This window comes from Schistocerca serialis, chromosome 4 (genome assembly GCF_023864345.2).
Source record: "Schistocerca serialis cubense isolate TAMUIC-IGC-003099 chromosome 4, iqSchSeri2.2, whole genome shotgun sequence".
NCBI classification, from domain to species: domain Eukaryota; kingdom Metazoa; phylum Arthropoda; class Insecta; order Orthoptera; family Acrididae; genus Schistocerca; species Schistocerca serialis.
The window spans coordinates 891,383,675-891,527,853 of record NC_064641.1 but is presented as its reverse complement, the minus strand read 5'-3'; positions in this window follow the sequence as shown (position 1 = coordinate 891,527,853).

The following is a 144,179-nucleotide window of genomic DNA, read 5'->3' as shown; positions in this document are numbered from 1 at the left end:
CTTGCCGCTAACATACTTCATATACGACAAGAATATCTTTGCACCTTCTGCCAGGTTTCGAGACAAAGTTTCGTTGTGGAAACTGTTATGAGCACCTCGCATTGAAGTCCGCGCTAAATTTCGAGCTCCTGACCGCCAATCTTGGGGATTTTGCGTCTGTTTAAATTTGGCATGTTTGCTTCGTTGTTTCTGCAACAGTGCTCTAACCCGTTTTGTGTACCAAGGAGGATCAGCTCCGTCGTTTGTTAATTTATTTGGTATAAATATAATTTCCTACTTAGCAATAAAATTGCATGGTAATTTGCCCCAGGAGAAGAAAGAGACATGAAAAATACATTTACTTTCAAAGGCAGTCGAAACATATCTTTCAATTAATGCATATTACAAATTTAAAAATTAAGTAGAAGTTAATAAAATAGTGACAGTCAGAAAACCTCTGTCAGCTTACAACAAGCAATGCTCTTTACAGGAAGCCCAGTCACCCAAGATCTGTAATTTGTTTTACCTGTCTCACGACCTTCGTGAGCACAATATCAGCCAGTACGAATGGTTGCAGACTCAGTTCCTCAGTCAAGCAGGAAAGATGGCATGGAGATGTAACAGAGGGATACCAGCATGACTGTGGTCCGGAAGTCACCTGCAACTTTGCGTGGTGCACGCAATTATTTCATTGTCGGCTCCATTCATATTCCAAAATGCATGTATGTATGCGTGTATGTTCCACATCTCCTCCTTAACCAGTGGACCGATTTCAACCAAACTTGGTACATATATTCCTTACACATGGAGAGGGGGAGTGGGAAATTGATAGAGAAAGGAAAGAGGATGAGATGGACGGTGAGGTGGGGTGGGGGGGGGGGTGAGGAGGTGGAGGTGGGCGAGAGAGTGATGAGGAGGAGATGGACAGAGGGGAAGAAGAAAGAGGACCATCAGGGTTGGAGTACTTGCTCAGGAGCTCAACTAGTAACCAGTAAACAGTGAATAAATATTACTCATCTAACAAAAATAAATTATTCCAGTTATGTATAGACATGAAAGCATTGTACACTGCATATAAATCTAATGAGTTAGATCATTTACTAGTACGTTGCCCACAGGTTCGGGAGGACAGAAGTTCAATCTCCGTCTGGCCATTTTTATTTAGGTTTTCTGTTGTTTTACTAGACCACGTGTGGCGAACGTCGCAATGAATCCTTTAACAAGGCCACGGCCGAACACCTGTCGTCTGTTCGTTAAACAAATGTGTGTATATTTTTTGAAATTTGAATGCTACAGAGGAATACTGAATATTAGTTGCGCAGATCGGGTAGCTATCGAGCAGGTACTAAAACGAATTCGGGGAAAAGGAACTTTTTTGAACAACTTGATTTAATGAGGGATCAGTTGACAGGACAGACCACGAGGCACCAATGTTTATTGTTGTATTTAGCTGTGAAATCCCATATCATTCAACTCTTTGAGAAAGAGCTGAGAAATTTCTAATATTACATCTACTTATATCCTCCGCTGGTGTAAACAATATGGCGGACGGTGCATCCTACCAGTATTTGTAATCTCCTTACTCCCGTCGTGCCCTGAGCGCGGCTAAAACGTGTATATGTCACTGTAAGCGCCCTTATCTCTCTCATTTTATGCTCATTATCCCAATACAAGATATATAACTGCTAGTGATACGAGGCCGTTGGGATCCAGCACGGCGTTCCGTATTACCCTCCTGAACCCACCGATTCCATATTCTGCTAACAGTCATTGGATCTCGACCAACGCGAGCAGCAATGTCGCGATACGATAAACCGCAATCGCGATAGGCTACAATCCGACCTTTATCAAAGTCAGAAACGTGATGGTACGCATTCCTCCCCCTTACACGAGGCATCACAATAACGTTTCACCAGGCAACGCCGGTCAACTGCTGTTTGTGTATGAGAAATCGGTTGGAAACTTTCTTCATGTCAGCACGTTGTAGGGGTCGCCACCGGCGCCAACCTTGTGTGAATGCTCTGAAAAGCTAATAATTTGCATATCACAGCATCTTCTCCCTGTCGGTTAAATTTCGCGTCTGTAGCACGTCATCTTCGTGGTGTAGCAATTTTAATGGCCAGTAGTGTATTTGACCAATAATTGAGGAATGTTTATAAGAAATGCATTAGACACCACCTGCTGCCGAACGGTCAATCCTGCGCAGATTTCGGGACAGGCAGCAGACTCCGTGGTTCGTGTTGACAGTATGCAGAGGACACAAACGAGGAAAAATCTGCCGCATTCGTCCCAGAACAATCGTCAAGTACCGCAATCAGTCGAGCCCCGTTAGAATGTGATGTTTCCCAACGATTTCTTGTTGAAAGTTTCCAAGAATCTAGTGACCAACGTGTTTCGTCTAGGTGAAGCAGCTCTCGAAATCTTAACGATTTTAACATTTTATATGTAAATTAGTTTTACGTTCTCCCGACGTATCATTTGTGACGTGGAACTATGCAGCGATAGTTGCATGAATATTCGGTTGCTTGAAAAATAGTACACAACATTTCAATTCCGTTGAGCATTGTGTGTGCATCCTTTGATTGTTTTGCGCACCTCAGAAACAATGAAAATGCCACCCAGTATTGTAAAATTCACCCACTGTAATCATCTGATCTGTGATTAAGTAGATTGAAAGGATTTCAAACAACTTGAGAATATAAATGACCAAATAAAATTATTATCACGTTTGAGAGTCAGTTCGTAAATTTTGAATCGCAGCTTCTAGAGGTGATTGACACACCAACCACGGCGGTCATTGTGGGAGAAGAGGTCACTGTACTCGTACGAAGAGGTATAGCCAAAGAGGTGTTTGACCTCTCCACAGGTAGTGACAGAGGGATGGCTTGGGGGGGGGGGGGGGGGGAGGGCGCGTGTTGCCCCGTCTGAATGAGCTCTCACCACTGCTGGACCGCCTGCAGTCTGTGGCCCCTTTCAGGGAACCTACAATGGCTTTTGTACTGCTGAGCAAGCGGAACTGTGCGTTTTGATAGAAAAAACAGTCTAATTGCAGCTGCTTTTACTGAAATTTGTTCTTGTATCAGCTAATGGAGAGAGAAATATACAAGGAGAGAAAAAGAAACTTAATGCAAAACATCTTCAACTTTTGTAGCCCTATCTGATTCAGTTGCGTGTAATATTACGGTATATTGATAATATTTATTTATGGGCAAACACAACATTTCCAGAATACAAGAGAACTCACAAGCTGAAAACTTACAAACACACACAATGACAACACCACACAGAAAAAGTACCAGATGGTACTAATACACAGAGTTGCAAACATCCTGAAGAACAGGGATTCCAAATAGCATATAAGTCTGGGCAAACCCTCCAATCACACCTAAGACAACCAGCTACCAAGAGCAGCAAGTTACAACAATCAGGAATATATAAACTTGAATGTCAAAGTTGTGATGGAGTATACATACCCATGACATGAAGTTTAAAACACGATACAAAGAACATATCAGGTGTTGGAAGTACGAAGCAAAGCATTCCACGTTTGCAGAACATTTAAAACACCATAAACATCATCCTACAAACATGGAACAAGAAATGAAAATAATGAGAATAAGTAACCACGACACACATCTTATACAAGTGCAAGAAAACTTCCACATTCAGAAAGCCATCGCTGAAAACAAATATGTGATAAATGAACAAACACACATCAGCACAGGCTCCCTACTACACTTAATAAAAGAAATAATAAGATAAAAAAATAAAAAAATAAAGAAACCAATCGTTCCTCTCACACATCCAGAGGGAAGAAAACTCTTGCACTTCCCCTTCTGGACAAAAACACACACACACACACACACACACACACACACACACACACACACAAACACACAAACACTGCCTACAAAAAATTAAAAAAAATAAAATTATATCACACACCAAAACACACACACACACACGCACGCACACACACACAAATGCATACACGAACAGATCATAGATACTTCAATAATGACACTCGAAAGTTTGGCAATAACATTCGATCTTTCGCAAAAACATCTGACAGTCGGCAACAGAAACCAAAACATTACATCGGAACAAGTGTTCAGTTTACAGTGCTGTGAAATGGGGGAAAAACCACAAATTGCCATTTATAGGTAGTAGAAAAACGCCAAAAACGCAAGAGGAGCATAATATGTAGGAAACCGTCCACGCAACTTGTAAGTACAGTTCATACCATTACTACTCAATAGGAAATACCAACCACCAGAACTGCTTATAACCTATAGGTACAGTGACCAAAATGTAAATTAAATAGCAAACATATGTACATATTCCAGGCCACTGATGATGCCTTGCAGAAAATAAAGGCGAAACGCGTATGGCACTAAAATTGTGTTTTATTCAGTTGCTGTCAGACGATACACAAGTAAAACTTATCAATATACCATAATTCGTGCAAAACACTTCGTTTATTCCGCCAAAATTATTTCAGCGATAAGAAACCACCAGTGAGGACTTTTAATAAATGCCAGAACATATGCAGTGTAGATTGTTACATAGTGGAACATGTTAATTTTTAATTACTGATTTGATTAGTTTTAGCTTACGTTCAGTATAGCACGATACCTTTCATTTATCTTCTCGAATGTCATTGTTTCATTACATGTTGTGTGTTTCTCATATGGCATGTCATTTCCATCAAGAGTGCCTCTTATTCATTAAATTTATTTTTGACCTTAAATAACGTTGTAGTTGTTGTTGTGGTCTTCAGTCCTGAGACTGGTTTGATGCAGCTCTCCATGCTACACTATCCTGTGCAAGCTTCTGCATCTCCCAATATGTACTGCAGCCTACATCCTTCTGAATCTGTTTAGTGTATTCATCTCTTGGTCTTCCTCTACGATTTTTACCCTCCACGCTGCCCTCCAATACTAAATTGGTGAGCCCTTGATGCCTCAGAACATGTCCTACCAACCGATCCCTTCTTCTTGTCAAGCTCTGTCACAAACTCCTCTTCTCCCCAATCCTATTCAATACTTCCTCATTAGTTATGTGATCTATCCATCTAATCTTCAGCATTCTTCTGTAGCACCATATTTCAAAGGCGTCTATACTCTTCTTGTCCAAACTATTTATCGTCCACGTTTCACTTCCATACATGGCTACACTCCATACTAATACTTTCAGAAACGACTTCCTGACATTTAAATCTATACTCGATGTTAACAAATTTCTCTTCTTCAGAAACGCTTTCCTTGCCATTGCCAGTCTACATTTTAGATCCTCTCTACTTCGACCATCATCAGTTATTTTGCTCCCCACATAGCAAAACTCCTTTACTGCTTTAAGTGTTTCATTTTCTAATCTAATTCCCTCAGCATCACCCGACTTAATTCGACTACATTCCATTATCCTTGTTTTGCTTTTGTTGATGTTCATCTTATATCCTCCCTTCAAGACACTATCCATTCCGTTCAGCTGCTCTTCCAAGTCCTTTGCTGTCTCTGACAGAATTACAATGTCATCGGCGAACCTCAAGGTTTTTGTTTCTTCTCTATGGATTTTAATGCCTACTACGAATTTTTCTTTTGTTTCCTTTACTGCTTGCTCAATATACGGATTGAATAACATCGGGGAGAGGCTACAACCATGTCTCACTCCCTCCCCAACCACTGCATCCCTTTCATGTCCCTCGACTCTTATAACTGCCATCTGGTTTCTGTACACATTGTAAATAGCCTTTCGCTCCCTATATTTTAACCCTGCCACCTTCAGAATTTGCAAGAGATTATTCCAGTCAACATTGTCAAAAGCTTTCTCCAAGTCTACAAATGCTAGAAACGTAGGTTTGCCTTTTCTTAATCTAGCTTCTAAGATAAGTCGTAGGGTCAGTATTGCCTCACGTGTTCCCATATTTCTACGGAATCCAAACTGATCTTCCCCGAGGTCGGCTTCTACCAGTTTTTCCATTCTTCTGTACAGAATTCGCGTTAGTATTTTGCAACCGCGACTTATTAAACTGACAGTTTGGTAACTTTTACATCTGTCAACGCCTGCTTTCTTTGGGATTGGAATTATTATATTCTTCTTGAAGTCTGAGGGTATTTCGCCTGTCTCATACATCTTGCTCACCTGATGGTAGAGTTTTGTCAGGACTGGTTCTCCCAAGGCTGTCAGTAGTTCTAATGGAATGTTGTCTACTCCCGGGGCTTTGTTTCGACTTAGGTCTTTCAGTGCTCTGTCAAACTCTTCACGCAGTGTCATATCTCCCATTTCATCTTCATCTACATCCTTTTCCATTTCCATAATATTGTCCTCAAGAACATCGCCCTTGTATAGACCCTCTATATACTCCTTCCACCTTTCTGCTTTCCCTTCTTTGCTTAGAACTGGGTTTCCATCTGAGCTCTTGATATTCATACAAGTGGTTCTCTTTTCTCCAAAGGTCTCTTTAATTTTCCTGTAGGCAGTATCTATCTTACCCCTAGTGAGGTAAGCCTCTACATCCTTACATTTACCCTCTAGCCATGCCTGCTTAGCCATTTTGCACTTCCTGTCAATCTCATTTTTGAGACGTTTGTATTACTTTTTGCCTGCTTCATTTACTGCATTTTTGTATTTTCTCCTTTCATCAATTAAATTCAGTATTTCTTCTGTCACCCAAGGATTTCTACTACCCCTCGTCTTTTTACCTACTTGATCGTCTGCTGCCTTCACTACTTCATCCCTCAAAGCTATCCATTCTTCTTCTACTGTATTTCTTTCCCCCATTCTTGTCAATTGTTCCTTTATGCTCTTCCTGAAACTCTCTACAACCTCTGGTTCTTTCAGTTTATCCAGGTCCCATCTCCTCAAATTCCCACCTTTTTGCAGTTTCTTCAGTTTTAATCTACAGTTCATAACCAATAGAGTGTGGTCAGAGTCCACATCTGCCCCTGGAAATGTCTTACAATTTAAAATCTGGTTCCTAAATCTCTGTCTTACCATTATATAATCTATCTGATATCTTCTAGTATCTCCAGGGTTCTTCCATGTATACAACCTTCTTTTTGGTGATTCTTGAACCAAGTGTTAGCTATGATTAAGTTATGTTCTGCGCAAAATTCTACCAGGCGGTTTCCTCTTCCATTTCTTAGCCCCAATCCATATTCACCTACTATGTTTCCTTCTCTCGCTTTTCCTACTCTCGAATTCCAATCACCCATGACTATTAAATTTTCGTCTCCCTTCACTACCTGAATAATTTCTTTTATCTCATCATACATTTCGCCAATTTCTTCGTCATCTGCAGAGCTAGTTGGCACATAAACTTGTACAATTGTTGTAGGCGTGGGCTTCGTGTCTATCTTCGCCACAATAATGCGTTCACTATGTTGTTTGTAGTAGCGTTACATACCAAAAATGTAGCGTTACACACCAAAAATGTAGCGTTACACACCAAAAATGTGACTTTACGGCTGTAATTTGATGATTCGACGAATCCTAAGAGAGAAGAAGCTGTGTTAATTAATTTGCTGGTCTCTATTTACTTTTCGACTACTTTAAAAATACGTTTCTGTGTATGAGATGGGCTAGAGATTGCTCTGCAGTTCCATGTCATACTAAGTACTCGTCTGGCCATCTATTTATATATTAGTCCAGTTTGTAATGTGCGGTGCTACTAAACGAGAAAACAGGATGAAAATGTATTTATTTAGTGCACTCACATCTACAGGTCGTGTTTCTGTTCCCGGAAACGCCGTTGCTCAACACTGTTTCACTAGAAGCGACAAAAGTCGTCGACAATAGTTCATCTGTTACTCCATCTTGTTTTTGTCATGAATGCCGTGGGAATTTGGATGACGGGAATGACTGTGGAGAATTGTGTTTATCAGACGTCGACAGGTGATATGGGAGCAGAGTATGAATCTGAAATCTGAATCTGCTCGCGCGCGCGCGCGCGTGTGTGTGTGTCTAAATAATGTTCTGTGTCATTTGTCAGTTGCGTTGTGGAAGTGAGGAGTGTCTTGTTACAGAGTGTACCTTGGTCTTTTATTAGATGGCCGTACCGTAGGTGCAACCACAACGGAGGGGTATCTGTTGAGAGGCCAGACAAACATGTGGTTCCTGAAGAGGGGCAGCAGCCTTTTCAGTAGTTGCAGAAGCAACAGTCTGGATGATTGACTGATCTTGCCTTGTAACATTAACCAAAACGGCCTTGCTGTGCTGGTACTGCGAACGGCTGAAAGCAAGGGGAAACTACAGCCGTAATTTTTCCCGAGGAAATGCAGCTTTACTGTATGATTAAATGATAATGGCGTCCTCTTGGGTAAAATATTCCGGAGGTAAAATAGTCCCCCATTCGGATCTCCGGGCGGGGACTACTCAAGAGGACGTCGTTATCAGGAGAAAGAAAACTGGTGTTCTACGGATCGGAGCGTGGAATGTCAGATCCCTTAATCGGGCAGGTAGGCTAGAAAATTTAAAAAGGGAAATGGATAGATTAAAGTTAGATATAGTGGGAATTAGTGAAGTTCGGTGGCAGGAGGAACAAGACTTTTGGTCAGGTGATTACAGGGTTATAAATACAAAATCAAATAGGGGTAATGCAGGAGTAGGTTTAATAATGAATAAGAAAATAGGAGTGCGCGTTAGCTACTAGAAACAGCATAGTGGACGCATTATTGTGGCCAAGATAGACACAAAGCCCATGCCTACTACAGTAGTACAAGTTTATATGCCAACTAGCTCTGCAGATGATGAACAAATAGATGAAATGTATGACGAGATAAAAGAAATTATTCAGGTAGTGAAGGGAGACGAGAATTTAATAGTCATGGGTGACTGGAATTCGTCAGTAGGAAAAGGGAGAGAAGGAAACGTAGTAGGTGAATATGGATTGGGGGGGAAGAAATGAAAGAGGAAGCCGCCTTGTAGGATTTTGCACAGATCATGACTTAATCATAGATAACACTTGGTTCAAGAATCATAAAAGAAGGTTGTATACCTGGAAGAATCCGGGAGATACTAAGAGGTATCAGATACATTATTTAATGGTAAGACAGAGATTTAGGAATCAGGTTTTAAATTGTAAGACATTTCCTGGGGCAGATGTGGATTCTGACCACAATCTATTGGTTATGAACTGCAGATTGAAACTGAAGAAACTGCAAAAAGGTGGGAATTTAAGGAGACGGCACCTGGATAAACTGACCAAATCAGAGGTTGTCCAGAGTTTCAGGGAGAGCATAAGGGAACAATTGTGACGAATGGGGGAAATAAATACAGTAGAAGAAGAATGGGTAGCTCTGAGGGATGAAGTAGTGAAGGCAGCCGACGATCAAGTAGGTAAAAAGACGAGGGCTAATAGGAATCCTTGGGTAACAGAAAAAATATTGAATTTAATTGATGAAAGGAGAAAATATAAAAATGCAGTAAATGAAGCAGGCAAAAAGGAATACAAACGTCTCAAAAATGAGATCGACAGGAAGTGCAAAATGGCTAAGCAGGGGTGGCTAGAGGACAAATGTAAGGATGTAGAGGCTTGTCTCACTAGGGGTAAGATAGATACTGCCTACAGGAAAATTAAAGAGACCTTTGGAGAGAAGAGAACCACTTGTATGAATATCAAGAACTCAGATGGCAACCCAGTTCTAAGCAAAGAAGGGAAGGCAGAAAGGTGGAAGGAGTATATAGAGGGTCTATACAAGGGCGATGTGCTTGAGGACAATATTATGGAAATGGATGAGGATGTAGATGAAGACGAAATGGGAGATAAGATACTGCGTGAAGAGTTTGACAGAGCACTGAAAGACCTGAGTCGAAACAAGGCCCCGGGAGTAGACAACATTCCATTAGATCTACTGATGGCCTTGGGAGAGCCAGTCATGACAAAACTCTACCATCTGGTGAGCAAGATGTATGAGACAGGCGAAATACCCTCAGACTTCAAGAAGAATATAATAATTCCAATCCCAAAGAAAGCAGGTGTTGACAGATGTGAAAATTACCGAACTATCAGTTTAATAAGTCACAGCTGCAAAATACTAACGCGAATTCTTTACAGACGAATGGAAAAACTGGTAGAAGCGGACCTCGGGGAAGATCAGTTTGGATTCCGTATATAGGTTGGAACACGTGAGGCAATACTAACCTTACGACTTATCTTACAAGAAAGATTAAGAAAAGGCAAACCTACGTTTCTAGCATTTGTAGACTTAGAGAAAGCTTTTGACAATGTTAACTGGAACACTCTCTTTCAAATTCTGAAGGTGGCAGGGGTAAAATACAGGGAGCGAAAGGCTATTTACAATGTGTACAGAAACCAGATGGCAGTTATAAGAGTCGAGGGGCATGAAAGGGAAGCAGTGGTTGGGAAAGGAGTGAGACAGGGTTGTAGCCTCTCCCCGATGTTATTCATTCTGTATATTGAGCAAGCAGTAAAGGAAACAAAAGAAAAATTCGGAGTATGTATTAAAATTCATGGAGAAGAAGTAAATACTTTGAGGTTCGCCGATGACATTGTAATTCTGTCAGAGACAGCAAAGGACTTGGAAGAGCAGCTGAACGGAATGGACAGTGTCTTGAAAAGAGGATATAAGATGAACATCAACGAAAGCAAAACGAGGATAATGGAATGTAGTCAAATTAAATCGGGTGATGCTGAGGGAATTAGATTAGGAAATGAGACAGTTAAAGTAGTAAAGGAGTTTTGCTATTTAGGGAGTAAAATAACTGATGATGGTCGAAGTAGAGAGGATATAAAATGTATACTGGCAATGGCAAGGAAATCGTTTCTGAAGAAGAGAAATTTGTTAACGTCGAGTATAGATTTAAGCGTCGGGAAGTCGTTTCTGAAAGTATTTGTATGGAGTGTAGCCATGTATGGAAGTGAAACATGGACGATAACTAGTTTGGACAAGAAGAGAATAGAAGCTTTCGAAATGTGGTGCTACGGAAGAATGCTGAAGATAAGGTGGGTAGATCACGTAAGTAATGAGGAGGTATTGGTTCATATGGCTCTGAGCACTATGGGACTCAACTGCTGAGGTCATTAGGCCCCTAGAACTTAGAACTAGTTAAACCTAACTAACCTAAGGACATCACAAACATCCATGCCCGAGGCAGGATTCGAACCTGCGACCGTAGCGGTCTTGCGGTTCCAGACTGCAGCGCCTTTAACCGCACGGCCACTTCGGCCGGCTGAGGAGGTATTGAATAGGATTGGGGAGAAGAGAAGTTCGTGGCACAACTTGACTAGAAGAAGGGATCGGTTGGTAGGACATGTTTTGAGGCATCAAGGGAACACAAATTTAGCGTTGGAGGGCAGCGTGGAGGGTAAAAATCTTAGAGGGAGACCAAGAGATGAATACACTAAGAAGATTCAGAAGGGTGTAGGTTGCAGTAGGTACTGGGAGATGAAGAGGCTTGCACAGGATAGAGTAGCATGGAGAGCTGCATCAAACCAGTCTCAGGACTGAAGACCACAACAACAACAACAAAAACCTTCAGATAATGCTATTTGCATGTATCAGCGTTCTTAAAATGTTATCTTCGATGCAGCGAACTTCTGTGTAGGCCTGTTCCTGTATTTGTCGGGTGCTGGTCATTATTCACTAAATGAGCTACAATAGTGAAATGTGAACGGTCTGTCTTCACAGGCCTTATGTGTTACGAGTACTTTATTCTAAAAAGCCTGCGTGTTTGTTCTATATAGTAATACTGGAATGTATTCAGATGATACAACTGCTGAAAGGTTCAAAGAAAACTTGAGTTTGATTTCAAACACGTACCCAACTCATACGATTATAGTTGGTGGTGACTTTAATTTATCCTTGATATGTTGGCAAAATACATGTTTCATTCCGGAGGTACACATAAAACATCATCCTAAATTGTGCTTAACGCATTTTCTGAAAATTATTTCGAGCAGTTAGTTCATGAGCCCACGCGAATGGTAAACGGCTGTGAAAACACACTTGACCTCTTAGCAACAAATTATCCTGAGTTCATAACGAGAATCAAAACGGATAAGGAATTAGTGAACACAGGGTTGTCCTAGCGAGACTGAATGTTGTAACACTAAATCCTCCAAAAATAAATGGAAAATATACCTATTCAAAAAAGCAGATAAAAATTCACTTGACGCCTTCCTGAGAGACGATCGCCACTCCTTCAAAACTAACAATGAAATTGTATAACACATGTGGCTTGAATTCAAAGAAATAGTATCGGCAGCAGTTGAGAGATTTATACCGAATAAATTAACACACGACGGAGCTGATCCTGCTTGGTACACAAAACGCGTCAGAACACTGTTGCACAAACAACGAAATAAACACGCCAAATTTAAACACACGCAAAATCCCCAAGATTGGCGATTTTTTTCAGAAGCTCGAAATTTAGCGCGGACTTCAACGTGAGACGTTTATAGTAGTTTCCACAACGAAACATTGTCTCGAAACCTGGCAGAAAATCCAAAGAGATTCTGGTCTTATGTGAAGCATGTTTGCGGCAAGACACAATCAACGCCTTCTCTGCACGATAGCAATGGAGATACTATGGAAGACAGTGCTGCCAAAGCAGAGTTACTACACTCAGCCTTACGAAATACCTTCACAAAAGAGGACGAAGTAAATATTCTATAATTCGAACAAAGAATAGCTACCAAAATCTGTAACGTAAAAGTAAAAATCCTCAGACTAGTGAAGCAACTTAAATCACTTAACAAAAGCAAGTCTTCTGGTCCAGACTGTATACCAATTAGATTCCTTTCAGAGTATGCTGATGCAATAGCTCCATACTTAACAATCATATACAACCGTTCGCTCGACGAAAGATCCATACCCGAAGACTGGAAAGCTGCACAGGTCACTCCAACATACAAGAAAGGTAGTAACAGCTAATCAATTAAATTACAGGTCCATGTCATTGACGTCGATATGCAGGAATATTTGGGAACATATATTGTGTTCGAACATTATGAATTACCTCGAAGGAAACGGTCTATTGACAAACAGTCAACACGGATTTAGAAAACGTCGTTCTTGTGAAACACAACTAGCTCTTTACTCGCATGAAGTGTTGAGTGCTATTGACAAGGGATTTCAAATTGATTTCGTGTTTCTGGATTTCCGGAAAGCTTTTAAAACTGTACCACACAAGTGTGTTGTAATGAAATTGCATGTTTATGCAGTTATGTGACTGGATTCGTGATTTCCTGTCACAGAGATCACAGTTCGTAGTAATTGATGGAAAGTCATCGAGTAAAACAGAAGTGATTTCTGGCGTTCCCCAAGGTAGTGTTACAGGCTCTTTGCTGTTCCTTATCTATAGAAACGATTTGGGAGGCAATCTGAGCAGCCGTCTTCTGTTGTTTGAAGATGACGCTGTCGTTTATCGACTAATGAAGTCATTAGAAGACCAAAACAAACTGCAAAACGATTGAAAAAAGATACCTGAATGGTACGAAAAGTGGGAGTTGACCCTAAATAACAAAAAGTGCGAGGTCATCCACATGAGTGCTAAAAGGAACTCGTTAAACTACGGTTACACGATAAATCAGTCTAATCTAAAGCCCGTAAATTCAACTAAATACCTAGGTATTACAATAACGAACAACTTAAATTGGAAGCAACATATAGAAAATGTTGTGGGCAAGGCTAACCAAAGACTGCGTTTTATTGGCAGGACACTAAGAAAATGTAATATGCCTTCTAAGGAGGCTGCCTACACTACGCTTGTCCGTGCTGCGCGGTGTGGGATCCTAATCAGGTGGGACTGATGGAGTACATTTAAAAAGTTCAAAGAAGGGCAGCACGTTTTGTATTATGACGAAATAGGGGAGAGAGTGTCACTGAAATGATAAATGATTTGGGGTGGACGTCATTAAAACAAGGGCGTTTTTCGTTACGGAACAATATTCTCCCGAAATTCCAATCACCAACTTTGTCCTCCGAATGCGAAAACATTTTGTTGACGCCGACCTACACAGGGAGAAACGATCACCGTGATAAAATAAGGGAAAATCAGAGCTCGTACGGAAAGATATAGGTGTTCATTCTTCCAGCGTGCTGTACGAGATGGGAATAATGGAGAATTGTGAAGTGGTTCGATGAACCCTCTGCCAGGCAAAAAATGGTTCAAATGGCTCTGAGCACTATGGGACTCAACTGCTGTGGTCATCAGTCCCCTAGAACTTAGAACTACTTAAACCTAACTAACCTAAGGACATCACATACATCCATGCCCGAGGCAGGACTCGAACCTGCGACCGTAGCAACATCGCGACTCCGGACTGGAGCGCCTAGAACCGCACGGCCACCGCGGCCGGCTCCTCTGCCAGGCACTTAAATGTGATTTGTATAGCATCCTTGTAGATGTAGGTGTATATTTTACATTAGTACACAGTAGACCCTCGCTAATCCGTCCATTCGTTGCTCATACGGTTGTAGGATTAGCGGAAGTGCCAGACTGATGAGAGGGTCGCAAATTTAGTGTACACACATAGGGGTTATGTTTTATTAAATCCAAAGATACTCTTTTTCGTAGAAGAATTAGTATTGGGTGTGTACGTATAGAGTAGTATCACTCAGTATGAAACATTTCCCAAATTTTAAGTGTTGCAATAATGATATCCGATGACAATACTGTATGTAAGCACAACGGCTTTACAAGCTATACGTCGGTATTGCATGTTTCTGGTTGTTGCATAATGTAGTCTAGAAAGATGTCTGTAGCTGCAGCACTAGGAGTGTGAGATATCTTCATGTTCACTCAACCTATGTCCTCTTCTTCGTCAGTTGCATCATATCGCCGGCCGGAGTGGCCGAGCGGTTCCAGGCGCTACAGTTTGGAACCGCGATACCGCTACGGTCGCAGGTTCGAATTCTGCCTCGGGCATGGATGCGTGTGATGTCCTTAGATTAGTTGGGTTTAAGTAGTTCTAAGTTTTAGGGGACTGATGACCACAGCAGTTAAGTCCCATAGTGCTCAGAGCCATTTTTCATCATATCTTTCCTATACGACTTTGATTATCTCTTCGTCTGTTAATTTTTGGTCATCAATAGTTGCTCGTCTAAAATTGTGCTCAGCAGCAATGGCTTTCTGCGAAGAACTTATTTCTCATTTCGAGATCCTTTTGGAAGCCGTGATACCGAGCCATATAGAAAACCACAATTTCAAACATGTGTAGCATTGTTTAATATTGTAAGTAACTAAGAACTTGGTTGCACACGAGAATTCGTTTTTGTATGCGTCATTTCTCCTTGATCGACTAGAGGATGATTCTGGTCCGCATACTGAGAGGCCGGAATACTGAGGGCCGGATTAGCGACAGTTTATTGTATTTCGGCGCTGCTAAATATTCCGCAGTTTGTACTTAATTTCTTTATTGCATTGTCTGTTCAAGGTGAACCCACAAACCCCATATTGCTTTTCTGCAGACACTTATCAACCAGGAGAAGACATTAACAGTGTAATAACAGGCAAGGAAGTAACTAACTTTAATGTTAATTGCTGTGATTGCTCTCTTGAAGGTATGTGCGGTAGTACTTTTTGTATTTTTGAGGCTACCCAGTCCAGATCGGTGGACACGAAATCCGTAATTCCGAAACGGTCGTGTTTGGCTCCACCAACCACCGTACCCGTATTGTCCTTCGCGCAGAAGGTCGCATAATAAACAGGCTGTCCAAGAAGGAATTTTCAGTATTCAGGGGTATGGCAGAAATGATAATTTGAAGCAAAAAACGTCATATGGACATATGCCCTATTCCGAATGGTTTCCTAGAGAGAACAAATTTGATGTACACTGTTATTTATTTTCTTCATTATTCGATACATTATCAGGTGTACAAATGTACACACGTACGACACTTAGTAAACATTACAACATGCATTTTGCAAATCATGAACAGAAAAAAACGTATTTTTAACAAGCAATATCGTGAACGTCACATCTGTTCTGCAGTTCCCAATGAACGTCCGAACATCGCATCGTCAACTTCAGTGCATTTTGCACTCTTGTGAGAACAGTTGTGCTACCTGTTCGAGTGCCATGCACGTTCCCTGATGAGGGTAGCAGCGTCCATGACGCCACCAAGAAGTTTATATCCCGTATTCAACTTTCGTGTATACACTTCAGACTTCAGCTAATCTCATACACAAAAACTAATTGTGTAAGGTCTGACGATATTGGTGGCCAGTTATTTGAACTACCGCGACCAATGCAGCGATTAGTTTAATGGCGGCTGAGATGTTCTTCACATGTCTGGTAAAATGCATTCTATCTGAGGAACCACTGAGAACAGGGCATATGTACGTTTGATGGTCTTTGCGTCAAATGAGCGTTCCTGTCTTATTCCTGAATACTGACCATTCTTCCTGGGACATCTTGTATTTGAGGAGACGAGACTCCTGCACTTTGGCGAATAACAAGTGCACATGAGGGTTTCCATTCTCATTTTAACACTTTGTTCCAATCGGCTCAGCCCAAACTCTTACACTTTCGTGAGTATCTTCACAATATTAAAAACAAATTCTTACATTCGTCACAAATGGTCACATTTCTTGGCCACCAGGTGCCCCTCCAGACCTTCTCCCTTTCGATTTCTGCTGTCTGGCATTTGAAAGATGGAGTCTACAAAGAAAAAGTAAACACAGGAATCGAACTATTGGTTCGGATTATGAATAGCGCGGCTCTTAAAAAAATAAAAAAATAAAAAAAAAACGCTTAGCGAATTTCAGCAGTTACACGTGACGTGCTGTTGTCAAGAGAAGACGATAGTGCATCAAATCACTTTGAATTTAATTATTTGTCTTTGTTTAACATCTTCTGTGAACATACCTTTAAGTCGCTTTCGAGCAACTGCCTTGTTTATAACATCTCAATTCCTGAAAGTGTTTGTGCGCTCTTTCTTTCTGCCATTGTCTGCGACAGGGTCTTAGGGAAAGGTGGTGTTCTTCAACCTGGAGCTGGGAGGGGGCTGGTATCTTCCTAATCCTCCTAAATTGGTTGTGGCCGTAGCCTGCATGGCTGGCCTACAGGACGAGAGATTTCTCCTCTTCGGCCAGTGTTTCCTGCATCCGTTGCAGAAAAATTTCTTAAAGTCCTGCCAGAAGGCAGCACCATAGCGATGCTCTGTTCGTGGGAGCAGCAAAGAGCAATGAGAGGGCTACATTCTGCTCCTGATACTGGTTGGCTGCAGCGCCGAAAGGTTAAGGGGCTCCGGAACGCCCTATACTTGCAATGTTAAAATAACGCTTATAAATTACATCTTTCCTCACAAAGTATTTGAGGCACGAAGTTGAACTTTTTACAGATTATTTATTGGAATATGGGCTACAACTTAACACAGGGATTTTACAAAATTTTAGTTCAGTTATTAAAGATGATTTTTTTTTCAATTGTAATGAAAATTCACAACATTTTTTTGCAATTTTTTTATTTATATATTCAAAAATATACAGTTTTTTGGAAAAAGGCTGTGTTAAATTATGCAGAAGGTACTGTTTAACATTTACTGAAAGTTTGAAACAAATATGTTTGGAAGATCCTTAGAAAACATGTAATTAGTATGAGAAAATAAAAGTTTTGGGAATCGAGCGACAAAGATTGGATTAACTCTTTAGTGCATTCCAAGTCCATAGGATGGATTATCTTCATCCTCTGCAAACTCCTCCTCCAGCTTCCTCTTGTTCCTCCTCCTGTTTACTCTTGCTTGTATTTCTAGACTCTTTACAGCCCTGTCTGCAGCCCGAAGGCGTTCCTTGTCTAAAGCAAGCATCGCTCGTTGTTGTGTTCGTAGATTTTGCTACCATTTTCTTCAGTTGCAGTTACTGCAACACTGTTCCAAAAGGTGGTCATGTATGAACACTTATCACATTTCAGTTGTATTTCACTAGCAAGTCCTACGTGCTTTATTATGGAGAGTTCCAGACCAACTTCTCTACAATGAATACATCTTACACAGTTTGAAAAAATTCCTTTGAGAACCGACATATCAAATATTTCATTCACATCCGATTCGCCCATAAAACATCCATAGTTTTCACTCATTGAACCAAGCTTCTTCTGTGAAGTATTTTCTTTCCCACTTTGACTGCTATGGGCAGGTGTACTTGAGAGGTTAGGTTCACTCACTTAGTTATCGTCTTTATTGTTTACAGTAATAACACATACCTTTGGCTTTCCAACATTTCTCCTTTTCTTAAAAGCCTTCAGAGGATTTCTAATAACTTTTCTTTTACTCATTATTATACTTCAACAAAACAGAGACTCAAGAAACAGAATTAATTACGAATATTTTCGAGATAACGACAGAGTAAATAAACATGAAACAATCAACAATCACACCAGCAATATATATTGAACCATCACAGGTTAGCCACAACACATACTTTATCTCACATCACTAAAATTTACCTGATGAACACGGACGTTAATAATAACACCATTTGACAGCAGTTTAACAGCGCCACAGCGGGTCACGCCCATGTAGAACACATTTCAAAAAAAAATTTAAAATAGTTGTAGTCTTCGGAATTGAATAAATTATATATCTATTAAAAGGTAATAGTCTGCAGATTCAGAAAACGCAAAAAAGTGAAAATTGAACTTTTCATGATTTTGAGCCTTTCCGGAGCCCCTTAAGTAATTTCGTTGAGCGATCTGGAGCTTGCCATGTCATCTGCACTATGGGGTGTAATTTCTGTTTTCAGCTGGTCGTCATTTCGGAAGCCGAGAGTCAGTGATGCTTCGTGATCAGCTAGCTTGCTTTTCTTGCGCGGAATCACTACGAAGCATTCGAAAGTGTGTTCCCGATGCGCAGGCGTCTAAATCTGCAAAGGACTTCCCTGTTTCTGTCGGCGGGTGTTGCAGACCGGTGAGGTTGGACTTGTTCTGTAAAAAGAGATCTCAGAGTACAGCGCGGACTCTTTAGCTGGCTGCAGGTAGCGCTGGTCAAAAGTGACATACTAGGCTACGGTGATTTGAAGGCAATAACCTTGATTTGTTTCCTCGTGAACTTGAAAGCAATGATTTTGTGCAAGTACCCCCTGGCCGACTTTGAGCTGTACTGCCGCTTTGTTGTAATTATCATTGGCGAAAATTGTTAGTGGCCACGTGGAGGCAGCTAAGGAACTGCGAGCGGAATTCCAGTACAGGGGGCGGATCTCGAAATCTCCCCTGAAAGTGGTTAAACTGCTCTACTGTTTTTACACTCCTTGACAACTGAGATGGAACAGACACAATGTAGGACGGGAATAATGGCAGCCAATGATAGATGACATGAAACACAGTACATACGTAACAGAGGTGAGGTGTCACGCTTATAACGAACAAGGTACAGATTTCACCACCTGGGAAGGTAGGATGCCAGACATACGTTTGACACGCGTCAGACTCCCAGCATAAAGGGCGATATCGGACTCCTAGTAAGGAATGTTCTTTCCACGGGCAATAATATACATATTGCAGCTGCTGCTCATGCTGGCTATCAGGCTGCGGAAGGGTCCTTGTGGGATATGGTCACACTCACCGCTCAAGGCGTTTTTCAGTTCTTGCACAGTTAGGGGAACGGGTGTTAGTTGAGAAACATTTCTGCCAAGAGCATCCCAGAAATTCTCAATGAAGTTTAGGTCCGGGGACTACGCAGGCCATTCCGTACGCTCAATATCTCCACTTCAGAGTGTGTTCGACATCTCAGCGGTGCTGTGGGGCTGGATATTTTCACTCATAAACATGAAGTCGGGACTTACTAAACCACTAAACAGACAGACATAATCCAGATTAATCTCTACATCTACATCTACATCTACGTCCATACTCCGCAAGACACCCGACGGTGTGTGGCGGACGGTACCTTGAGTACCTCTATCTGTTCTCCCTTCTATTTCAGTCTCGTATTGTTCGTGGAAAGAAGGACTGACGGTATGCCTCTGTGTGGGCTCTAATCTCTCTGATTTTATCCTCATGGTCTCTTCGCGAAATATACGTAGGAGGGAGCAATATACTGCTTGACTCCTCGGTGAAGGTATGTTCTCGAAACTTCAACAAAAGCCCGTACCGAGCTACTGAGCGTCTCTCCTGCAGAGTCTTCCTCTGGAGTTTATCTATCATCTCCGTAACGCTTTCGCGACTGCTAAATGATCCTGTAACGAAGGGCGCAGCTCTCCGTTGGATCTTCTCTATCTCTTCTATCACCCCTATCTGGTACGGATCCCACACTGCTGAGCAGTATTCAAGCAGTGGGCGAACAAGCGTATTGTAACCCACTTCCTTTGTTTTCGGATTGTATTTCCTTAGGATTCTTCCAATGAACCTCAGTCTGGCATCTGCTTTACCGATGATTAACTGTATTTGGTAATTCCATTTTAAATCACTCCTAATGTGTACTCCCAGATACTTTATGGAATTAACTGCTTCCAGTTGCTGACCTGCTACATTGTAGTTAAATGATAAGGGATCTATCTTTCTATGTATTCGCAACACATTACACTTGTCTACATTGAGATTAATTGCCATTCCCTGTACCATGCGTCAATTCACTGCAGATCCTCCTGCATTTCAGTACAATTTTCCACTGTTACAACCTCTCGATATACCACAGCATCATCCGCAAAAAGCCTCAGTGAACTACTGATGTCATCCACAAGGTCATTTATGTATATTGTGAATAGTAACGGTCCTACGACACTCCCCTGCGGCAACCCGAAATCACTCTTACTTCGGAAGACTTCTCTCCATTGAGAATGACATGCTGCGTTCTGTTACCTAGGAACTCTTTAATCCAATCACACAATTGGTCTGATAGTCCGTATGCTCTTACTTTGTTCATTAAACGACTGTGGGGATCTGTATCGAACGTCTTGCGGAAGTCAAGACACACGGCATCTACCTGGGAACCCGTGTCTATGGCCCTCTGAGTCTCGTGGACGAATAGCGCAGTGTGGGATCCGTACCAGATAGGGTTGACAGAAGAGATAGAGAAGATCCAACGGAGAGCAGGGCGCTTTGTTACAGGATCATTTAGTAATCTCGAAAGCGTTACGGAGATGATAGACTCCAGTGGAAGACTCTGCAATATCGCTGTGTTCTAACAGTGCCTCGTACAAAACTATGCGGCGGTGTTCGGTCATTGAGCATACCGCCTGCCCACACAAAAATGCCATAAGACCCAGGCCATCCCAGTGACGTACAAGAACATTCCGTGGTGTGTAACGTGTTTTCCTCTCTCTCCATACTCGTGGTGGTCAGAAACACTCGTCACAGTGATACAGGATTCGTCTGTTATCTGTTGGTGACCCCAACCAACATGCCACGGACACCGAATAATTCTTTTTCAACGAAAGTGTGGTTGACGTGCGATACGTATATCAGGCATCCAAGCATACGAATCAGCCAGATTTAATGACCACGAAGTGGTTCTGGCAGAGACACGCGTACCGGTAGGCGTTGTGAGGGCTGCAGCAATTTGCCTAGGAGTGATATGTACGAGTATGTTCCTTTTCGCCACAAGAGCTACGTATAGATCCTTTTGCGATGCGGTGGTCCGTCTCAGACCACCGGTCTGCTTTCTCATAGCATTTCCGCCTTCAGCAATCTTTTTCAATCGAGAGATAACACATTTGCGCACATCCATTGTTGTAGCCAAAGTAGTGACACATCGACCGGCTTCGCGCCACCCAGCTGCTCCTACATAATCGCAAACACCCAAACGATGTCTTCAGACACGTTTCCGTACCACACGGAATGTCGCACTAATCGTTTCCATAACAACTTTCGTCAGGCACCGCACTGCATGTACTCTTGAATGCATGATCCTTCTGGCACAGGTTTCGCCGCAGTTAACACGACCCGCCGTCCGGATTTCCTTTTAGTATCATTAGGCGGGTGCTCCGCAGCAGCGGCCGGTTGTTCCATAGCAAGTGCCAGTTGTTTCTTAGCAACTAAAACGGTTCAAATGGTTCTGAGCAATATGGGACTTAACATCTGAGGTCATCAGTCCCCCAGAACTTAGCACTACTTAAACCTAACTAACATAAGGACAGCACACACATCCATGTCTGAGGCAGGATTCGAACCTGCGACCGTAGCGATCGCGCGGCTCCAGACTGAAGCGCCTAGAACCGCTCGGCCACAGCGGCCAGTTCTTAGCAACTGCCAAGCAGTGTTGATAGATACAGATATAACACACGGAAAAATGCAACATTAGCAAAGATCAGTACCTACATAATAACAATGATAAACTGAACTGCCTGTAACCATACAATATCGCTGGGTTATCTGTGAAATAAGCTGTCACGAAAATACTGATACGAAGAATATAAGCCGACAATTGCATAAAATAATGAGTCAGATAGGGTGATAACCAACCATAGTTTCTGCAATAGCGGCAAAGGTACGCAATTAACAAGCAAATAGACGGTGACAGAAACACCGATATCGCATGGTCGTTAGAAACATGAGACGTACGTAAAAATGTATAATAATGAGATCCGTTTAATAATTGCCTATAAAATTAGAAACAGTGTACCTAAATTATATACCATTTACTTACAGATAACCTGATGATGGCAATTTAGCAGAAATAACTCAATATGCATATTGAGCAAGCAGTAAAGGAAACAAAAGAAAAATTCGGAGTAGGAATTAAAATCCATAGAGAAGAAATAAAAATTTTGAGGTTCGCCGATGACATTGTAATTCTGCCAGAGAGAGCGAAGGACCTGGAAGAACAGCTGAACAGAATGGATAGTGTCTTGAAAGGAGGAGATAAGATGAATATCAACGAGGATAATGGAATGTAGTCAAATTAAATCGGGTGATGCTGAGGGTATTAGATTAGGAAATGAGACGCTTCAAAATAGTAAATGAGTTTTGCTATTTGGGGAGCAAAATAACTAACGATGGTCGAAGTAGAAAAGATATAAGATATAAGATGGCAATGGCAAGAAAAGCGTTTCTGAACAAGAGAAATTTGTTAACATCGAGTATAGATTTAAGTGTCAGGAAGTCGTTTCTGAAAGTATTTGTATGGAGTGTAGCCGTGTATGGAAGTGAAACGTGGACGATAAATAGTTTAGACAAAAAGAGAATAGAAGCTTTCGAAATGTGGTCCTACAGAAGGATGTTGAAGATTAGATGGGTAGATCACATAACTAATGGGGAGGTATTGAATAGAATTGGGGAAAAGAGAAATTTGTGGCACAACTTGACTAGAAGAAGGGAACGATTAGTAGGACATAGTCTGAGGCATCAATGCATCAGCAATTTAGTATTGGAGGGCAGCGCGGAGGGTAAAAATCGTAGAGGGAGACCAAGAGATGAATACTCCAAACAGATTCAGAAGGATGTGGGTTGCAGTAGGTACTGGGAGATGAAGAAGCTTGCACAGGATAGAGTAGCATGGAGAGCTGCATCAAACCAGTCTCAGGACTGAAGACCACAACAACAACAACAGGTCTATTGTAGAAAGGAATCAAACTTGACAATGTCCTTGGACTTAGAATTATGCAATGTGCTTAAAAGAAATATACTACTCACGGGGCACAGTAGAATATAAATTGTTTGGCCGTGCGGTTCTAGGCGCTTCAGTCTGGAACCGCGTGACCGCTAGGGTCGCAGGTTCGAATCCTGCCTCGGGCATGGATGTGTGTGATTTCCTTAGGTTAGTTAGGTTTAAGTAGTTCTAAGTTTAAGGGACTGATGACCACAGATGCTAAGTCCCATAGTGCTCAGAGCCATTTGAACCATTTTGTTATAAATTGTTTTGTACAAATTAGTCTACACTGCCACCTCATGAAATATTTACCGTTTCTGCTGAAATGGATGCCAAATGAGTAATGAAGATGATGATAATGATGACTCTGAATCGATTCAAAATTGTCATTATGTTTCGCAAAATCTTTGACTTTACTATTCTGACAAATAGTGGATCTGCCGATTCCACAGCCGAGTCTGTACTGTGCGAATGGAATGAGCAGCGTACCGGTATTACCACTTCTTGGACTGAAATATTTCCTCGATTCATAAGCAGCTCTACTAACCAGCCTGGGTTTATGAATCTCTCAGGAGCCGCCCTTCTGCTATAGACAGTGCAGACGTGGGCAGAGTATCGTAAAACATCGCTCAGCCCGGAGTCGTCAATTCAGCTACCGGTGTTAACTGCGCCTCCGTCAGACCGTGGGCCGTGGCGGAGTGAAGCCGGCAGCGCAGCTCTGCATAACGGTGACTTAGAGCGGCCGCTTAGGGCTGCGGACATTATAGTCATCTAAATCGGCCAAAGTACACAAGTGGGCAGCGGCTGCCGGCAGACGGACTGCGCAGCCCGGGGCGCCCTGCGGAATCACGGCCATTACGCCGCACCACAGCCATTTGCAAAGCAAATGTCCACCGCGCTCCTTTGCATACGTCCCGTCGTCTTATTTGTGCAGCCCATTCCACTTCCTTTCTGGAGAGATGAGTGGGGCCGGTTCTGCGTCTTTAAGAATCACTCGGCGGGCCTCGCAGAATTTATGTCACTTCCTGCAATTTTATGAGCGCTCGGGGCGACGGTGCCCGTGTGCGAACGACCCGCTGATGAAGACACGTCTTAAATAAACACTACTTCCGTCTGACACGCGGCGACACGCTAGCCTGTCAACGGCAGGCCGTGCTGCTGCTGGCGAAGGGGGCGCAGCATCATTCCACGTAGTCTAACCACTGTCCGCCTGCTTAGCCGAGTGGTTACGTGCTTGCTTCCCATGCAGCGGGCCTGGGTTCGATTCCCGGTCGGGTTGGAGACTTTCTCCGGCCGGGGACTGGGTGTTGTGTTGAGCATTTCATCGTCATCACCAGCACGCGAGTTGCTAATGTGGCGTCGGCTGAAATAAGACCCACACTTGGCGGCCGAACTTCCCCGGATGGGGCCTCCCGGCCAGTAATGACATACGATTATTTCATCTAACCACACCCCTCTTTCTTCGTTTAATTTCGCTTCATTGATACGTTTCACACGTGTCGCGTCGTTCTGAAATACTGTATAATATGATTCTTATTATTATCATTATTATTATTATTAACTTTTTACCTCGCCCGTGTACCCATATCTGACACATGTTGCGCATATATGTATCTGAATCTCTGTTGTTTTACGACATATAGCCCAGGATGGTACGTTAATTTTATCGGCTGTACTCAACCGTGACGAATATACAGAGTGGCCCATTGATCGTGACTATGCCAAATATCTCACGAAATAAGCGTCAAACGAAAAAACTACAAAAAATGGTTCAAATGGCTCTGAGCACTATGGGACTCAACTGCTGAGGTCATTAGTCCCCTAGAACTTAGAACTAGTTAAACCTAACTAACCTAAGGACATCACACACATCCATGCCCGAGGCAGGATTCGAACCTGCGACCGTAGCGGTCTTGCGGTTCCAGACTGCAGCGCCTTTAACCGCACGGCCACTTCGGCCGGCGAAAAAACTACAAAGAACGACACTTGTCTAGCTTGAAGGGGGAAACCAGATGGCGCTATGTTTGGCCCGCTAGATGGCGCTGCCATAGGTCAAACGGATATCAACTGCGTTTTTTAAAAATAGGAACCCCTATTTTTTGTTACATATTCGTGTAGTACGTAAAGGAATATGAATGTTTTAGTTGAACCACTTTTTTCGCTTTGTGATAGATGGCGCACAGGTACACAGGTAACCTGCCAAACATAAGCCTAATAGTTTGGCTGTATCCAAGGCATTCCCCTTGTAAGTAGGACAATATTACATACTGAAATCGGTGGCAGTCCGTAACCAGAGATCCATTATTACGTCTTCTACCATGTATTTGCTTCTAATATCAATATAGTCACGCGTGTCAGTTTTCACTACTAATTTTGATATAGCCTAAATCCACATTCACATACATTACAAAAATTGATTTACAGGTATGCATGTATGTATTTTCAAATCTCATCCTAAACTACTGGACTGGTATCAACCAGATTTCGTACACATATCATTTACTGTCTGTCAAGAATCACTGTGTGGTTTAGAACCGCTTATTTAGCAAAGCTGTGGGGCTAAGGAAGCAGTATAGCCCACGACCACCGAATGTCCATATTTTCTCCAGACAGTATTTAAGAATGAGGGCTCTTAGTTACTTGAATCAAATATTACACATAATTTTAAGCCCGTAAGAAACTTTTTCGCGCTGACAACCAAAAAAATGGCGGAAGGAAGAAAAAGTTTATCGGTTATTGCATTTTCGCTGTTCATACAGTAAAACGGCCGCATGAAGCATTACGTTTTTATTTACGATTCTTTGCTCCTGACTCTATTCACAACAGAATTTACAGCCAGTAGCCGCTTATACTGTTAGATGCAAAATAGTTCAAGAGATATAACATCAAATACTGATATTCTCGAAAAACTGCGGCATTATGGATGACGTTTTAATGTGTTATTTCTTTACTGCTAAATCTGTTTGCAACACATTTCGCAGATAGTACCACATTTGCTGCTAAATATACCTGCAAAGATACATCATTGTACGACACAAAGTTCTGGAGATACAACGTCACAAACATCGAGTTACGAGAAAATAAAAGTAGAGGGTGAAATCCGCTAGAGAAGTATATAAATATGTGTGAAATATGTCAGATATATGTGAAACACATTTGGCATGTGCATACGCGTTCAAAGTCACGGGTAAAGAGCTAATCCTAAGCCCCTGAAACGATTGCAACCTAATTTCGTACGAATATTAATTACAACATCGAAAGAAATATTGTGGCGTTTAGAACAGCCAGCTTCCTCGTGAGATAGGGGTGATAACCCAAAGAGAAGGGAGGAGGAGTAGACGGACAGACCACGAGGGTGAAGAAGGAGATGGATACAGATACTGGGGGAGGAGAATGTGCACAGGGTGAGAGGGAGGGGTAAAGAATAGAGAGACAAGAGAGGAAGGGGTGGACAGAATAGGAGAAGATGGACAGAGATAGGGGAGACGAAAAGATGTGCGGAGAGAGGGTCAGGAGAGGATGGACAAAGAGAGGTGGAGGAGGAAATAGAGAAAGGGTAGAGGGGCAGACGAGCAGAGAGAGGAGGAGGAGCAGATGGACAAAGAGATAGGGCAGGAGGAGGTGGAATTAGGTAGGGGGTGCTGGAGATGACAGAGTGGGGAGGAGCAGAGGGACAGAGGTCCTAGAGGCAGACGGACAGAGAGAGGGGAGGAGTATATAGACGGAGAGAGGGGTAGGAGGAGATGGAGAGATGGGTAGGAGGATATTAAAAGAATGAACAGTGTGTGGGAGTGAAGGAGATGGACAGAGGGAGGGGATGGAGGAGATGGATAGAGAAGGGGGAACAAAGAGCTGGACTAATAAATAGATGATTAGAATAAGTATATACCCTGGCAACAACGATTACTCACCTGTTATTTGTATAATTTCATCGAGTACAAAGTGATAGTGTGCATAACGTTGTCAATGAAACAAATCTTCTCTGAGGGGATGAAAAAAAAATTGGAAACATTGATGTAGAGTGTACTAATAGACTATGAATGATAGCTTCTTAGTAGTGCAGCGAAGCTCCTCTTTTGTATTCACACCTCCTATTGCTGGAAACATAACTCACATAGCACAGATAATTAGCAGAAATAGGTCTGACAGACGAATGGAAAAACTAGTGGAAGCTGACCTCGGGGAAGTACAGTTTGGATTCCGTAGAAATATGGGAACACGTGAGGCAATACTGACCGTAAGACATATCTTAGAAGCTAGATTAAGGAAAGGCAAACCTACGTTTCTAGCATTTGTAGACTTAGAGAAAGTTTTTGACGATGTTGACTGGAATGCTCTCTTTCAAATTCTGAAGGTGGCAGGGGTAAAATACAGGGAGCGAAAAGCGAAAAGCTATTCACAATTTGTATAGAGACCAAATGGCAGTGATAAGAGTTGGGGGCATGAAAGGGAAGCAGTGGTTTGGAAGGGAGTGAGACAGGGTTGTAGCCTCTCCCTGATGTTATTCAATCTGTATATTGAGCAAGCAGTGAAGGAAACAAAAGAAAAATTCTGAGTGGGTATTAAAATCCATGGAGAAAAAAATTAAAACTATGAGGTTCGCCGATGACATTGTAATTCTGTCAGAGACAGCAAAGGACTTGGAAGAGCAGTTGAACGGAATGGATAGTGTCTTGAAAGGAGGATATAAGATGAACATCAACAACAGCAAAACGAGGATAATGGAATGTAGTAGAATTAAATTGGGTGATACTGAGGGTATTAGATTAGGAAATGAGACACTTAAAGTAGTAAAGGAGTTTTGCTATTTGGGGAGCAAAATAACTGATGATGGTCAAAGTAAAAGAGGATATAAAATGTAGGCTGGCAATGGTAAGGAAAGCGTTTCTGAAGAAGAGAAATTTGTTAACATCGAGTATAGATTTAAGTATCAGGAAGTCGTTTCTGAAAGTATTTGTATGGAGTGTAGCCACGTATGGAAGTGAAACATGGACAATAAATAGGTTAGACAAGAAGAGACTAGAAGCTTTCGAAATGTGGTGCTACAGAAGAATGCTGAATATTAGATGGGTAGATCACATAACTAATGAGGAGGTATTGAATAGAATTGGGGAGAAGAGGAGTTTGTGGCACAACTTGACTAGAAGAAGGGATCGATTGATAGGACATGTTCTGAGGCATCAAGTGATCACCAATTTAGTATTAGAGGGCAGCATGGAGGGTAAAAATCGTAGAGGGAGACCAAGAGATGAATACACCAAACAGATTCAGAAGGATGTAGGTTGCAGTAGGTACTGGGAGATGACGAAGCTTGCACAGGATAGAGTAACATGGAGAGCTGCATCAAACCAGTCCCAGGACTGAAGACCACAACAACAACAACAGACTATCTGTCGTATGTTTATTTATTTTAAAAGTCACGACGATTTAGAGGTGCTGCAGGGTGGACACACGCCGGTGTCTGAGGCGGTGCGCGCCCTCCGGAGCAGAGCTGGCGGTCGTCGGCCCTCGGAGCTGGCCCTCAGGGCTGGGTGGGCATGAAGGCGAGGCCCTTCTCCTTGAGCAGCTCCACCGCCTCCGTGTGCAGCAGCTCCGCCAGCGCCAGGCGCCTCTCCTGCGGAAGAAGGAAGTCAACAGCCCCAACCTTACACATCCTGATCGATAATTGTGATAAAATAAAAGGAAAGAAAACGGGATGGGAAAGAGATTGAAAGAAAACAATAGTTTCCAGTCACACAGCGCATTGCGCCAATGCTACGGCGAGAGTTGAAAGTTCGTGCCGGGCTGGGACTAGAACTCGTATGCTCCGCTTCTCTAGGACAGCTGCCTTAAGATCGTCATCTATTCAGATACTCTTCCCACCGGACCAAAATTCCCAACTTGTCGCACGCCGCACCGCAGCGACACCTGGTCCTTACTCGAAGTTTCTGATTCCCATAGGAGTTTGGAACTGGTTGTGTGTATGCACTGAAACATTTTCATCAAACGGCCGTTGCGCCCATAGAATTATAGATACGAGTCGTCTCTTTTCTGTCGCATGCATCTTACAGAACAGACACAACTCATATTTGTAACTTACTCATCCTTTTCATTCGTCGGAATCATGCTCCTTGGTTAGCACACTGGAATCACTATTAAAACTGAATGAAGTCCACAGTCTATCGATATCGAAACAGCCCTATTATTAACTTTTTAATTTTAACACACTTTTATTAAGTCACCTTCTTGTCTGTCTTTGTGTTCAGTACACATTTTGCACTTGAATTTAAACTAGCTCCCGATAATGTGAAATTTTAAACGAAGTTCAGCACTTGATGACAATGCAACATTAACTCGCATTCTTGACAGTGTGTTCATTGGGAGTGGGGGTGAAAAAATTTGTTGACACCTCAGACCTTGGTTGCCCTGCAAGACCGGCGTGTCGTGCGTGTAGTATCAAAATGCATTCCAGGTAGTATGCCAGCGTACGGGCTTGGCTGAATAGAGTGATAGGGGGAAGATGAGTTGAACAGAGAGGGGGAGGCGGAGTTGTGTGCAGTATATTACATAAGCATACTCGGGGTGAAGCCGTGAGTTAACTGCTAGTATACATATAGATAAATATATGAATAAAATATATAATCTCATCAAAAATTTTAAAATCCATTGAGAATTTCCATGTACACAAGATTAAAAAGCAGAAAATAGCTATTTGAAATAAAAATAAATTCTTAATAGAACATCATTTTAAATTGGACTAAGCCCCACACAGCCTCCTAACCATATACTTTTGCTTGTGAGCTTTGAATAGCTACGAAAATACATGGAAGAGTTATTACGAAAAACGTAGGGCGAATGCAACAGATAATAGTTAGGAGTGAACTATTTGCGCATAAATTATGTACTGAATCCGCCCTGCGGTTCTCGTTATAAGTATTACAAGTATCGTCTTAGCGTTTATAAACTCACAAGCACAAGTTGTAAGGACTATCTGTATTGTGTGCTGTGAGAAAGTACTTTATACTATTTCGTCCGATTTAAAATCGTTTCATATTAAAATTATTTTTTTATTTATGTTTACGTCTATTTTGACGTCTCTGTTACAATTTTATATTACAGTAGTTCCTACAAGATTGATTGCCTTCAGATCTATATTCAGCCGTGCAGTGGCTGCGCGGACACGACGGATTGGTCGTGTCCGTACAGCCACTGTACGGCTGAATATTCTGCTGTGTATTTCGTGTATGAGCACGTCGAGTTTCTTACGTAACATCTTAGATCTGAAGATCATCAACTTCGATCAAAGCTAGTCGTACCATAAAATAAATCTTCACATCTGTGAAACGTAATCACCACGTCTCTAACTGATCCTCATCCTCGTCCATCTTCTCATACGCAATGCGTGAGGATAAAAACGCTATCTTCAATATTTAGGAGCCTTAGAGCCAAACTAAAAGTATAACTGGTAGTCAAATGAAAACAAGACAGACAGAAAAAAATTAAGTAAATTGTTTTTGTTTCAAAAGCGATCGCCATTACTGTTAATACAGTTATCCCACTGTTAGACAAGGCGGTAAGTGCCTTAATGGGAAAGTGTTCGTGGTATGCCTACGGAACCGTGATTGTACACAAGTGTGCACCTCTTCCTCCGAAGCAAATTGACGGTCACGAATGTCTTTCTTCGGGGCTCCAGAAATACGGAAACTGCATCGTGAGAGATCGGGACTGTATGGAGTATGGGCAACGGTTTCCCAGTAAATACATATGCTGCATAGTTGAAACAACATTTGCAACATTGATAGTTGCAAACTGGGAAATTTATCTCCTCTGACCTAGTCAGTTCAAAGTGAATAATGCCGAAGACAGTGGGAGTTGTATCTCGTATGGGGACCTGAAGGTAATGGACTGGTGAAAGTTCATTGAAAGTTTTCTCGTCTACTCTGAGTCGCTCGGTGCCCAAGTCCGTATTAGGAAAGTACCCTGCAGAAATATCACTCATACTCTCCAAGATGTAAGAGGCGTTACAACACATCCCATATCAAGGCAAAGAGAATACACTGATCAGCCAAAATTTTATGCCCACTTAGCTGATAACCTGTTGGTCCACCTTACGAACACAGTACAGCAGCGATTCGCCAGGTATGAATCCGACACGTCCGTGGTTCGTTTCCAGAGATATGTGGCACCAGTTGTTTATACAAAGGTCACACAACTGTCATAAATTATATGCCGGTGGTTTGGGGGAGGGGAGCTGATGCCCGATAACATCCTAGATATGTCCCATCGGGTTCAGATCAGGTGTCTGTGATGGTGAAGACATTAATACACTACTGTCCATTAAAATTGCTACACCACGAAGATGACGTGCTACAGACGCGAAATTTAAGCGACAAGAAGAAGATGCTTTGATATGAAAATGATTAGCTTTTCGAAGCATTCACGCAAGGTTGGCGCAGGTGGCGACAGCTACAACGTGCTGACATGAGGAAAGTTTAAAACCGATTTCTCATACACAAACAGCAGTTGACCGGCGTTGCCTGGTGAAACGTTGTTGTGATGCCTCGTGTAAGGAGGAGAAATGCGTGCCATCACGTTTCCGACTTCGATAAAGGTGGGATTGTAGCCTATCGAGATTGCGGTTTATCGTATCGCGACATTGCTGCTCGCGTTGGTCGAGATCCAATGTCTGTAAGCAGAATACGGAATCGGTGGGTTCAGGAGGTTAATTTGGAACGCCGTGATGGATCCCAACGGCCTCGTATCTCTAGCAGTGTATATGACAGGCATCTTACCCGCATGGCTGTAACTGATAGTGCAGCCACGTCACGATCCCTGTGTCAACAGATGGGGACATTTGCAAAACAACAACCATCTGCACTAACAGTTCGATGTTTGCAGCAGCATGGACTATCAGCTAGGAGACCACGGCTGCGGTTACCCTAGACGCTGCATCACAGACAGGAGCGCCTGCTATGGTGTACTCAACGACGAACTTGGCTACACGAATGGCAGAACGTCATTTTTTCGGGTGAATCCAGGTTCCGTTTATAGCATCATGATGGTCGCATCCGTGTTTGGCCACATCGCGGTGAACGCACATTGGAAGCGTGTATTCGTCATCGCCATACTCGCGTATCACCCGGCGTGATGGTATGGGGTGCCATTGGTTACACGTCTCGGTCACCTCTTGTTCGCATTTATGGCACTTTGAACAGTGGACGTTACATTTCAGATATGTTACGACCCGTGGCTCTACCCTTCATTCGATCCCTGTAAAACCCTACATTTCAGCAGGATAATGCACGACCGCATGTTGCAGTTCGTGTACGGGCATTTCTGGTACAGAAAATGTTCGACTGATGCCCTGGTCAGCTTATTCTCCAGATCTCTCAGCAATTGAAAACGCTGGTCAATGGTGGCCGAGCAACTGGCTCGTCACAATACGCCAGTCACTACTCTTGATGAACTGTGGTATCGTGCTGAAGCTGCATGGGTAGCTGTGCCTGTACACACCATCTAAGCTCTGTTTGACTCAATGCACAGGTGTATCAAGGCCGTTATTACGGCCAGAGGTGGTTGTTCTGGGTACTGATTTCTCAGGATGTACGCACCTAAATTGCGTGAAAATGTAATCACAAATGTCAGTTCTAGTATATAATATTTGTCCAATGAATACCCGTTTATCATCTGCATTTCTTCTTGGTGTAGCAATTTTAATGGCCAGTAGTGTATCATCCCACTATCTTACTCCTCAAGCGACTGTAGCACACTTGTGGCCTTGTGGCATGGACAGTTACCAAGGTGGACGATGCCATCACAGTTGGAGAAGACGACAAGATGAAGGTTGGTTGGTTGGTTTGGGGAAGGAGACCAGACAGCGTGGTCATCGGTCTCATCGGATTAGGGAAGGATGGGGAAGGAAGTCGGCCGTGCCCTTTCAGAGGAACCATCCCGGCATTTGCCTGGAGTGATTTAGGGAAATCACGGAAAACCTAAATCAGGATGGCCGGACGCGGGATTGAACCGTCGTCCTTCCGAATGCGAGTCCAGTGTGTACAAGATGAAGGGATGCAGGTGATCCGCAATAGTACTCACGTCGTCTACAGCTGTCTTGCTGCCTTCGATTACTGACACAGTCCCCACGGAAGCTCGGGGGATGTCCCCTATAGCATAACACTGCCCCAGCAGCCTGCGTCCACGGAGCAGTTGATGTTTCGACCAACCGTTCTCCTGTTCAAGGATACTGACCCGGTGTAACAAGAAACGTTAATCTTCTATCCAGACACCACGTTTCCATTGCTCCATAGTCCAACCCCAGTTTACTGTTGTGCACTGAAATCGTGATTAAAGATGTCGTTGGGTCTACATGGGAACAAGTAGTAATCATCTACTGTGGAGACTCGTCGTCAGAGATATGTATTAAATGGTGTGCTCCAGAGCCCTTGTAACTGCACCAGCATTGTACTCTGCTGCTGGATGTGCCACAGATTTCGGCCTCCGACGTCCAGGTGCCCTGATGAAGTGTGAACGTCCAACACCTTGTAGCCTCTTCGTGATTTTGTCGTGTTTCAACCACTTTCCATAGATGCTCATGACAGTAGTACACCAACAGCCGACCAGCTTCACTGATTCCGAGATGCCCGTACCCGAGCGCCGGGCCGCAACGATCTGCTCCTTGTCAATGTCGCTTATGCCATTGAATTTACGCATTTTCGGCTCGTATGGTCGCTAGAAATGATTCCCTATCCGTTTCTGCTCCATTCATATACTTTCCTTAGTGTGCCCGCAACACCTCCAGGCGTCATTCAATCTCCCGGTGGGCAGTGGTCATAATGTTTTGGGTCATCAGTGTATATTCTGCTGAGTCCAGGACATGTTGGGGTATGAGGGAAAGACGCAGCCCACAGCAAAACTAACGAAGCACGTGGAGACAGCGTAGTTATTGTGTGTGCCGTTCTCCTGCAAGCTAGCATCTTATTGACCTGAATGAGATTTTCACTCTGCAGCGGAATGTGCGCTGATATGAAACTTCCTGGCAGATTAAAACTGTGTGCCCAACCGAGACTCGAACTCGGGACCTTTGCCTTTCGCGGGCAAGTGCTCTACCAACTGAGCTACCGAAGCACGACTCACGCCCGGTACTCACAGCTTTACTTCTGCCAGTACCTCGTCTCCTACCTTCCAAACTTTACAGAAGCTCTCCTGCGAACTTTGCAGGGCGTGAGTCGTGCTTCGGTAGCTCAGATGGTAGAGCACTTGCCCGGGAAAGGCAAAGGTCCCGAGTTCGAGTCTCGGTCGGGCACACAGTTTTAATCTAGCATCTTATTGTCGGAGAGAAGCATCAGCGACATTTGGTAGACAAATGGTCGTAGACGGTAAACAACAATCTGCGGGCAGTGACATTGCCCACCCAGACGATGTGAACCTCACGCCATCCACACTGATGGAAGAAAGCAATATTCACCAGATTGAGAGTGGGAAGAGAAATGTGGAAGCACAAAATTATAAATAATATAGTATTCAGGGCTTGCATGGAAGCTAAACATGCATATATAAATACACTCCTGGAAATGGAAAAAAGAACACATTGACACCGGTGTGTCAGACCCACCATACTTGCTCCGGACACTGCGAGAGGGCTGTACAAGCAATGATCACACGCACGGCACAGCGGACACACCAGGAACCGCGGTGTTGGCCGTCGAATGGCGCTAGCTGCGCAGCATTTGTGCACCGCCGCCGTCAGTGTCAGCCAGTTTGCCGTGGCATACGGAGCTCCATCGCAGTCTTTAACAGTGGTAGCATGCCGCGACAGCGTGGACGTGAACCGTATGTGCGGTTCACGGACTTTGAGCGAGGGCGTATAGTGGGCATGCGGGAGGCCGGGTGGACGTACCGCCGAATTGCTCAACACGTGGGGCGTGAGGTCTCCACAGTACATCGATGTTGTCGCCAGTGGTCGGCGGAAGGTGCACGTGCCCGTCGACCTGGGTCCGGACCGCAGCGACGCACGGATGCACGCCAAGACCGTAGGATCCTACGCAGTGCCGTAGGGGACCGCACCGCCACTTCCCAGCAAATTAGGGACACTGTTGCTCCTGGGGTATCGGCGAGGACCATTCGCAACCGTCTCCATGAAGCTAGGCTACGGTCCCGCACACCGTTAGGCCGTCTTCCGCTCACGCCCCAACATCGTGCAGCCCGCCTCCAGTGCTGTCGCGACAGGCGTGAATGGAGGGACGAATGGAGACGTGTCGTCTTCAGCGATGAGAGTCGCTTCTGCCTTGGTGCCAATGATGGTCGTACGCGTGTTTGGCGCCGTGCAGGTGAGCGCCACAATCAGGACTGCATACGACCGAGGCACACAGGGCCAACACCCGGCATCATGGTGTGGGGAGCGATCTCCTACACTGGCCGTACACCACTGGTGATCGTCGAGGGAACACTGAATAGTGCACGGTACATCCAAACCGTCATCGAACCCATCGTTCTACCATTCCTAGACCGGCAAGGGAACTTGCTGTTCCAACAGGACAATCCACGTCCGCATGTATCCCGTGCCAGCCAACGTGCTCTAGAAGGTGTAAGTCAACTACCCTGGCCAGCAAGATCTCCGGATCTGTCCCCCATTGAGCATGTTTGGGACTGGATGAAGCGTCGTCTCACGCGGCCTGCACGTCCAGCACGAACGCTGGTCCAACTGAGGCACCAGGTGGAAATGGCATGGCAAGCCGTTCCACAGGACAACATCCAGCATCTCTACGATCGTCTCCATGGGAGAATAGCAGCCTGCATTGCTGCGAAAGGTGAATATACACTGTACTAGTGCCGACATTGGGCATGCTCTGTTGCCTGTGTCTATGTGCCTGTGGTTCTGTCAGTGTGATCATGTGATGTATCTGACCCCAGGAATGTGTCAATAAAGTTTCCCCTTCCTGGGACAATGAATTCACGGTGTTCTTATTTCAATTTCCAGGAGTGTATATTGGAGACATGTAAAACACAGTTTGTCTGCATCTTTCAGCTGATTTATCATAAAATCACATCTTCGACTGCTCAGTTTTCTCGCTGATCGGGTGAAGAACCGCACCGATAATTCGAGGTCCCAGTATTAAGTGGAAGTAACGGTAAGTCCCAGAAAGACAAGATGAAAGGACTGCGACAAAGACGTTTCAACACACGCGATCACAATTCCACTACGTGAACAAACTACACGAAAAATCCCATAACTACGATCACTGGCGTTTTTTTCTCGAAACTCTGTGAAGTGTGTACCACTGACCACACGGCGAGGAGTGTGCCGGGCTGGTGCTTACCTTGAGGTGGAAGTGCCTGGCCAGGCGGATCTCGTTCCGAAGCCAGTACTCCTCGGGCCGCATACCGACAGACCGCCGGGGATCCTGCCAGACGCTCATCTTCGGGTCCAGCACGTCGAGACGGTGCTGGCTGCCAACAGAACGGACACCCTAAGAAACCACAGCACTGTCTCATGCTGCCCCTTTTATCTGTTACTCCCAAGCCGTAAAAGTTCCGGAAGTCAATGTTGACGAAGCGGACTTCAAAAAGTAATCGGTAAGACTGCACCACTAGGTTCGAGATGTTCAGAAGAGGTTAAAGGAAATTTCGTAATATTAGCCACATGAAGTTGTAAGTAGGCTGTTTAGGTTTTTATGTTGGTGTCGTCACGTAGCTCTCTGTATGAAAATCACTGACTGTGCTGTGTGCAGTCTGTGGCTGGTTTGCATTGTTAGACTATTCACTATTGCAGTGTCGGGCAGTTGGATGTGAACAGCGCGTAGCGTTGCGCAGTTGTAGGTGAGCCGCCAGTAGTGGTGGATGTTGGGAGAGAGATGGCAGAATTTTTGAGAGCGGACGATCTGGACGTGTGTCCATCAGAAAGAGTAAATTTGTTATATATATATATATATATATATATATATATATATATATATATATATATATATATATATATATATATATGGTGTGTCACCTAACGTTACCGCATCAAATACTGACGAACCGATTCCCCAGGCCGAACGTGAGGAGAGGGGCTAGTGTAACTGTTTAATACAAACCGTACAAAAATGCACAGAAGTATGTTTTTTAACACAAACCTACGTTTTTTAAATGGAACCACGTTAGTTTTGTTACCACATCTGAACATATAAACAAATACGTAATCAGTTGCGTTTGTTGCATTGTAAAATGTTAATTAGATCCGCAGATATTGTAACCTAAAGTTGACGCTTTAAACCTCCGACGTTCACTTGCGTGTTGTAACAAACACGGGCCACGGTCGGCGAGCAGCATCTGCAGGGACATGTTTACGATGACGACCGTGTTTACGAGAGTGGCTGTAGTGCACTGTTGTGGTTTGGTCTAGCTGTCGCAGTATCCGCATGTAGCGCTTGCTGCTATTGTTATTCTGCATTCGTCTCCGCACGCAGACCAACTGTAGTACACCGTGTTACCAGACGTCTGTGATAGTGTAGTGTTGTAGTATCTGTGACCATGGTGTATTCGAACTCTGAAAAGGCGGAGATGATACTCATCTATGGCGAGTGTCGACGAAATGCAGCTGAAGCCTGCAGGCTGTATGCAGAACGGTACCCGGACAGAGAGCTTCCAACGTGCCGCACATTGCCAAACATCTACCGCCAACTGTATGCAACAGGTATTGTCGTAGCACGCAAACGGGTCCGTAACAGGCCCGTCACAGGAGAAGCGGGTGCAGTTGGTGTGTTAGCTGCTGTTGCCATGAACCCACACATGAGTACACGGGACACTGCGAGAGCCGGTGGACTGATTCAAAGTAGTGTCATGCGCATACTGCATCGTCACCGCTTTCACCCGTTTCATGTGTCGCTACATCAGCAATTACATGGTGATGACTTTAATCATGGAGTGCCATTCTGTCAATGGGCATTAACAGAGAATGCGTTGCAGTTCTACCTGTTTACCGATGAAGCGGGTTTCACAAACCACGGGGCAGTGAATCTACGGAACATGCATTACTGGTCCGTGGACAATCCTCGCTGGCTCAGACAGGTAGAGCAACAGCGACCGTGGACTGTAAATGTGTGGTGCGGAATCATTGGCGACCACCTCATTGGTCCTCACTTCATTGCAGGGGCCCAAACAGCTGGAACATACATCGCGTTTCTACAGAATGATCTACCAACGTTGCTCGAAAATGTCCCACTGGAAACGCGTCGACGTATGTGGTATCAGCATGATGGTGCACCTGCACATTCCGCAATTAACACTAGGCTGACCCCTGCCAGGATGTTCGACTGGCGTTTCATAGGACGTGGAGGACGCATAAATTGGCCAGCCCGTTCTCCTGATCTTACACCTCTGGACTTCTTTCTGTGGGGTACGTTAAAGGAGAATGTGTACCGTGATGTGCCTACAACCCCAGAGGATATGAAACAACGTACTGTGGCAGCCTTCGGCGACATTACACCAGATGTACTGCGGCGTGTACGACATTCATTACGCCAGAGATTGCAGTTGTGTGCAGCAAATGATGGTCACCACATTGAACATCTATTGGCCGGACATGTCGGGACACACTCTATTCCACTCCGTAATTGAAAACGGAAACCATGTGTGTACGTGCACCTCACCCCTCATGGTAATGTAGATGTGCGCCATTGAAAAAGACCAATAAAAAGGTGTTAGCATGTGACGTAATGTGCTGTTCCAGTTTCTTCTGTACCTAAGGTCCATCACCGTTCCCTTTGGATCCCTACGTAATTCGGTGCTCTCCGATACACACGATCGAACAGCGGAGGAGTGGTACTCAAGCGTCAACTTTAGGTTACAATATCTCCGGATGTAATTAACATTTTACAATGCAACAAACGGCACTGATTACGTATTTGTTTATATGTTCAGATGTGCTAACAAAACTAACGTGGTTCCGTTTAAAAAAAAAACGTAGGTTTGTGTTAAAAACATACTTCCGTGCATGTTTTAATGGTTTGTATTAACCAATTACACTAGCCCCTCTCCTCACGTTCGGTCTGTGGAATCGATTCGTCAGTATTTGATGTGATTTACAAAACATATCCAGCGGTAATGTTAGGTGACTCACCCTGTATAATGACTTTTGAACTATGTTAAGGTAAATACATTGTTTGTTCCCTACCAAAATCTTTCTTTTGCTATCCCTATCAGTAGTTAGTGCCTTCCGTAGTTTGAATCTTTTATTTAGCTGGCAGTAGTGGCGCTCGCCGTAATGCAGTAGTTCGAGTAACGAAGATTTTTGTGAGGTAAGTGATTTGTGAAACGTATAGGTTAATTTAGTCAGGGCCATTCTCTTGTAGGGATTACTGAAAGTCAGATTGCGTTGCGCTAAAAAAATATTGTGTGTCAGTTTAAGCAGTCAAGAATAATTTTTCTAAAGGGACGTTTCATATGTCGACGCTTAGCCGAGGATACCTCTCTGGAATCTTCTGATTTTTTCTTGTAGTTTGTGTAATTAGTGTAGCTATTGTTTATTGCTAGCGCGTAATTATAGAGAGAATTTCCTTTCTAGTTGCAGTTTTTCATTGTTGTACAGTAAAACAGTTGTGTGATGGATGTAGATTTGCACCAAGTATTTCGCAGCTGCGCTTGCAATTAACGAGATATTATTTTCAGTGCTATGCTAATGTGTTTTCTTGTTTTTGCTCTTCAAATTGTGCTTTTCTTGTTATCGTGTGAAATACGTCATAATTATGGTGTGTGAAAAACGTAACACTAGGCTCCAAAGTAAATTGAGAAATGATTGTGACGACGATTGTAGCTTATCAGCACCACCGTGTAATGAATTAACAGACATTCCACGTAGTAATTTGGTAATGGTGCATAGGGAAATGGAGCGGGCGGCAAATAATGGTGTAGAAAGTGAAACAATTACTGAACAGGGAAGCATTATCGATCGATCGGTCGGCAACAGTTCGCCTCAATCTTGCAAATACTGTAGATTCAGGTTTTGGGTCCTCACTGTTTTCTCAAATAAGTCAAGACATTTTCTACTTGTCAAAATCTGAATGTTGCCGGTGCAAATGCACTGCCAAAAAGCATAGAGGAACAGATTCCAGACACTAATACATTATTATTGCAATTAATGCAACAAATGAAACAAAATCAGAGACAAACACAGCAACAGTTAGACACAATTTAACAAAATCTTCAAAAGTTAGACACAATGGAACAAAATCTTCAACAGTTAGACACCACGCTTGAACAAACATGTGAAGGTTTAACTGCTGAGTTACTTAAAATCGAATCGAAATGTCAAAAAGTTTGTAATGACGTAAAAACACAATTTTGCGAACTTTTTCAACTTATTTTTTCGCGTTATGAAAATGCATTACAGAATCACGAAGCATCCATAAAAGAACTGCAAACTATTATTCATGAAAATCACGACAGCTTGCAAGCTAAAATTGACTCAATTGCATCTACCGATTCAGTTACGCAACTTGCAAAAACTCAGGAAAACTGAAAGGACAGAGTAGATACGTTTTTAACACAAATGGACACTCTGAAACTTGGTTCAGAAAAACACACTGAGGAAATCAGTTCACTATCGGCGAAAGTAGCTGAACTTTCTGATCAGTTCACTAACTTATCTGCAAAGGTAGATGATGATGTGAAAGACACAAGACCGGTAGCCTTCACTGACACAGAAGAGTATGAACAAATTAGAAAATTCAAACAAAATGAGAATCAAATCAATGCTCAGTACAAAAGAGAAATCCGGGAAGCACAAGATCAGTTGACAGAGGTAATACAAGAATTACATATTTCAGAGGACACTCGCGCTCCAATGCGGGAAGAGGGACATAGAAATACGAAACAGCCACAAAATAATAGCACAGGGCACTTCGGAAATTATGAAAGAAATTGGCAAGGTACACCGAATTTTGAGATGGAAACGCCGAAACGACGTAACAATGACCAACATTGCGTCAATAAGTGTGTGCATTTGATATCTTTGTTACTGTAATTATGAAAAATTTTATCAAATCATTATTGGCCACTCCCCAAAACAATTTGTAAAATTTTTTGTGGGGAGCAGGGGGCTATGTAAGTAGGCTGTTTAGATTTTTATGTTGGTAACGTCACGAAGCGCTCTGTATGAAAATCACTGACTGTGCTGTGTGCAGTCTGTGGCTGGTTTGCATTGTTAGAATATTCGCTATTGTAGTGTTGGGCAGTTGGCTGTTAACAGCGCGTAGAGTTGCGCAGTTGGAGGAGAGCCGCCAGCAGTGGTGGATGTGGGGAGAGAGATGGCGGAATTTTGAGAGCGGATGATCTGGACGTGTGTCCGCCACAAAGAGTAAATTTGTAAGACTGTATGTAATGAACTGATATATATATATATATATATATATATATATATATATATATATATATATATATATTAAGACTTTTGAACACTATTAACGTAAATACATTGTTTGTTCTCTATTAAAATCTTTCATTTGCTGACTATGCCTATTAGTAGTTAGTGACTTCAGTAGTTAGAATCTTTTATTTATCTGGCAGTATTGGCGCTCGCTGCATTGCAGTGGTTCGAGTAACGAAGATTTTTGTGAGGTAAGTGATTCATGAAATGTATAGGTTACTGTCAGTCACGACCATTCTTTTGTAGGGATTTTTGAAAGTCAGATTGCGTAGCGCTAAAACTTTGTGTGACAGTTTAATGTTGATTAGAATAAGTAAAGAGAGAAATGTCTGAGCACGTTCAGTTTTGCTCAGCTGTTCGAAAATCGAATAACTTAGAGGTTTATCAGCACAGTAATTCATCAATTTTTCAATGTGGATGTTTCAAAGTATGTAGTATGTTGCCAGCTGTTGAGAATTTTGCATGTATTAGACAGCCTTGGCGGTTGTTTGTACTGCCTGAAACACCCAGGAAGGGGAACAGCATACCAGACTTCACGGGATTAGAGGGTAAGTGATGTTATTTCAGGTATCAGAGAATCGAGTCCAGTTTACAAGGAACTTGCCAGTATGACGTCCCACCCCCTATGGCCTCTATGTATGCACTGATTCGGCTGAGGAGACTGTCACCAAACCCTTGCATCCTCTTCGGAGCCAAGCTGACCCACAACTGCTGTAACTGGTCCCTGACGTCCAGAATACTGGCACTGGGTCGGAACAGGCGTCCGATTTCGTCCCAGACATGTTCTGTCAGCGACAGATCTAGGGATCCTCTTAGCCACAGGAGTATCTCGACACCGGTCGGGCCGTTCACACAGGCACGTGCCATGTGTGGGACAAAGTTTGCGCTGCTGAAAACTTGCACTACGGTACTGTCGCATGAGTGGTAACACCTGAGGATGCAGGATATCCGTGACACGCCGTTGTGCTGTCACAGTTCCCCAGCTGTCAGCTGAGGTCATACCTGATAGCCCCTCACCTCATGGCGCCCGGTGTAACTCCGCTGCGCCTCTCCAGCACTCTGGAAAGATGCCATCTCTCCCTATATTGCCACCATAATCGCCGAAGATAGTTATCCGCGCTAGTGCAGAACCGCAACTCACCGCTGAACACAATGCGATGCAACTGCTCAGCAGTCCATGCTTCCGGGTCGCGGAACTACTCCGAACGCAGCCCTTTGTGTCGTGGTGTCAGTGGCACCCTGCATAAGGGATTGTAGTCCCTAGACCGGCTGCTATTAGTCTGGGTGCGGGATTACAGAGAACGCAGCCCTTAAGACGTTTCTCATCGAGCCATATACGTTATCTCGCATTTCTAGCTGCTTCTCTAACATAAATAATGATAAAAATTCAGAAATTCAAGGTCGCCACCAGCCCAAGCCCTTCCTAGCCATTTTGAAAAAACGGAGCTGTAAAATCATTAGTTTAATTACTTTAATAATTTAATTACAAGTATGCAAATTTCTTTAAGTAGCCAGATAAATAGTACTCCATGTCGTGCATGAAGCAACTTGATTAATTCAGGATTGGAAATCGGAGTAAGCGGGTAAGATCAACACCACAGAATTTATCTTTCACGTAGATTATTTACTGTACCTAATTATTTGGTTGCACATCCTAACTACACATAACTGGTGCCTGACTAGAAATATTTAAGTAAGAATTACTTGAGAATGTAACAGAGCACAATTTAACTACAGCAAGAAGAAACACAGAAAACGGGGATGGAAGACAATGATACTATCATCTCCTTTGCATTCATACCATAAAAATATCTCAGTGAGATTCGCATTACGATTCTACGTATGCACTATTCTGGACAGAGGTTTAACCACTGCACGAGGTTGTGCGATAATTATTCAACACACTAACTGCGTCTGCTGCTTGCAAACGTCCGAACTAGAGCACGGGGTGCATTCCGAATCAAACTGTTGTGCTGCTTTGTAGAAAGCGCACGAAAGAACAGATGTTCTTGCAGAAATTATAGCTCATTAAACAAGCAAACTGTTAAAATAAAGCGTATTCAGGTGCCGTAGTGGGCCAGAAGGGTCATTGATTACCAAACACGTGTCACAAAATTGACACATAAAGACAAAAGCAACTTCCACAAATTATAAGATTAAAGATCATTAAAAATCCTGCTCGCTTCGACACAGTATTACACCCACGTACGGTTGAAGTGATCCTAACCAGCTTTTCCTAATCAGATTTATCGTTTGAAATTCTACTTCATCGTTGTTCAAAAAGGACAAAGTAATTTCCACACTTTTAACTCAAACACCCAAAAATCGCCTATTTAAGGAAATATAATCATGGCACATTCGGAAAAATAACTTGCTTCAGTTAAGCTGAAGTTCTTAACTATTTCAACAGTTAACAGTCCTAACTCAGCCTGCTTCCTATCACCTGAAACCCCCCTTAAGAGCTACGATCCGTACTCACCAAGCGTTCACCGAAGAGTGCCGCTTTCTCTTTCGAGATTACCTAGCAGAGGAAGCTACCAGAGGGGTAGCCCTCCGTCACCAACCTCACACACAAAAACAGCCTTCGACTAAGATGGGTAAACCTCTCTGTTCAGGTATTGGAAGCCTAAGTTGGTCATCCTGTGCTCTCCTTCGAACGAGAAGCAACATCGTCTGCTCCCAGCAGACGATGACCAACTCAGAGTTTCCCACAAAACAAAACCGAAACCCCACATTAAAACACACATATTTTATTCAATAGGCCTTATTTGAGTGCTCAGTTTTTCTGGAAGAGTTCATGAATTGAGCTAAAATCAGGTACTAAAGTGAATAAGTTGTACCGAATTCGACAAGCGTCTTATGAAACGACTTCACAGAGACGTTTCAACGTCCTCTCTCCCTATATTGCCGCCATAATCGCCGAAGTTAGTCATCCGCGCTAGTGCAGAACCGCAACTCACCGCTGAACACAATGCGATGCAACTGCTCAGCAGTCAATGCTTCCGGGTCGCGGAACTACTCCGAACGCAGCCCTTTGTGTTGTGGTGTCAATGGCAGCCTACATAAGGGATGGTAGTCCCTAGACCGGCTGCTATTAGTCTGGGACCAACAGTGCGGGATTACAGAAAACGTTGTCGGGAGTCTCTTTCTTACGACCATCCTCCCTTATAATACTAAGACGTGCTCGACCAGAACCTTGATGAGGAGTATGTGTCCCCTCACGTACCCATGCAGTCCAACATCGGGCAACTGTCACATCAGAATGCCTCACGAACCTGGTTACTGCACGATTCGACCAGCCGGCGAAATAGAGGCCCACAGTGAAACCCCCTTTCAGACTCTAGTAAGATCCTGATAACTCTGTCTCACACTCGTACATGCATATCAGTGACCTTCACGGTGATCGCTCAACGTCTCACGCTGTTCGCTCCCTTTATAACGGGTGTTTCCGTAAGAGCGGACAAAAATGTAACCGGACATCGAGAATCCTCCACTGAATAATTTGAGGTAGGCAACCTGAGGTCGGAGAAGTCATCTTAAGGAGATATGAAAGTAAACTTGTCTACCGCGTTGTATTGCATTACTGTTTTCCACATTATTTAAAACTAAAATATGTACAAGCTTACACGTACTGTGCTGTTTATTTATTCGCTGCAAGGAAACAAGGAGGAAGAGCCTGATTACCAGGAAGTCACGATGCATATTTTTTTAAAATTTGCTTGTCCGTAATTTACTTGTCCTATGACACGGCGTCCCAGGAGGGTTGGAACGTAAATAGTGGCTACTATTTATTCAAAACCGATACAAAACAGCTCCATGTTTGCACCTGTTACTGTCATTGAAAGTAGTCACCAGCGTTGTGTAGAACCCGTTGCCAGCGATGTGGAAGGCGTGGTGTACCGTTAGCAGAACCTGCTCTGTTGATGGTGCGAATGGGGCGGTCTACTGCCTGTCGAATCTCTGAAACAGTTCTAAAGCGAATGCCACGACATGGTTCCTTCATCTTTGCAATCAAATCAAAGTCACAAGGACTTAAGTCCGGGGAGTATGGTGCACAGTACAGCACTTCCAAGTACCAGAGTAGCCACAGTCTGCGTTGTTTGTGCCCGCGCATCGTCGTGCAAAATGATAAGTGGGTTGCGCAGAAAGTGTCGCTGCTTCTTTTGCAAAGCTAGTCGCCGGTGATGCTCCAGAAACGAACAGTAATACGACTTAAGTAATTGTGACTATGATTCGGTTCCGAAGATGAAGGAACCATGTCGTGCCATTCGCTTCAGAACTTTACCAGAGATTCGACAGGCAGTAGACCGCTCCATTCGCACCATCAACAGAAAAGGCTCTGCTGACGGTATACGACGCCTGCCACATCGCTGTTAACGGGTTATACACTACGCTGGTACTACTTTGAAGGACAGTAACAGGTACAAACATATAACTCTTTTGTATCGGTTGTGAATAAATAGTTGTCACTATTTAAGTTCCAACCATCGTATAAATCAACGACAGACCCATTCGTTACTCAGTGCTATTCAGAAACGTACAGTACAATACGAAGGAACAGTAACGATACAGTTTCCAGGAACTCACTGACATCCACTTTTTCATGGAGAAGTACCTTGCATTGCTCTCTCTGCTGAAAGGCTGTACAGGAACGACTTCCTAACAGAGATCATCCGTCATGACGAGTGTTTATTCCTGTCGACCGACGAAGGCGGGAGACAGGTTCATTGGAAAGAAGAAACGAGAGACCTGCCAATACGAGGACCATTCGCACACCCGATTTTGGAGAGGAGGTGCTGGAACGCGTTGCAGCGAACCCCCGTACAAGTACTCGTCGTATTGCACGTGAAATGGTAGCTGCACATGCTAGCGTGTGGAGAGTACTCAGCGAACAACAGTTACTCCCATATCACCCGCAACGAGTCCATGCAACGCTTGTGACTGAAATTTGCACCATGGGCCGCATTGTGTCAGTGGTTGTTCCAGCAATGGACTGATCGACCAGGTTTCCTCCAGATCGTTCTGCTTACTGACGAGGCCCCATTTGGTCTTGATGGCAATTCGAACAACAGGAATAACCATGTCTGGGATGAGGAGAAACCTCACGCTATAGTAGAGTCACACCACCATGTACGTTTTGCTGTGAATGTCATAACTGGCAATGTGGTCGACAATCTCACTGGGCGATGTCTCCTACCTAGCGGTCTGAATGGCTATCTGTACTTGAGATTCGTGCAAAGAGTTCCATGTATGTTGTTGGAGAACGTACCCTTGGCTGTCAGTGAGAGGATGTGGATACAACATGACGATGCATCGCCTCACTTCAGTACGGATGTCCGTAGCCATCTCAGTGCTGTATTTTATGCTCGCTGGATTGTAAGAGGAGGTTCTATTCCATGGCCCGCGAGTTCACCTGAATTCAAACGCCCTGATTATTTCCTTTGGAGATGTGTATGAGACGCCAGTGGATACCGAGATGGAATTAGTTGCCAGAATTGTAGCTGCCCGTGATGTGATTCGAAAACAGGGATATTTGTCAGGATACGTCAGAGTCTTATTCGCCGACGTGATGCTTGCATTCAGGTCGATGGCCGTCAGTTTTAGTACATTTCCTAAGATACAGTACAGATGGTACGTTCATTGTGTCAATGATGGTATTTGCAGTTAACGGTAACTAATGTAAATAAAAAAGTACACAGTAATGTGATTTTATTCCTATTATGTCCTTAAACTGGCTTCTCCCACCCCATGTTCTCTGCCTTAAATTGTTCAGTGGAGCATCCTCTATGTTTTGATAAATTTTTGCACGCTGTTATGGAAACACCCCGTGCTCTACCAGCCCATGTAACAACAGTAAACACGAACAACGCTTATGCACTCTGGTGCCGTTCAACCTATCACAGGGAACTGTGAGTCCAATAATTTACACTCCAGTTTATAGTGAGCACCTGTACAAAGTTACATTGACACACGACCACGTCTTCTGGGTGTTTAACATCCTTGTCAGGCAGTATATTTCTAAGAAAAATGGATGAGACAGCTTGTATTTAAATTTTGTTATAACGACGGAATAAACTGCAGTTAAGTTTTGGGAATGTTAACTGTTGTTTTCGTGTGTTTCCGATGTTTTTGAGTGTTATAAGTGATCCAAAAAAGGCTGTGAAGACGTCAAAGATGACTGGCACACTGGACACCCCAGTACAACATCAACCGATCAGATCGTGGAAGAAATGAAGTAAATGATTATAAACGATCGCAGAGTCACAATCGGAGAATCCGCTGATACTGTTGGTACATTAGCTGGATCATGTTACGAATATTTTCTAAGTTGTTTAAGTTTGAAAAGTGTGACAGTAATATATTTTCGAAAATCGTTAAATTTCAAACAATAACAGCGACGAATGCTAGTTGTTCAGAAGTCACTGCATGAAGCGAGCAAGGATCAAAAATACGGAAACGTGTCATAACAGGTGATGAAACTTTAGTTTAGGGATATGACGTCGAAACTGAGTCTCGATCGCGCCACTGTAAGCATTCTGTAGCAGCGAGACTTCATAAACTCGACAACTGCTGTCGAATATGAAGCGTGGCCTCACTGTCGTCTTCGATTTCAGCGGCACAGTACTGGATGAGTTCTCGCCACAGAGTCGAACGATCAGAACATAGTGCCATGGATCAGTTCAATACCATTCGTGAAAAGCAATCCGAAAAGGTGTCCTGATTCGTGGTGAAACGAATCATGTGTACCACACGACAGTGATGCACTTGCTCACACCTCGTTGCTTGTTCGTGCATTTTGGGCCATAAGCGGTACAGTAATGACGCCCTAGCCTCCATATTCGCCAGACCTGAGTCCATGAGATTTTTCCCGGTTACCAAAAGTAAAGAAGACCTTAAAGGCTCAAAATGGCTCTGAGCACTATGGGACTCAACTGCTGAGGTCATAAGTCCCCTAGAACTTAGAACTACTTAAACCTAACTAACCTACGGACAACACACACATCCATGCCCGAGACAGGATTCGAACCTGCGACCGTAGCGGTCGCGCGGTTCCAGACTGTAGCGCCAGAACCGCTCGAAGACCCTAAAGGACAATAGTTTCACAAGCACAGATGGGATTATAAACGCATCGCTGATAGAACTAAAAGCAGTCCCAAAGACAGTTCCAAAATTGTATCGTACATTTGAAAATCGACGGTATAAGCCTATAATATCTAGTTGTGATTAATTTTAAGGGGATAACGTTGATGTAAACGAGGAAATAAAGTTACTTCCGAATGTAAAAATACCGCTATTTAATTCACAAACCTCGTCCAGTTTCTGGTATGTGATTGTCGGAAGGTGGTCAAACAGTCATTGAAGTCGACCATTTTAAGTTCTTATGACGGAGGCTATGTGAAAAACTTTCCTGAAAAATAATATGTTCCAGATCTTGTGCAATAACAGAACACAACTACCGGCGATACAAAAATAATCTCCACTGTCTCTAACTCTGACAAATGCATAGGCTCATTTATTTTGCACAATCTCACTGTATTACCTTCTATGGTGGCACATTTTCGGGCAACTCTGAACCATCAGTAATAATACAGTTAGTAGAGAAAAGAGGGTCAAACTGATCTGAGGCGTGAGTTGGTGAACTTCGTGTAAGCCGTTATTCAATTTTCTCTCAACAGTAATTCTGGCATCCCTGTATATAAACACCATTACGGAATTATTTGTTGGGATATTGCGACATTCACTCATCGAATACTGAGCAGTAATTCGATTTACACTTCGACTGTACTATTCAGCGAGAATCATTCCAATAGGCATCCAGCATAACTGAAATAAACCGTGAGTTATACACTCAAAGCCTTTAGAATCTAGATTGAAATATTTCCTGGCGCCACACACCTCCTATTCCGTACAGTGATTCCTCTCAATAGTTTAGAATTTTTGCCTCTGATGAATGTGTTATGTATTCATACAGATTTTCACAAAGAAAGATTTTATTAATTCTTAATTTTTTTTTTTTTCATTAACTCTGAAAATTATGTACTGAGTCGTACCATGATCAATTCAGCAACCATCGGATGGCCTGTTCTCAAGGATGGATAACATAATAGATAATAAACTGATTAATTAAAACATATCTACAGTACGCGTGTCACACCCGGGTGCACAGAATTTACAGGCCTCAGAAAACAAGTACGCAAAGCGAGAAAAAATTATCAAAGAAATTTGTATGACACAGTGTAAGGTGTCAGGCAAATCCAACACCTGCCATGAAAACCCTGACATGATAAGCAAATCCGGTAGTATGTCACATAGCTCCGAATAAATCCTGACATTAAATTAACCAAAGTAATACGATCAAGGAGTGAGCAAATGGAATACCACAGACTAACACAAGAACGCCTAAATGCATGTCATACCTTCCCACCGTGAAACAGACGCAGTACCGAGGGAAGAAACGAGAACAGAAGCCGAGAGCAGAACCGTGTTAAGCTAGAAGGCCCTACGATAAGGGACGGACACCCACGAGCCAGCCAACCGCCAGGACCACCCCCCAGCCCATGTTAAAAGATAGAGCCCTCCAGAAGAACAGTATAGATCTTACAATAACACTAAAAGGGCCACACCAGCTGCAAGTTTTAGCGTGAGACTTTTTCACGTCTCTGTTACGTTGCAAACGTTAAGAACATTGCCCCATCACGAAAAGTATGACGTTTGTCATTGGATGGACAGAATTTTTGTAGGTGGAGCTTAAGGTTAACATTGAGACCCTGATTGGTCAGATGAAAACACAGCCAGATAGTATTTTTTAAACCAACTTCGGTAAATTGTAGTAAGGAGAAGTTAGAGGAGAGTTGCTTCCGAGATGGCGAGGTGCGTGGAGCTGTGCCGCCCGCCGCCCCCTGACGAACACCGACAAGGTAATGAACGCACGCGATGCCCCATTTTTGAGCGCATAAGGCTTCACTCAGAGCTGCAGAAGTCCCATCTGTTTATCAATAGCGCATTTTATAAACAATTTTTTGTGAGTAGAATAAAATTTCCAATGGTAAACTTAACTGTTTTTTCGACGTTATTTTACCAGCTAACTTAAAATAGGAAAGCCTTGAACCCCTTCCACTAAATTTAGTTAGTATTAAGATTCTTTTACAGGGAGTGCAGTGGAGCTGATGCTGAAATCATTAAGTATTTGATTATATCATCGCTAGTCTCACTGAATTCTTCTGAACTCTACATGTCATGTGTGGTCTGGCGTCTCCTTACCAGCAACAGGTCCCAGGTTCAAACTAGTCAATTCCCTAAAAAACACGCTCAGAGCATCGTTGCGCTAAAGTGGTAGGGAGACACGACTTAGAAGAAACAAACACCACACAAAATGTTAGAACCTACATAGGGAGAAACGATCACCATGATAAAGGGAAATCAGGGCTCGAACGGAAAGATATAGGTGGTCGGTCTTTTCGCGCTCTATACGAGATTAGAATAGTAGAGAATTGTGAAGGTTCGATGAACCATATGCCAGGCACTTTAAAGTGATTTTTAGAGAATCCATGTAGATGTGGATCTAGATGAACCAATAATACTCATGATTAATGATAATTTGATCTTTTGTTTTGATTATGTCACAAATAAACAATTGGTTTAAAGGTTTGTAATTTTTGTTATGTGTGAATTTCTTAGTTGTTAGACTCTTCCTACGCTGGGCGATCTTTTATGACAATAATCAAACTTTAATATTTAAAGAATGCATTTCTTTAAAGTAAAACCCTCCTCTGTCATTCTTAGTATGGTTTAAAACAAAAACTTTGAACATAGCTGCTAAGGTTCAGCGACCGTGTCAGAATTATATTGTAACAAATAAGCCCTCGGTCACAAATATTAAGTCAAAAATTGACCTGGTTTCGACGCTACTATGAGCGTCGTCTTCAGAATTGGACTAACTGTACTAAAACATTAGGTATATAGTACATTAATAAAATTAAAGTTTGTACTGACTCGAAAAGATGCAGTATTTACAAGTCACATATTAAAAAAGATGTCAGCCGGAAAGGCGACGTCATGAACATTTGTCAGATGGCGAGCCGCTAAGGGCTGCTCGTACTGTGGACAAGGGTTTTATCGTGTATGCATTGCACCTTACGTAACACTTAGCCACAGATTGTTTCTGCCAAACAAAGAAAAACTAAGTCATGAGAAGATTTTTTTTTCGTTAAAAGCTCCATTTGCTGATTTCAATTTGATTTCGACAACGTCAGCACACGAGACACTGAATATCATTCAGAGCAAGAGATAAGTTACTTTTCTTTCGTGGCAGGTGTCACTTCGCATTAATGTGAGCAAACAGCACGTAGTCAGAATTTACAGGTGTTATGGTAGGTAAGCAGGTTCATTTACAGTGAAGGTCACCTTAAACAGTTATTTTCTTACGAGCTGAGCAGTATTTTATTTTGAGAATAATTCAAGTGAGCCATTACACTTCATATTACGTAATTTTCATAACGAACTTAAGTACTGAGTTTCTGTTAAATAGTTTTTACTAACTACACATTTAGTTTGTTTTGGAATATAATTAGATTCATTTTCATTATTTCAAATTGAGCATTTCACTTGTATTAGAGTTTTGTTTCAGCCGCAGGTCCAACCAACAGTCAGTATTGCTTAGCAATTGACACGTTACAAGAGGAGAAAGTTTTTGAACACGAATATTCAGTACTTCATATAATAGTAAATTACATAGAAAGCTTATAAAGGCTATTACAGTAGGTGCTGTAGACTGGAGAGGTTTGTTCCTGAAAACTGGTCAGTAGATCCCTAGAGCTCACTACAAAATTATTGCAATATTTTTTGGACATGAGTAAGGAACTTTAAATTAATCTTACTGGTTTTCTTTTAGTTTTAGTACTGTTCCGGTACAAGGATTACAAATTTCCTTTCAGATCTGAAGTTACAGAAGCCGAGAAAATGCTTTCCGTTATAAGAAGATAACTCTCCGGGATAGAATTTACCTGTTCCTTGACGCTACTCGGAATTTAGGTCTAAAAGTTTTGTTTGCATGGGTAGTGCTCACTGACATACTCGCGTCACAAACTCGAAACTAGTGGTAATTCACGACGAACGCAGGCATTTTACGTTGGGAAATTAAATTTAACACGATATGACACTTATAATATGAGCAGAATATGCAATTACGCGACCGCGATCGAATTAGTAGCAAACCTATGTTTATGTCGCTACAACAAATTTTAAAACTCTTCCTTAGAACAAACTGGCCAACGAGCGGAAATAGGTTGCAATATTTCACGAATCATATATCTAAGTTTAAGGGTAAACGCTTTTTCAAGCAAGATAATACTGATAAAAGTTATGGAACACTCAAACGCAGGTTACAACCACCAATTTGCCACGAAAAACATTTTCCTGAAAACGTGCAAGAAAACTTTAATTATGCATTTGTACAAGAAAACTAGGTGGAAAGATTGTGTAAACGAGCATGCTTCAACAGAAAATGTATGGAAATGACGTATACTAATAACAGCTAGTTGTATCGAACTAGCGTCCCTCTAGTAAACGTTCTAAAATGCAGAATTTATCATCTTATCCACAAGTTTGGAAGAACTCTATTAAAAAATAGAATTTAGTATTTCGAAGTGTATTTATATGACACACGTGATCTCGCTCACAAAAAAGAGTAAACAAACAGAAATGCGTGTGTAAATAATAAGAGGATTGCCCAGTTCTTGCTCTTAGTGGATTTATTGATAAATGAGAATGCCAAAATGAGTACTGTCTCTTCAGATGAATGCCGAAGTCTCAGTATCATACTTAAAACACAGATAATCGCAAATATCCTTCTCATCTTGATGTTTACTACAGGTTTCGTAAATTCATAGTGTGCAAGAGCTCTAGTGGAAAAAATTACTATACCGAACATTGTGAGTATTATATGAAGTTTCTACGCCCTCATTTATTACCGGAATCAGTTGGGATACATTTTTAGAGCAAGAACGTCAACTTCTGAGCCACTACACTTGTTTCGCGAATACGGGTCTAAAAACATAAGATGAACTGAAGATAAGCCTTAACGTAAATAATGGAAGTTTCTAAACGTAACTAAAATGATTTCATGTGACCGACATACAGTGGCAGAAAACAACATCCTCTGGTTACACACAAACATGAAAAAAATTCCGGCCGAAGTGGCCGTGCGGTTAAAGGCGCTGCAGTCTGGAACCGCAAGACCGCTACGGTCGCAGGTTCGAATCCTGCCTCGGGCATGGATGTTTGTGATGTCCTTAGGTTAGTTAGGTTTAACTAGTTCTAGGGGACTAATGACCTCAGCAGTTGAGTCCCATAGTGCTCAGAGCCATTTTTTGAGCCAAACATGAAAATATGGAACCACAACCGTAATCTCCACGATGTCTAGATTCAAAGCCGAAACTTAACTGTGAATGTTTCGTTGGAATGGTAACATCTAAGTGTAATCTCATGAACTTTACGCTACAAATGTGGGAAACATTTTCTACTTACAACTCTGCACATAAGTCGATAACGTTTGGCGTGTCACCTTCCATGACGACAAACCTTCCGTACTATCTTATTCACAGACACAAACTGATGAGAATGAAGAGGCTAGTTCTTGCTGCACTACGCTTTCGACAATGTTTTCAGACTTTAATGCATTTCCAACTTATTATTAGTGTTCTTAGTGTTTATTTATTCCTTGACTCCTTCTGCTGTACATGCGATGTATCTTTGGACAGAAATAAACTGTTTACACAAACATATACCTTTATTTTTTTTATTTCGGCTCCTGACGCTGAACTACCGCCATGGTAATATTAATTATCTGACAATGTGAGGTTTATACATGTAAACTTTTATATGTTATGCGCGGTATTTGATATGCTTAGAATTTTGCATTCACTGACAGTTTTAGTACGTAATCTCACTTTGATGAAACGAAGTAAAATACAATTTGTTCTCACAGTTGGACGGGGTACGATTGAAGAGTACTGAAATGACGAGTGAATGTTGCTTTCCAGACCAATAAACATTAGAGTTGCAGGGCAACAAGGATATTCTGTGTCCGCCTTGATGTAAACACTTCGTTTGTTCTCCTCACTGTTTTCCACTTTCTTTCCATTACATGTCATTAAACTGTTACGTGTTGTGTTCTCTCACAAAGCACCTGACTTGATTGCCGTAAATGTATTTCATAACAAACTTTGAAATCTTTATGACTGTGCGTTAAACTATTGGTAATCACTCTAATGGAACGGCGTGTGTGTTCCACTGATGGTCTGGCGATTACGTCTACCAGTCGACTTCAACTTTTGTGAACCTCACTGATATACACCGTTTAACTGATAGGTGCAGACAGTTGAGCTAGTGTGGCTATTAGTGAAACGAAAGCGACTTGTTATAAATGGAATCTCTGACACAACATCAAACTACTTAGTCACGTTCGAGCAGTTTTGTAACGAAAAACTCTTTCTACGATTTCCGCTGCCGCCAACTTCAGGAGCTCATGCAGTGGTAGAATTTAAGCGTTTCACAATGATGAGTGGCATACGTAGTATGAAATGATTTGAGATAGGGGAAGACTATGTTCAACATGTACAGAAACATGTAAGACATGGAAGCTAATCAGTGGCTGAGAAGGAAGTGAGACAGAGTTGCAGTCTGTCCGTCTTGTAATTCAACCTGTCCATAGTGCAAGCAATGAAGAAAACCGAGGAGAAATTTGGGAAAGGAATAAAAAATCACGGTGAACAAAGAAAAACTTTAATTACTTCTGATGACACTGTAATTTTGTCACTGAAGCCAAAAGGATTTGGAGTATCAGTTCAACGACATGGATAGTGTACTGAAAAGTAGTTGCGGGGTTAACATCAACAGAAGCGTAGCGATGGTAGTTGGGATCAATCAAATTAAATCAGGCGATTATGAGGGAAATGGATTAGCGAATGAGACATTGAAAGTAGTAGATGAGCTCTGCTTTTTGGGCAGCAAACTAACTATGATCAATGTACAGACGATATAAAATGCAGGTTAGAAATAGCAAGGATTGCTTTTCTATGAAAGACATATTTTTTGTCACGAAATAGAAACGTAACTGTCTGAAAATCTAATCAGAAATTATTTCTCTGGTGTGTAGGCTTATTTGGAAGCGAAACATGCAATATAAATAACAGAGACAAAAAGAGAATAGCAGTTTCTAAAATAAGATGTTACAGACAATGCTGAAGGGAACATCGAGTGAGTAATGAGTGGGACTAAAAAAGCCTTACTGCACATCAAGACCAACAGAGAGAACAGGTTGAAAGTGGCATCAAGAAATAATTTAAGGCCGGCCACTGTGAGCGAGCGGTTCTAGGCGCTTCAGCCCAGAACCGAGCTGCTGCTACGATCGCAGGTTCGAATCCTGCCTCGGTCATGGATGTGTGTGATGTTGTTGGGTTTAAGTAGTTCTACGTCTAGGGGACTGATGACCTCAAATGTTAAGTCCAATAGTGGTTAGAGCCATTTTTTAATAATTAAATTGTCAGTAATTATGCAGAGATGACGAGACTTACGTAAGGTACACTACCACAGAGATTTGCATCAATGGGGTCTCCTGACGTAAGACCACAGAAACAGCAATACTCTGCCTAATAATGACCCGACTCATTGCAGAGACAAAGAAATACACACACTCCACCAGAGTTCTGCCACAGAGGTATACTAGTAGCGGTATGCAACTCGTTGGAAAGTAAACAGTTTGGGGTATTCGTCTGTAACCTCTCTGCATGTATCATCCGCTTCCACCCACAACTATATGAACAGCCGCCGTCCGGTTAAAGTTGTAGCACAGTCCGACATTAATGGCTTCCTTCGTGGCAGAATCGCATTGGACCGATGCATGTTACAAGACCATAATTCTATGTTTGCTTGTAAGACTGTGTGTCAGCAACCTATGAATTTCCCAAATTTCGATGTTTTAATCTGGAGATTGGCGCAGTTTTTCGACACTATGAACGCACGAGAATAACAAATGAGCAGTCACTAGTAGTATAACAAATCGCAATAACCCTAGCACCAAGATTTGTTTTGCTGGAGGTAGCATATCGTTTATCTTCTTAGTTGGTTGGAAAATAGGTTACTGTCGTTGGATTTTTTTTTTATTTTGTTATGTCATATTAACGATTTTTAGGTTACGTCTGTCAAGGAGTAAGTGTATTAATGGCAAATTTAGCTTCGCAAGATGCGTTTCGCTTTAATTTATTGAGGCGTCTTTAGTGGGCTGAAATCTTCCTTACATTCAGCATTTTTACATCATATACTGTGCCACTGTCAGTTTAAGCTTCATCTTGAGACAGTTGAACATTTGCGTGTTTTCTTTTTCTGGACAGTCGTAGCGTCACGACGTTGTAATTTGCTCGACTGTGTGTTAATTCGAGATCGTCCCCTTCTTCCTCAATATATTAGATAATTTCTCTTCAACGTGATGTAAAAGTAACAACCATTGCCACCTATAAGTGGGCTGTGAAAGTATCTCAGTTTTTGTATTGCATAACCTCTTGCATGTTTATGATGTTTACCCCTACCTGCAAAAGTCAATTAAGATCCGGACACGCCTTTAAGACGCAAGATGAAATTACTATGCCCAACGGAATAACTAACGCGAAGAACTTACGGTCTTAGATATGAATCCTCGGGTGGGGAATTAGACAGCATTAAATTTTGGAAGGCGTTAACAGAAACAAGTCTTAAATCAACGTATTAATTTATTCAATTGAAAACATACACTAAACTCATCTGACTATGAAAGAACTTAAGCTGATATTACGAACTATGCCCTAGATGAATTATACCAAGTGAAAGCTCTGGTTTCCAGCGTTGCTTGAAGGTAAAAGAGGATGTGCCTTTTAGAGGGATCCGACAGTGTAAAAATTACTCACGAGCATTTATCTAAAGGGATACCATGACAGTTGGCCTGACAGAGTGATGAACGCATGCATATTTTATAGCAATGCTGAACTTGATACATATAACCACTATAATCTGAGCAGATGCAGACGAAGGGTTGTCCTGCGATGGTGGTTTGTAACAATGCTCACCGTAAATAAACGTCATGAGACGTACAGGACGGTGCCTTCATGGATGCGTCTTTGCAGTACAGTGCTAGTGTCGAGCTTCCGCCAACATGAACTCTGGACCCTAGATTAGATTAGATTAGATTAGTTTTTCGTTCCATAGATCCGTGTTGAGGAGATCCTCGTGGATGTGGAACATGTCATTTTTTTGAGCTGAAATAACAATACCAATAGTATGAATATATACAATACATCATTTGTTTCTATTAAAAAATTCGTCAATGGAGTAAAAGGAGTTGGCCACTAGTAAGTCTTTCAAGATCCTTTTAAACTCTTCTTTATTTGTAACTAAATTTTTTATGTTTGTTGGCAAATTATTGAAGATGAGTATTCTTGAGTAGTGGACCCCTTTTTGAACTAAAGTAAGTGCTTTCAAGTCCTTGTGCAGATCATTTTTATTCCTGGTATTGTATGTATGAACTGAGCTGTTTGTTGGAAAAAGAGATATATTATTTAGGTCAAATTTCATTAAGGAGGAAATATACTGAGAGGCAGTAGTTAGTATACCCAGTTCTTTGAAGAGATTTCTACAGGACGTTCGTGAATTTACTCCACAAATAATACGTATTACACGCTTTTGGACTCTGAAAACTTTTGTTTGACTTGAAGAGTTACCCCAAAATATTATACCATATGACATTATGGAATGAAAGTAGGCGAAGTACGCAAGCTTTTCCATTTTTATGTCGCCTATGTCTGCTAACAGTCGAATTGCAAATACAGATTTGTTAAGGCGTTTCTACAGTTCTGTGGTGTGCTCCTCCCAACTGAATTTATTATCAAGTTGTAATTCCAGGAATTTAAGACTGTCAACCTCTTCTATCTGCTCGTCTTCATACTTTATGCATATGCTGGGTGGAAACTTCTTACAGGTTCTGAATTGCATATAGTGAGTCTTTTACGAAGTTTAATGTCAGTGAGTTGGATTTAAACCATTTATTAATATCCATGAAAATATCATTAGCAGATCTTTCTAGAACTACACGCGACATACTATTTATTGCAATACTTGTGTCATCTGCAAACAAAACGAACTCTGCTTCTGGCAGTGTAACTGATGAGAGATCATTAATGTACACAAGAAAAAGCAATGGCCCTAAAATGGATCCTTGTGGGACACCACATGTAATTTCTTCCCATTCTGATGATCACTGATGACTTAATTCACTAGTCCCTTGCACTGACACCCTTTGTTTCCTGTTAGTGAGGTACGACTTGAACCATTTTGCAGCACTGCCCGTGACACCATAGAATTCTAATTTATTTAAAAGGCTGTTGTGGTTCACACAATCAAATGCCTTTGACAAACCACAGAAAAAAACCTGCTGCTTGTAATTTTTTATTTAATGAATTAAGTACATTTTCACTGTAGGTGTAAACAGCCTTCTCGATATCAGAACCTAGTCGGCTGCTAAGGTATATATATCGTAGATGCAGACGTCTCCCCTTTTCCGGATGAACTCTGTTTTTCTAGCTGAATCCTACATCCTTCCAAATAGAATATACCCGCCAGTCGCAGAATAAGAACATTGAGCCGGCCCTCTTGGACGAAAATCACACCAAGAAAATGCTCAGTGTTAAAATGACATTGATTTCCGATTCACCCTTCTTTACTGCCTCTGCTCCGTTTTCGTGACGTCACAAATACTTCTACCGAACCCTCGTATACGAACCCAGGAATTAGCCTCGCATCATAGATCCTCTGGAAGTAAAACTGCACACGAGGCTAGGTTCTTCTTTTTCTGTGAGCCGTGTTTCGTTAGGAAAGCATAAGACTGTTTTGTGCTGAAGACGATCTTCAGAGCATAGGAAAGCGCTAGTCTTCTTCTAATGAAGCCCTTCCCTCGGCCGCAGGTCTTGGGACAACTCATAACATCCCTGGGGGTCGCCGTCGAAGCGACTGCCATGGAAATAACAGAGGCTACCTGCCCGTGGAGATACAACAGACCACTGTTTTTGTTATGTCGGACACTGTTTCGCCTGTCACAGATCCAGCGTTCTGCCCTGTTCCCAAAAGCTCTTAAAAAGTAACAAGAAAAGAAGACCCGCAACAAGTTAAATGTAGTTAAGGTATAACGTTATTCAGAAGTCAGTACGTACAGTCATTGCAGTCGAATTAGCTTTTATGAAACATAATTATCATATTCCACCTCTTCGTTTCCTGTAAGTTTCGTTTCACTCTCATGTTAAGTGAAAAGGACATGCAAAATGGCTTGCTGCATTTCGGTATTGTCTGTGTAAAATAAATTAACTAGCTTAGGGCCCGCTGTTTCGCTCGCGTGGACTGTAAGGAGTGCAGAGATTTTTTTTTTTATTGAATTGAATTTTCATGTTGTTCACAATTTGCAACTCCTCCTAATATTTTCACGCTAATTAAGGCCATATATATATGGTCTTTTCCGAATGTAATTCAGACCATAAGGCAAGTCTGGTAGCTGCAGTCCAAAGTTTTTGTTAATCATGCCTTCTGCGTTCTTTTCGAGATATTCCCATAGCAACTTTCACCCCCTAACAAATATTTCTTTATATCTAACCGAGAAGTGAAATACCGGTACCCATTTTCGTACATTTAGCTTAAAATTTTTTTAATGTAACGAGATGCTTTCTTAAAAATTTTCATCCCCTGTTGCACTCCCTTAGGGGGTTGAATTTCCAGAAACATTGAAACACGTGTTCTTTTATTTTTAATCAACATGTACAATACTAACTGCCACAGATGTACCCTTAAAAATCCTTTAGCAATTCTTTAGTGGCTACTTCTTTTAAAAAAAAGTTTAAGCCTCTAATTTCCCCCTTAGTGGTTGAATTTCCAAAAATGCTGAAACATGTATTTTTTATTTTCTGACTGAGACCCCAAATACCATTTTTGGTAGTTCTAGCTTCAGAATTCCCTTAATACCAAGATACTTCCAAAAATACGTTCATCCCCTGTCTCACCCTCTTGTGAGTAGAATTTTGGACAGTCCCTTCTTAAACGACGCCGACAGCGTAAAATTCGCACCATCTTCATCATCATCATCTTGGACAGTTTCCAGCCACTGGCTGGGTCTGTCGGGAACACAAGCCTCTCCATCGTGTTCTGTCTTTCCACCATTCCCCCTCTTCCACCTTCGTCCAGTTCTCTCCTCTTCTCGTCACACATTCCTTCACTCCCTTCACCCATCTATCTCTTGGTCTTCCACTGGGCCTCTTCCCCTCAAGTTGCAGATCAAACATCCTCTTTGGAATTCTTCCCTCATCCATTCTCTTCATGTGTCCATACCACTGCAGTCTTGATTTTTCTATCCTGTCCTGTACTGGCTCCTCCTTTAGTCTTTCCCTCACATACACATTTCGCAATCTGTCTCGTCTTGTTACACTCAACCTGCTCCTCTGGAACTTCATTTCACTAGCCTGTATTCTACTTTTGTCGATTTTGTGCATTACCCATGTCTCACTTCCGTATGCCAATATGGGGACAAAGTAGGTTCGGTATATAATTCCCTTGGATTTCTGTGGCACCTCCTTGCTCCAAATAAGCCCCCTAATGCATTTGTAGAACTGCCCTGCTTTTCTGCACCTTTCATTTATTTCCATTGCGTTTCCCCCCTTATTTTCAATCATGCTTCCCAGGTACTTGAAGTTCTCTACCACTTGTAGTTTTTCCCCTCCACAAGTTATATCCACATTTGGCCTATTCTTCTTCCTTGTTTTGACAATTATTTCACTTTTCTTTGCAGAGAAATGCATTCCATATTGTGCTGCCGTTGCCTCCCATACATCTAACTGCTCTTGCACCTCCTTCTCGCAATTTCCCCATAACATCAGGTCATCGGCAAAAAGCACTGCTTTCATTTTATGATCTCCAATTGCATCTGATACTTGCTGTAGGATTTCATCCATAACAATAATAAACAATAGAAGCGAAAGTGCACTTCCCTGTCGCAGCCCATTTTCCAGCTTGAACCATGCAGTACGTTCCCTCCCCACTTTCACACAACTCTCACTTCCCTCATACATTTTTCTGATTTCAAATTTCTATCCTTAGCGATTTGGGCTGGGCTATAACGAGTCAGTCATTCAGTACATTGTTTCTTATATATGAAGATTTCTTTTGTGAATTTTCAGTCTTACATTTATAACTATTCTATTAAAGGTAAAATGATATGCAAATAGCAGAATGTAGAAGAGCGAAGACAATATTTATCTGCTAACGCGTTGTTAACTCTGCAGAGAGGGTTGCACAACGTAGGGGGCAAAAACGTTATTTTTTGTTGAGCAAGGAGAAGTGTAATAAGTCACTAATCAGCAGTAGGAATGATTAGCAGTGCTCACAGCGAAGTGTTTTGTGTGGTTATGCCATGGTGTTTAGCGAAAGCAGTATAGGATGCCGTAAACAGGGTGCCAATACGTTTTGAGAAGATGGAGGTAACCCCTAAATGCCAGGAAGTGTTAGCCATAAAATTACACAAGAAACCCTGTGAGGGAGAAGTAAATGTCAATCTGTCACTGAAAATTATAATACTTACTTCAGCAATCCATACGTCGAGTAATACAGAACTTTTAAGGAGCAGCTATGGCCATTTCTTGGACGATTTTAATTTTGAAAATAAACTGTCTTGAGTGGCAAAAACCTAATTACAGTTCAGAGTTCTTACCTGTCGTAAGAAAATTGGATTCGTGGTGAAATATGTGAATTGATACTGAGAGACGTAACTGCTACAATGAAATAAAATGATACGTTTTTATGAAATGGTTCTGGGCACTACGGGACTTAACATCTGTGGTCATCAGTCCACTATAACTTAGAACTACTTAAACCTAACTAACCTAAGGGCATCACACACATCCATGGCCGAGGTAGTATTCGAACCTGCGTATGTAGCGGTTGTGCTGTTCCAGACTGAAGCGCCTAGAACTGCTCGGTCACGTCGGCCGGCGATACGTTTTTAGTAGCGTCAGTTCGTTGACGCTGTTTGGCACTGAAATTAGTCTTTAAAGGACGATATTTTCGCATCAAGAAAGAATTCCATGTTTAAAAGGCATCACAGTCATTTACCGTGTTGTATTATAGCTGTACATGTTATGTATTTTCCGAAATTTTTAGTGTTACTGTTGTGCATGCTTTATGATAATGTAGTGTACGTGACTTTGTGTGTGTTCGAATAATTCCCTGTGGTTTTGTCAAGTTATTTCTTTCGTAAATGATGTGTTGATAACTTTTGTTATAAATCATTGACCACATCTCATGCAGCCTTGATTGTCATTTTAAAAATTCACACATAATACAAGTACTATGCTGCATAATAAAATCCTGCAGTTGCGTTACAGCTGGTAAAAACTGCTGATGTAAAATGCAGAACTTCGTTAATTGTGGAGCATTCGCTTCTGACGATGAGGAATAAATAAACCACTGAATGCTCAAGTTTTCATTTATAACCAACGGGGCCGGAAAACCCAGAGAATTCAGTAGAACAGCGGAAAACCACTTTCCCCTCATTAATTCAACAATAACTCACATGTGGACGACCAAGAACGAAGTGTTCGGATTAAAAATGGTGTGAGACAGGGATGTAGACTTTCGCCCCTACTGTTATATCTGTACAACGAAGAAGCAGCGATGGAAATGAAAGGTTTAGGATTGGAATTAAAAGTCAAGGTGAAAGAATGTCAATGATACGATTCTCTGATGACATTGCTATGCTGAGCGAAAGTGAAGAAGAATTACGTGATCAGCTGAATGGAATAAACAGTCTAATGAGTACAGAATACGGACTGAGGGTAAATCGAAAAAAGACGAAAATAACGAAAGGTAGCAGAAATGAGAAGAGCGAGAAACTTAACATCAGGATTGACGGTCATGAAGTATATGAGTTTAAGAAATTTCGCTACTAGCCAGCAAAATAAGGAATGACGGACGAAACAAGGATATCAAAACCAGACTAGCACTGTCAAAAAGGGCATTCCTGGCTAAGAGAACTTTACTAGTATGAAACTTAGGCCTTGATTTGAGGAAGAATTTCTGAGAATGTACGTTTGGTGCACAGGATTGGCTCTGAGCACTATGGGACTTAACTACTGTGGTCATCAGTCCCCTAGAACTTAGAACTACTTAAACCTAACTAACCTAAGGACATCACACACATCCATGCCCGAGGCAGGATTCGAACCTGCGACCGTAGCAGTCGCGCGGTTCCGGACTGCGCGCCTAGAACCGCTAGACCACCGCGGCCGGCAGTGCACAGGATTGTATGGTAGTGAAACATGAGCTGCGGGAAAACCGGGACATAAGAGAATCAAAGTGTTTGAGATATGGTGCTGCAGACTAATGTTGAAACTTAGGTGGACTGATAAATTAAGGAATGAGGAAGTTCTGTGTACAATCGGAGAGGAACGGTATATGAGGAAAACACTAACAAGGAGAAGGGACAGGATGATGGGACATCTGTTAAGACACCAGGAAATGATTTCCATGGTACTACAGGCAGCTGTAAAGAGCAAAAACTGTAGAGGAAGACAGAGACTACAATGCAACCAGCAAATAATTGAGGACGTAGGTTGCAAGTGCTACTCTGAGAAGAAGAGGTTAGCACAGGAGAGGAATTTGTGGCGGGCCGCATCAAATCAGCCAGAAGACCGACGACTCAAAAAAATAAAAAAATAAAATAAAATAAAAATAAAAAAGGTAACGTCCAAGTTGTTAACGAGATGGCTACACTTCAAAGGAGGAAACCTTCATTCACGAAACGCCAACAATAGAAAGCAGTTCTTATTCCCCATGCAAAGTGGAGCAGTGAAGAGATGAGTCGGTGAAGAGTTCAGAGGTGGCTGAAACCCACTGGGAAGGGCGTCTATGGAGAAGAAGCGACACGTTGGTGGGGGGGGGGGGGGAGGGGGGTGTAGGCATTGGTTTCGCCCCTGCGCTGTGTGTTGGTGGAGCCCGCCCGGCGGCTTGTGCCGTAATCCAATCTCCTGCCAGCGAGATTACATCACTTTCAGGCCGCCGTTTACGGTCTTTTATAACAAGCGGCGCAGCAGATAGTGTTACGCAGATATCAACACACACTAGAGATGCAAATTTCGCTTTATAACTCAATTAGCTGAGGCTTTAAGAGCGACCGTTTGCCCTGTCTCCAAACTAAATGCTCCTCCATCGACAGAGGTTTCAAGCTAGCGAGTCGGCGTTCCAGTGCTGGGCCGCTTTGAAATTAACGTACGCCCGAAAGATATGCAAACAAGAACGAGGTGTGGCTCTCACTTTAATAAGGAAATAACTGCAGTAATTGGGTAGGACCTTCTTTATCTTTGATAACGGTTAAAGGTATGCAAATGCTGTGGAGGAGTACGAACGGAAAATAAAACTTTTCAGGTAATTTTCTTAGTGCTACTAATTTTTTCGTTCAATATCTTGAAATTTCATTATCATCGCCGTCTTCCAATCACGTATCAGGCAAGACTACTTGTTTTTCTCTCATTAAGTTCTGAAAAGCTACATCTCTTCTGCCGTTTGGTTGGTATAAGGGGCAGCCAAAAAAGCGGAACACCCGCCACAACAAGACTATGGAGTCGTTCCATTCAAAGGTAATCACCACACATGTCAAGACATTTATCCCACTGGGAAACGAGACAATCAATTCGTTTTTCGTAGAACGCGGTCGGCCGCTGACGGTAGTGAAACATGGGATGCGGTAAAACAGGAACAGAGGAGAATCGAAGTATTTGAGATATGGTGCTACAAACTAATGTTGACACTTAGGTGGACTGATAAGGTAACGAATGAGTAAGTTCTGCGCACAAACGGAGAGGTAAGGTATATGTTAATAAAATAGCGACACATCGATATTTTTTCCATAAAACATCGATTCCCCCGATGTATTGATATCCAAATTGCAATACTGAACGCCGATACCTTTATTTTACATTATATTTTCGCACATTGTTCGCTAAATATTTGAAGTTGTTCTTTTTAAATTGTAGTAAAACATAATTTTATTACTGTGTGAAGGAATCTTACTACTTGCCCAGCTTTCATCAGGAATGTGAATGTATGAAGAATGTATAGGTAGCGCAAAAGAAGTAGTTCAATTATACTGGGTGTGTCGGGGTGAATGGAATAACAAGATTTAAGATGCGAAGAAATAGCACACCAGTTGCATTCATAAGCAAACACAACTGGTGTACTGTTTCTTCACATCGGCATTCTGCAAAACCCGTTCCTGAAAATGAATGTCTGAATGACAAGATTGGTATTCGCGGTGGACAGAAATGTGTGAGGGGAAATACTGACGTAATCGGCGCTACCGATAGAAACTGCAACGTTTAGCTTCACCACGCAACTTTGACACTACAACCGCTAGGCCGCTGGCATTGGGGGAAAAAAAGAAAAAGAAGGGGGGGGGGGGGGGAGGTCGACGTGACGTGTTCCGGAAAAATCGGATATGAGCCGAAACCGAACGACTGACCCATTGTACACCTTTTATTGTGCCACTTACAAGCATTACCATTGTTAACAAAGTGGTTAACGCCAAACGTAAAAGTGCACCGTGTTCGTTTAAATTCTTGCTCCAAGAAGGATAAGCAGACTGCTAGCTTGCTGATTTACAGAACATATAATAATAAATCGTTCTTAAATATACAGCTCTAAAACCGGCAGAATATTTACAATGGGCACCCGATATTGTTATTGGCCGGTACGTCGATATTCTTTCCGTCGATATATCGGTATTTCTCCTTTTTCGATATACCGAGAGCCGATATAGTTATTCTTTTAAATTTTGATTTCCCGGTTTCCCGATATTTTTAAAAATATCAACATTCCTAATCCTCAACTGTCTGCAGTCTTGCACTCCCTCGTCCGACTGAAACCGACGACCACGCATGTCTCTCTTCAGGTCGCCAACAATGTGAAAATCGCAGGGTGGAAGATATGGTCTGAACGGAGGATGGTGGAGTGTTCCCAACGCAACCACTTTCGTCCGATTGGTGGTGAGCGCTAGGTAAAACGGCAAAGGCAGCAGTGGAAGCATCCCACATCTCCTCTGCCAAAGAAATCCACGGCTAATGACACACGTTTCTGCAAGGTAATGATGACCTTCAACGACTGCAGGGGCCCTCAGCTCGTCGAGTTCCTCGAGCGTGGGACCACAGACAATACGCAGCGCTGTGAAGATATATCGCAGACACTGAGACGCACCGTAAAGTCAGAGCGCCCAGGAATGTTGTTGTACGAAGCATGAACAGATCTCCCAGTGAGATAAATGTCTTAACACGTGTGGTAATTACAGAACCATACCATAGTCCATTTGTGGTGGGAGTTCGATGTTCATTTGATTGATTCTCGTACTCCAGTAGCGTTTTTCGTATTCTGCTGTTTCTGCTGTTTTCTGTGCGTCTGATCATTTCCGTCTTTATTCACTTGCAGCGTTAATTAATAGCTATAAAATTGTTCCTTTCGGAAACGCTCACAACTAATGTTAGCGACGAGTGTGAGCACTTTGAAACTAGGACTGAGCATACACCAATGAGCGAAAAGTTTGACTACGAGTTGGCTAGAGTGCTGCTCCACCTTTGGAAATGAATACAGAAGCGATTGTGCAAAGTACGTAAATTACGGGCCGATGGTTTGAAGAAGCGAATCTGGCGACAGATATCGTCGCAGATGTGTACCGTCGGCTTCAGATTAGGAAAATTGGGTGGGTAAGACATAAACGTGAGTTCACTACCATACTCGCCAAACCATTGCAGTATGATTTTGGCCTAGCGATGCGGACAGGGCCGGCTGGTATGGACGAGCGGTTCTAGGTGCTTCAGTCTGGAACCGCGCGATCGCTAGGGTCGCAGGTTCGAATCCTGTCCTTAGGTTAGTTAGGTTTAAGTAGTTCTAAGTTATAGGGGACAGATGACCTCCGATGTTGTCCCATAGTGCTCAGAGCCATTTGAACCATTTTTGATGCGGACAGTTATCTTTCAGGAAGATGCAGTCGATGTCAGAAAAGACATCAAGCATGAAGGGAAATCTGATATATGATGCCTGCAATAGCGTTCACATAGTCCACAGCTGTCACCGTGCTTCTGATTGCTACCACAGGTCCCATGGAACCCATATGGGGATGTCACATTGCGTAATACTGTCTAAGATTAAAAAAAAAGACTCACCGCGAAGGAATTATTCGCATCGAACGGAAATCTCTTGATGTGATCTACCTATACAGACGAACAAATGATCACAATTTCACAAAAGTTGGATAATTTATTCACGTGAAAGAGCTTCACAAACTGAGCAAGTCAATAACGTGTTTGTCCACCTCTGGCCCTTATGCAATCAGATACTGATTGATAGAGGTTCTGGATGTTCTCTTGGGAATATTTTGCCAAATTCAGTCAGGTTGGAATCCCACCTGCGTCCGGGGGATCGCTGGGATATTTCCCCGGCCTGGAATATCACTGACTGGAGTGACTCTGTCCCGCTTAGAACTGAGCCCCGATGACCAGCGAAGACGTGTCTGGAGACGCCCTGGACACTAGTGCGATATCAAGAGGGCTGTTTCGCGACATACGGACCGACAACCAGTAGCGGCTGTCTGGTCTTCTCAAAGTAGGACCTCTTTGGTTGACGTCCGCGGCACCCTTCCAGCCCTTCCAGCACAGCGGCATGTCGAGGATATTCTAGCCCACTTTTGTTACCTTTCACGCTGAAACGCCCGCTAAACCCGCTGGGCAAAACAGGTGATACGATTTTGGAAAGGGCCAAGGGTTGAAATCAGTTTCTGCTTCTAATTGTCATTTATCGTAATTTAGCAACTCTTTCACGGCTGAAGGCCTCCAACAAGAAATCTTAACAAGATAAAAATCCAGTTAACATAGCAGTAAGATAATTCTAAACAAGATACGCGAAGTGCAATACAAATGGCTGAGGGCGACAACTAATTTCCAAAATTTTAGAATATATTAGCATAGACCTTTAAAGGCAGAAGGCCAACAAGAAGTCTTAAAAAAATAAAATTCAATTCAGATAGCAATAAAATAATTTAAAAGCCAAAAGACAACATATACAAGGTGCAACACAAATGGCTGAGGTCCACAACTAAATTTCAGATCTTCAGAATGTATAACCATAGACCTTTAAAGGCAGAAGGCCAACAAGAAATCTTAAAAACAAAATAAAAAATACGATTAAGATAGCAATAAAATAATTTAAAAGCCAAAAAAAAACAACGTATGCAAGTTCCAACACAAGTGGCTGAGGGCCACAATTAAATTTCAAAAATTTTACAATAAAAAAATGGTTCAAATGGCTCTGAGCACTATGGGACTTAACATCTATGGTCATCAGTCCCCTAGAACTTAGAACTGATTAAACCTAACTAACCTAAGGAGAGTACACAACACCCAGCCATCACGAGGCAGAGAAAATCCCTGACCCCGCCGGGAATCGAACCCGCGAACCCGGGCGTGGGAAGCGAGAACGCTACTGCACGACCACGAGATGCGGGCAATTTTACAACATATTATCATAATCTTTAAAGGCAGAAGGCCGCAGTGTTTAAGCTTGAAAGACAAATTTACAAATTAATTTTGCAAAATTTTAAGGAAACAAAACAATTAGCCATAAGTCTAAAATTTAAATTACTGACAACAGATAATTAAACACCGGTGACACTCGGAAAGCCTCTAGGGACGTCGGTCTGTCCTCGTTCACTTAGGTGAGACAGGTGGTGAGCCCGACTATACTTGATCCGTCAGAAGCCAATCAGGGGACAGCCACGGACCGACCGACACAATGACTTGTTTCCCGTCAATCAGTACATGTGAATCGTCCCCTCAGAAAAATTATACATGACTGTGCTTAAACTGACACACAATATTTTTTTAGTGCTACGCAATCCGACTTTCAGTAATCCCTACAAGAGAATGGCCCTGACTAAATTAACCTATACGTTTCACAAATCACTTACCTCACAAAAATCTTCGTTAGTCGAACTACTACAATACAGCGAGCGCCACTACTGCCAGCTAAATAAAAGGTTCAAACTACAGAAGGCACTAACTACTGATAGGCATAGTTAGCAAATGAAAGATTTTAATAGAGAACAAACAATGTATTTACCTTAATAGTCATAATATATATAGCAGTTCATGACATCCATTCTTACAAATGTACTGTTTCTGATGGATACACCTCCAGATTATCCATTCTCAAAAATCCGCCATCTCACTTCCCCACATCCACCACTGCTGGCGGCTCGCCTCCAACTGCCCAACGCTACGCGCTATTAACATCCAGCTGCACAACGCTACAATGGCAGACAACAATGCAAACCAGCCACAGACTGCACACAGCACAGCCAGCGATTTTCATACAGAACGCTACGTGGCGTTACCAACATAAAAACCTAAACAGCCTATTTACATAGCCCCCATGCTCCCCACAAAAATTTTGCAAATTGCTTTGGGCACTGGCCAATACATATTTGTTAAAATTTTTTTCACAATTACGTTAACAAAGAAATCACATGCAAACACTTATTGACACAAGGTTGGTCAAAAGCTAAAATTTTCTCACAGTCCATAAAGACAGTCCTGATCATTCATCACAGTAAAACTGCAGTTTTTCTCAAAGTCTGAGCAGTAAAAGAAAATGCACATGGAAGTAGTGGATTTCATTCAGTCTTGAAGAAGTAGTGTTGTCCTTCCATCGGAAAGACAGTGCTGACTCTCGAGATGCAGACAGGTAATGGGCCACAACAGAGCAAACCCACACTGGAGTCAGTCGAAGTTTTGAAGAATATTGGTAGGTAGGTCATCACAGAGCAGACCCACTTTAGTCCTGGTAGATAGTATGGTATTGGTGGGCCACCAGAGGTGCAGACCCACTGCAGTCCTTGTACAAATAATGGTATTGGTGAGTCATCAAAGGTGAAGACCCACTGTAGTCTTTGTAGAGATGGCCAGCAGCCATCAGCTGTGACTGTGCAGGTGCACAATCACCATCAAAGAGTCTTGCAAACAATAGAGCAAGTCCATAAATCACCACTTGTGCACTCACAAAGTTTCTGGAATTGTCCTTAGAACCAGCAATGCTGTTAATCAGTCCCTTGCTGAATTATTAACACACTTCCAAACACTAACAGTCCCAACTTCTCACATATTGTCCATATACTATGACCAACAGAAACGTGTGCAGTGGAATGTAACTTACAAGTTACTTAATTTGATGATCTGGTGTCAATCACAATTTTATAACATAAGAATACAATAACAAAGGTACAAAATACATCATTAAAGAACATAACAATACAGATAACATTTGTAGTAATATGGGCTTTACAAAAGAATAGAAATAAACGTATACATCAGTGATACAGGAATTATGACATAAGTAAATACATAAAAGATCAGAATAACTTTTGAAACATCAACTTCAGACATGAGCAACAAAACTGAACAGATAAATAATGTCTAAACATCTTTATAAAGAAAATAACATAGTATTTGAAAAATTCTACAACATAAATCTTATTAGCTAAACACATAAAGACAGGAAAAACACAAATATACAAGAGTACACAAACACATAGCTAAATAACAGAAAAGGAAAGGACAGGGTTTGTTTTACTGCAGTATCTTGCAAACAGAACTTTCTTTACTTCTTGGAGATCTCCCTTCGTTCTTCATTATTTCAAAAAGTACTATCTATACCTGTTTTCTGTACTTTTTTCGTAAAACTTCTCAATGCATTTCGTCCAATTCATAGCAACTCATTCACTTATATAGTCTACCCCATCTTAAGCTAACTTAAATCTACAGAGCTCAGATGCTAAACTAAGGGAGGAGGCAATGCAGCAGCACAAAACAATTAAAACAAACAGCAATGACAAAAAATGCAAATTGGCAAAGCAAGCAGCAATATTACAACTAATATAAGGCAATGAACAGCAAACCAGGAAAATAAATCAGTAGTAAAACTGGCTTAACAGAGTAATGCAAAGTGAAATTAAGTATCACTATGCCTGGCAAACAGCAGCAGCAAATGCAATAACTTATATCTAAACATGACATCACTCAAGCAGAAAAAATAGTACACTAAAGACAACAATGCAGATAAGGGAAATGTATATTCACATCTTAATATCTACGTCATTAAAGTGGTGCACCACAACTCATTATATGAGAAATATTACCAAGTAGTTGAAAAGAAAATTGTGTATGCAAGTCCTGTGAAGGGAAATGTCTTTTTGTGCTCCTTCATTTCCTTTTTTTAAGTAGATCATAAAGTTATTATTTACTGGATCTGTAGGCATAAAATATCTATATTAGTATATCCATTAAATTTTATTGTAACCAATGCTGCAGTGCAGCTAGAAACTAAATATTAAACAAAATAGGCAAAGCAAGGCGTGAAACGTCATTCACTAGCCATATGGCGTTTCACAATGCAGTAAACAATCTTTCAACTAGCAAGGCAATAGATGTGAAATATTTCTCATCATTTCATTTCAGTAAATATCATAAATTAAGGGCTCCACAGTGTAATCATATGTTTTCAAGTTTGGGCGTGTCGTATTTGCGATGATTTCTACAAAGAAATGTGAATAGCGAGGATAATGGCCTTCTTTCCACCTGTGCCTCTGAAAGGCACACACTAATGGCTTTTTTCCAGGCAACTGTCGCACAGCTGGGTGCTTACAGAGACCTATCTTCCTTATCGAAATATTTACGACACCAGTTGGCGCAACAGTGACAGTCTCATATAAAAAATTTCACAGGTCGAGAATTTGCGTTGCAAATGTGTAGAAACAAAATCCTATAAATATAACAGTGTCCAAAAAATGTTCGCTGGCATTGTGATACATTCACGCATTTACACACATTTCATAACTCTTAAAGTACGATTCTTGGTTTCCAACATCCTTTTTCACAAGTCAGAGTCCCTAACCACTATTCATTATTCCTTACCTTATTACACACATACATATTCGTCGACACTTCTTCAATATTTCATCATAATAAATATGTAGTATAATCAAATTCCTCATATAACATCAGCTTATTGATCATAAGCATACCTCAACAGCAAAATACACATGGTCGTCATAATAATAACATCATAGCATCTCAGTCAAATTTCAAAATCGTCGTAGCTTCCTCCAATAACATCAAAACCTAAAGAAAATTCTCTTCTCACTTCAATAGTGTCATCTACCTCAAACATACTTTAAAAATCATGATCCCATACCAAATACATCATTTGAAGCTCTCATAGTATGACAATGGTTCCAAAAAAATATGAACAGTTCACACAGTACAGACAAAATACAATTTCATAAGTGTGAAATTATCCAACTGTGTAATTGCGTAAAGATGTGTCACTGACATTGTAAAAAAAATGTTAGTTTCTCTGTTAAATAATCAGATAGCTGTGTAATTCTGTGTTAGAGAAATATGGTACCGATGTGTAAAGTTCTATAAGCAAATACCATATTAGCTGGGGCTCCTTGTGCTTGGCAAACACATGGTACACAAAGTAAGCATGTACCCCCCTGAGGATTAATGGAATTATACCCTCCGGTGTTACAGATTACAGCAATGGAATGAAATGTATCATGGAAAACCTTTGTATCTTTGTAATTCAAAAATCTTTAAAAATAAATGTTTTAAGTACAAAATTAATCACTCAAATACGTTTACTGTAGTGCTAAACTGTGTGTCTTGTTGTAAGATAATCTCTGTGGAAGTGTCGTAGTTATCGTCCTCTGTAAGCAAAGTTCTGCTGAAATCAATGTACTTACCTCATCATAAACGAAAGTGAAATGCTTTGCTTATAGATATCGTAGTTATTACGTACCTTACCGTGATCAAGAAAGTACTATAATGTAACGTATTGTTGTGCTACGGAAAAGGCTGTCTCATTGTAGCTATACCACAAAAATAACTACTAAAACATGTTTTATTTTCCAGAAGAATTCAGAAAAAGTGTGCAGATATAAAACAGAAACGCCGCAAAAGCAACATTGTAAATTGTCACTCATTAATAGCGTCGTGATAAAATCGTGTAGCTGTCACATAAACTAACCCACTGTGTCATCTGGTATCTCACAGGAAGTACTTTAAATACAGAATGTATTTTCAAGTAAACCAAAATGTTGCATTAAAATCTCATTAGTAGTGCCAGTATATGTTCTAAGTATGCCTTATAGTAGTTACGTAATCTGCAACTAACAAGCAAGAATGTACACACACAATAACACTGTGTCGTCTGTTCACTATAACATGCACTCGTAAATACTGTCTAAATATGTTCCCTAGGTTCTTGACTGGATTGTTAACTTCAAAGCCCGCATCTCGTGGTCGTGCGGTAGCGTTCTCGCTTCCCACGCCCGGGTTCCCGGGTTCGATTCCTGGCGGGGTCAGGGATTTTCTCTGCCTCGTGATGGCTGGGTGTTGTGTGCTGTCCTTAGGTTAGTTAGGTTTAAGTAGTTCTAAGTTCTAGGGGACTGATGACCATAGCTGTTAAGTCCCATAGTGCTCAGAGCCATTTGAACCATTTTTGTTAACTTCAAAACATTGTTGCATGTGAACAGTTTCTCAGTGTGACAAATTGTACTAGCAGTGTGAAGTGAAAAATTTTGTGGCAAAGACTAAGTTAAAAAGCAGATTATCTCTCAATAAATGGTTTTACATGTGAAATATGGTGTAAACCTTTATTCTTCCTAGTATGCAGTTTCGACTTCAAAGTAATTATCATGTTGTATACATCGGTAGGGAATGCTAAAATTTTTCTCAAGGTTAGCGTCTATGCCTTTTTTCGCTGAGCCAGCCGGCGCACGTGGCTCCCTGCGGTGCGAGTCATTGTCTGTCTCTTTGTTGACTTCTACAAATTCACCGTGTCGAGAGAGCCCCGACCTGTTTGAATCCCGCCGGTTCTGAAGAAATTCAGGTCTGTCGTTATGATTATATTGTCTGTCGTCATGTCGGTAGATTCCACATCTTCTTGTTTGTCGGTCATGCAATGGAGAATTTCTCCCGGAATCGTAACTGCGCGGTGGACCGTTGCATCTGAAGTAATTCTGTCTCCCTTGATAATAATTATTTTGGTTTCATATTGTATGCTCCTCTGATTGTATCTGTGATACTCATTGCCGCGGAGAGATGATCTTTCCCTGTAATTATTACTACTCTGCCAACGGTTGTCATGCGGGTGGTATCTGTTTTGGTCACGATTTACGTTGTAAAAATAGCCTTGTTGTGTCCATTTATTATTTCTGTCGTCGCGGAATTGTGACGGATGTGACCTGTAATTGTTGTGTTCCTGTTTTCGCGTCCCATGATTGTCAGTGTCAATTTCCAATTCTTGTAAGAGTCCCTGAAAAGCTTCAATGTCGTCTTTGCAACGCCCTGCCAAAATAATGTGTTGTAAATGTTCAGGAAATTTGACTAAGCAAATGCGGATGAGTTCTGAGGGGCTGTATGGGTTTGAAAGATACTGATCCTTATGTAACATGTCTTCAAAATATTTCACAAGACTGGAAAATTCAGATTGTTCGAAATGTTTCATCATTATGATGCAATGTTTTACTCCGTCTTGTGTAGCTTGAGACCAATATGCTGAGAGGAAGGCATGATAAAATTCTCCTTCACTATGACAATCGTGAATGACCGATCGCATTCTTTCAGTTGGTTCATCCTCTAAGAAGCCACATATAAATTCTAATCTGTGCTCTAATGACCAGTTGGGAGGAAAACAATGAGAGAATTGATGGAGCCACACTTGTGGGTCAATGTCGTTGCCAGAATTCTTAAATGTTTTGAATTTACGTGTAGTAATGAACATCTTATAGTCAACGTCATCATGTCGGCTAGTCGCATGTCGGTCATTGTTACGTCTTTTTTGTGGTTCCATCTCAACATTCGGTGCACCTTGCCAATTTCTTTCATAATTTCCGAAGTGTCCTGTGTTATTATTTTGTGGTTGTTCCGTATTTCTAAATCCCTCTTCCCGTGTTGGAGCGCGAATGTCCTCTGAAATATGTAATTTTTGTATTACTTGTGCCAACTGGTCTTGTACTTCCCGGATTTCTCTTTTGTATTGCGTATTTATTTGATACTGATTTTGTTTCAATTTCTTAATTTGTTCATACTCTTCTGTGTCAGTGATGGCTACAGGTCTTGTGTCATTCAGATCATCATCTACCTTTGCAGATAAGTTAGTGAACTGATCCGAAAGTTCGGCTACTTTCTCTGATAGTGTACTTATTTCCTCAGTGTGTTTTTCTGAACCAAATTTCAGTGTCCATTTGTGTTGAAATCGTATCTACTGTGTCCTTTAAGTTTTCCTGAGTTTTTGCAAATTGCGTAACCGAATCGATAGATGCAACTGAGTCAATTTTAGCTTGCAAGGTCTCATGATTTTCATGAACAATAGTTTGCAGTTCTTTTACGGCTAATTCGTGATTCTGTAATGTATTTTCATGCCGCGAAAAAATAGGTTGGAAATGCTCACAAATTTGTGTTTTTACATCATTACAGACGTTTTGACATTTCGATTCGATTTTATGCAACCCAGTAGTTAAATCTTCATGTGTTTGTTCAGGCGTATGTTCCACTGAGTATAACTTTTGAAGCTTTTGTTCCATTGTGTCTAACTTTTGAAGCTTTTGCAGTGTTTGTCTCTGAGTTTGTTCCATTGTGTCTAACTGTTGCTGTGTTTGTCCCTGATTTTGCTTCATTTGTTGCATTAATTTCAATAATAATGTATTAGTGTCTGGAATCTGTTCCTCTATGCTTTTCGGCAGTGCATTTGCACCGGAAACATTCACATTTTGGCAAGCAGAAAATGTGTCTTGACTTATTTGAGAAAACGGTGAGGACGCAAAACCTGAATCTACAGTATTTGCAAGATTGTATCCTGTTATTTCCGATTCCTGAGGTGAGCTGTTGCCGACCGATCGATCGATAATGCTTCCCTGTTCACTAATTGTTTCACTGCCTTCCCCTCAAATTACTACTTTGAACATTAGTTAATTCATTACTCGGCGGCGCTAACACACTGCTTTCGTCTTCATTGTCATTTCTCAGTTTACTTTGGAGCCTAGTATTACGTTTTTCACACGCCATTATTGTCACAATATTTCACAAGACAACACAGAAAACCACAATTTGAAGAGCAAAATGAGAAAACACATTAACATAGGATTGAAAATATTATCACGTTAGTTGCAAGTGCAGCTGTGAAATACTTGATGCAAATCTACATGCATGCCACAACTGTTTTACTGTACATGAATGAAAAACTACAACTACAAAATAAATTCTCTCTACAATTACGCGCTAGCAACAAACAAAGGCTGCACTAATTACACAAACTACAAGAAAAAATCAGAAGATTCCAGAGAGGTATCCTCGGCTAAGCGTCGACATATGAAACGTCCCTTTAGAAAAATTATTCATAATTGCTTAAACTGACACAATATTTTTTTAGCGCAACGCAATCTGAAGATTCTAGTGAGGTATCCTCGGCTAAGGGTCGACATATGAAACGTCCCTTTAGAAAAATTATTCATGACTGCTTAAACTGACACACAATATTTTTTTAGCGCAACGCAATCTGACTTTCAGTAATCCCTACAAGAGAATGGCCCTGACTAAATTAACCTATACGTTTCACAAATCACTTACCTCACAAAAATCTTCGTTACTCGAACTACTGCAATACAGCGAGCGCCACTACTGCCAGCTAAATAAAAGATTCAAACTACGGAAGGCACTAACTACTGATAGGCATACTTAGCAAATGAAAGATTTTAATAGAGAACAAACAATGTATTTACCTTAATAGTCATAATATATATAGCAGTTCATGACATCCATTCTTACAAATGTACTGTTTCCGATGGACACACCTCCAGATTATCCATTCACAAAACTCCGCCATCTCACATCCCCACATCCACCACTGCTGGCGGCTCGCCTCCAACTGCCAACGCTACGCGCTATTAACATCCAGCTGCCCAACATTACAATGGCAGACAACAATGCAAACCAGCCACAGACTGCACACAGCACAGCCAGTGATTTTCATACAGAGCGCTACGTGGCGTTACCAATAAGAAAACCAAAATAGCCTACTTACACATGAGAACTCAAACCGTCAATGTTACAGACGTGATAACGCACAATGGAGTATGTATTAGCTGTCAAAATTTCACACCATGTTGGACAGCGATAACAGGTGAGGAAAGGACGCTGCCTGAAATTACGTTAGTGGCCAGGGCTGGTAACCAGAACGCTAACGGCCACAAGACAGTGCCACTAGTGCACTCAAATCGTAGTCGACCAAAATAGATAATTGCATCACATAGCGGCTAAATCTCAGCAGTAAAACCACTCGGTGTTGGTCACCGGAAAACCTCCTCAACAGCAAACCACCGAAGCGAACCACAACAACATGAGAAAACGTGGCTTGGGTAGTTGAAACTACTACTCAACTTTGACGTCCTGGGTCGGTGAACCACGAAGCTCATAGCGATCGGACAGCTCCACACACGCTCCGACACTGCACAGGGACTGCCAGCGGCCCCAGCCGACTTTACCGCGCGGAGATAGCTTCCCTCGACTGCAACAACCGACCGACTCCAGTCAGAATGCCGACAACATCTAAAATCGTCGTCAGTAGACATAACGCCAACTACGCACACAACCTAACAAACACTTGCACGAAGAGATGAACGATACACAACAGTAACTAAGCACGCACGAAGACAAATCGGGAGTCGACGCACACACATGCTGACTCATGAACGATCGGCGAGTCAAAACGCGTCGTCAGGTTGGACGACCGACCGACGATCCAGCAAGACCGTGGCCCGGCTCAAGTGATGCGTGGTAGCAATGGTCGGGCGAGCCATGTCGATACAGACCTCACTGCTGCTCCAATCCGACTGCACTAGTGCAGCATTGCAACTCCCCGACTGGCAGGTCTGGACTGCACTCCCGACGCGTCCCGACTGACAACGAACGGGAAAGTCATAGCAGTCAAGCAAACATACTACGAGAGGGGATATATCGATATGCGCTGCTAACGCCGGTCACGGTCAGGCAAAGCAGCAACTCAGTGACAGTTGTTGTTGTTGTGGTCTGCAGTCCTGAGACTGGTTTGATGCAGCTCTCCATGCTACTCTATCCTGTGCAAGCTTTTTCATCTCCCAGTACCTACTGCAACCTACATCCTTCTGAATCTGCTTAGTGTATTCATCTCTTGGTCTCCCTCTACGATTTTTACCCTCCACGCTGCCCTCCAATACTAAATTGGTGATCCCTTGATGCCTCAGAACATGTCCTACCAACCGATCCCTTCTTCTGGTCAAGTTGTGCCACAAACTTCTCTTCTCCCCAATCCTATTCAATACTTCCTCATTAGTTATGTGATCTACCCATCTAATCTTCAGCATTCTTCTGTAGCACCACATTTCGAAAGCTTCTATTCTCTTCTTGTCCAAACTATTTATCGTCCATGTTTCACTTCCATACATGGCTACACTCCATACGAATACTTTCAGAAATAACTTCCTGACACTTAAATCTATACTCGATGTTAACAAATTTCTCTTCTTCAGAAACGCTTTCCTTGCCATTGCCAGCCTACATTTTATATCCTCTCTACTTCGACCATCATCAGTTATTTTGCTCCCCAAATAGCAAAACTCCTTTACTACCTTAAGTGCCTCATTTCCTAATCTAATTCCCTCAGCATCACCCGACTTAATTAGACTACATTCCATTATCCTTGTTTTGCTTTTGTTGATGTTCATCTTATATCCTCCTTTCAAGACACTGTCCATTCCATTCAACTGCTCTTGCAAGTCCTTTGCTGTCTCTGACAGAATTACAATGTCATCGGCGAACCTCAAAGTTTTTATTTCTTCTCCATGAATTTTAATACCTACTCCGAATTTTTCTTTTGTTTCCTTTACTGCTTGCTCAATATACAGATTGAACAACATCGGGGAGAGGCTACAACCCTGTCTTACTCCCTTCCCAACCACTGCTTCCCTTTCATGTCCCTCGACTCTTATAACTGCCATCTGGTTTCTGTACAAATTGTAAATAGCCTTTCTCTCCCTGTATTTTACCCCTGCCACCTTTAGAATTTGAAAGAGAGTATTCCAGTCAACATTGTTAAAAGCTTTCCCTAAGTCTACAAATGCTAGAAACGTAGGTTTGCCTTTCCTTAATCTTTCTTCTAAGATAAGTCGTAAGGTCAGTATTGCCTCACGTGTTCCAGTGTTTCTACGGAATCCAAACTGATCTTCCCCGAGGTTGGCTTCTACTAGTTTTTCAGTGACAGTAGTAATTAAAATTAACGTAGTGAGGTTGGTTGGTTGGTTTGGGGAAGGAGACCAGACAGCGTGGTCATCGGTCTCATCGGATTAGGGAAGGAAGTCGGCCGTGCCCTTTTAGAGGAACCATCCTGGCATTTGCCTGGAGTGATTTAGGGAAATCACGGAAAACCTAAATCAGGATGGCCGGACGCGGGATTGAACCGTCGTCCTCCCGAATGCGAGTCTAGTGTCTATAACGTAGTGAGGTGGAAGTAAGTTAAAAACAGGGTGAAAAAAAACATAATTGGTGGGAACACGAGCCACGCACGGCTCACATGCCAAGCCATCCTGGGCTAATATTGCAGCTTGATAATGACCACGGCGCGCTCAGGCCGAGAGTTCTGCTGTTTGTCTTCGTACTTGCGAAACCCATCCTTGCCCAACATGGTCGCCACATCTCTCCCCAATTCAGATCTTGTGGAGCACTATGGACACGGTTCTTTAACAATCGAGGTTTTTGACCGTCTAACCCTCAAATTGAACATAATTTGGCACGATATACCTCAATAGGATATTCAATAACTCTGTCTGTCAGTCAGTGCCAAGCTGAATAACTGCTTGCATAAGAGCTAGAGATGGACCAACATGTTATTCTCTCAATTTGTGGAGCTATTTCTCTTGAAGAAATCATCCAATTCTTCTGAAATTGTAGTCATTTGTATGTCTGTATGTGTATACCACATCTACCGATTACTGTCCGATACGGATAATTTCTTCGTGGTGGGTCGTTTTTCTTTTGTCTCAATATGTACTTTTCGTTGGCAGGGCACTTCTTTCGAGTGGCCATTTGCCTGGTTGACGGAGTATGCGGGCACGAGCGTCGACGTGGTGTCGCAAGAAACGTGAGTCATCTGACCCAGCGACAAGTTTCCATTCATCCTCGATGCATGGTCTCGTGTCCACTGCAGGCATAATTTACGATGTCGTTGGGTCACCATGGGAACATTTACAAGGAGAGGACCCCAGCGATGAGATCCGCTTTTTGAAACTACCTATACGGTGATGTAGGTTGAGATCACCGGAGACACAGACTGCAGCGATTCACCCTGGTGGAGCCTCGTGTGCAAGTAACTGACAAAATAAAAATTCGGAATTTTCTGTGACACTCAATTCCAGTAAAAAGGTTCTACAGAGTGGTTCGACTGCGTGGCACGGTAGCTCAGCGTCTTCGGTCAGAGGGTTAGCTGTCCTCTGTAATAAAAGTCAGTGAGTGAATGGATCAGCGATGAACTTGAACGGGTATCGTGGGACGTCCACCTCGAACAAATGCAACGAATAATAAAGAATAAAATGAGATCAACAGAAAAAGTGTAATGGATAGGATAACAGCTTCACGTACAAAAGGTTGTCGGTACGAAACTCGTCAGGTGCACAAATGTTTATCTATTCTTAAATCGTTATCGAAAATGCTTCGATCATTATTTTCATTCAACTAACTGGTTTCAATGTAATTTTTTATATCTATTCCTTTGTCACATCATTTTAATCACCGTAGGAACTTCTTCATTTGTTGTTTTTCTTTATATAACTCTTTTTCCAATCTGAATTTTTGCGAATACGAATTTAGTCATATTTGTCTGCTATAATATTTAATTTTTTTTTTAAATTTCGACCTGTCAGTTGGAAAACAAAAGACGAAATAACCTATTTGTATTTGTGAAATGGTGTGAAAATGTATTTTTGTTACCAGATGTGCAATACCTTTTGCATGTTAATCGTCATACATAAATTTAAAAGATAATCAAAATACCTACTGCACTATGGACAACATAGGGCTGACGATAATTTTAATGAGATTGGGGTTTATAAACAAATCTAAATTCAAGAAAAATGAGAAATAGATATCATGAATGCAAGAATGTGAACGGAAAAACAGAGACATAACATAAAAGAAATTAAATCTAAATTAATGCATAAAATTAATTAAAAAGAGATTAACAAAGGCTTCAATCGGGGAAAGAATGATAGGAAGAAAAATGAGTGCAAATTAAGAAGTTGATTTAATAAAAATAATGATCGAAGGAATTTCGATAACGATTTAAAAATAAAAGACACTTATGCACCTAACGAGATTTTAGTCGAAAACCTCCTGCATGTGAAACTGTTATCTTATTCATTTCACCACGCATACAGTATACAGCGGGGCTTTTTTTAATGTTATTGAGTACCACATATAATTCCGAATTTTTCTTTCGTCAGTTGTATTGTATTGTACTGTATGTTAACCGGCGACCTAGAAACGACGCAGAGGCTCCGTCCCCGCCGCAGCCGCAGTGGTCCACAACCCCACGACGACTACCGCAATACACTTCACAACTCCGCCGCCGCACACCGAACCCATGGTTACTGTGCGGTTCGGCTCCAGTGGACACCCCTCCCCCCCCCCCCCCCCCTCCCCAGGGAACGTCTCACACCAGAGCAGTGTAACCCCTATGTTTGCGTGGTTAAGTAACGGTGGTGTACGCGTACGTGGAGAGCTTGTTTGCGCAGCAATAGCCGACATAGTGTAACTGAGGCGTAATACGAGGAACCAACCCGCGTTCAGTGAAGCAGATGGAAAACTGCGTCAAAACCATCCACAGACTGGACCGTTCACCGGACCTCGACACAAATCCGCTGGGCGGATTCGTGCAGGGGACCAGGCGCTCCTTCCCGCTCGGAAAGCCGTGCGTTAGACCGCACGGCCAACATGACGGGCTTCGTCAGTTACTCGCAAACAAGGTCCCACCAGGGTAATTGGCTACAGTGTGTGATACCTGGAATCTTAACCTATTTCACTGTCTAGACAGTTCCAAAAAGTCTATCGCACCGCTGGAAAACTCTCCTTACTAGGTGTCTGACGCGGAGTCCCGTCTTCAACAATGTATGCTCCTAAACACTTGTGCCGGCACTAGCTCTGTACTGTGTCATAAGACCTGTCACAGGACGCTGCCTGCCCCGGTCACTAGAGCAGCAAGCCTCCGGTCTCCAGGTTCTGTGATGCGGCCTGGACGCCCAGTATCTTGTCGCCCACTTGTGGTTCCGTCGCCCTTCAACCACTCTCCACAGATGCTGTCGATAACAACACGCGAACCGCCAATTAGTTCGGTCGTTTCTGAAAGGAGGTTCGTACGTGCCGGACAATGAGTACCTGACCTCTTCTAAAATCGTTTATGCCAGTGGATTCTGTTCCGCTTACACATATTTCTTACAACGTAACGCCCCCAGGCGGCATTCAGCGTCAATGTGAGCAGCAGTCATAACGTTTTGGTTTATCAGTATCAATTATAATGAGACAAAAATGAATTATCTAAAATGATATTTTCACTCTGAAGCGGAGTGTGTGCTGATATGAAATTGCCTGGCAGATTACAACTGTATGTCGGACCGAGACTCGAACTCGTGACCTTTGCCTCTCGGGGGCAAGTGCTCTACCATCTGAGCTACCCAAGCACGACTCACGACCTGCTATCACAGTTTTACTTCTGCCTGTACCTCGTCTCCTATCTTCCAAACTTTACAGAAGCTCTCCTGTGAATCTTGCGAAACTAGCACTCCTGAAAGAAAGGATATTGCGGAGACATGGCTCAACCACAGCCTGGGGGATGTTTCCAGAATGAGATTTTCACTCTGCAGCGGAGTGTGCGCCGATATGAAACTTCCAGGCACATTAAAACTGTGTGCCGGACCGAGACTCGAACTCGGGACCTTTGCCTTTCGCGGGAAGGTGCTCTCTCATTCTGGAAACATCCCTCAGGCTGTGGCTAAGCCTTGTCTCCGTAATATCCTTTCTTTCAGCAGTACTAGTTCTGCAAGGTTCACAGGAGAGCTTCTGTAAAGTTTGGAAGGTAGAAGACGAGGTACAGGCAGAAGTAAAGCTGCGAAAACGGGTCGTGAGACGTGCTTGGGTAGCTAAAATGGTAGAGCACTTGCCCGCGAAAGACAAGGTCCCGAGTTCGAGTCTAGGTCCGGCACACAGTTTTAATGTGTCAGGAAGTTTCAAAAATAAATTACACTCAACGAGTGAAAAATAAAATAGTAAATGTGTGATTATTATTAAAGTGCAGCTATTTGCGGAGTTACAGTGTGGGCTGTAACTATCGTACGACAGTGGAACTGGGCAGATACCTTAATATGTTATTGCAGGACTGATGTACGCTGGAGGAAATTAGTTCCTGTTTCGATTTCCAGGAGCAATTCTGTCGCAGTACACAGCCTGTATGATGGTATGAAATTCACGCTGTCATCTGACAAATCACGACGTACGTTAACAGCATGGCTATCGAGAAGAGAGACCGTGTGCTATTAGTGAAATTGTTTTTATATAAACGGCAGGAAACTGGAAGGTCTGAAGGGAGGCCCAATCTCATTAACCACTAGACCCCTGTCATACTTTTTTCCTTCATTATCATATCCAAATTATGGACTTGCTTGATGAAATCAAATGACTTTTCGTAACTTTTTCTCTCCTTTCCGATGACGTATTAGGATTTACAAATATTTGGATTCTCCTCGAGATTTCATTCGATATACCTCCAACGGCGGAAGGGGCAGTTTGACCCCACTATTATTTCTTTTCTGATTATATGTAAATTATCCAACAATGAAGCGGCAATAGTCAGCAGTTATGAAGAGTAATTGCTGCTCATTCTGACAACTTGCACGTTTAAAATTACAGCCTACCACAGTTTATGTCGTGTTACTCAGGTAATAATCTTTGTCCGCGAAGCAAGTTTCGGCTTTCTTGTAGATAATTCCTAAGTTCAATCGGAAATTGACTTCACTGCTGAAGATGATGATTATGTACCTGCAACAAATTAACCTGAAGACATTGTGAACGAGGAGCGATTAGCGAAGGAGGATAGATCTCCTATCGATATAAATCCGTCGAGACGATAGCAGCGTCACCTGGCGGGATATGACCATTTGTCAGATACACGTAGGGTGCTTGTAGTATCAGTGAGCATGCAGTCCGTGTGTAAAATGGTGAAGGAACTCGATCTGGGTTTCACAGAGGAAGACTGTGATGGCCCAGAAGCCCTGCACGCGCATACCGAGGAGTGCTGTGGTGAGTGTCTTCAACACGTGGTGGAACGAATGTGAAACCACGTCCAGACGTCGGGCAGCTTCGACTGATTACACATGTTGGACGTCGTATGGTGGGCAGTCTGGTAAAAAACAGTACAGGTGGCGAACTGTGGCGGAACTAACATCTGACTTTAGTGCTGGGCAGAGTACAAGAGTCTCTGAACAAACAGTGCACCGAATACTCCTAATGGTGGGGTTACGGATCCGAGGACCCACACATCAGCCAGTGATAGCACCACGACATGAGCAACTACGACTAAAATGGGCACGCAACCATGAGCACTGGAAGTTGGCGCTGTGCCAGAGCATTGCATGGTCTGATGAATCCCGACGCCTTCTTCATCATACCGATGGGACGGGGCGAAACCGTCGTTTTTCGGGTAACAGGTACTTGACCCCTCTCCTGAAGCACGGAGACAAGCTGGCGGCGGTTCCATTATGCTCTGGAGAACATTCACGTGGGCATCCATGGGTCCAGTGGAGCTCGTGCGAGGCACCATGGAGGCCAAGTAGTATCGTACACTGGTTGCAGACAACGTACGCCCCGTCATAATGGTCGCGTTTGCCGATGGCAATGGCATTTTTCAATAAAACAATGCGCCATGTGACAAGGTCAGGAGCCTGATGGAGTGGTTCGAGGAACACAGCGGCGAGTTCCAATTGACGTGCTGGCCCCCAACTCGCCAGATCTGAACCCGATCGAACACATCTAATATGTAATTGAACGTGGTGTCAGAGTTCATCGCCACCTCGGGAACTTATGGAAACTAGGCGACTAGTGTGTGCATTTGTGGTGCCAACTCCCTCCAGTGACCTACCGAGGACTCTTTGCTTCCATTTCATGCCACGTCGCCGCTGTTATCCTTGTCAGAGGTGGACATGCCGGCTGTTAGATAGGTGGTCGTAATGCTCTCGCTGATCAGTGTACATATCAGGCCCGCATCGTATAGTTTCTGAGACATCGAAAGATTGGAGAACTCGATATATTGTAGCTAAACGTGAGGAGGAAAACTGTGGCAATGTCAGTGGTCAGGATGTATATGGTGGTGTGCATAGAGGTCTCAGTGAACTCTCTGTGGACCTTGATTCGAGAGGCACTTATTGCAAAACATTTTAGATGTTATCAAGAGAAGAGAAACCGTGTGTCTGCTAACTTTGACGAGATGTGTTGGTCTGTGCAGACGATATGTTCCTTTCTTGTGTTGTATGAGCCTTTCCTCGCGAAATACAGGTGATTCGGCTGCTCCTACCGATGATGTTTCATGCAACCCGCATTGTTGTATCGGGCCTTCAAAAATCACGCGTGAGGTTATCATATTCTCTCGCTCACTATGCGCAAACTATTAGTCCTACAGAAAAATGAACAGTGCCTTTCTGTAAGAAATTTGATGCTATTAAACATTGTGTGGGGATATGTTTTCGCTGGAGGCGACAGTTTTACTGTTATTCATGAGAAACGTACAAAACTGGCCTTCAATCACAGCTTCACCTCGACGTTCATGCCTCTCCAGTTAGGATTTTTGGTTTGTTGTTCGTGGCACTGCCTCCCAACACTGTACAAAAATTTCTGACAAACCGAACTGCTCCCGATATTTGACCTTCCTCTATCTTTATGTCATTAATATTATCAGTGTGAACGTGCGCGTGAGGGTAATTAAAGAAAAACGACTTTTGTTAACATTGCCCTAAAACTAATTACGTTTGCAATTAGGTCCATGCTTACGCCTGACTTGTACATTAATTTTGTGCTCAGAAGGCCAGACGAATACAAGGATGTAATTGTTGATTTTATGCTGTTAAAATTCCCGAAACTGTTAGGAAAAATGTACACAAACGTCAAATGTACAATTTGTAAGTGCTCGACTAAGTCGTGGGGTAATACGGCCACTCAATGAAGATCAAGAAAGGTAGAAATTGGGAAATAATTAGTGCAACCGCAAATTTTAGTACAATGGTAAGAGGGAGTGCCAATAGCAAAATATTAAAAATTCTGTCCACTGGAAAAGGGGGGGGGGGGGGGGGGGTGAATGTAGGAATGGGGGTGCGTTGGAAGGTCGCTTTTGACGTTTTTCGAGAATAACTCGGAAACTAAGAGCTCCAGCGGAAGTACTCCGGTACAAAATTAAACTACTTTAAATTTCCCACGCAAAGGATCTGTTCACTTTTTCTATAGGACTAATAGTTTGCGGGTAGCAAGCGACAGAGTATGAAAATCCTGCACGAGTGTTTTGAAGGCCATGTATAACATTGCGGGTTGCATAAAACGACATCGGTGGGGGCAGCTGAATCGTCCTGTACAGTACATTATCATTTTCTACAGAATCTCAAGATGGAAAATCGATCAAAATATTTATTTTTCTCCCCCTGTAACTGAAAGACATTTTTTTAATTATGTGGGTTATGACGGTAAAAAAAAAAAAAAAAAAAAAAAAAAAAACATGTACCAGAGTACAGTGAACAAGCCATTACTGATAATGACACCGTACGTATTAACAGAAATTCACTAAAGTGAGCGAATCTGTCAAACACTTCTTGAAAGATTTGGAGAACAGCGTTATTGAGCCGATGCCACAAAGATTCATAGCTTTGGATGTAGTCATTTGGCAGCTTCATTACTTCACAGACCGTTATCGTACACATGGTAAGCGTTTAACCAACTGGCCGACTGTTTTTAGAAACATCTACTGCCCCAAATTTTCCCGTTCTACAAGATGTATGCTGTAACTAAACCGATGCTAATGGCTATCCTGACTGTACGGATAATTTAACCGGTTTTCCCTCGGTCCCTAGGCCTTCTCAGCGGTCAACAGAGGCGCAGAGAACAGTTGTAAGCCCGTCGCGACAGGAGAAAGATTACGCTCGTCACAGGTTGGTCTCCGCGGGAAGACTCCATTACGTTCACAATGGTGCTCCATCGTCATTCAAGTCGGCAGTGTCCACTGGCGCGTGGTTTAATGAGACGTACAATAACGAAAGGAAGACGGACACTGGAAAGTGCGGCGAAATTAGATGAATTACCGTACGTATTCATTCGTGATGCCTTCTTGCAAACAGGTCCCGAAAGAGCCTTCGCAGAATATGATTGCTTTCATTAAGTGGGAGTGGCTGTTAACGTTTGGACGTGTGGGGAGATTGTTCAACTGAATAGCGGTGAATGTACGCTCAGCTTATACGTCTTTCGTGTCAACTACGGTACAGACCGTATCATTGTAGCAGACACTGCTGCAGACGACGCACAATACAATAAGAGGCCACTTGTGCGAACACCTCATCACGGAGCTTATTTGCTGAGTTACCAGTAACACACTGCATTTAGTTCTGTTTTTATTCGTAGCAGCTATAGAACTCTATCAGGTCTGTGGTGCTGGTGGTGACGTGGCGATCTTCCGTCATGCGGCTGTGCTACCGGCCACCGGAGATAAAATAAACAAATTAATCCTTTGTGCACAGTCCACGCAGTAGACTTTTCGTGAAAACGACGGGATATAGTCATAACAAGTGTAATTTAATTATCGATGTAATTTAACTATCAGTCTCTTTAATATAACGGTTACAGTACAGATAAATCGCAAGATTATCGCAACTATTGTCGGTTGACAGTACGACGATATTCGGTGGTCGCGAAACGTAGTCGTCTTGTTCTCTCTCCTTGCCATTTACGTCAGTATTATCGCTGTTTTCTGTACATCTTCGCAACGGCGACTGCACATGATCCACAGACTTTCTGACTCTCGCTGGCTGCTGTATCCCCAATGGGACAGCTACATAATCACTTTTTGCCGCATTTTCATTTCATTTTCAACACTGCCGTAGCTTTCACATTCTCTCGGAAGTTGACCTATTACGCTTTTTGAATTTCCATCGGCGCTAACTTTCCTCTAACTTGCGTTTTCTATGATTCCGAGTATATTTGCAAGTCATACGAACCCACCCGGATGGCACGGGTGTTAAAGAGCAGGATGGGAAGGTGCGCCGACGCCACATGAAATACGTTCAGTGGATTAACAACGACCGTCAGTATGCTGCCCACTGCGGATATGGCTTTTAGGCGGTTTTCCACGTCCCACAAAGTGAATACTGGGAAGGTTCATACATGACTAACACTTCACACAAACAGTTGGAGTACATGCAACCATTAACCATTCCAGGTGGGAGCAGGTGGGGGGGCGGGGGGTGATGGGAAGAGGGCATCCGCAGTCCCTGTTAAAAATATCTGTACCAAATCATTTAATAACCACGCTGGCCCATCGTTCATACAGGATGAAAGCACAATATATCAATCAATATGTACAAATCAGCCATAATATTATGACCACCTACCAAATAGCTGGTCTGTTCACATCTGGCACAGATAATAATGGCGATTTATCGTGGCATGGAAGCAATGAGGCCTTCGTAGGTCGATGGAGGAAGTTGACACTACATCTGCACACCAAGTTATGAAATTCCCGCAAATTCCGAGGAGGGGAACGATGAACTCTGACGGCATGTTCAAACACAAACCAGATGTGTTCGATTTGGTTCGGATCTGATGAGCAAGTGGGAGGGGGGCGGCACATCAATTGGAACTCGTCACTGTGTTCCTCGAACCAATCCATCACACTTCTGACCTAGTGACGTAGCGCATTATGCAGTAGAAAAATGCCACTGACGTCGAGAAACATGATCGTCATGAAGGGGTATACGTGGTCTACAACCAGCGTACGATACTCTTTGGTCGTCATGGTACTTTGCACGAGCACCACTGGACCCACTGATTCCCATGTGAATATTCCCCAGATAATAATGGAGCCGCCACCTGCTTGTCTCCTTCCTGCAGTGCAGGTGTTGGGGCCTGTTCCCCTGGAAGACTACGGATTCGCGTCATCCTATTGGCACGGTGAAGAAAGTGTCGGGATTCATCAGATCGTGCAACGTTCTGCCACTGCGCCAACTTCCAGAGCCGGTGGAAACGTGCCCATTTCAGTCGTAGTTGACGATGTCGTAGTGCTAACATTGGCATATGTAGGGGTCATCTGTTGTGGAGGTCCATCGTTACAAGTGCTCCGTGCACTGTGTGTTCAGACACACTTGTACTCTGCCTAGCATTAATGTCTGATGATAGTTCCACCACAGTTCGCCGCCTGTCCTGTTTTACCGGTCTGCCTACGACGTCTGACATCTGCAGTCACCCAACTCCATGACGTTTGGAAGTGGTTTCACATCGGTTTCGCCGTGTGTTGAATCGTTCACCACAGCAGTGCTCAAACACCCGACAAGTCGTGCAGTTTCCGAAATGCTCGTCCCGAACCTCCCGGCCTTCACAATCTGTCCTCGGTGAAACTCACATGGAGCTCACTCTTTTCCCATTCTACAAACGGACTGCACGCTCACTGAAGCTACAAGCATCGTGCGTGTGTCTGATTAGCAGTCATTCCTCGCCAGGGAACGCTGCTATCGCATCTACAGGTTTATGTCGATAGTAGGTCGGTGGTCATAAAGTTCTGGCTGACCAGTGTGTATAGAATACGACACACGACGAAGAAATTATCCGAATGGGAAGGAAATCGGTAGATGTTATGTTACAGGCACAGAGAAACGAATCATTACCGTTTCAGAAAAATTGGATGATTTATTCGAGAAAAGAAATTCACAAATGGACAAGCCAAATAATATGTTGGTCCACCGTCGGTCATTTTACAAGCAATGCTTCGGATTGTCATTGATTGACATAGTTTTAGCTGTCCTCCATGCCAAATTCCGTCCAATTGGTGGGTTAGATCGTCAAAATCCCTAGCCGGTTAAAGGGTCTTGCCCAAAGTGCTCCAAACGCTCTCAGTCAGAGAAAAATCTGGCGACCTCCCTGGCCAAGATACGGTTTTTTAACATTGCCCTGTCTTTTTTCACAGTCTCCCTTACAGTAACATACTTCGTTGGTCTACAACAGAGATGGGACAGCAATGTGTACAGAAGACATAGCAAGAGACTGGTAACACTGGGACAGACACATCGGTAACCGAACTGAAAGCAGATTTGACCGCCATCTTCTTTCTGCTGCACAGTAGAGTTGACTGAGATGTGGTGTTTTGAGTGTCCATCGTAAGTTTTTGATTAGTGGTTAATAAAAGACAAGAAGCCATAGTAATGTAGGCAGATGAACACCCCTCAAGAAGACAGTCATTTCATTCGAACAGTGTATGTGAATATGTGAATTTCTTCATGTGAATAGCACACCGACAAACGAAGTGAATGTTCCCTCATAATAATAATAATAATGATTATAAAACATCCAACATTCTTCACTTTATGTTTTTTTTCATCTTTTTTCCTTTCTAGAAATACTTACCCCCAAGCTATGCATAGCACAATACTAACACCTCTTCCTCTTTCTGAGCTCAACATCTCACTCATGAATATGGAGGAATGCTGACTCAGTTTTTCAGGACAGCAAATAGGAAGCTGCGGTACAGAAAATGGCCCAGAGATGACCAATGTGTGTGTGTGTGTGTGTGTGTGTGTGTGTGTGAGTGTGTGTGTGTATGTGTGTGTGTGCTTATGTGTGTAGTGAGTGAAGTGTTATGAAACGATGTGTTATAGTGTTTGCAGTGACTGGTAGTGAGATTTGAGTGAACAGTGTGGCATTACATTATTTAATAAGTTGTTTGTACAAAAATGTACAGTAAATCTAATGATAGTCTCTAGCTAGAAGTCTGTAAATATATGTGATATATGTGTATACGAATTAGCTTAATTTAAACTGATCTAAACTTGTAGATACTTTGACATGCCCTATATCCTTGTAAAAAGAGATCTACAGATGAATAAAGATACTACTACTAATACTACAACCCTTTTCTTTCTTCTCAGGTTGCCTACACCACACGACAAGACAGTACAGTACAACTTTGATATCTATTGTGTACATGAGTTAAATAGTTTTATGTTAGCACTGTAGCCAGCAGATGAGGCTTATGCCTCGAAACGTGTTACTGCATTAAATAATTTGAGTAACTCAACAAATTTTCCAACTTGTAATAGTCTCTGATAAACCTTTCCATGTGACAAGGTCCCAGCCCCACGACACGTTTAAATATTCTTTCAGCAGCAAAGGAGGTATCTACTATTCGTAAAGGCATGCCGGTTGCCTCTACTTGTTATCGTTTCTCTGAGATCACGTACATGTTTTGAGCCTCCTTGTTCGTCTCCGTACAAAACAAGCAGTGGGTCATATAACACTGAATGTGGCGGTTGATAAAGTTGACGTATAGATAAAATAATATAGTAGCATCTAATCGACAACTGCGACGCAATATTGTAGTCACGTTATCGTTCGCGCTTTAAGCGAATTGTAATTGATAACCCATTCTGTTTATTTCCAGCATCTCATAAAATGAAACTTCCTGGCAGATTAACTTAACTTATAAAATGACCGGTCTTTGTTGTACTCCTTTTCGAGATATCTCTGAGAATCCGGAACAATCAGAGGCGAATCAGACCAGTGGATCTCAGCGGAGTCTGACATCTCGCGACACGAATTTTAATTGAGGACAGGAAACCGCAGGGACGCCTGGCTGGCGACCGCTGCGTTCTGCTCGCGAGCTGAATCCCGGTCGAGGACAGTCAGGCTCACCAAGGTTCGACGCGCGTGCACGTCTCTTCGCGCTGACCGCATCCACGTGTTCGATAAGGCGGCAAGCAATAACTAGGGACAGGAAAATTTCGCAAAAATGTAACGCGAAATTAGCTGTTTCTGGTGAACGTAACGCGAAATCGGCGATTTTTAAGAGATATGGCAAAATTTGTAATTTTTCTGTATAAAAATGTTACAAATCCGAGGACGAGACTGTATTAGTATTCGTAAATGAAAGCTACTGAATGGTAAAACTGCATGTGCACTTTTAATCTAGTCAATGCTGACGTTCGTGTATACTATGAAACTGACAGTTCATTTCCCATGTAACGAACTTTGATGTGATGATGAAAATAGAATCAAATTCAACAAAAACAGAGCGGAATTCACCAATAAAATTCGGAGATGACCCAAAAAACACCGAATTTTCACGAAAAATATCAAATTTGACATAAAATCGGAAATTGCGAAACAAACATCCAAACTCGGAAAAAAGTCTAATATGGCGTAATATAATACCGACTTCGACAAAAAAAAAAAATTCCAGAAAATTTGGAAGAAATAACAAAATGACAAAAACACCAAATTTGGCAGAAAAAACATCAAATTTGGCAGAAAATAAAGCCGAAATTAGCGCAAAACACCAAATTTGCTGGGAAAGTAGTGCAACATTTGACAGAAAATAGCACAAAAATTTGGCAAAACATGACACTAAACTTGGCAAAAAAATAATAAGGAATCTGGCAGAAAAAAGACACTGAATCTATCAAAAACGTGACCTAATTTGACAAAAACTGCATCGACTGCGGCAGACTATCATACCACTTATAGCAAAGAGTAATGTAATTGGCAAATTAAAGCAATTGCAGCCCTCGGTCGAAAAAATGAAGTCTTTTTGACCTAGGTTTTGGCCACTTCTAAATAGAACATTTAAAACTGGCATGTCACGTATAAAATAAATACGAAGCAATAACGCCTTAGTAACAAAATATTAAAATAGAAAACATAGAGGCGGGCCACTAAGAGCTACACCACACGTCGAGCTGCGGTAGCATCAGACAGGCGCCCGCGTTAGCATTTGCGGGCAGGTCAACGTCATACCAAAAGTGCCAATACAAACCGGCTACTTAGCATTCCAAATACAGACAGGTGGAACGTGTAATACAGTAAGAGGCAATATTCTATCTGACAGCAACAGACTTTGTAACAATTTGTCTACATAACAGCTTAGAGGTACAGCATAAAGGCTGAAAAACGCCATTACAGTATTACAAAGGGAGCTGAATAACTCAGCGTATAGAAAAACAGTATAACACGAAATGTAGTTAATACAAACCATTTAATGAACAAACAGATATGAATCGACTTAGATAGAAGAAATATTTCGGTAACTGCACAAGGGAACACGAATATCAAATATCAAGTAACGACTTTATTCCGTTGAAGAAGCTTCTATTACGTAATTGTAGCTGGTCGTCAAGAACATCATTTCGAGGAAGATGTTTAAAAGTTTCCAGTTCTCCGAGAATGTCTAATCTACGCCTTTCCTTCTCAGTTTGCAAAATGTTGATATCGTGAACAGCTTTAAGTGCGTGACCTGTAATCAGAAGGTGGTCAGAAAATGACGAATTTTGGGTGTTTGTACCATTTTTTCAAAAAGATGTTCTTTGTATCTGACTGTAAAAGCACGTTCTGTTGGTTCTATGTAGTAAGAAGAACACGTGTCGCAAAGAATCTTATAGAGGCCAGAGTTTTTCAAAGGGGAACGGGTCGATTTTAAATTATGAATAAAAGTTTTTTCTATTATTGGTTGAAAAGGCGACATTACAGTTGTATTTATTACGAAGAAGGCATTGGAGCTGATAGGAGATGGGCCCCAAGAAAGTAATAGATAAAGCTTCTTCTTTAGTCTGGATTCAATGACAGAGGTGCCGAGTGCAGTAACTCTTTTTAGTTTTCTTTTTAAGGATGTAAAAAAAAAGGAGACAAATCTACATTTATCGTAGCAAATCTAATGCATTTTCAAAACTTATATTACCAATGTGGGAGGGGGTGGGGGGGGGGGAGGGAGGGGTACTTATTCAGTATATCCTAGGCTGATTGAAAACTGAAAAAAATCACGGAGTAATGTAGATGGAGAGGTACAAATTGACACACATACTTGGAATGACATGGGGTTTTATTAGAACCAAAAAAAGTACAAAAGTTCAAAAAATGTCCGACAGAGGGCGCTTCATTTGATCAGAATAGCAATAATTAGCATAACAAAGTAAGACAACGCAAAGGTGATGTTCTTTACAGGAAATGCTCAATATGTCCACCATCATTCCTCAACAATAGCTGTAGTCGAGGAATAATGTTGTGAACAGCACTGTAAAGCATGTCCGGAGTTATGGTGAGGCATTGGCGTCGGATGTTGTCTTTCAGCATCCCTAGAGATGTCGGTCGATCTCGATACACTTGCGACTTCAGGTAACCCCAAAGCCGATAATCGCACGGACTGAGGTCTGGGGACCTGGGAGGCCAAGCATGCCGAAAGTGGCGGCTGAGCACACGATCATCACCAAACGACGCGCGCAAGACATCTTTCACGCGTCTAGCAATATGGGGTGGAGCGCCATCCTGCATGAACATCGTACATTCCAACGGGTGTTTATCAGCCAGGCTGGGGATGGTGCGATTCTGTAACATATCGGCGTACCTCTCACCCGTCACGGTAGCAGTTACAAAACCAGAATCACGCATTTCCTCGCAGAAAAAAGGCCCGATAACGGTAGATGTGGTAAATCCAACCCATGCCGCGACTTTCTCGTCGTGCGATGGAGTTTCCACGACAGTTCTAGGATTTTCGGTGGCCCAAATTCTGCAGTTGTGGGCGTTGATAGACCCTCTGAGCGTGAAATGAGCTTCGTCGGTCCACAACACATTACTCAACCAATCCCACAACACGTTACTCAACTAATTGTCGTCTTCGGCCATCTTTTGAAACGTCCACACCGCAAATGCCCTCCGCTTCACTAAATCGCCAGGTAACAGTTCATGATGCCGATGGATTTTCTACGGATAGCATCGGAGGGTATGCCTCAGTGCCAATCAAACAGTAGTGTATGGAATGCCGGTGCGACGTGCGACTGCACGAGCGCTGACTTCCCCGTGCATAGACGAACCCGCTACAGTCTCCATTTCTTCCTGAACTGTCTCAGCAGCATTACGCCTTGTGCTCGGTCGGCCACTACGGGGTCTATCGTCTAAACAACCCGTGGTTTCGAACTTCTAAATCATTCTCGCCACAGCTGCATTTGTTAACGGACCATTACCCGTTCGAATCCACTTCCTAAGGCGATAGGATCATAACACTGAAGTAGCACATTCCCCATTCTGATAATACAGCTTCACTAAAAGCGCCTTTTCAGGTAACGTCAACATGCTGCGACTGCTGGCGCATCTGATTCTCTCTCCCATTACAGCTCCTTTTATACACGATTGTCACGTGCAGTCACTGACGTTTTGCTGTCCAGCACCATGTGTCGGACATTTTGTGAACTTCGTTTTTTTTTTTTTGTTCTAATAAAACCCCATGTCATTCCAAGCATGTGTGTCAATTTTTACCTCTCTATCTACATTATTCCGTGATTTATTCAGTTTTCAAATTTATACTGACTTTTTGATTACCCGGTATTTTCATTCAAGTGAACAACCAGGGGGAAGGGTACTTCACGACCGCCACAAAAAAGTTTTTTAATAGCAGTTCTGTTAACTGTTGTTGACTTTCACTCACAACATACGAGGGTAATTCCAAAAGTATTTTTTGTATAAGTACATAGACATGTTTATTTCCACAATGGTTTGCAACAGTTTACGGCTTGAACATTTAGCTATTTTTCGACATAATCACCAATTCTTCTATTCTTATCAGCACAAAATACTTTATTGGAATCATAACTGTTAATACGACTGAGTATTATCAATATCAGTCATTTCCCCAACAAGTGGATTAAAAATTGAAATTCCATAGAATAGATATTTGCTTCAGCCTGAAAACACTAATCAAGATTTTCATTTAAAACTTCATCTCGGTTTTTATAAAATAAAACTGTTCGAAAAACACTCATCTCAAATCTGTTCACAGACATTTCATAAAATAAAGGAAAAAAAAAGAAACGAAGGACGTAAACATTTTGTATATTATCATTTAAATACAACACTGTACCTGTTTCTTTTATCTAACTTCAGCATACGAAAAAGGTAACTGAAATTCTGCCCTAGTTTTGCGCAACAAAATGTCTTTAGTCTAGTTTGAATATAAACTAGTGAATGCTTTAGTTACAGTACAATGTTTAAAAAATCCTTTTGTTGTAGAGGTTGCCCCTGTGTACTTCGTTGCCATTCATGGCTACCTGCGTAGCACTCACATCAATTTTCCGGGTGCCCAGTTGTCCGGTATTTGATGCTGGATGACGGGCCAGCGGGGTCTTCGGTAGCCAGTAATACGGAACCTTTTTTGATTTGATCCATTATGAATGGTCCTGAAAGACACTGGCTCTTAAAATAAATTTCTCCGCTTGTTCCACTTGTTCTATCGCTCAAAAAGGAATTCATTTTTGCTACAATCTTTCCCGTTAGAACGTAGCAGTTTAGGGGGAAAAAAAGCTGATATAAACGGATCACAGCAAGGTGCGCGGAAATTTTCTGTTATGAGATTCACGACTAGTTGACCTGGCACTGGAAGGAGGAGTAGATAGGGAAAATAAGGGGGTGAGGGACTAAGACCAGAACATGAAAAACGTATCAGAGATGACATTTGGCGTAGTATTTAGGTAAATTTCAAAAGATTAGCCTTAGATAGTGAAAGGAACAAACATGAAGACCGCATATGTAAGTTACATAGCTGTTACGTGTTTTTTTTTTCTTTGTGTTTTATTCTTTTCTAACTTATTACTAACGCAGTGAGAATAAGAGTGAATATATGTGATGATACTGCAGGGTGAGCAACATAAAACCGACCTGGAAATTGTTTCATACGCCTTTAGATAAGCAACCAAAATTACATCACCAGACCTAGAAAGATATTTCATGCGTCTCAAGATACAATGCAACTTTCACAACCTCCCCCAGATGGTTTGCCTATATTAAAGTGCACGAAAAACTTTCTAGGTCAGTTTTACTTTGTCCACCATGTATAAATAATATTCTAAAGTCTTTTTTGTGTTTTAATCAGTAACAGCGTCAGCATCGATTATCGTGAGGCACTTCTACCAGACGAACGAGGCGCGCTCTTTGAACGATTGTCTGAAACAAGAGTACAGACGACGGTTACAAAAGTTACCAGCAGGGGATTAAGAGATAATTAATTTTGGAAGACTACAAAGAAAATAATAAAAGGACGGAGAAGTGCGAATAGAACGCGCGGTCCGAGGATTACGTAAAATTTAATTATGTAGGCTATATACGAGGTACGTAGTTCTTTTATAGGTTCCGATGAGTAAATTTGTAACAAAATTATAACACAAATGGCCGAATCTTTTGACTGTATTGCCTTAGAAGCAGTGGAGCGTAGAGAAAGGTATTTGATCTCTACCCGTTCCTGAGAAAAAGGATCTTAACATCCGGACAGACAATAAGATGAACAACAAATGGTAGAAAACGTTGTGTGATATAATTATAAATTAATAATTTCAGATTTTTACTTTGCTAGTGCTGTGACATCTTGCTTCTTGCCAAATTTCATGATTCTAGATCAACTGAATGTACTCTACAGTTTTTGATGATCGAGTTTGCGGGTATCAAAATATGTCTCATAAAAGGCTGTACCTTTTGATTACATTGATTTAGAAGCTTTAATTTATTCACAGCGCCAAGGCGCCGTAGACTTTGGTATTTGACATAAATTTCCGCTTGAAGCTTGAAATGGTAGCATTGCCAGAGATAAAGAGCTGTTAACAGATGTACAATAAAGTAGTTCTATGGAGGTCCCATTTTTAGCGATTGAATTACGAAACTCTAAAAATTAACGTAGGTTTATTTATTTAATGACCAGTGAATAGTTTAAGAGCTATATTCCCAGTAAATAACAATTTCTCAATGATATGTGGATGATTATTTTAATACAGGTACATATAGCAATCTACGTGCTAAACAAACGGAAATCTTTGAAACGTTTTCCATTAGTAATGGAAAACATTGCTGTATTTCACTATCAATGCGTTTTACAACTTTACTACTATGATAAACAACTGTAATTACGATACCATATAAGTACATGTATGCTGTAATTGAATATGCTGAGTAACTACTAAAGTGGCTGTGAGTATTTTACACGACTATTGCAGTGAGGGACAATGTTTAACCGGGAATTACACTTAACTGCAAGAAGCAGGTTCCAAAAATACATCTAAAGGGATTTCCAGGTGATTCGAACACTGCTTTTCCTAGGAGGGTGGGTAGCCCACTAAGTAACCCCAAGAAGTACTCGTATTAATAATTTATCATGCTGATAGAAAGAGACATGACGAAGACCAGTCAAAAGACAAGTGACTCAAGAGAAATAAAAAAAAAAAAGTTTCCCAGCACTTACCTTACAGGTCATAATAATCAGCAACATGTATCACGAGCTTCTCCTCGAATGGAAATCCTGTGCAGATGATGAAACCTGTATGAGCGTTCGCACCATGCTTCTGTATGTGATTATTAACGGCTTACACTGAGAAATCACCTAAATTGTTGGGGACTACAATTACGAATTACTTAATCTGGAATGATCTCATAGATAGTATTGTGTAGAAGGCTAACTAAAGACTGCAATTTGTTGGCAAAATACTCGGAAGATGCAATAGGTCTGCTAAAGAAACTACGTCCACCACGTTTGTCCGTCCTGTTCTGGAGTTTTGCAGCACGGCGTGGGATCCGCATCAGATAGGACTGATAGAACAAAGCGAGAAATTTCAAGGACAGCTCTTTTCATATTATCACGAAACAGGGGAGAGTTCCATAGATATGATAAGCGAGTTGGGGTGGCAATCATTAAAACATAGGCGCTTTTCGTTGCGACAGGATCTTCTAATGAAATTTCAAACAGTAACGTTCTCCTCCAAATGAAAAACCAAAGGAAAAACCAAACGGCCAATGTAATAGCATAAGAAAAATCTGAATTCAAACGGAAATATTTAAGGGTTGTTTTTCACGTGCGGTATTGGAGAGTGGAACGATAGGGAAATAGCTTGGAGGTGAATCGATGAACGCTCTGCCAGACACTTAGCAGCGAAAATGCCGAGCAGTGATGTAGACAGTCATACTGGACATTTGAGTTCAGTTCCCGTGCTTGTAAGAAATAACAATGAATCAAGGATTGGTGGGCCTTTTTGCAAGTACATAAATTATTCATTTGCTGTAACACCAAAGCACGTTTCACCACAGTTATTGCATCCTCACTGGCCTTCACAAAATTGTTACCGATGTCCACAGATCGGTCGAACAATAGAAAAACAGGAGAAACACGTTTGGTACACAAAAACAAACCTGTAAAAGCTCAGGACTAGCCAAATACTGAAACATCATATGCCATGACTTTTACCTGCACATACGTTTTAGGGACTGAACTGTAAACTAAATTTTAATGCAGATGATATCCTAACATTCCTCATGTTCATTGAAGACTGGTCGTCACAGTTACAGAATTCAAAACACATACGAAACAGCAGAAAAGGTTAGTTGTGCTTGAGTTGGAAAAACATGCTCTGTAAAACAATGTTTCAGTGCCACCATTGCATAATGTCTCTACTTATGAGGGTTGGTTGATAAATCTAGTTAAAGAAAAAAGAAAACAAAAAAGAGAGAGAGGGAGTGAGAAGAAGCATAGTAAATAAAATAATTCTCGAAATAAGACTTTATATGACAAATATGTCTCCCATACAAACTGATTTGAGTTAATGAAACAGTGAGCGCATCGTACACGCACCGAGGCACCTTCGTCGGCGCTAATCGGTTGTTAAATAAATTTTGTCAAGTAGATTGTGTGCATAATGTAAAATAATAGGTAATGTAATAAAATAATGTAATGAAATAAAATAAAAGGTAATGTAAAATAAAAGGTGAAGTCTGTATATAAATTAAATACATGAATTAAACAATGAAATATATAGAGTAAACAACAACAAAATCCGATGTAGCATATTTTATAACCTGAAAATAATCTGCTGGTAATGCCACAACTGTGGCGGAACATGTTGGATGTTAAAGCAAAACAATAATTTACGTACTTGTTAAAAGGCGGACCCATCCTTAACTCATTACTATTCACGAAGATGTGTCGTAAGTGTATGACTCATCAAGAGTTACAGGTTTCATCTATTTGGATTCCAGTAACAGCTGTTTACATAGCTACATCTACATCTACAAATATACTCCACTAGCCACCAAGCGGTGTGTGGCGCAGGGCACAATTCGCGCCAAACTCATATTTTCCCCCCCTCTGTTTCACTCGCGGATCGCGCAAGGGAAAAACGACTGTCTGAACGCCTCAGTACGAGCTCTTATTTCCCTTGTCTATGAATGATGATCGTTACGCGATTTGTAGGTTGGTGGTAATAATATATGCTCTACATCCTCGGTGAAGATTGGATTTCGGAATTTAGTGAGCAGCCCCTTCTGTTTAGCGCGTTGTCTATCTGCAAGTGTGTCCCACTTCAAACTTTCTATGAGGTTTGTAACGCTCTCGCGATGGCTAAATGTACCAGTCACGAATCTTGCCGCTCCTCTTTGGACCTACTCAATCTCTTGAATCAGACCCAACTGGTAAGGGTCCCATACAGATGAACAATACTGGACTGTACTAACTAACGTATTGTATATTGTAACCTAATTTCTTTGTTGAAGGACTGCATCGCTTCAGGATTCTACCAATAAACCCGTTACTTGTGTCAACTGATCATTCCATTTGAGATCATTTCGAATAGTCACACCCAGATACTTGACTGATGTTACCGCTTCCAAAGGTCATTTATTTTGTACTCATACATTAATAGGGATTTTCGCCTTGTTATATGCAATAGGTTACACTTACTGATATTGAGAGATAACTGCCAGTCATTACACCATGCTTTTATTTTCTGCAAATCCTCATTGATTTGTTCACAACTTTCGTGTGATACTACTTTCCTGCAGACTACAGCATCATCGGCAAACAGTCTAAGGTTGCTGTCAATAGCATCAACCAGATCGTTTATGTAAAGCGTAAAAAGCAGAGGACCTATTACGCTGCCCTGGGGCACACCTGAAGTTATTCTTGTTTCTGTTGAAGTTACCCCGTTCAGGACGACATACTGCTCCCTGTCTGTAAGAAAACTTTCTATCCAACCTCATATGTCATTGGACAGACCGTAAGCGCGCACTTTTTGTAGCAAGCGACAGTGCGGAACTGAGTCGAATGCCTTTCAAAAGTCGAGAATTATGGCATCAACCTGGGAGCCGGTTCTAGAGCCTGTTGTATATCATGCACAAAGAGGGCCAGCTGGCTTATGATTGTTTACCTGATGCTCGGAAATACGACGCGGTAGCTCGTTGTAAAAGAAAAAAAGGAAAGAAAGGACAGACGTCGCCTTTGCACCGTCTTTTGAAAACATGCTAAATGTCAGCGCCGTCAGTGCAGTGCGCCAGGTTTAGTTCATTAAGCCACGTCACACTGGACGGGCCCCGTCAAGTTGGCGAGCCTGCTAACGAATTCCAGGAAGCTCTTCGGCAACACTTTCTCCGGTGAACGCGAACAGGTCGCGTTTGGCGGAGATTGAGTTGGAACGGGTACAACTTCTATTCACCTGGCTTCGATGTCGTTAACAATAACGACTCAAATGTTTGGCACATTTCCATGACACTGTTCTGGTATATGATTGGATGAAACTTGTTCCTGGAAAGATTCCATGATAGGCCTTTTCCAATTACAGAGCACTTTTACCAGCAGTAAACTGCTGTAGGCAGCAAAGTCTGGTAGGTACGAGGTGAGACACGAAGCTACATACAACTCGGGAATCCCAGTTCAGATTAATCACACATTTAGCAGCAATAGCACTGTATGTTGGTTATAGACCGAAGTGTTATCAATTGCTACGGTATTACGTCCTTACGGATACAAGAATTGTCTAAATCATTTCATTTCCTTCATTGTTTCTTGTTGTTCTACTATAACAGATAGCGGATTTGTTAGAGCTAGTAAATTTCACAGATGTTGACCCTATTTGACACCATGTGTCATGAACCGAAAGCTCAGTTGTTAAAATGAATGAACAAAACACGTCTGGATCACTATTTATCTTGTTAATGAATATCGGTTTCGATCTATGTAGCACGTGAGCTTCAGGTATGTTGCCAAATTGCACAGTTTGTCAACAGTCGTATGAATGACATAAAACTGACCCATATTGATATCAAGTAATTTACTCTACTGGTCATTAAAGTTGCTACACCACGAAGATGACGTGCTACAGACGCGAAATTTAACCGGCAGGAAGAAGATGCTGTGATATGCTTTTCAGAGCATTGCAGGCCGGGGTGGCCGAGAGGGTCTAGGCGCTACAGTCTGGACCGCTCGACCGCTACGGCCGCAGGTTCGAATCCATGGATGTGTGTGGTGTCCTTAGGTTAGTTAGGTTTAACTAGTTCTAAGTTCTAGGGGACTGATGACGTCAGAAGTCAAGTCCCATACCGCTCAGAGCCATTTCAACCATTTTCTTTAATTTTTTTTTTCAGAGCATTCACACAAGATTGGCGCCGGTGGCGACACCTACAACGTGCTGACACGAACAAAGTTTCCAACGGATTTCTCATGTACAAATAGCAATTGGCCGGCGTTGCCTGGTGAAACGTTGTTGTGATGCCTCGTGTAAGAAGGAGAAATGCGTACCATCACGTTTCTGACTTTGATAAAGGTCGGATTGTAGCCTATCGCGATTGCGGTTTAACGTATCGCGACATTGCTGCTCGCGTTGGTCGAGATCCAATGACTGTTAGCAGAATATGAAATCGGTGGGATCAGGGCGGTAATACGGAACGTCGTGCTGGATCCCAAAGGCCTCGTATCACTAGCAGTTGAGATGACAGGCATGACATGCATCTTATCCGTATGGTTGTAACGGATAGTGCAGCCACGTCTCGATTCCTGAGTCAACAGACGGGGACGTTTGCTAGACAACAACCATCTGCACGACATTTCGACCACGTTTGCAGTAACATGGACTATCAGCTCGGAGACCATGGCTGCGGTTACCCTTGACGCTGCATCACAGACAGGAGCGCCTGCGATGGTATACTCAACGACGAACCTGGGTGCACAAATGGCAAAACGTCATTTTTTCGGATGAATCCAGGTTCTATTTACAGCATCATGATGGTCGCATCCGTGTTTGCCACATCGCGGTGAACGCACATTGGAAGCGTGCATTCGTCATCGCCATACTGGCGTATCACCCGGCGTGGTAGTAAGGTGTGCCATTGGTTACACGTCTCGGTCACCTCTTGTTCGCATTGACTGCACTTTTAACAGTGGACGTTACATTTCAGATGTGTTACGACCCGTGGCTTTACCCTTCATTCGATCCTTGCGATACCCTACATTTCAGCAGCATAATGCACGACCGCATATTGCAGGTCCTGTATGGGCCTTTCTGGATACAGAAAATGTTCGACTGCTGCCCTGGCCAGCACATTCTCCAGATCTCTCACCAATTGAAAACGTCTGGTCAATGATGGCTTAGCAACTGGCTCGTCTTAATACGCCAGTCACTACTCTTGATGAACTGTGGTATCGTGTTGAAGCTGCATGGCCAGGTGTACCTGTACACGCCATCCAAGCTCTGTTTGACTCAATGCCCAGGCGTATAAAGGCTGTTATTACGGCCAGAGGTGGTTGTTCTGGGTACTGATTTCTGTGGATCTATGCACCCAAATTGCGTAAAAATCTAATCACATGTCAGTTCTAGTATAATATATTTGTCCAATGAATACCCGTTTATCATCTGCATTTCTTCTTGGTGTAGCAATTTTATTGAAGAGTACTGTATTCTGGGCCACCATTTTCAATTACTGACAGATGCTGTGCAATAACGTTAATCAAGTACCACTTATAACGGTTCTGTAATTTTGTCTATATGTCTATTTAAAGTAATGGTATTGTGTGTGTTTCGTCGAGATGTATAAACTAGAAACTGATTGCGTCGTAAAATTCTTTTATTTCGGTAGTTTATGGACTACAGAAATTCATTTTGAAATTGCGCAAGTTTGTAGAGGTTCGTTTTCAGTAATTAAGAACAGAGATGGTGAATTTAGATGTAGCTTCATTTTCCTTGAAATGAAGTCGCTTCGCCCGATGGAGACTTGTGACCTCGCTACACAAATGAAATGAAAAACCTAGTCTTAGTAAGATTTCGTTTTATTTCAACAAATAACCGGTTTACGATTTTTGCCACCATCAGAGATATAAAGGGAAAATAAAAATATACAGACACGAGATGATGAAACTATCATATACAAGCCCGCCCGGCTAGCCGCGCGGTCTAACGCGTTGCTTCCCGAGCGGGAAGGCGTGTCGGTTCCCGGCACTATTAGTGTCGAGGTACGGTGTGCCCGCCAGCCTGTGGGTGGTTTTTAGGCGGTTTTCCATCTGCATCAGCGAATGCAGGCTGGATCCCTTATCCCACCTCAGTTACACTATGTCAGCGATTGCTGTGCAAACGCTGTCTCCACGTATGTGTGCACCATAATTACTGTATTACTCCACCACATAAACATTTGGGGTACACTCGTCTGGTATGAGACGTTGCCGGTGGGGGGGGGGGGAGGGGGGGGGGTTGGAGAGCTCCATAGGGGACCAAACCGCGCACAATAACCCTGGGTCGGTGTGAGGCGGCGGTGGGGTGGGGGGACTGATGTAACCTGTTGTGGGGTTGTGGACCACTGAGGGCTACGGCGGGACAAAGCCTCTCTGTCGTTTCTAGGTCCCCAGTTCAATACACGATTCACAATCATATACAAACGGGGAAGATATAAACTAATTACCCTACAAAGGTAGTGACCCAGAGGACGGGTGGTCGTTAATTGAAGGGATTCACAGTCCAGTCACATTAATGCGGCCACCGTCTATGTTTAACGCCAAGATGCAGTACCAACTCACAGAAGGCTGGTGACAGCACTAGTAGTAGAGGGTACGTGAAGGGTATCAAGAGGAGGTGCGGTAGGAGACGTAGACAACAGTGCGGTCTTTCCCGTGATGCAGAAATGGAGCGATTCACCTGACGTCCAAAGGGGCATGATCATTGGCTTTTGGGCCAAGGGTGGAAGCGTTTCCGAAACGGCTAAGTTTGTAAGCTGTTTGGGTGACGCCATGGTTAAAGTATACCGTGGATGGCAAATAGGTGCTATCTAAAATGCAGACCGAATCGTCTGTGGTGCACTACGGGGTGAAGATAACAGGCGTAAACTGGGGCTGCAGAGACGCGCAACTGGCGTGTATCTGACCGCCCAGCTGAACCCAGTGGCTACCAAAAGTGTCTTCTGTAACGTTGCTGTGTATGGACCTCCGCAGCAGGAACCTATCTCTTGTCCCCATGCTGACTGCTGTTCATCGGGGTCGAAGGCTGGAATCTGCACGCCAGTGCTGCAACTGGACAATCAATAAGCGGTGACAGATGGCCGTTTCAGATGAATCACTATCTGACAGATGTCCGTTGGAGTGTTCGGCGTAAAACGTCTAAAAGCAAACAACCTACATGAGTTAGTGTCTGGGTAATGTTTTCGTGGTATTCTCTGGGTGATTTCGTCATTCTGGCAGGCACAATGGGCCAACACAATTATGTATCTACACTCATGCTCATAAATTAAATTGCAGAATGTGGTGGCACACAAAGTGGCCCTACGAAAAACTGGTGCTAATAGCACAGCCACATAGGGAACACACATGACACAGATCTGTAAGTCCATGGTACTGGTGATAAGTTGAGAAAACCGTCCCAAAACACGTGCTACAATACGTCACTGTTTCCTGCGCAGGTACCCCGACATCAATATAGGAGATGACGACGATGCACGGGTACACAGGCCACACAACGGGTTGGCATAATCTGGATCAGGTGATCGAGCAGCTGCTGCGGAATACCCTCCCATTCTTGCACCAGTGCCTGTTGGAGCTCCTGAAGTGTCCTAGGGGTTTGAAGAAGTGCAGTGATTGGTCGACCGAGAGCATCCCAGATGTGCTCGATGGAGTTTAGGTCTAGAGAACAGGCAGGCCCCTCCATTCGCCTAATATCTTCTGTTTCAAGGTACGCCTCCACGATGGCAGCTCGATGGGGCCGTGCGTTATCATCCATTAGAAGGAAGGTGGGTCCCACTGCACCTCTGAAAAGCCGGACATACTGGTGCAAAATGACGTCCCGATACACCTAACCTGTTACAGTTCTTCTGTCGAAGACATGCAAAGGTGTACGTGCACCAATCAAAATCCCGCCCCACACCATCAAAGCACGACCTCCATACAGGTCCCTTTTAAGGACATTAAGAGGTTGGTATCTGGTTCCTGGTTCACGCCAGGTGAAAACCCGGCGAGATTCACTGTTCAGAATATACCTTGACCCGTCCGTGAACATAACCTGGGACCACAGTTCCAATGACCATGTACTGTGTTCTTGACACCAGGCTTTACGGGCTCTCCTGTGACCAGGGGTCATTGGAATGCACCGTGCTGGTCTCTGGGCGAATAAACCATGTCTGTTCAGTTGTCTGTTGACTGTGTGTCTGGAGACAACTGTTTCAGTGGCTGCGGTAAAGTCCCGAGCAAGGCTGCCTGAAGTACTCCGTGGACGTCTGCGGGCGTTCATGGTGAGATATTGGTCTCTTGTGGTGTTGTACACTGTGGACGTCCCATACTGTAGCCTTGCCCACGTTTCCTGTTTGCTGGAATCCTTGCCATAATCTGGAGATCACACTTTGTGGCACACGGAGGGCCCGTGCTACGATCTGCCGTGTTTGACCAGCCTCCAGTCGCCCTAGTATTTTACCACTCGTAACGTCATCAATATGTGTTCTTTGAGCCATTTTCAACACACAGTCACCATCAGCACGTCTGAAAACATTTGCACACTTACTCGCTGCACTATACTCTGACATGCACCAACAAACCTCTGCGTTTGTGGAGTGCTGCCAGCACCACCAATCGACGACCGCAGGTCAAATGCACCGGATGGTAATATCCCGAGGTGACAAAAGCGTTGTCTCACCATGTATCAGCATTATCCTTAATTTATGAGCACGAGTGTAGCTCTGGTAACCATGTACACCACTACATGCATTTTTTTCCTCATCACGATGGTAATCTATCAGCAGGACAATGTAACGAGTCACAAAGGTCGCAGTGCCCATCCGTGGTTCGAAGAACACGAGGATGAGTATACCGTACTCCCCCGGCCACAAAACTCCCCGGATTTAAACTCAGTCGAGAATATGTGGGACCACTTCGATCGGGCTGTTCGCATCATGGATCCACATCCGAGAAACCTACCGCAACTGGCTCCATATCACTGTCGTTACCTGGCAAAACCTCTTTTGGTATCATCCTGGACATTTGTTTATACAGGATTTTGAGAGGTGGTGACATTAATGTGACTGGACAGTGTACTTCAATAATCTGCAAATACCTGTTTAGAGGCTGACAGAGTGTACTTCGCATGGCATGGAGGGTAGTGTTTCTTCCTGTTCCAATGAGGTATCGAGTACGGAAAAAATGACTGCTCAAATCCCTCTGTGCGAGCCGTAATTAGTCTATCTTGATCTTGATGGTCCCTACAGCAACGATAAGTCGGAGTGGAAGTACCTTCCTAGGATCTAAACACTGGTTCTCGAAATTTTTGTTAGTAGGAGACAATAATTGTGGACCGACTTTATTTTCCCCGTATCCTGCTAAGCCACTGAGGTCTACCACCTGCCTTACCTTACCATTCCTTATCTCCACATATTTGTAGGAGTTGACCGATTCTGATCGTGAATCACTGATACAGTAGTCATAGGACACTACACTTCTGCGTTTTGTGAAGTGTGTAGTTTTTGGTTTCTGTACATTTCAAGCGAGCAGTCAGTCCTTGAATCATGTTGAAATTGTACCAAAATTTTCGGGCAGAATTATATTATAGGTAACTGCCTGATCAGCGGAAAGTCTCAGTTTAGCAGCTCACTAGTATACAACGTGGGGACCAAGTGTCCTATACAGTTCTCTGGGGCACACCAGAAGTTACTCACAAATCTGTCGATGACTCTCAACCCAGAATAACATGTTGCAGAAAGCCTCAGTCAAGTCACAAAATTTCTTCCGTACTGCATGTGATCGCATTTTTGTTAGCAAACGTCAGTGTAGGAACAAGTCAAACGCTTCGCCGATTTCAATAAATACTGCAGCTACCTATTTTTCTTGATCGTAGGTTTTCTAGACGTCAGGTGACAAACAAGCGAGCAGGGTTTCACACGACTGTAATGCTTAAATAACGCGTACAAGTCGCAATTGCTGGCGTTAGTGGGGCTGGTGGAAGAAGCGGTTACAGAATTTTAATGCGCCAATATTTAGTAAGAATAATCAAATGTCAGAAAGCATTATTAAAAGTGAAGTTCTTACATTTGAGAGTTTCTAATACACATTTTGGACGAATTATGTAAGAAGAAACAGTGCGACTTTGGAATGCATACAGAAACCAGTTGCTACGTTAAAAGAGCGTGATTTTAATACATACGGAAACAAATTTATATGTTAAATGTAGTAACAGTAATGTAAAATATGTCAGAGCTCGAAGGATAAGAACCACGATTCACACAAGACATAATCAGTCATTAGTAAAGTAATACAGGTGACTTCGTAACGCACGTATTAAATCTGCATTGTAATGCTGAAATGGGCTTTAAAAGACCGATGACCATAAACTTCCAGTTTTTCTTCATATAATCCTGTTTACACATTAAGGTAACACCCTTATCGTATTGCCTCGTGCAGGCGTTGAACACCCAAGTGATGTCGACCGGCCGTCGTGTCATCCTCTGCCTTGCAGCGTCTTGAGAATACGATATGGAAGGGCCCGTCGTCAGCACGCCGTTCTGCCGACTTTCCAGACCGCGAAGACGCTGCTTCTCATTCAAGCAGTTCCTCAGCTGGCATCGCGGGATTGAATACACCCTGTGCCAGACCTCCCACTAAGTAAAAATTGTTGAAATTACCGGGAATCGAATCGGGATCCTCCACATGGCAGCCATCTAGGCTGACCACCCCGCTACGGACATGGATGCAAGAAGAATGTTCTGATAAACTACAGAAAAAAAGAATTCGTATTAAGTTTATCCACCTGAATTACGCCATATTACAAGTACTTTGTCCTCCTGAGCATTGTTAATTCAAATCGAATTACATAGAAAAACCTGTCGTTTCTGGTGTGTCTTCTTTTATGATCATTCGATTCGCAGGAAGAAGTTCACATTTACAGAAGAACTGTCTACTTCAGAAGACAATTTGCTTAGCGACGAATTAACTCCGACGAAGGCGTCTGGGTGCGAGTCAGCAGACCTTAGTGTTTCCTTAACTCAAAACCAATTTGGAGGATAGAAATGTTTGTGGAATAAAGTTTTTTTTTTCGAGAATTAGTTTCTTTGCTGTGCTTTTCATCTCTTTATCCTTTTTTTTCAGCTAGATTTACCACTCACCCTCATAAGTAGTGACATTTTCCGATCGTGGCATCAGTCTATGTTTTACAAAGCTTCTTTTTCCAACTCAGATACAACCAACCTTTCTTGCAGTGTCATATGTCTTTTGAATTCTACAGTCATGACGACCAGTCTTCGGTTTTCAAAGGATAATGGAAATAAATGTCCAAAGCACATATAGAAACAAGGAAATGTATATGCCCTCTTAAGTGTAGTACCTGGTCTGAAACGTGAGGTGTTTTATATTGTTAAAATGATTCTTCGTCCGAAGAAAAGTGATGTGAGCCTTTTTTTCATTCGATATGTCATGTGAGTGTAGTATCCGGTCCGAAAGGTGAGGTGTTTTATATCGTTAAAATATTCCTCGTTCGAAGAAAAGTGATGTAAGCCTTTTTTTTCATTCACTATGTCATGCTTCGTACCTGTATACCGGATATTCTTTGAACAGAGGTTTTCAGCTGTCGATATGTTACGCCACAGAGGTTCTGAGCACAAGCAGTGTGATGTTCGGTGGGTAGTAGCATCGTCATTGCTGTTGCATTGTAAAAGAAGCCAGTGAGTTAGTCGAGTGTTGGATATGCTACTGAGTGGTCTGGAAAGAGCACAGACATAAAGATAAGGAGGACAATGAAATTTGGGCCGGCCAGAGTGGCCGAGTGGTTCTAAGCGCTACAGTCTGGATCCGCGCGACCGCTACGGTCGCAGGTTCGAATCCTGCCTCAGGCATGGATGTGTGTGATGTCCTTAGATTAGTTAGCTTTAAGTAGTTCTAAGTTCTAGGGGACTTATGACCTCAGCAGTTGAGTCCCATAGTGCTCAGAGCCATTTGAATCATTTGAACAATGAAATTTGGAAATACGATTTGGTAGAGATTAATTTGAGAAGTGAAGCTTCGTAGGTACTGTTGTTGTTGCACGGCTTACTTGCGCGTAATTTATGACGTGCTTGGAAAATGAAAGGTTTTATGAATTGATTCGGGTTGGTTTCATTATTCAAAGATGATTAAGAAAAGTTATCTATTCACATGGCTTGCACTCAGAAGTTATATATTTACCAGCTCTTTATCATTTCAGTAATTAATTTCATGGCAGAGTCATATTTTAAATAAGAAATAATTTTTGTAAAGCTGATTGTAATAGTAAGACAATGAGTTTTATTAATCACAATGCAGTTCCTGTAAAAGTTAGTCTCTTCTCAATCATGTAGCAAGTTTAAATTGTACCACCGTTTACTCTTGAAAAGTTGTATTTTCAGTAACCGGTCGCCGCAATGCACATAGCAGAAGACAGTTTTTGAAACGTGAAGTATGGTCTACCTGAAATAGCTGCATGTCGTTGCATTTCACTTGCGCAATACTTTCTTTCTTTCCTTTAGCTGGTTTACTGCTGCGCTGCATTTTTTTCATCACTTCGAGCAAATCCAAGTTCCTGTTCCCACAGGTGAGCCATGTTAAATTGTTAGAGCCAATCTTACGTTACAGTTAGGACCGTACGGTCATTCACCGTTAGGTGTTGCTTTTCGAAATTAATATCTGATTCAGTTTAGGGAAGGATCATTTCACATCTCACTTCATATACAGATAGATTTTTCCTTCAAGTTAGCATTACATGTGCATATCGATCGTATAGCGATCGGAATTTTATCTAGTCAGTTGACGTATGTAAATATACAGACAATTTTAACAAAAAATTTGGATTATTTATTCCTTCAGAGTTTAGTCTGTAATTTAATGTAGCATTTTCCATTTTGTTGGTTTTGTGTGTTGGAACCACAAGTCCCGTAGTGTTACGTCACGTATTGTAGCACTGTTCACTGAATTGCACAGTACAGTTTCGCGGTGCAGCTTTCTCTTTTTTGGGTTTCAGCTTTACTTTTTCTAATTAATTTGGTTTTTGTTAACTGCAATAGGAGAATACTGTTATACAGTTTCGGACATTTGGTGACTCATTTTATCAGATAGCTTTTCGTAACTTACGAAGTTCTGTATAGGAAAGCAGTTCAGTCCAGACTTAGTGCACAAGAAATAAACACATCTTTATTCAGAACAGTTACAAAAGCCGGCACCATTCGGACCACTTCGTGATGAATGTTCGCTGTTTCAAATATTTGCCACACTCAGCGACCCAAAAATTGTGATACTGTATTGGCTGACGAAATGTTGCTGCGTTATCTGTGTGACGGGATGATTAACCGTAACTGTACTTTTATTTAGCCGGCCGCAGTGGCCGAGCGGTTCTAGGCGCTTCAGTCTGGAACCGTGCGACCGCTACGGTCGCTGGTTCGAATCCTGCCTCGGGCATGGATGTGTGTGACGTCCTTAGGTTAGTTAGGTTTAAATAGTTCTAATTTCTAGGGGACTGATGACCTCAGAAGTTAAGTCCCATAGTGCTCAGAGCCATTTGAACCATTTTGAACTTTTATTTAAATGCATTGCACATCTTAAACACGATCGCAAATGTTTACTAAATGTCGTTTTCCTTGTACGCATCGTGTTGCAAAATGATAGTGTTATTATAACGTAATATCCCTTGCTGCAAATATGCCCCGGATTAGAAGATAACGGTGTCTGTACATCGCATTCACGCATCCATGTCACGTCCGTTTGACATTTATACCATAGTAGTTGATCGGAACGACTCGCGCACGCCCGTGAGTTGTCAGTACTGGAAGACGAAATGAAACACTCCTCCCCTCCATCTTCTAATTCCGCACTGGGCGTGCTACTTACTAAGGCCGTTCGTAAAATATCGATATATCGACATTTTTTCCAAAATCTCCATCGCCGATATTTTTCCCTGATATATCGCTGTCAAAAAGACACTACTGAGTGCCGGTATTTTTCTTATTTTGCAATTTTCGGTAATAATATGAAACCGTTCTTATGAAATTGTAGTAGAACGTAATTGTACTTTCACTGTGTGAAAGAGCATTACTAGTTTTTGAGCTTCCATCACGTCCAGTCTTTCTCTTTGACTCAATGGAGAGAAACCTTCCGAAGTAAGAGTGATTTCAGGGGAGTGTCGTAGGAGCGTTGCAATTCACAATATACATATATGACCTTGTGGATAACATCAGAAGTTCACTGAGCCTTTCTGCGGGTGATGCTGTAGTATATCGAGGGGTTGTAACAATGGAAAACTGTACTGAAATGCAGGAGGATCTGCAACGAATGACGCATGATGCAGGGAATGGCAACTGAACTTCAATACAGACAAGTGTAATGTGCAGTGAATACACAGAAAGAAAGATCCTTTATCATTTAACTACAATTTAGCAGGTCAGAAACTAGAAGCAGTTAATTCCATAAATTATCTGGGAGTAGGCATTAGGAGTGATTTAAAATGGAATGACCATATAAAATTAATCGTTGGTAAAGCAGATGCTAGACTGAAATTCATTGGAAGAATCCTAAGGAAATGCAATCCGAAAACAAAGGAAGTAGGTTACAGTACACTTGTTCCCCCATTGCTTGAATACTGCTCACTGGTGTGTGATCCGTACCGGATAGGTTTCATAGAAAAGGTAGAGAAGATCCTACGCAGAGCAGCGCGCTTCGTTACAGGATCATTTAGTAATCGCGAAAGTGTTACGGAGATGATAGGTAAACTCCAGTGGAAGACTCTGCAAGAGAGACGCTCAGTAGCTCGGTACGAGCTATTGTTGACAATACGAGACTGGAGTAGAAGGGAGAACCGATAGAGGTACTTAAAGTACCCTCCGCCACACACCGTCAGGTGGCTTGCGGAGAATGGGTGTAGATCTAGATGTACAAGTGTAGGTGGCACAAAGAAGAAATCTGTTTGCAACGCGGGATGGCAGTGTGAATGAAATAACAAGATTTGCGATGTGGAGAAATAGCGCACCAGTTACATTAAAAAAACAGTTTTTAACACAATTGGTGTGCTATTTCTTCACATTAGCATTAGCATTAGTTTGGCTTTAGGAAAAGTAAAGGGACGAGAGAGGCAATTCTGACGTTACGGCTAATAATGGAAGCAAGGCTAAAGAAAAATCAAGACACTTTCATAGGATTTGTCGACCTGGAAAAAGCGTTCGACAATATAAAATGGTGCAAGCTGTTCGAGATTCTGAAAAAAGTAGGGGTAAGCTATAGGGAGAGACGGCTCATATACAATATGTACAACAACCAAGAGGGAATAATAAGAGTGGACGATCAAGAACGAACTGCTCGTATTAAGAAGGGTGTAAGCCAAGGCTGTAGCCTTTCGCCCCTACTCTTCAATCTGTACATCGAGGAAGCAATGATGGAAATAAAAGAAAGGTTCAGGAGTGGAATTAAAATACAAGGTGAAAGGATATCAACGATACGATTCGCTGATGACATTGCTATCCGGAGTGAAAGTGAAGAAGAATTAAATGATCTGCTGAACGGAATGAACAGTCTAATGAGTACACAGTATGGTTTGAGAGTAAATCGGAGAAAGACGAAGGTAATGAGAAGTAGTACAAATGAGAACAGCGAAAAACTTAACATCAGGATTGATGGTCACGAAGTTAAGGAATTCTGCTACCTGGGCAGTAAAATAACCAATGACAGACGGAGCAAGGAGGACATCAAAAGCAGACTCGCTATGGCAAAAAAGGCATTTCTGGCCAAGAGAAGTCTACTAATATCAAATACCGGCCTTGACTTGAGGAAGAAATTTCTGAGGATGTACGTCTGGAGTACAGTATTGTATGGTAGTGAAACATGGACTGTGGGAAAACCGGAACAGACGAGAATCGAAGCATTTGAGATGTGGTGTTATAGACGAATGTTGAAAATTAGGTGGACTGATAAAGTAAGGAATGAGGAGGTTCTACGCAGAATCGGAGAGGAAAGGAATATGTGGAAAACACTGATAAGGAGAAGGGACAGGATGATAGGACATCTACTAAGACATGAGGGAATGACTTCCATGGTACTAGAGGGAGCTGTAGAGGGCAAAAACTGTAGAGGAAGACAGAGATTGGAATACTTCAAGCAAATAATTGAGGACGTAGGTTTCAAGTGCTACTCTGAGATGAAGAGGTTAGCACAGGAAAGGAATTCGTGGCGGGCCGCATCAAACCAGTCAGTAGACTGATGACCAAAAAAAAAATCATTCTTGAAAAACAGTTACGGAAAAAGATGACCATAATCTAACCGACAAGACTGGTCTTTGCGGTGTACGGGAACGTGAGAGGGGAAATGCTGACGTAATAGGCACTCGGCGCTACCACCATAAGTTTCAACATAAGTCACAACACAATTTTGGCACTGCGTTTGCAGAAATGAAGAAACAGAGAAGTCGACATGAAGTGTTCCAGACAAATCGGTTAATCAACCTGGTTATCGTCAAACGTGAACGTGCATCGTTTTCCTTTCAGTTCTTGCTCTAAGTGGGATAAGCAGGCAGCTAGTTTGTTTATCTACAGAATATCTAATAACAAATCAAGACTTAAATACATAGATCTAAAACAAGCAGTATATTTAGAACGTGCAGCAGAAGTTTCTATAGCTCGGTACGGTAATATTTTTACATGTGTATATCGATACGTTTTTAGATATATCGATGGCCGATAGTGGTATTTTTTAAATATCTATATATCAGATTCCCGATATTTTCAAAAATATCAACAGTCCTACTTACTTACGCCTCCGCCCCTGAGGCAAGCTGCCAGCCTTACTTAGTTCACGGCCGAATTCACGAATGTTGCTATAAAATACGTCTGGGAACCGTAGGCCGCACGAATGCCTTTGGCCAAACATGGTAGTATAACGGTGTTTAGTACTGTGCCCATCGCGGATAACATCGCGTCACACGACGTGAAGCGCAGCATTCTGTTTTTACACCATATTGCGATTTTATACCACCGCATATCGCTGTAATGACAGGAAACGAGGAATTGGCGTTTCATGTCTATGAAAGTACAGTCCCTGCATTGACGACCGTACATTCCGTTCTTCAACTGTCGCTTCAAGCAGCCGATCCAAATAAATGGCCGAGATACGCGGGGAAGATGTTCCTGATTCGCCACCGCAGATCAGAAACGCCGCCACAGACGCCGGAGTGTTCGCCACGGCCGTAAATAAGGGTGACCACCCACGGCGACGCTGCCCGAGCTGCTTCTAGTTGCGCCGTCCACAAAAGGAAGAAGCTGAGAAAATATCGACCTCTGTTAAGAACTACGTAAGGAAACTGCGAAATGTAGCAACGTAAGCCACTGTATCAGGAGCAATTCTGCAAACATTTTCACGATAACGGACGCGATGGTATCCTTACTTTTTCTTGTTCTTTACTTAACGTGGCAACAACAGTCGAGGATCGCGCAACACAATTATGCAACTAGTCTACGAAGTATTTGTTAAAAACCATTCAAACGCCAAGATCGCACAAAACATTTTTTATTCAAGGCAACCGGTTTCAATTGTCTTGGCTGTCTTTTTCAGGCCTTAAACTTTCCTTTTTTGAAGATGACAGCTATGCCATTTGCCTGAATAAAAAATATTTTGTGCTTTCTTGGCTTTTCAACAGTTACAGTAGAGACAGTTGCCCAAGAACAGTTTTTTTTCAGTCTTGAATTTTTCCTAGGTTTTTCAATATATGTACCAATGACTCTGACTCCTTTCTGTACAAATTTTAGTCACTTCAAGTCTTTGCAGAGGTTTTTCCTGGAAAAGTGTTATATTTACTCTTTTTACTATGTGTTGAACAATGAGAAATACTGATAATGACAGCCCGCATCTCGTGGTCGTGCGGTAGCGTTCTCGCTTCCCACGCCCGGGTTCCCGGGTTCGATTCCCGGCGGGGTCAGGGATTTTCTCTGCCTCGTGGTGGCTGGGTGTTGTGTGATGTCCTTAGGTTAGTTAGGTTTAAGTAGTTCTAAGTTCTAGGGGACTGATGACCATAGATGTTAAGTCCCATAGTGTTCAGAGCCATTTGAACCATTTTTGAACTGATAATGACAAAGGTCATTGGTGAACATATACAGTGGTTGCTTGATGGTGTGACTATGAGTAGGCAGCATGGTGTTACATATTCACGCCTCAGTACTGAACGTGAAGGTCAGTGAATTACCAGCTCTATAAAGCAGAATAGGGTAGTCATACACTGTTGCACATTGGGAAGTACAACTGACGTCTCCTGCGTGTTCCCACGATGAGCCAACGACGTCGTCAAATACGATAGCTGTGGACGAGAGATCATCGGTATTGGACCATCGACCAGTGGGCATTTTTCACGTGCTCGGATGTCAGGTCGATGCTAGTGTGCAGATACACCGACATTCAGGCGAACCAATGTACAAAATACGCTCTGCGACGCAGACGACGGCCGGTGTGGGGACTATGATGCTGTCGAGGACATTCATTTGAGATTCCATGAGTTCTGTAGTAGAAATTCAACACACAATGACAAGTATAAACTATGTGAATATTATTGCAGACCATCTGTGTGATATCGCGTATCAACAACACCCCGAGGGCGTTATATTTGTCAGCTGAAATGCAAGTTTCCACCTGACGCCGATAGCAGACATACCCTTCTGGCAGAACCAATGGTGCTCGCCCACTGAGCCATAGCTCCAGCATCAGTGCACCAAGAGCATTGGCAGCAGATACACAACCCACTTGCATTTGGAGCCGCATCGCCACCACACCATCGTTCGTGTTTAGTTCAGCGAGCCTCAACCTAGTTGACATTGTGATAGCTGGACTCTGTTTCTTCCTGCGTTATTTGTCATGAGTCATCGCGCAGTTGGAGAAATACAAGTTAAGTAAATCGTCCGTTTGGTCTGTTTACTTGTTCGCTAACCATTTCTGCTCCTGTCCAGGTTTCCTACGACGACAGTTTCCACACCACTCTGTAACCTAGCTCTCCTTACCATTGTGTACGGCGTACACAACAACGTGTATCCGTTCATACTTCATGCTTGCTCTAACGACAATGGTATTTCCAGCAGGATAAATGTACAGGATGCTTATAATTAAACTTCCGCTACTTGAGAGAACCCCAACGAAAAATGAATAATCGCAGGACAATGAAATTGTGTGGAAAAGTAGACAATAAATAACGAAAAACCTAGTGAAATACACACATTTTAATTTCCACATAAGAGGATAACGTTTGTTAACTGCTTACCGCCGCGCGGGATTAGCCGAGCGGTCTAGGCGCTGCAGTCATGGACTGTGCGACTGGTGTCGGCAGAGCTTCGAGTCCTCCCTCGGGCATGGGTGTGTGTGTTTGTCCTTAGGATAATTTAGGTTAAGTAGTGTGTAAGCTTAGGGACTGATGACCTTAGCAGTTAAGTCCCATAAGATTTCACACACATTAGAACATTTTGAACTGCTTACCGTGTTTATGTTCCAGGTTAGAAACGTTGGTCAGTGCGATAACCATCAAGATCCCATGACAGTCTGGTACTGCATTAGACTGTTCACAGCACTTGTCGAATGGTTGACCACAGAATGTTCAGCTGTTGTGACACAGTTCAAGAAGTGCTTGAAAATAGCACACAGCGTCCAGCATTCTCAGCCATGGCAGCAGTGAAGTATGTAACAGTTCTTGACGCAATTGTCTGCAACTGCCTTTCCCAGGTGCAGTTCCCAAATTGCCAATTAATTCGATTTTCGCATCATGTACTTCAACCCCTTCGCGAAGAAACGATGTCAACATATTCCTTTAATGCGACGATACTCGCAAAGAACAGCAGCACTATAACCAGACAGATGGCTGCCATGCAGAGGACTTGGGTTCGATTCCCGGAACAGCCAATGATTTTTCCAAGGTAGGGGAACTGGTATGGGATGCACTTGGCCTTGTGATGTCAGCTGAGAAGCTAGGTGGATGACACGTCGTGGCTCCACGCTCTGGAAAGTCGTCGAAACGGCCGGAAGAGCCGTGCGCTGACCACATGCCCCTCCATCATACCACACCCGTATGGGGTCGCAAGGCAGAGGATGACACAGTGGGTAGTCGACATTCCTCGCACGTTCAGAGCCCAGACGAGGAGCTTGTTTTCTATACATGCAGAGTACCAGGCTTTGGCCAGATATCTATCTATCCAATCTCCTTTTAGTCCATTTTTATGCTGCCTCCTCCCCTTCTCATTTCTTTACATCTCCTCCTTCCCCTCTCGCTGTCAACTTCTTCTACCACCCGCTCTCTGTCCACCTATTTCTACTGCTGTCCCTGCCCATGTGATCCACTCCCTCGCTCTATCCATTTGCTCCTCCTACTCTCTCTCTCTCTACCTGGCCCTTCTCCCCTACTCATCTGCTCCATCACACTCTGTCCATCTCTTCCAAAATTATCGATGTCCTCCTCCTCCATCTCCCCCCTCCATTTCCCTCATCTCTCCTTCGTCCATCTCCTCCGCCTCTCTTTGCCCATCTCCTCCTCCTCCTCCCATCTACTCCTCCTCCTCTCACTGCCCATCTTCTACTCCCTCCTCTCTCTCTGTTCATCTCCTCCTTCCTCCTATCTCTGTCCATTTCTTTCTCATCCATCTCTCTGTTTATCTCTTCCTCCCCTCTATCTCTCTGTCCCTTCCTCCCCTATGTCTCCATCCATCTACTCCACTTTCCTTTCTCTGTCCATCTCCGTCTCCCCCCTCTGTCCATTTGTTCCTTCCCCATCTGTTCACCTTTTCCGTCTAGGTCAGTCTCTTCCTCAGCACTCCCTCTCCTCCTCAACCCCTCTACGTCCATCACCTCCTGCCCTCTCTGTCCATTTGCTCATCCCCCCCCCCCTCTCTCTCTGTCCATCACATTTGCTCTTGCAATCCAAGAACAAGCTAACGGATGCCCTTTAACAGTATGTCTCGTTCCACATCAGTGGATGGAGGTTAATAGCATCTGGACTAGGCAGTTATCGTCCCATGCACACTTCCGTTAACACCATAACACAGACAGTTGCATTTGGTGTGGCGTCATGGTGATGAATGACGTCGCATTGTGTTTATGGCTCAATAGCGGTACTGTACTACTAAGAATGATCATTGTCAGCGAGTATGGTGGGGAACAGACGAGGGGTCGCATTCTTCCATCGTGTTGGAGAGGCATAGTGGTCGTCAAGTATGGCTTCAATTCAAGGCTGGTTATGATTGAGGGAACTCTGACGTCACAACAGTAAGTCATAGACAACATGCGCCGTCATGCGATAGTATCGTGGTGTCATTCCTCAAAAGGACAGTCCCAGGATACCGAGAGTTAGTTACAACAGTTGTGGGCCAGCTGCCTCAGGAGAGGATAGGACAGCCTTCTGGTACACTTCCCAATCGAATCAATGCACAAATCCAGACTAGAGAGGTTGGTTGGTTGGTTGATTTGGGGGAGGGGACCAAACAGCGAGGTCATCGGTCCTATCGGGTTAGGGATGGATGGGGAACGACGCCGGCCGTGTACTTTCCAGAGGAACCATCGCGGCGTTTGCCTGAAGCGATTTCGGGAAATTACGGAAAACCTATATCAGGATGGCCCGACGCGGGTTTGAAACGTCGTTCTCCAGAATGCGAGTTCAGTCTGCTAACCACTGCATCACCTCGCACGGCACCCAGAGAGGGTGCAACGCCGTACTGGTGAGCGAGCTCATACCGCTAAATTCCTTGTAAATTTTACACGGTTTTGTAATCACTGAAATAAAATCACACACACTTAATAGTGCTTCACTTTTCTTCTCAGACAGTTTCGTTATAGTTCTTACAACACGCTTCCCTATTCTGAAAATGTTCTGTATTTAAGCTGAGTAACAGCAAAAATCATTCTGTAACTCACTCATGAATTTAAGTATACAGAATAAACTATATTCTCCATCACGAAATCACATGCAGGAGGAGTCTTGTGAACTGCAAACGTAGTTCAGACTAACGAGTTTGTTGCGTGGCCATCCTCCGCAGCAAGCACAGAATTAACTGTTTTGTAAAAAAAAAAAAAAAAAAATAAATAAATAAATAAAAATAAAAAACCAAGAAAAGGGGATTCTTATTTTAGAAACAAGTAGTTCAAACGCACTTATTATAACGCATATACTCACTAATCACCATTACTGCTGTGAGCTATCCGCAGTCTCAAAACCTAACGCTTTTTTGTTCTTGTGACTAGCAGTTAACTGCAGATAATTTATTGCGATCTGTGGGAAAATGCAGTGACTTAGGTCCGAAACAACAATAACGAAAGTAACAATTTAATTTCATTCATCATTATCGATGTTTGTCGACAGGATGCAGCTGTGTGATTCATGGTTTAAGCATTGAGGTACTGCACCAGTTACGCCTTTCCACGCACATCACGACGCCTTTCAGGAATTTATTCCCATTTTCAAGTGCTTCTACCATACATCTTATTTCTCAGGTAAACATCCCTTTTTCTCAACACATAATAATCATATGGAGATTAATGAGAAGTCGATAGGAACGTTTTTTAATCGGCTTCTGACACTGCATACCGATTTCGTGATAAAACTTGTTATTTGTGGAAAAGTTTAACATAAAAGAGCATTTTAACTATCATAGGCAAAAGAGCAGCTTCATACCTATATTTACGAAGCTAACTTGTTAATCGCTAATAGGAGACTCCCTTTTCATATTATCTTATTACAAATGCCATTTCATTTATTTTAGAGTACTTATTAACTGGATAACTTTTATTCAGCGTCGTCATAGATAATAACCTTGATCACTGATATAGCTCATTATCTCAGTCCGTCGTACAAGTTGACCTTTCTATACGATTATTCTTTCCTAAACAGACATCATATTTCTCATTGTCGCGCTAAACTGTCTTTTCCTATTCCTACCACGGCCCAAAGTGCTTACTGAAACTGAAAATGTTTGTCGAGTCAAAGTTACAGGTTACGTGTCACTACTAATGTCTGCCCGTCATACAAGCCGGGCAAAACATTCCGGATGGAAAACACATATTTGGACACATGGAAATGTTCGTACAAGGATGTAGCAGAAACTGATTGATCATTATTTCACTCTGTTTGCTTCATTTGTTTTCTCCTGATTCTCACAGTTACCCACGGCTACATTTGTAACAGATGCTGTCAATATCTAAAACTATAAAAGTACGAAAGCTTCCCACGGGCCTCCTGATTTGCATTAGTGTTACATGAGATGTCTGCATTTGTGTATTCTTCTGCTTCTCTTCTCCCGCCGTCATCATTTTATGGTTTTAACATATCATGTCTCATTCATTGCTCAGAAGTTCATATATTCACGATCTATCACTCGCACTGTGGTACGTTTTTACGGAAATAAACACTCTGAAAAAGAATTTTGTTTATTACTTTTCATCAGACATGTCAATACTCGTATTAGTATTCGACATAAACTGTTCGTAGTTTTCCTTCTTGCTGGTAAAAATGACTTACCACGAAGAACAACAGAAACTTGACCAAAACACGCAATCGGTCAATGTGCTTTGTGGATGTGCTAATCTTATAATTGAGGCAAGAACTACTTCTTTCACGATTTAATTTGGCAGTCGAGGTCCCCCTAGTGCACTGTGCAATGCAGAACACAGTAACGAAATAATATGATCGGCATCCTTAGGAGTATAAGAACGTACAGTGAAACAGAGTAACAAAGAAAATCAGTAGATATAGCAAAATCCCAGTGCGAACAATAAAAAAGGGAGCTCTAGAAAAAAAACAACTACTGTTTAAAACGTTGTAAGACGCAGCTGCTACTTGTCACCTTAACTTGAATGACCAGTGACCAGTTATTTTGAAGAGAAGGGAAGTTCAGATCAATTGTAGTCATGAGTTAAAAGAGATTAATTTGCTTGGTGAAAGTGAGACAGTTGAGAGGAATTTCAAACTAGCTCCAACATCTACTCAAAATTAGGAATCTACCAAAGTGCTTGAATTGGCTACCCCATTCAACGTATGGGTGAAATCAGGAAAGCAGAAAGATCACGGTTAAACGTTCCAGCAGCGACGAAGTATTTAGGTTCAGTAGGAACTTCAGGAACTGAGTTCACATAATATGTACAAAACCTCGATAGATCACGAGCGACGACGCACATAAATAATCAGTCATCGATTCGGTAATGTTCACAGCAACATAAAAATAATACATAATTAAACGAAGGCAGTGGAGAGCCCAAAATGAACGTCACAAGATTTAGGATTTGTTTTAAAGCAGTTCGAATACACATAAGATTGTTTTATCATGTATTAAAGGTTCTTGTCGACAAGGGAACCAAAGCAGGCTGTACGCAAAGGGCCCAAGGGAACATGGGAATAAGAGGAATAGAGGGAACATAGATTTAAACAAGATTACTTTCAAATAAAGTATTCATGAATTTGAAGCCATTCTGACTATTTTTCGACCAAGACTGTCTCAAGAAATATGTGAAGTTTTTTTAAAAAAATTACCGCTACCAGTCACAACCATTTACATACAGTATTCATGCTTCCACAAGTTTCTAGGACTGAATTGGACGCTCAGTGGAAATGTAGGGACAGGAAAATGGAAAAGTTTGCTAAATATGAGAATGAAAAAATACTTGACGAGGGTAACGCCCAGAACAAAAGAAGCTGATCCGAATTAACGTGGTCCTCAGGTGATCGAAACATAAAGAAGAAGATGCTAAAGAAACATCAGAAGTTGGCAGTCAATATTTGCTTGCTCCATCTCTTCCAGCATTCTTACATCACTTCAATAGTTCCTGAAGGTAGATCTCTTGTATAAGCGCGAAAAAATTTACAGATTTCTAACACTAATTTCTATTGCGTCGATTTTTTGTAAAGTAACACAGATCGTTTTAGTGTTCGAGTAATGAAATTGTTTAGGAATTTTCGATGTAACAGCTAACGTTTTAGCCTTGTAGCAGAATGTTTACATTTGAGCAGTAATAAATATATACGGAACGCTGTAGCAGCATTCAGCTAGTTATCCTCTTTTGATACTACTGATAAGTAGAATCGTATATGATACCTTGTAACGATGTAATTTATTACCACTGATGCAAACCTTCTCGCCTCATGGCTTGCAACCATGTCACAAAAGCAGTCAGTGACGTAAATACCCCTGATAGTGATTGCACATTCTTTGGAAAGCATAGAGGGCGTAAATAACGAGCAATTGGTGCAAAATAAAAGAGAGAAAAAGATGTTGAAGACATTGATAGAGTAAAGAGCAGAGTACCCATTGAGAACCTCAAGAAGTGGAACAAGAAAAAATCGTAGGAACGTTTTGTCAGTTGTCGGATAGAACAAGACAAGGAAAAAGGTAAGTATCTCAAGAACACGTGCAAGCAATGGCTCACGCCAGTCAGTCACAAGTAGTTGGTCGGCTGCTGCCTGCATCGAATTACACGGCACATCAGCTCGCCTCAATAGACGACCGCGCGCCTCTGCATCCCAACGTTACCAGGCCACCAGTGGTCTATTCTTTTTGTTGGTTAGACGCTCTGCAAATCTTACGGAAGCACGGACACTGTCATCTGAATTTAAGATTATTCTATATGTCAACAAACCTTCAGTTTGTCCATTTCGCTCTTTCACTTCCCCTTCACAAGTAACCAGCTCCTTCATCTCCACAAGCATGCAAAGCTTACAGTTCTCACAGTAGATTGTTTAATATGTCCCAAAGTTCTTCTTGCACTGCGAATGGTAATCCCTTGATCATGGTTAGTTCATACTGTTTTATTTCTCCCACGGTCATGTACATTGGACGGCAAACGAAACTACGTTTTTATTATAGGTACACCCTTTTTGATTTGGAATGAAGACTGCGTTCAGTCTCCATCATGAGCTGGTCTGCTATTACAACAGAATCATCAAAACGCTTAAGTACCGAGATCGTTCCAATGAACATACCTCAAGGCATCACTGAGGGTGAAACCGGGTCCAGTCATTTAGTTCCGTACCCAAAGCATCAATGGTGCAATGTTCAACTCTCTCGTTCCTTTGTGGGTTCTAAGGAGCAAAGCAAATGAGATACGTTTATCGCATTAATTTTATATTGGAATGGAAACCCGGGGCTTCTTTATACATTTTGTATATATTGAACCAAGCGGTACGAACTGGTTCTAGGACAAAGGGAAATTTCTTGAGGAGATTTACCGATTAAGCATACAACTAACGTAAACTTTCTTAAGACTTTCCTTGGAGTTAGTGGAACTACATGTACTGTAATTTATATCTGGGGCCGTATACTTAGACTTATTAAGTGTATATGACTGTATTTTGCCTTTTAGCTGTTAGACGATTGTTCATCTACCTGACATCTATATGAGTATTTGGCAATTCACACTTGAGCGCCTGGCGTAGGGTTCATCGAACCACTTTCACACTATTTCTTTACCGTTCCACTCTGGAACAGGGCGCGAGGAAACCAACACTTAAATCTCTCTGTGCGAGGTCTGATTTCTCTTATTTCATTACGACTATCGTTTCTTCCTATTTAAGAGAGCTTGAACAAAATATTTTCTCACTCGGAGAAGAGAGCCGAAGAACGAAATTCCGAGAAAATATTTATCCCCAACGAAAAACGGCGTTGCTTTAATGATTTTCTCCCCAATTAGGGTATCACACCCATGACACTCACCGCCTCATTTCGAGGTGGTAAAAAAACGAACTGTCCCTCTTTAAACTCGCTTGATGTTCTCCGCCACCTGTTTATGGTACGGATCCCATACCGCAAAGCAATACTACAATAAAAGGCTGTCTGTTGCTCGCCTTCCCCAAACTGCCAATGGTACCATTCCAATTTAAATTGCTCGTAGTTGTTATCCCTAGATATTTAGTTGAACTGATAGTCTTTAGAATTTTTTGATTTATTATGTAACCGAAATGTAACGAATTCCTTTAGTACCCATGTAGACAGAATCACACATTCCATTATTCGGAGATAATTGCCACTTTTACACCATATAGATTTCTTGTCACAATCATTTTGTAAATGATTTTGATCTTCTGATGACTTGACGAGGCTGTACGTCACAGCATCATCTGCAAACAACCTTAGATGACTTCTCAGATTGTTCTCCCAAACCATTTACATAGATGGGGTGCAGCGGAGGGTCTACAACACGTCTTTGGAAAACGGCAGATACCACTTTTGTTTTACCCGATGACTTGCCGTCAGTTACTGCCAACTTTCACCTTTCTCAAAGGAATTCACAAATTCATGGTACTCCATGCGACACGCAATTTCATTAGAAGCTGCTTGTGGGGAACAGCATCTGGAAATACAGAAACATAGTATCAATTTGAGACCATATTTCCTATTGCCGTACTGACTACTTGTCAATAAATTGTTTCCTTCGCGGTAATTCGTAACGTTTGAACACAGTATGCGTTCCAGAATCCTACTGCAGACTGACGTCATTAATAGGGGTCTGTAATTCATCAGAGTACTTCTATTTCCCTTCTTCAACATTGGTGTGACCTGTGCAGCTTTCCAGCGTTTAGGAACGGATGTTTCGCCGGGGAAGAGACTGTACATGGAGCTATTATTTCATCACACACCGAAAGAAGTGTAATTGGTACACAGTCTGTACCGGATGAGTTGCCTTCAGTAAGTGATTTGAGTTGCTTTGTTACACCGATCGTATCTACTTCTAAGTTACGTTAGCAGCAATTCTTGATTTGAGTCATGAAATATTTCCTTCGTCTTCTTTGGTGAAGGGTTTCAGTGAAGCGCACTTAATAACTCTGCTTTAGTGGCACTGTCATCAGCCACATTACCATCGCGAAAACATATTGCAGGTATTGTTGACTGTATCGTGTTGTTGGTGTACTTTAGATACGGCCAGAATCTTTTAGGGTTTTCTGCCAGATTTCGACGCACTAATATAGTTGTGGAAACTATTAAAAGCATGAAACTTCCCGGGAGATTAAAACGGTGTGCCGGACCGAGACTCGAACTCGGGACCTTTGCCTTCCGCAGGCAAGTGCTCTATCATCTGAGCTACCCAAGCACGATTCGCGCCCCCTCCTCACAGCTTCAATTCTGCCAGTACCTCGTCTCCTACTTTCCAAACTTCACAGAAGCTCTTCTGCGAACCTTGCAGAACTAGCACTCCTGGAAGAAAGAAGCACTTCTTCCAGGAGTGCTAGTTCTGCAAGGTTCGCAGAGGAGCTTCTGTGAAACGAGGTACTGGCAGAATTGAAGCTGAGAGGACGGGGCGTGAGTCGTGCTTGGTTAGCTCAGATGGTAGAACACTTGCCCGCGAAAGGCAAAGGTCCCGAGTTCGAGTCTCGGTCCGGCAAACCGTTTTAATCTGCCAGGAAGTTTCATAGCAGCACACAGTCCGCTGCAGAGTTAAAACTTCATTCTATATTAAAAGCAGGTTTCATCGAAATCCACACTAAATTTCGAACGTCTGTAAAATTTCATTAAGTTGGGGATTTTGCGTTCGTTTAAATGTGGCATCCTTTTTCCATTGCTTTTGTAAGAGTGTTCCAGCCTGTTTTGTGTACCACAGTGGATCAGTTCCATCTCTTATTAATTTATTTGGCACAGATCTCTCAATTGCAATCGATACGATTACTTTCAATTCGTCTCAATTCTGTTATTATTATTGATTCATTGATTGATTGAATTTCGAACGTTGTATTCGCTACTCTGCAGTTTACAGTGATTCCTTAGCAACTTTAGGTTTCTGTCACTCTTATCCAATTGAGTCAGGCAAGGAATGTTTCCAAATAGGAATTATTTTTCTTGCGATTTTAAGACACGTCCCTAAACCTTCAGTGAAAACACAGGGGCAGTATTTACTGTTGAGACAATAATATCAACATCATGAACATGTGTTGTCACATATTTCTCTCGGAAATCATTTTCTTGAGTCAACCTACTTAATTAAATAACTTGCACAAAATGAACTGAGGAGACCTTTGGTCCTGCACTAAGTTGTTTTTCCATATAATGTTGTATGCGAAATCGTTTAAAATAATTATTTGCTTAGCATGACCTATATTTTTCTGTCAACCATTTTTACTGCAGCTGGTTAACACTTTAAATCGAAGACGTTTATCATCGAGTCTTCAGCCGTTTGTGCCGTTGTCATAGTCATATGCTTGATCAGGTGATGTTCCTCGATTTTTTGTTAAATAGTAATGCTGTAGTACTATTTATAATTTGGTTGGAACTGTTTACTACTTGAATTACTGCGATAATTTGATTTTGGAGCGCCAGATTAGACGATTTTTGTTGATTTTTAATCATCTTACTCTTGCGCGTTTGAGGGATTGAACATCTAACAGTGTTCAAAATATCCACGGGTGTACTGCCGGTCTACAGTGTCCAACGGGCTTAATATTTCGGCGAACATACATGTCGCCATCATCAGGTGAACTGACGGATTGAGCTCCTGTGAACGTGCCGGCACGGAGATCCGTACGCTATGGCTGCTCAGGGGGAACTGGGTTCGGTCGTGGCGGTGGCCGATTTAAATACTCTCCGCCAGCGGCGCGCTCACTCCGCCGTCCGCGCCCCACGCCACGGTCGCGCGGTGGAACAGATAGCGACGGCGTCTGAGATGACGTCGGTGTGATGGCTCTGTCCGCCGTGGTCGTCACAACTATACGTTTGCTCGATTTACTCTTGATTAACCCAGTCGCTGGTTCCCAAGCCTTGCTAAGATTATAGCCACAGTCACGGTTTATGAGATCGTCATTGGTGCGAATTTCGATGGCCTTTCTAACTACGCTGTCCCAGTATCTCGACGTCTGTGCCAGAATCCTCGTGCGTTCATACTCCATAGCGTGATTTTCGAACAAACAATGTTCAGCGACCACCGACTTGCTCGGGTACATCAGTCGAGTGTGCCTCTGGTGTTCACGGCATCGATCCTCGACGGTACGCATCGTCTGACCAATATACGACTTGCCACATTGACACGGAATCTGGTACACGCCGGCCTTCCTCAAACCGAGGTCATCTTTGGCGCTCCCCACCAGTGCACGAGTTTTATTCGGAGGACAAAACACAGTTCCGACCCGGTGTTTCTTCAAAATGCGGGCGATTTTCCCCTGAGCAGCCATAGCGTATGGATCTCCGTGCCGGCACGTTCACAGGAGCTCAGTCTGTCAGTTCACCTGATGATGGTGACATGTATGATCGCCGAAATATTGTGCCCGTTGGACGCTGTAGACCGGCAGTACACCCGTGGATATTTCGATTATCAAGTACGCCAGGAGAAACTCAAGAATCACATCTAACAGTGTATTTTCTCGTGGTAAAGATTTAATTTTTTTCTGTTAATAAATATCCGTTCAAGAATACTTTATTTTGTGGTCCCATCACTCTCCCCCATCCAGCTTCCTACCGCGTCGGAGGTGGGTAACATTCTTCTCATTTACTTATCTCTGCGTGAATTGTGAATCTGTTAGTAATATAGTGTTGTAGGATACATTGGAACATAAACAGAACATACTGAAAGAAAATGAAGTCGAATTACAATACACGAGGCTATGAAGTTTCAGAAGGAACATGCTATTGGAAAAAAACAATAACGACGTAGAAGTTTTTGATATTTATTTAATTCTGCCCGTATTAACAAGAGGCCAGGAAAGGAAAAGTATCGGTTATGGCCAGCTACGGTAGTGCGTAACCATGGGAACCGGTGCTACTGACACTTGTCTGAAGTGCTAAATGGCACAATGACTTTTTCGGACTTCTTTGCTCAGCCGACCCTAATTTCCTTAGTCCCTTGTCACCTAAAAGCGAAACATTACCTGCCACAATTTTTGAGCAGTAGCATGAAGAATATGTACTGACGACAGCCTCCTTCGGAACATTAATTATTCCGTTGCAACGCCGGACAAACCGCTTGCATCGTACATGGGACCAAGTACAAGGTGGGCAAGATAAAACTGAACAAGTTGCCCATCTTGTACATAACTAACATTGGGACCCAGAGCATTGACGTTCACCTACCGACTAAGATATCCTTTGGCGAAAGTGGTGCAACCGCGTTGCGGCTTCTCCGCTCAGGTACTGGGTATCGTGTTGTCCTAATCATCATCATTTCATCCCCATCGACACGCAAGACGCCCAAGTGGCGCCAGCTCTAAAGACTTGCACCAGTCGAACGGTCTAGCCGACGGGAGGCCCTAGACACACGGCATTTCCATCTGGTCAGTCGCCAAGACATGCAGAGCGTACACAGTCGTTCGGGTGACCTTCAGCGACAGCGTGCTGCTGCGTAGACCTTAATGAAGCCAATAGAAAATATTTCCATTAAGAATGACGTGTTACTGGCTCTTGTTAACGCATATCACAGAAGACGCTTTATACAGACAGTGCACGCCAGAATCTCCGTGGTGTTACTTCCATAGGATGACTGGCCACTAGATGGTGTTCTGCAATCCGTACTGCTAACCAGCCAGAACATTATGACCGTCTTCCTAACAGCGGCGATGCCTCGTGGCATGGACGTACTAAGGCCTCGGAACTTGCTGGAGGTAGTTGGCACCACGTCTGCACACACAAGCTGCTTAATTCCCGTAAATTCAGTGTAGGGGCGTGATGAGCTCTGAGGCCACGTTTTATCGCATTCCAGATGTGTTCGATCAGGTTCAAGTCTGCGGAGCCGGCACATAAACTGAAACTCACCACTGTGTTCCTCAAATCACTCCATCACACTCTTGGCCTTGTGACAGGCCGCATTGTTGTTGTTGTTGTGGTCTTCAGTCCTGAGACTGGTTTGATGCAGCTCTCCATGCTACCCTATCCTGTGCAAGCTTCTTCATCTCCCAGCACCTACTGCAACCTACATCCTTCTGAATCTGCTTAGTGTATTCATCTCTTGGTCTCCCCCTACGGTTATTACCCTCCACGCTGTCCTCCAATGCTAAATTTGTGATCCCTTGATGCCTCAGAACACATCCCACGAACCGGTCCCTTCTTCTTGTCAAGTTGCGCCACAAACTCCTCTTCTCCCCGATTCTATTCAATACTTCCTCATTAGTTATGTGATCTACCCATCTAATCTTCAGCATTCTTCTGTAACACCACATTAAGAAAGCTTCTATTCTCTTCTTGTCCAAATTATTTATCGTCCATGTTTCACTTCCATACATGGCTACACTCCATACACATACTTTCAGAAATGACTTCCTTACACTTAAATCTACACTCGATGTTAACAAATTTCTCTTCTTCAGAAACGCTTTCCTTGCCATTGCCAGTCTACATTTTTATTTTCTCTACTTCGACCATCATCAGTTATTTTGCTCCCCAAAATAGCAAAACTCCTTTACTACTTTAAGTGTCTCATTTCCTAATCTAATTTCCTCAGCATCACCCGACTTAATTCGACCACATTCCATTATCCTCGTTTTTCTTTTGTTGATGTTCATCTTATATCCTCCTTTCAAGACACTGTCCATCCCGTTCAACTACTCTTCTGCGTCCTTTGCTGTGTCTGACAGAATTACAATGTCATCGACGATCATCGAAGTTTTTATTTCTTCTCCATGGATTTTAATACCTACTCCGAATTTTTCTTTTGTTTCCTTTGCTGTTTCTGACAGAATTACAATGTCATCGATGATCATCGAAGTTTTTATTTCTTCTCCATGGATTTTAATACCTACTACGAACTTTTCTTTTGTTTCCTTTACTGCTTCCTCAATATATAGATTGAATAACATCGGGGAGAGGCTACAACCCTGTCTCACTCCCTTCCCAACCACTGCTTCCCTTTCATGCCCCTCGACTCTTATAACTGCCATCTGGTTTCTGTACAAATTGCAAATAGCCTTTCGCTCCCTGTATTTCACCCCTGCCACCTTCAGAATTTGAAAGAGAGTATTCCACTCAACATTGTCAAAAGCTTTCTGAGTCTACCAATGCTATAAACGTAGGTTTGCCTTTCCTTAATCTAGTTTACAAGATAAGTCGTAGGGTCAGTACTGCCTCGCGTGTTCCATACGGAATCCAAACTTATCTTCCCCAAGGTCGGCTTCGAACAGTTTTTCCATTCGTCTGTAAAGAATTCGCGTTAGTATTTTGCAGTTGTGGCTTATTAAACTGCAGTTCGGTAATTTTCACATCTGTCAAAACGTGCTTTCTTTAGGATTGGAATTATTATATTCTTCTTGAAATCTGAGGGTATTTCGCCTGTCTCATACATCGTGCTCACCAGGTGGTAGAGTTTTGTCAGGACTGGCTCTCCCAAGGCCGTCAGTAGTTCTAATGCAATGTTGTCCACTCCCGGGGCCTTGTTTCGACTCAGGTCTTTCAATGCTCTGTCAAACTCTTCACGCAGTATCGTATCTCCTATTTCATCTTCATCCACATTCTCTTCCATTTCCATAATATTGTCCTCAAGTACATCGCCCTTGTATAGACCCTCTATATACTCCTTATATCTTTCTGCTTTCCCTTCTTTGCTTAGAACTGGGTTTCCATCTGAGCTCTTGATATTCATACAAGGTCTCTTTAATTTTCCTGTAAGCAGTATCTCTCTTACCCCTAGTGAGATAAGCCTCTACATCCTTACATTTGTCCTCTAGCTAACCCTGCTTAGCCATTTTGCACTTGCTGTCGATCTCATTTTTGAGGCGTCTGTATTCCTTTTTGCCTGCTCCATTTACTGCATTTTCATATTTTCTCCTTTCGTCAATTAAATTCAATATTTCTTCTGTTACCCAATGATTTCTACTAGCCCTCGTCTTTTTAGCTACTTGATCCTCAGCTGCCTCCACTAATTCATCCCTCAGAGCTACCCATTCTTGTTCTACTGTATTTCTTTCCCCCATTCCTGTTAATTGTTCCCTTATGCTCTCCCTGAAACTCTGTACAACCTCTGGGTTAGTCAGTTTATACAGGTCAAATCTCCTTAAATTCCCACCTTTTTGCAGTTTTCTCTGTCTTACCATCATATAATGTATCTGATATCTTCTAGTATCTCCAGGATTCTTCCATGTATACAACCTTCTTTTATGATTCTTGAACCAAGTGTTAGCTATGATTAAGTGCATTATACAGCTGAAAAACGTCACTGCCGTCTGGAAATAGGGTCCTCATGGAGGGGTCTACATGATTTGCGACCAGTGTACTCCTTGGCCACCATGGTGCCTTGCACGAGGTCCGTTGGACCCATGGATGCATTCTTGAAAGTTCCCCAGAGCGTAATGCAGCTGTTGTAACCACTACCGGAACGGTCTTGGTGTTTCCGAGAACAAAGCATGGCGGGTCCAAACGGGAGCGCCCCACGAACAAACAAAGAACGTGAAAGGACGGACACAAACAACGATGGACTACCTAACAAGACATTACGACGGCAACACGCAAGAAGCAATGGGGTTACAAGCGACAACCAAACAAATCCAAAACGTCGGCTCATAAACGGAAACAAAGTACGGTAAACACTCTGTCTGTAGCAGAGATGTCGATAGACTAACACGAATATCAGACTGCTTAGCTGAGCGTTTTTTTTTTTTTCTTTATTGTATTTCGATTCCCCTCTAAGGGGGCGGGCTGCAGCAGCTTAGTACATAAGAAGATAAGAAACAATAAAAGCACGCGATAAAACGGTGACGTAAATTGTAAAACGGCGGAAAATTGCGGAAAGTTAAAACATAAAACAAGTGATGGGCGATGACAATAAAACACACAGGAAACAGACAGGGAAAATAGTAGACAGACAATTAAAAAAAACACGGCGACAGTCTGGTTTCCGTTCACAAGAGATATAAAAATCAGACGCAGCGATGGTATGATGTCCGTTCGCAACACTTCGGAAAAGATGCACAACACTTAACAATCACTGGAAACACTGCACTGAAAAGTCAGCACGAAGATGACACACCACAGGCAAGGGCAGTTGGGGGGGGGGGGGGGGACCTGGACGGATGAGGGGGAAAAGAAAAGGGGGAGAAGAGGAAAACCGAAAGGGGTGAACCGGCAGAGGGAAGGACTAAGAATGGGTGGAGCAGGGCAAACACGAGAGGGAATGGGGAAAGGCAGATGAAGGAAACGCAAAACGACTCAGAGAAGGGAGGCAGAGAGAGGGTAGGCAGGGAGGAAACAGGATGGAAGGGGGGGAGATGGAGCCCAGGAAAGGACAGAGGAAAGGAGGAGGATCAGAGTTGATAGGGGGGATAAATGGAGGGAGAGAGGGCATCATCTGGAGAGGGACTTAACAGAAGCCACCTTGGGAAAGTAGATGAAGGATGTAGAGATGGAGGGTAAGGGGGAACACAACAGTGAAGACGTGGCAGAGGGCGGGGATGGGAGAGGAGAGGAGCAACCAGGGGATGAGGGGGATCAAGGTAGCGGGAGGTGTAAAGTATGTGGATATGTTCGAGGAATAGGAGCAGATGGGGAAGGAATCAGGTCGTAGAGGATACGCGTGGGGGACGGAAAGCGTATACGGAAGGCGATGAGCAGTGCATGGCACTCGAGGACCTGGAGGGACTTACAGAATTTGGGTGGGGTGGCGGATATCCAGAAGGGACTGGCATATCACAGGATGGGACGGATTAACGATTTGTAGGTATGGAGGATGGTGGAGGGGTTCAACCCACATGTCCGGCCAGAGAGGTGGTTGAGGAGTCGGAGGCGATTGTGGGCTTTGGACTGGATAGATCGGAGATGAGGGATCCAGGTGAGGTGACGGTCAATGGTGAGGCCAAGGTAGGTGATGGTGGGGGAGAGATGGACAGGGCGGGCGCAGATGGTAAGACAGAAATCAAGGAGACGCCACGTTTTGAACACACTCGCGACAGCTTTCCTCGAATACCCAGCGAGTCATGCAGTTTCCTAAATGCTTCCATCACGACCTGGCCTCGCCCAAGCTCATATAGATCGCATGTCTTTTCCATTCTACACACGGACAGAACGCTCACTGGTACTACATGACAGTGTTTGTGTCCGACTAGCAGTCTTACCTCGCCAGTTGGTAGTGCTGTGGCCTGGAAGGGGTTTATATCGATAGCCGGTCTGTGGTCATAATGTTCTGGCTGATCAGTGTGTATCGACAGTGATAGTTTAAAGCTGTTACCAAAAATCCCGAAAAGTTCTTCACCGATTGACTTTTCTCTTCGGAATTAAGAATGAAGTGTGGCTTCAAAACACTTAAATACCACTAGACACATGTTCCAACGAATATACATCAAAGCATCATTGAGGGTGAATTTGGGCGCAGTCACATAGTTCTGTACCCAAAGTAGCATCGGTGCAATGTTAAAGATCCGTCGTTTCTTTATGGATTCTAGCGATCTGGGAGTAAAGAAATACGTTTCTCGTAGCAATTCTATACTGGAATGGGAAATCACGGATGCACTGTAAATCTGGAACAGATTCAACCGAGAAGTACGGACCGGCTCTAGGACAGTGGGAAATTTGTTGAAGAGATTTACCAATTCCATTATTAGGCGTACAACCAACGTAAACCTTCCTAAGACTTTACTTGGAGCTAGTGGAACTGCACATAATATAATTTATGTCTGGGACCGTATACTTAGTCCTGTTAAATGTATATGTTTGTGTTCTGTCTTGTAGCTCTTAAACGATTGTTTATCTACATGGACCAAGCGAGGTGGTGCAGTGGCTAGCACACTGGAATCGTATTCAGGAAAACCCCCGTCCGGCCATCCTGGTTTACGTTTTCTGTGATTTCCTAAATCGCTTTATGCAAATGCCGGGATGGTCTCATTGAAAGGACACGGCCGAATTCCTTCCCCCGTTCTTCCCTAATCTGATGGGACTGATGACCTCGCTGTTTGGTCCCCTCACCAAAAAATGGTTCAAATGGTTCTGAGCGCTATGGGACTTAACATCTGAGGTCATCAGTCCCCTAGAACTTAGAACTACTTAAACATAACTAACCTAAAGAGAGCACACACATCCATGCCCGAGGCAGGATTCGAACCTGCGACCGTAGCAGTCGCGCGGTTCCAGACTGAAGCGCCTAGAACCGCTCGGGCACTCCGGCCGGCTCCCCTCACCCGAATCAACCAATCCACCAACCTCTGCAGCGTCGTTTAGTAATAAAATTCCGAGAGCGTACTTTCTCTGAAGAGTCAAACAATAAATTGCTCTTTCCTATGAACATCTTGTGGATAGATCGCTAAGGTAAACTTAGAGATATTCGAGCTCACACGACGGTCTAGCAACGATCGCACTCGCGCAACCATTCGTGACTGCAATAGGAAGAGGGCAAGTGACAAAGCACCCTTCTGCACATCCCATAAGGTGTGTATACACTGAGGCGACAAAAGTCGTGGGACAGAGACACGCACATATACAAACGGCGGTAGTATCGCGTACACGTGATACAAATGGCATTGCGTTGGCCGAGATGTGATTTGTACTCATTTGATTCATGTGAAACGGTTTCCGGCGTGTTTGTGGCCGCGTGACGGGAATTAACAAACTTCGAACATGGAATTTTACTTGGAGCTAGACGCATAGGACATTCCATTTGGGAAATCGTAAAGCAATTCAATATTCTGAGATCTACAGTAGTGTGTGCCGAGAATATCAAGTTTCAGCTGTTACCTCTCACCACACACAACACAGTAGTCAACTGCCTTAGCCGGCCGTGGTGGTCTTGCGGTTCTAGGCGCTGCAGTCCGGAACGGCGGGACTGCTACGGTCGCAGGTTCGAATCCTGCCTCGGGCATTGATGTGTGTGATGCCTTTAGGTTAGTTAGGTTTAAGTAGTTCTAAGTTTTAGGGGACTGATGACCTAAGTTGTTAAGTCCCATAGTGCTCAGAGCCATTTGAACCAACTGCCTTAACTTAACGACCGAGAGCAGCGGCGTCTACCTAAACTTGTCACTGATAACAGACAAGCAACGCTGCTTGAAGTAACCGCAGAAATCAGTGTGGGACGTACAGCAAACGTATACGTTAGGACAGAGCGGCGAAATTTGTTGTTAATGGACGACGGCAGCACACAACCGACGCGTGTGCCTTTGCTAATAGCACGACTAACGATGTAGTGCCTCTTCTGGGCTGCTGACCATATCGGTCGCACCCCAGAAGACTGGAATGCCACTGCCTGGTCGGAAGAGCCCCGATCTCATTCGGCAAGAGTTGATGGTAGGGTTGGAGTGTGGCGTAGACCACGCGAAGCCGTGTTTCCAGGTTGTCAACCAGGCGCTGTGCAAGCGGTGGTGGCTCCATACTGGTGAGGGCTATGAGCACTTGGAGTGGACTCAGTGTTCTGGTCCAAATGAACCGATCATTGGCTATCATGGTTATGTTCAGCTACTTGGACACCATATGCAGCCATTCATGGACCTCATGTTAGCAAACAAGAAATTTTTTGGATGATAATGCGCTGTATCACTGGGCTACAGTTGTTGCATATTGGATTGTAGATCATTCTGGACAATTTGAGGATACGGTTTCGCCATCCACATCGAGAGACATGTATCTCATCGAACTTCTATGGGCTATAACTGAGAGGTCAGTTCGTGCACAACCGAGCGAGGTGGCACAGTGGTTAGCACACTGGACTCGCATCCGGGAGGACGACGGTTCAATCCCGTCTCCGGCCATCCTGATTTAGGTTTTCCGTGATTTCCCTAAATCGTTTCAGGCGAATGCCGAGATGGTTCCTTTGAAATGGCACGGCCGATTTCCTTCCCAATCCTTCCGTAACCCGAGCTTGCGCTCCGTCTCTAATGACCTCGTTGTCGACGGGACGTTAAACACTAACCACCACCACCAGTTCGTGCACAAAATTCAGTACCGCCAATACTTTCGTAATTACGGAAGCTACTGAGCCAGAATGACTCCATCAACGTCTACATCCATAATCTGCAAGCCACCTGACGGTGTGTTGTGGAGGGTACCTTGAGTACCTCGATCGGATCTCCCTTCTATTCTAGTCTCGTATCCATATGTCTGTAGGGGACTTCCAACGACTTGCTGATACCATGCCACTATGCCAGGCAAAAAGAGGTCCGACTCGATATTAAGAGGTATCTCATGACTAATGTCGCTTCAGTGTATACCAGTAAGGTGCAACGACCATTCTCTCAGTAAAGATACGCCCCAGGCCCGGTTACTTGCGGGAATCCGAAATTGCGAGCGAAGGGTTTATGGGTAGGTGACGTTACACTGGTAGTGTGCAACATTCTGGGAATTTGGGTCAGATGGGAAACGTGTCGGAAGCCCGAGCTGATTAGGACGACGAGTCATGTTAAGCGGAAGAGCTGGGTTCGAGTCCCGGTCCAGCCCAAAATTTCGTTTGTTGCCATTTTTTAATTTCTGGCGCCTCACAACTGGGATTGGGATAGCTTTAAGCAAACACATAAAGGTGATCCCACATCTTTCATCATCTGTTGTTTCATGGAATAAACTATATTACTTAATAACACATTACAATTTAAAAAGGACATGTTAAAAGGATCAAAACTCTCACGATATTAGAAACTTGAACTTCCGCACTTTATTAAAAACAAATTTTAACAATTTATACCCTTAAGAGCAAGGTTTGAAACCAGAAGTATACAGTTCCCAAAAAACAGTAAAAGGTCACACCAACTGGGCGTGGCTGCAAGCAGGTTCAACAAACCATTTTATCAACAAATGAATTACAGTGAGAGCCATTACATGTACTAAGAATTTCCAAGCTTAGGTAACCGTTACACAATTGGATAACACCTATCCAAACACAGAAAGGATCACAAGTCATGCCACTGATTATGGCTGTTGGAAGACCACTTAACAATGTACAAACCTTAATTAAAAAACCCTTAAGCATTAAAATAGACAATCCCTCAAACAGACAAACTGGGAAGGTATATAATTTAAATATAAATCCCGACCTTTACACTCCAAAAAACATTGAAAATGTCTCTTAAATAAAAACGCAATTGCCCAAAATTCAAGATAAGTTGGGAGGACATGCAATTTAAATGTATTTCCCAGCTGGAACAGAACAGCAGAAACTTTGACAATGACCTTTAATGAATATGCAATTGCCTAAAATTGAAGGTAAGCTGAGAACTACAGCAGACAGCTATCACAGCCAAGAAGAAAAGCAGACGACTATCACTGCCAAAACGGAGCGAGCAGAAAAGTTTCTCAATGAGTGGAGTTACCTAATGACGTAAGGTTCGACAGTTTATACTGATAAGTAACAGGCCTTAAACTTAACGCCCTGAGAAGCCGTAGTAAGGGTGCAAGGTATAAAGAGGTATCGAGACGAGGAATCTCGGGCTTGCCAGACACTCCTTAACCTTCCTAACCTTATTAAATTCACCAAATAGAACAGACTACTGGTTCCCGCTTTATGGGCGACACTCCGCCGTGGCACGCATCAAACAATCAACTTCAGTTGAACCAGCACGACGCGGCTCGTAGTGACACCAGACTGCTGGCCAACACTAGAAGCCGTGTGGCGCTGGAAACGCCGGTGCAGCAGGAGGCCAACACGCGTCTGCTCCAGGCCCAGGAAACAGGGGCGCGTCTTCTGCCACCAAAGTCACCCCGCCAACACATACCAGGAGGGAGCAGTAATCTTAGCCAATACGGCTACACACAGGAACGCCTAAGCCGGACACTGCGACCGAGCGGTTCTAGGCGCTCCAGTCGGGAACCGCGCTGTTGCTACAGTCGCGGGTTCGAATCCTGCCTCGAGCCTGTATGTGTGTGCTGTCCTTAGCTTAGGTTTAAGTAGTTCTAAGTCTAGGGGACTTATGACCTCAGATGTTAAGTCCCATAGCGCTCAGAGCCATTTGAAGCAAGAACGCCTAAGGAGCAGAAAATCTGAACCATTCGCACAAGCGACTATCGATACAACTTACACGTTCAACACTCCTTAAAATCACTGTTGTTCAGAAAAGAAAATATCTGCCCCTGCTGATGCAATTAGTTGTGGCGTAGCAAGACAGCCACGCCACGGAAGTAGCCGAAAGGCACGCGTTTAGTTCACGCAGGCAAGAGATAGGTCTGTAACAGGATACGTAATGAATGCTATAAAGAAAAGTACGTAGCTTCTGGAATACTTAACTTTAATCCATCCTTGTGGTACATCTGGAGATTGTGGCGATACAAGTGAGACTTTTTAGATACAAGCTATGTAAGGCTAATGGCGCCTTGCTAGGTCGTAGCCCTGGACTTAGCTGAAGGCTATTCTAACTATCTGCTCTGCAAATGAGCGAGGCTTCGTCAGTGTGCATCGCTAGCTACGTCGTCCGTACAACTGGGGCGAGTGCTAGTACGTCTCTTTAGACCTGCCGTGTGGTGGCGCTCGGTCTGCTATCACTGAAAGTGGCGACACGCGGGTCCGACATGTACTAATGGACCGCGGCCGATTTAAAGCTACCACCTAGCAAGTGTGGTGTCTGGCGGTGACACCACACAATAGCTCGAGCATACTCTTCTAGAAAGGTTGCTTTGCCTCTCACACAGATTACGTTACAATTTAATTCCGTCCATGGGACTTACAACAGGGAATGCTCGTTCACACACCTTAAGACAAGCAAGCAGATTACCTGCATCCAGGGATATTGATGTTCAGTCGCCTATCGTAATACGTAGTGTCCTCACCGCCACTGGAGCCCTAGACCCCACTGTATCGCATCCTCGTCGCCAATGTAGTATCCAAGTTGCAACTGTAGAGTCTTGTGCCAACGTCGATCACTTGTAGAATTTTGGAACACGTATTATGTTATAGTATAATGACTTTTCTGGAGACTAGAAATCTACTCTGTAGGAATCAGCAAGGGTTTCGAAAACGACGATCTTGTGAAACCCAGCTCGCGCTATTCGTCTACGAGATTCAGAGGACCATAGACACGGGTTCCCAGCCAGATGCCGCGTTTCTTGACTTTCGCAAGGCATTTGACACAGTTCCCCACAGTCGTTTAGTGAACAAAGTAAGAGCATATGGACTATCAGACCAGTTGTGTGATTGGTTTGAAGAGTTCCTGGATAACGGAACGCAGCATGTCATTCTCAATGCAGAGAAGTCTTCTGAAGTAAGAGTGATTTGGGGCGTGCCGCAAGGGAGTATCGTAGGACCGTTGCTATTCACAATATATATATATGACCTTGTGGATAATATCGGAAGTTCACTGAGGCTTTTTGCGGATGATGCTGTAGTATATCGAGAGGTTGTAACAACGGTAAATTGTACTGAAATGCAGGAGGATCTGGAACGAATTGACGCATGGTGTAGGGAATGGAAATTGAATCTCAATGTAGACAAGTGTAATGTGCTGCGTATACACAGAAAGATCCTTTATCATTTAGCTACAATACAGCAGGTCAGCAACTGGAAGCAGTTAATTCCATAAATTATCTGGGAGTAGGCATTAGGAGTGATTTAAAATGGAATGACCATATAAAATTAATCTTCAGTAAAGCATATGCCAGACACGTTCATTGGAAGAATCCTAAGGAAATAAGATACAGTACACTTGTCCGCCCACTGCTTGAATATTGCTCACCAGTGTGGGATCCGTACCAGATAGGGTTGATAGAAGAGATAGAGAAGATCCAACAGAGGGCAGCGCACTTCGTTACAGGATCATTTAGTAATCGCGAAATCATTACGGAGATGATAGATAAACTCCAGTGGAACACTCTGCGAGAGAGACGCTCAGTAGCTCGGTATGGGCTTTTGTTGAAGATATGAGAACATACCTTCACCGAAGAATCAAGCAGTACATTGCTCCTTCCTACATATATCTCACGAAGATACCATAAGGATAAAATCAGAGAGATTAGAGCGCACACAGAGGGACACCGACAATCTTTCTTACCATGAACAATACGAGACTGGAATAGAATGGAAAACCAATAGAGGTACTCAAGGTACCCTCCGCCACATACCGTCAGGTGGCTTGCGGAGTACGGATGTAGATGTAGATGCAGATGTAGAAAAGCATGGGGGAGGATGTTGACATGGGTGGCCGGTATCCTCTTTCCGCAACACAAATGCACGCATGGATTACCACAGTTCTTTATTTATATGAACAAATAGCTAATACTTAACATTAATAGAGTCCATCTGGTGTGGTACAAGCTCATATGTAATAGCCATCAATATCGGTATCTTGCTATAATCTGACCATATGTGGTGTGCGTACTGTAAGACCTTCGGAACACACACCATCAGATTATTTGACTTGTCGCTCTAATGAAGTAGGCGAGTGTCAGCAATGTGGCTCGTGGTCTTATTGTGGCGTGTTTATCTTCTGCCGTTAGGTCAGATGATAGAAATGCCACTTGCACGCTTAGAGTAGCAGATTGCCGGTAACCAACTTTAAACAGAACTTGATTAATTTTCACACACATTTATTAAAATCATAAAAAGCATACATTATGTAACTTGATTCTGGATGCTATTTACAATTGACAATCTGAAGTTTCTTTGGTCTTGGTACGTTAATCTTATCCTCACATATCTCTGATACTTGACAAAGTGTCTATTCATTTATCTTCATGGCTATGTACAGGAATATGGTAATCTTATTAGGCGCAGACTGAAACTTGAATATAGACTGGTACAGACCAATGTAGACTGGTAAAGACTGCTGCAGACAAATGCAGACTGACTAATTGGAGGTCTGTACACTAGTTACAATACCTCGCACGTTCAGGTATCACTGTGCGAGTGTGATCCGCGAGGAGAAAAGGTTCTACGTTAGCAGCAATCTCATTGGCTGCGTTACATATTAATATGCAGATCGGCGAAAGCAGAATTTGGTCCGTCTCTAAGACAGCGCCATCTCGTAGTGCGGAGACGGGCGAGCACTGCACCTGCGCTGTTGTGCTTAGCGGGGCACGCTCTAGTGGGAAAGTTGTGTATGCGCTGACTACGCGGAACTATGTACACAACACTATATGTATTATCATAGCCTAAAACCACTGCAAATGAATGATAGACGCCAAAGTGGAGTGCGAGTTAGCACCTGAGCTGGTGACTGAGGCCCTACACACAGTGTCGGCGTTCTAAATACTTGCTGTCGATAGGGCGTTGGCTGCATGTTGCTTGTTGGGGTGTCTTTGGCCTCTCTCCAGATAGGCGCCCTCGGTGCAGCGCCCACTATCGATCTTCGCGATACATATTTGCCGACCGCTGTGCTGGCGAGAGCTTATGCCAGCACGTAAAGCTCATGAAACATTTTCCAGGCTGGGTTTACGAGATGCATTCAAGTTCTAAGGCCTCCGATTTTTTTTCTAATTAACTACTCACCCGAAATCTATGAAACTGGCGTTACTTCTCGACGTAATCACCCTGCAGATGTACACATTTTTCACAACGCTGACGCCATGATTCCATGGCAGCGGCGAAGGCTTCTTTAGGAGTCTGTTTTAACCACTGGAAAATCGCTGAGGCAATAGCAGCACGGCTGGTGAATGTGCGGCCACGGAGAGTGTTTTTCATTGCTGGAAAAAGCTAAAAGTCACTAGGAGCCAGGTCAGGTGAGTAGGGAGCATGAGGAATCACTTCAAAGTTGTTATCATGAAGAAACTGTTGCGTAACGTTAGCTCGATGTGCGGGTGCGTTGTCTTGGTGAAACAGCACACGCGCAGCCC